General features: G+C 40.5%; 8 protein-coding genes across 11 annotated transcripts in view; 5 read left to right on the forward strand and 3 right to left on the reverse strand.

Annotated features, from left to right (window-relative positions):
• The window catches only part of LOC108248812 (integrin beta-3), a 36,625-nt gene extending 30,785 nt beyond the window's left edge, over positions 1-5,840 (reverse strand). Inside the window, exons 1-4 of the mRNA XM_017437814.3 lie at positions 5,067-5,840; positions 4,007-4,092; positions 3,111-3,315; positions 2,768-3,020 (exon numbers count right to left, since the gene is read on the reverse strand). Coding sequence (XP_017293303.1) covers positions 2,768-3,020; positions 3,111-3,315; positions 4,007-4,092; positions 5,067-5,145 — 623 coding nt within the window. The 5' untranslated portion in view covers positions 5,146-5,840. The remainder of the gene's footprint in view (positions 1-2,767; positions 3,021-3,110; positions 3,316-4,006; positions 4,093-5,066) is intronic.
• A 2,181-nt stretch (positions 5,841-8,021) lies between these two features.
• On the forward strand, positions 8,022-21,411 carry cpn1 (carboxypeptidase N, polypeptide 1). Its single transcript, XM_017437826.3, has 9 exons — positions 8,022-8,478; positions 11,284-11,480; positions 12,955-13,110; positions 17,512-17,688; positions 17,799-17,910; positions 19,435-19,574; positions 20,082-20,181; positions 20,795-20,913; positions 20,999-21,411. Exons 1-9 carry the CDS (start codon positions 8,241-8,243, stop codon positions 21,107-21,109), a joined length of 1,350 nt encoding a protein of 449 aa, XP_017293315.1. The 5' UTR covers positions 8,022-8,240; the 3' UTR covers positions 21,110-21,411.
• A 5,881-nt stretch (positions 21,412-27,292) lies between these two features.
• Positions 27,293-68,627, forward strand: LOC108248549 (dynamin binding protein). Of its 2 annotated transcripts, XM_017437393.3 has the most exons (17): positions 27,293-27,427; positions 41,167-41,321; positions 42,051-42,173; positions 43,853-46,072; positions 61,712-61,929; positions 62,161-62,257; positions 62,560-62,707; positions 63,363-63,380; positions 64,779-64,978; positions 65,163-65,293; positions 65,388-65,492; positions 65,575-65,703; positions 65,798-66,130; positions 66,284-66,469; positions 66,556-66,754; positions 66,845-67,488; positions 67,662-68,627. In XM_017437393.3, exons 2-17 carry the CDS (start codon positions 41,177-41,179, stop codon positions 67,848-67,850), a joined length of 5,085 nt encoding a protein of 1,694 aa, XP_017292882.1. In that variant the 5' UTR covers positions 27,293-27,427; positions 41,167-41,176; the 3' UTR covers positions 67,851-68,627. The 2 variants fall into 2 exon arrangements, with proteins under 2 accessions (XP_017292882.1, XP_017292891.1); XM_017437402.3 differs by lacking the exons at positions 27,293-27,427; positions 41,167-41,321; positions 42,051-42,173; positions 43,853-46,072 and adding an exon at positions 49,812-51,687 and having other exon boundaries at positions 67,662-68,624.
• A 924-nt stretch (positions 68,628-69,551) lies between these two features.
• On the reverse strand, positions 69,552-89,270 carry LOC108249221 (nebulin-related anchoring protein). The gene is made up of 43 exons (XM_017438479.3): positions 88,990-89,270; positions 88,153-88,247; positions 87,902-87,989; positions 85,191-85,295; positions 84,722-84,829; positions 84,504-84,611; positions 84,282-84,386; positions 84,058-84,165; positions 83,863-83,970; positions 83,230-83,337; positions 82,744-82,860; positions 81,226-81,330; positions 81,021-81,128; positions 80,757-80,861; positions 80,487-80,585; positions 80,269-80,373; positions 80,046-80,153; positions 79,806-79,913; positions 79,520-79,717; positions 79,319-79,423; positions 79,127-79,225; positions 78,916-79,020; positions 78,489-78,596; positions 78,168-78,325; positions 77,626-77,779; positions 77,422-77,526; positions 76,288-76,386; positions 75,985-76,089; positions 75,777-75,884; positions 75,519-75,632; positions 75,232-75,429; positions 74,446-74,550; positions 74,270-74,368; positions 74,070-74,174; positions 73,881-73,988; positions 73,489-73,800; positions 73,293-73,397; positions 72,825-72,923; positions 72,624-72,728; positions 72,405-72,512; positions 71,438-71,749; positions 70,714-70,869; positions 69,552-70,618 (listed from the first exon to the last, which is right to left on the reverse strand). The coding sequence occupies exons 1-43, from the start codon at positions 89,053-89,055 to the stop codon at positions 70,337-70,339; spliced, it is 5,406 nt and encodes a 1,801-aa protein (XP_017293968.1). The 5' UTR covers positions 89,056-89,270; the 3' UTR covers positions 69,552-70,336.
• Positions 89,271-90,384: 1,114 nt separating this feature from the next.
• On the forward strand, positions 90,385-99,165 carry casp7 (caspase 7, apoptosis-related cysteine peptidase). 2 transcript variants are annotated; one of them, XM_017433873.3, is made up of 7 exons: positions 90,385-90,589; positions 90,857-90,972; positions 95,105-95,256; positions 95,360-95,488; positions 96,189-96,364; positions 96,600-96,738; positions 96,843-99,165. In XM_017433873.3, the coding sequence occupies exons 2-7, from the start codon at positions 90,857-90,859 to the stop codon at positions 97,067-97,069; spliced, it is 939 nt and encodes a 312-aa protein (XP_017289362.1). In that variant the 5' UTR covers positions 90,385-90,589; the 3' UTR covers positions 97,070-99,165. The 2 variants fall into 2 exon arrangements, with proteins under 2 accessions (XP_017289362.1, XP_017289370.1); XM_017433881.3 differs by lacking the exons at positions 90,385-90,589; positions 90,857-90,972 and adding an exon at positions 94,139-94,229.
• Positions 99,166-105,524: 6,359 nt separating this feature from the next.
• On the forward strand, positions 105,525-118,529 carry LOC108246300 (pleckstrin homology domain-containing family S member 1). 2 transcript variants are annotated; one of them, XM_017433768.3, is made up of 18 exons: positions 105,525-105,684; positions 106,098-106,135; positions 106,445-106,539; positions 106,647-106,765; positions 106,981-107,115; positions 107,699-107,774; positions 107,926-107,955; positions 108,579-108,632; positions 109,525-109,587; positions 109,708-109,779; positions 109,877-109,960; positions 110,129-110,166; positions 110,274-110,318; positions 110,420-110,545; positions 113,277-113,390; positions 114,361-114,456; positions 116,212-116,347; positions 117,729-118,529. In XM_017433768.3, the coding sequence occupies exons 2-18, from the start codon at positions 106,111-106,113 to the stop codon at positions 117,798-117,800; spliced, it is 1,380 nt and encodes a 459-aa protein (XP_017289257.1). In that variant the 5' UTR covers positions 105,525-105,684; positions 106,098-106,110; the 3' UTR covers positions 117,801-118,529. The 2 variants fall into 2 exon arrangements, with proteins under 2 accessions (XP_017289257.1, XP_017289266.1); XM_017433777.3 differs by having other exon boundaries at positions 105,583-105,684; positions 106,650-106,765.
• A 2,011-nt stretch (positions 118,530-120,540) lies between these two features.
• On the reverse strand, positions 120,541-130,576 carry dclre1a (DNA cross-link repair 1A (PSO2 homolog, S. cerevisiae)). Its single transcript, XM_017433973.3, has 9 exons — positions 129,929-130,576; positions 126,717-128,042; positions 126,500-126,633; positions 125,389-125,507; positions 124,353-124,496; positions 124,102-124,247; positions 122,890-123,044; positions 122,219-122,360; positions 120,541-120,761 (listed from the first exon to the last, which is right to left on the reverse strand). Exons 1-9 carry the CDS (start codon positions 130,317-130,319, stop codon positions 120,595-120,597), a joined length of 2,724 nt encoding a protein of 907 aa, XP_017289462.1. The 5' UTR covers positions 130,320-130,576; the 3' UTR covers positions 120,541-120,594.
• Positions 130,577-130,896: 320 nt separating this feature from the next.
• The window catches only part of nhlrc2 (NHL repeat containing 2), a 17,802-nt gene continuing 13,024 nt past the window's right edge, over positions 130,897-135,674 (forward strand). The window contains exons 1-2 of the mRNA XM_017439531.3: positions 130,897-131,091; positions 133,230-133,382. Of these exons, the coding sequence (XP_017295020.1) occupies positions 130,929-131,091; positions 133,230-133,382 (316 nt within the window). The 5' untranslated portion in view covers positions 130,897-130,928. The remainder of the gene's footprint in view (positions 131,092-133,229; positions 133,383-135,674) is intronic.

Here is a 135,674-nt window from a genome sequence, read left to right on the forward strand (position 1 = left end):
CCATCCAACCATCCATCCATCCATCCATCCTTCCATCCATCCATCCATCCATCCATCCATCCATGCAACCAACTATTCATCCATCCATCCATCCATCCATCCATCCATCCATCCATCCATCCATCCATCCATCCAATCATCCATCCTCCAGCACATCTGGGACTCCTAGGTTATCCCAAAGCAACTGTCAGATATAATCTTGCCAGCAATTCCTGGTTCTGCCCGAAGGTCTCCTGTTGATAGGACATGTCCGAAACCCCCCCTCGTAAGGTTTCTAGAAGGCATCTTTACCAGACGCCCAAACCACATCAACCAGCTGCTTTTAAAGCCAAAGATCAGGACTCCTCTCTGAGGTCCTAACCCCAGCAACTCAGATCTTTTGGTCATTACCCAAAGCTCATGACAATAGATGAGAGCTGGAACGTAGATCAGTTTGGCTAAGCTCTCTTCACTCTGACCCAATCCACCTACTGTACACCAATCACCTGCTCCATTCTACCCTTCGTGTGAACAAGACCCTGACATACTTGAACTTCTCCGCTTGGGGGAAGTAGCTCAGTTCCAATCCAGAGGCGGCAATCCAAGCTTATCTGGTTGAGAACCATGGTCCAAAACTTGGAGGAACCGATGTCCATCCCGGCTGCTTCCCACTTGGCTGCAAAACTGCTTGAATTCCTGCTGAAGGTCTTTGTTCAGTTCCAGTTCCGTGGGTTTGTTTTTAACTCTGGTGCCTAAAGAATCTCGCCACTATAAAACCGCTGTAGCTCAGCAGCGCTTTGAGTTCAGCCCCCATATGCTCACAATCAAAATTTTAATGCTTAGCAAGCATAGTGTTTACCACCTAACTGCAAGTCACACAGTTTTATTACAAAAAAAAAAAAACACAAACAGAAGTGTTAGAGCTGCAAACATCAGCGTGGGATTAGGAGTGACCAAAATAATCGGAACCAGATTTTAACCCACTCCGCTGTTTAGACAGGTTGTTTTTTTTTAAACTCCTAGCTGTAACTTTTGTTGATCAGATTAAACGAGGAGTTTGAAACAATTGAAAAAAGGGGAACCACAGAGGAACAGCTGCATCAAGAGAAAAAAAAAGTAAAATAAACAAAAAAATAGAGACACAAGCTGCGGAGAAGGCCTAATTAGTGGACGCACGGTCCACGGTCAGTTACTGTGTTTCGAGAAAGCTAACACTACTATAGTGTTTAAACACAAATGCAGTTTATTGTTTACATCTTTAAAATGCTTCAAAAGTGTCATGAATTCAAGTATTTTTGAGTTTGTATTTGGCTTTGGTTCTTGGTTCTTTATTTTTCTGTTTTCAACGGTTTTGGATTCATGCTTCTGTTTGAGTTTCATTTTATTTTGTGATTTATTTTGTTCCTCGTGTCGTTGTTTCCTGTCGTCATTCGCCTCTCCTCTGTTTATCGCTTGTCTTTCTACCGCGCCCGTCTTCACCTGATCCTAGTTGTAATCACTCACCTGCGCTCACTTCCCCTGATTACCCCTGTCTTTAAAACCTTCTCCACTTCCTCGCCGGTTCATTCATTCTGTTTGCAGTTCCCTTGCCCAGCCAAGTTCTGCTCCTGTGTTTTTGCTGCCTCGTCAGCCTCTTGTTTTCTTAATTAAAGGATCAGTGTTTTTTTTTTACTATGAGTCTGCGTATTGGGCTCGCCGCAATCTTTCCACCTCGACCTGACAAGCGCGAAGACTCTGACACGTAGAAAAAGTCGCCACGCTTCCACACATAAACGTCTCCGATGAAATCCTCCGCCCGTCTTATCTTCCAGTTAAAAACGACCTGCAGCTGATTCGGAGCGGCTGACCGAGCACTTCCTGGAGCCCCGGTGAGCCTTTAACGACCGCTGTGACTCCGCCGGCCTCGCGTCTCGCGGAAAAAAGAAAGAAAGAAAATGATCCGCGTGCCAACGCCACTTTCCACACGCAGACGTAAACAACCACCAGAGTGGCAGTCTAATGGGTACAAATCAGCCTGGATTCTGTTTAGACACGTGAGAAGAGACGCACAGCAGAGTTACCAGAGTTTCACTGTTTAAAATCAAAAAAACTTGTAGGAACGGCAACGTTTTTAAAATGACACCTCAAGTGATCTGTTAGCGCTCTGAGTATGTCTTTAGGATGACTCTCGGCTACTACAAGACTGATTTTTTTGTTCAAAATCTGTAAAATTGAGTGAGTTATCGCCATTTATGTGTTTGATGAAATTGATTAGCGCGGACGGCCATCTTGAATCGGATTGACTCCAAAAGTTATTCAGATGTAGAGGCAGATCCAATCAATACTTTCTAAGAGTTTTATTCAAAACTGTCCAGCAATTCATGAGATATTTTGCTGACAGACTAACCTGAATGACTTCAACAGTTAACGGCAAAGTTTTGAGCAAATATTTCCCACTGCCTATTAGCTCTCGGAGTATGTTTTGGGGATAACTCTCGTCGACCGTCATACCAAATTTTATGTCAGTATTTGTAAAATTGACTAAGTTATAGCTATTTGTGTGTTTAATAATGTCGACTAGCTGTGGCAGCCATTTTGAATCATTTTGTCTCCAAAGGTTATTCGCTTGTAGATGTACATTCAGTGAATACTTTCTGAGAGCTCCATTAAAATCAGTCCAGTGGTTCATGAGATATTTTGCTAACAGACATACAAATTTTTCTAAGGCAATTACATGATCGCCTGCCTTTAATAATGGCGGTGGGCTACAGCAGTCGTATGAGGACAGCCTGCCCGTGCACAGCTTTACCTGTAGCAGGGGTTTTTCACCGCCTCCTTGGGTGAGATGTACATATAAGGCGAGAGCGGCTTGTCCACGAACGCCCCGAAGCCCATGCGCAGGTTGCTGGTCGTGCGGCTCATGGCTTCGGCCAGCCCTCTACTGAGGGTCCGCAGGCGGAACAGGTCATCGTTCATGGAGTAGGAGAGGTCCATGAGGTAGTAGAGGTCAACGGGGTAGTCCTCGACCTGACGCACCTTCACCGTGAAGCGCTTGGAGTCATCTGGAAAACCAGAGCTGCCTTACTCTACTGACGGACTTACAGCGAGCGCCTAAAGAACACCCCACCCGGGGGGGATGACCCGGGACCCACCTGGCCTGAGAGTGATGTGCAGTTTCTGCGGTTTTATCTGGGTGACATCCTGCGTGGCCCCCGCTGCCTTGTTGCTGAGAGGCCGGTCCTCGACCACCTGCAGCCTGCTGGCCGGCGACTCCAGGGCCGATGACGAGCACCCCGCCGCCAGGAGGTTCTTCTTCAGGTCACAGCGAGATAAGCCGGCGACTCCATGACCAAAGTCCTGACGACACGGGCAGGATATTGTAAAGAGAGAGAGAGAGAGAAAAATAAATAAATTTCAGGGTGATAGAAACTGCATTTTCTGCTGAGAGAAGGCTGAGAGCTGAGGGAGGTGAGATCTGCTGAAGAAGCTGAAACTCAGCTGTGAAAGCAGATCACCAGGTAAAACCTAAAAATAATGAAGGCAAAGTAAGAGCTAAAAGTAGCATAAGGTTAGCTAGAAGCTCAAAGAGGCAAACGACTGGCTAATAGCAGCATTCTTCCTTCTTTTTATCCTTCCGGGGTCACCACAGTGAGCAAACTTGCACAGAACAGATCTGTTTTATGATGGTCGTCCTTCCTGATGCAACCTGGGCTCAAACCTGCAACCCTAAGGATTATGAGACCATGTTACTGACCACTGAGCACCACTTACAGCTAAACGTTTTGTGTTTCTGTGGTGGAAAACATTTTTAAGTAAAGCTAAATATTCTGAAAAGCAAACAACTAAAAGTCACAGCACATGAATAAGACAGAACAAAGTAGGAGCAGAAGAAGAAGAAGAAGAAAAAAAGAAGCAGAAGTTGGTGGAAGGACTGGCTAAGTGTGAGATCTTCCAGACCAGACGACTGATAACGAGGTCTGCACCAGGCCGGCAAGCTGGCACAAAACTCCCATTACTCATGAGCAGCGGGGCAAGAAAAGGCGCCCACCTCCTGGAAGCACCACGCACAGCTGGGGTGCACGGCCAGACACTGCTTACACGTGCTGGCTCCCCTGGAGGTGCACAGGTTGGAGCCTGAAACGAGAGCGAAAGAAAGAAAAAAAAGAGGAATTATTCCTCCATCAGATGACTTTTCAAATTATAACACCTCGTCTGAATGAAACAACCATTTTGGTATGCATGGTCTTCATTGAAAATGAATGTTAAAAATGAAAAAAAAGAAAAGTCACACAAAGTTTGAACATCAAGATTATCTTCTCTAAACATATATTTTTAATTACCTGACATGTTAAAACAACAATGTATTGAATCTGAATGTATACCTTTAATTATAACTGGATTTAAAGGAATTAGATTTAGTTGGATTGGGATTATTTTCTTTGTAAAGTACACTGACAAGACTTGTGTTAGAATAACATATATAAAAAAAATAGTTTCACAAAATATGACATCTATCTATCTATCTATCTATCTATCTATCTATCTATCTATCTAATACAATGATTCCCAAAGTTGGGGTCGGGACCCCACTGTGGGTCACTCAACACCAAGTAGGGGTCCTTAGATAATCTCCAGATATCAACTTACAATAAAAAACTTAGTTTTTATGCTATGCTTGCACCATACTCGTAACAAAAACTTGAAATACAAGTCCATAAATTGATTAAAATGATATCATAATGAATGTCAAGACTGTTTGTGTTGTCATTATGTCCTTATTTAATAGTCATTAGCATTTTTGAAGGTTTAAACAGCCAACAGATCGGGTCACACGCCTTTGTCACTATTATTTTATGGGTCGGAAGCTGAAAAGTTTGGGAACCACTGATCTAATAGCTTTGAAAACTACTCCATTAAAACCATAGAAGAAGAAGAAGAAGAAGAAGCAGTAAGTAAAAAGCTGCCAAATCTGTAAAGTAAAGCTTTTCCAGAGTCTAATAAAGATGTCTAAACGACATGACATGTTTTCTTCTTATTATTATTGTTATTATTATTATTATTATTTATTTTTCCTTCTTCTTCTCCGGAGGACAAGAGGAAAAGCTCACCTCCCGCCGCTGTCATCCCAGCTAGCAGCAGTCCGCACAGCATCCGTAAGAGGCTCCGCTGCTTCGGGACAGCAGCCATCCTGGTGCGGGCTCTGTATCACTGAGCGACGAGAACAGCGCAGATAAAGAAATACATTACAGGGATAGAGGGGAGTGGGAGAGAGAGAGAGAGAGAGAGAGAGAGAGAGAACCGTAATTCAAACAAGTCCAAATAGAGGCAAATGTGTAAAAAGCCGGCCCTCCACTCCCCGCCTGCAGCTTACATATTCATAGCCGGAGCGTCAACATGTCAGATTAGCGAACACATCACCAATTTAGTCGTGTTTTTGTTCTTTAAGCTAAACATAAATTAGGTCTTCTAGCCATAAAATGTGCTAAAATGTAAAACAAATAGCATGAAAAAGTTTAAAAGTGCATTTAGGTGTTTAAAAAGAAACGAACAAGACATTAATAGGGAAACACCGCCCTCTAGCGGTCTCTGGCTGTAATAACACCGACAGGAGCTGCAGGGTTTAAAGAAAACCTATTATTATTCTGTTTTACTGTCAAAACCTACCTAATTCTGCATACTTTGCTCTCTTTTAGCCCTTCATATATCAGAACAATTTATCTCATTCATGGGTGCTATGAGTTTTGGATTTGGAAACTTTTACACATTTCAAAACACTTATTTATTTACAAAAACTTTCCCCACAAGAATACAGTGAGATTTCCTCAATTCCTTCAAGAACATTTTTTGTTGCGTGCTGCTTTATTTTCTTCTCTTCTCATGCTGCTTTTAGCTTTTAGCTATCTTTTTGATACTATTAGCTATTCTGCTTTCTTTTTTGTTTTAAGTTTCTCTCTCTTCGCTCTTCGCTTCAGATGAAAGGCACATCTTAGCACAGAACTCCTCTGTTAATGATGCTTAAGCAAATGCAGTCACTTTTTGTTGTAAAACATCAGCTAACATTACAAACACAGAGGTCTGACAGCTCTAACTTCCAGATATTTTGAGGTTTTAGAGAGATCATCGGTCACTCAGAAACACACCCTCTTTGTCCAAGGGTTGCAGTACCATTTCTGTCCACTAGATGTCACTTTCTTAACGCTGGAGCCACTAAAATCTAATAAATCCCATTAAAAAGCACAAAGCAGTTGATTGGTTTCCATTTCTTTTTCAGAATAACAACTCCAAATGTTCCACAGTAATCCAGCTGTGGAAAAAAAGCCAAACATTTAAACAGTTTAATGGTGTCGTGGAGCTTTCTGCATTATTAGTGTGTGATGATTCTGATTGAAATGTTGAGCTCCAAGAATAAAGCTCAGACAAGAGCCATTTAAATTGTTCCAAAGCTCAACAAGTGAGCGCTAAGACACCCTCCAGAGCTGCCTCAGCTTGCCAAACCCAGTCAGTAAAGAGTTGTCTGCGAGCCTCCAGCTCATCCTCTCCTCCGTCACCATCTCCTGAAGTTGCTCCTCAAAGTTTCTGAAAGACAGAAGTCATCAAACATCATTTTGACGTCTTTAAGATAAATTTGGGGAGTGACAACGAGCACGTCTGTCATGATACCTGCTCAACAAAAACACAGGTTTTGCCAGGTTTTATTTCTGTTTGTGGTCAGCTCCATGAGACCTCCTCAGGAGATGCTCAGGCCTGCTCATTAGACGCAGAGGTCAAAGGTTAAGTCAACTTGAGCCTGTCATCAATTTTACCACTGTTCTGCTCTTCATCCCCTCTGCCTGGTTGACATCAGTTTTACTTCTCCCTGCAGCAGCAGCAGCAGGAGCAGCTCCCTGAACTCCTTCTGTTCTTGTTTTGCCTCTTTCTCCAAAATGTCCCGTAAAAAAAAAAAACTTACCCCGCATGACTCCACGTTCCGCAACGGAAAACTCTCCTCTGTTCTCCAGCAAGTTTGACTGACAGCTCTCCATGCACACTCAAGTCTGTGTGTGTGTGTAGGGGCTGCATGTGTCTTGGCATCGACCTGTGTCTTGTACTTTAATTGCAGCATTTTTGGTATTTTGTCTGAGTGTGTGTGTGTGTGTGTGTGTGTGAGTTACAGGGACAGAACTCTAAAAGCAGTCCAAAGGTTGCGAAAGAGCTTTTTTTTTTCTTTCTTTTTGCACTGATTCATCTGAGGTACAAACACACATGCACACACACACACACACACACACACACACTGACACAGGAGCTGTGTTGACTCAAGAGTTAATGAATGGATGATTGAGGGGCTGCAGGGACTGAATGAGGGGGGGCCGGGGGGGCAGCAGCTCCGTGGAAACAACCCCTCTTTCCCAGGAAAGCAGCATATTGTGGTGATTTGGGTTTTTTCCTGTGTTTTGTTTTATTTCTGTTTTAGTTTATTGGTTTGTGTTTTAGTTTCTGTTTTCGTGTTTTTCACTTCCTCATTCCTCCTCAGTCTATTTCTCTCTCTACGCCCACTCACACCTGTCAAAGCCTGCTAATCATGTCACCTGTCTCCACTTACCTGATTATCCTCAGCACTTTAAAACCCGGTCATTTCTGTCTATACTCCGCTGGTCCATTGTCATTGTTTTGCCTGTTGTCTTGCCGTCTGTTCCTGGTTCTGTTGCTCTGTGTCCATGTTCCGTTTGTCTTTTTGTTTTGCTGCCATGTCAGCTGTCTGTTTTCATTTTGTTTTCTTTAGTTTAATAAATTAGTTTTTTTGTTCCTTTAATCATGAGTCTGCGTTCTGGGTTCGCCTCCGTCTTCACCACCTTTCCTGACACATATAACTTGAGTTAAACACAAAGAAAAGGGACAGAAAATGAGACTCACGGGCAGAAATAAAATTTAGATTGTGTGTGTGTGTGTGTGCAGAAAGCCCCACAGGGGGTTACTACTTGAAGTGGCAGCACTGTTAAAGCAAATAGCATGTACTTGTCGAGGACCCAGAGGGAAAGAAAGCAGGAGAGAAGCAGCTGTTGGAGGAGGAGAGTGAGACAAAGAAGGAGCAGGGGGGCCGTCCTTGCTTGCTCCTCTCTGCTCGAACTGTGCGTGTAGGAGGCAGTGGGAGAACAGGACCAAGAGGGGCAACAAGGAGGAGAAAAAAAAAAAGAGCGGGGTGAGAGCAGCATGTTTGGCGTGTGAAGAAATCCAAGCCCAGCTGCCGCTCTCCGCGCCTTCTCCTTGTTCGTTTCTGCGCCGGGGCGGTGGAGGGGGCCGCGATGCCGCCGCAGGGCTGGACTGCCCCCCGGCTCTGCGCGCTCCTGCTCGGCGTCACGGGGCTCCTGGCGTCGGGCTCGGACTTCCAGCACCACCGGTACGACGACATGGTGCGAGCGCTGTTCGCCGTGCAGAGCCAGTGCCCGTACGTCGCGCGCGTCTACAGCATCGGGCGCAGCGCCGAGGGGAGACACCTCTACGTGCTGGAGTTCAGCGACAACCCGGGCATCCACGAAGCATGTGAGTGCCAGCTGAGCCGCTGAGCCGCTGAGCCGCCGTCCGGCTGGGCAACGAGGATGAGAAGGGGCTTGACGTGGGGGGAGAAGTGTCGCAAATAAGTGTAGGGGGGTGGTGGGGATCCATAGAGATAAGAAGACATGATCAGGTTGGAGCATCAAAAAGGATTTCAAAGCACAGGCTGTTCGTTTCTGCCTGTGCCTGCGTGCGACTGTCTGTTAGCAAAATATCTCCCGAACCGCTGGGCGGATTTTAGTGAAACTTTCAGGAAATAATCATCGGATGCGCACCTACAGCTGTTTAACTTTGGGAGTCAACTCGATTCAAGATGGCTGCCATAGCCAGCTGATATTAAAAACACAAAAAATAGCCATAACTCGGCCAATTTTGCAGATATTGGACCGAAATTCGACGTGGTGGTAGCTGAGACTGATCCCCAACAAATAGTCTGAGCTCTATCAGATTGCACAGCAGCTTTGTCTAAAATGTTGCCGTTTACTGTTGAGAGTCACCTCTGTCTGTCTGTTAGCAAAATATCTCCCGAACCGCTGGGCGAATTTTAGTGAAACTTTCAGGAAATAATCACTGGGTGTGCATCTACAGCTGATTAACCTTTGGAGCCAATTCTGTTCAATATGACCACCACAGCCAACAACGTTACAAAGTACAAGAAATGGTTATAATTCAGTCACTTTTTTACAAATACTGTGGTAAAATTTGTTGTGGTTGTAGCTGAGAGTCATTCACAACACATACTCCGAGCACAACTCATTGAGCAAGATCCTTACTTAAAACTATTACCTGTTGGAGTCAAACGTCTTTGTCTGTTAGCAAAATATCTTATGAACCACTGAATGGATTTTAATGAACATCTCAGAAACTAATCGCTGGATGTACATCTACAGCTGGTTAAATTTGGGGAGGTCAATCAAATTCAAGATGGCTGCCACAGCTAACTGAGATTTGTCAAAATGGCTATAACTCAGTCAGTTTTACAGATATTGAGCTAAAATCTGACGTGGTAGTAGCTGAGAGTCATTCACAGCACACAAACTGAGTGAGGCACAACATTGTGCACTGTGTTATTTTTAAGGTTTGACCAAAACGGCTACTGTCATTTCTCATCATAAGCTGATCGTAAAAGTAAAAGTATGAAAGGCAGCGGGCGATATGCATTCATCCAAGGCATGCCAGGCCTTCGGTTTGTTGTGTTCGTTTTGGTGTTGGGATTGAGCGCAGAGAGCTGGCAGGATTCTGGTTTTGTCCCAGAGAGACGAAACGCAAGCTTTGAGATTGTGCCTTCGGTGAAACAGCGAGCAGAACAAAAGGAAGGGAGCGGGTCCAACATCAGTAAACTGCGGACGAAAAAGGGAAGGCAGAAGTGAAAGAATTGTGTCAACATCTGTGTTTCATCTCAGAGGTTTTTTTTTGCCGTCCGTCCGCTGACAAAACATGGGTTTGTAATTTAAAGCGGAGCACATGCCTAATAGGCCCACTTTGAGTCAACAGCACTTTCACCCTGCAGTTTTCCTCCCTCTTCTAACCACTGAAGCAGCTTCCAGTGTTTACTTAACCCACTGGGTGCAAATTGACAACCGTCGCCCCATTACGCCCGATGCATTTGTGTGACTAATTGGTCATATCACGTTTATGTTTCTTAATTTTTTTTCTCCATTCTTGGGTCTGTTGGAAGAACAGCCCGACACCGGCGAAGAATGCTGGTTTTGGCTCGCGGCTGAGCTCGCATATTTGTCCCGTGTTAACGCACGTAGGAGCTTCCTTAAGTAGAATACAAGGATGTGCGCCCGGTCCGGTGCAAGGTGACGCTGGTGGAAAACAGGAACTGCTCGCTCCGTGGTGGAGGGAAGGAACCCCCCTGGGCCCCTTGTCCAGGTCAAACCTTTATGTGGCCTTCAGGAAGTTCAGGTCTTGATAAATGTGTGTGTGTGTGTGTTTTGAAAAGTTTTGCTGTTTTAGCAAAGCCTGGTTTTTGAGCCGTGTTCAGTAGAGGCTCTGTTCTTTGGTTTCGTTAACTGGGGGTCTTGGTTCTCTCAGCACTCCAGCCATGATTAATGAAAGGACCCTTGGGAAGGGCCAACTCTGACCGGAGGGCAAAGCTTTTTTAGATCGGAGGCTCCCAGATAGCAAGAATGCCAGACGACCTTATCCAGATTAATGCAATCAGTCTCACTCCCCTTTTGTCATGACCTTGAAAGTGTCCTTATCAAGAAATGAAGCGCAACAGTTTTCTTTTGCAGCAACTAGTGGCCCTTCAGGTTGACCGCTGTGGCCTTGTGTGGCCCGTAAAGGAAGGATGTCAGATAAGGAAGCCACATGAAAATCTGTAAGCGTGTGCTAAAACATCTGACAAAAATGACCCAAGATGATGTCAGTTAAGGCTTTTTTTTTTTTTTTAGTGTTTTTGGTATTTGCATCTGTCTGTTTTCTGTGATTGCAGCCTTTTTCTTTCGCATTTGCTCTTCTGTGTTTGTGTGTTTTAGCCGTTTGCTGAGCGTTTGCACCTGGATATGTTACTAACTATTCTGTCAGACAGAACTGCACTTCAAAAATGACCAGGAACTTTAGATTTTGGCACTTCCACTGGTTTGTTTGTCTTTTCTTGAAGCTACACCAGCAGAACAATTAGAAGTCTTGGCTTTTTTGACTAAACTACATAAATATATATAGGCCTATATATATATGCATAAAAGGTGAAAGTTTCCATTATATGTTCAGTCTTTTCTGTCTGTTTAGTCTTGGCTTTCCTTTAACTTCCTGCTCCTTCCTCCTTTCCCCTTCTCCCCTCAGTGGAGCCGGAGTTCAAGTATGTGGGCAACATGCACGGCAACGAGGTCCTCGGCCGTGAGCTCCTCATTAAGCTCTCGCAGTTTCTGTGCGACGAGTACCAGGCCAGGAACCAGCGCGTCACGAGGCTGATCCACGACACGCGCATCCACATCCTGCCCTCCATGAACCCTGACGGCTACGAGGTGGCAGCCAGACAGGTACGGTCAGCTCCTCTCGGCTTGCGTTTCGTCAGGAGAACAGAAATATTCAGGTCCCCGAGTGAAACCAAACCCCCGCACATTAAATCATAGCCCGTCACTCAGCACACAGTTTATTTGACTCCAGGTAATAACAAGTGAAGCCGTCTGCTTTTATTTTAAATTAGCGTTTCTTTAAGGGGAAACACAGAGCCCTACAGGCTATTTTGGTTCCATTTTTTTCCCTTGTGTCTGTAATAATCCAAACGGAGAAAAGCCCTCTCTTGCGGAGGTAACTGAGCTCACATGTGAGTATCGCGCTCCAACGCAAACACAGACACGCGTGCCCGATATCTCTGAGACTAATTACATGCCCAGAAGGCAGCAGACAGCACCAGATGAACGAAAGTCCCTGCCTTTTGTCACTCGGGGCGCGTGCCGCACTGTAATTTTGGCGCTTAACAGATGTTTAGGTGCTGCAGCATCTAGACAACAATCGGAAGACTGTTTAGCTTCCAGGGGCGGAACTCCAGCGGGCGTTAGGTTCGACAGAAAGCATGTCTAAAAGTACGGTCGCATCAGTCAGAACTTCAGAGCTGCAAGTCGGGATAAATAAGCCGGAATGTTCCCTGAAGTCGGATTTCTCATTAACCTCAACTTTAAAATCCAACATGGCTGCCGCTCACATAAGCATGGAGACAGCTGCTCTAACAAACAGTTTATTTGAACTTCTGATGGCTTGTATCTTGATAAATCGGTCACACACACACAATACTGTCCAACCTCTATCAGTGAAAATAGTAATTATGGTAGCTCGGTCGATGACAGCAGCCAGCAGATCCCACAGTTTTTCTGCCTGAAAACGGAACGCAGCTAAACGGGGTGGGTCGTCTTTTTTCTGACTTTGGAAGAGAATGAAACGCACTAAAAGAACCAAACATCTGCTTTTAATTTTCACAGTCCACACTGGCTGACGTTCACTCTGTTCACCGTGTTGGTTTAGTTTGTTGGCATGCTAATATTCACAGCCGAAATTAACGAGCAGCCATTCATTTCTGCACAATTCAAAGAAAACTCCTTTGTCCCCATGATGGTGCCACATGAGATTTTCATGATGTCGATGAAAGAAACCAAAATAATTTGATATGTTTAGCTAGGTTTTACTCAAAAAGCACAAGAAACATAGAAATATGAGCACATTAATGGCTTTTTAGGGCATTAGTTTCAGTCAGTTGGATGTTTCTGTTTAAATCAACAAGAACATGATCAGAATAAAGTAATATTCTATGCAATAAAGTACAAAAAAAAAGTTAAAAAGTATCTTTCTGATTACAGATGGCCACTACAGGTTGGGAAATCATCAGTTACTGCTTCCAAGCAAAACCGAAACCTGCAAATCTTTACCTTAGGAGCCCAAACCCAATCATTCAGTCATTATATTGGGAAAGACTTAAGATTACTCAACAGTTTTCCCTTTGCCTTCATGAGTCAACAGGGGCCAGAGCTGAACGGATATCTGGTGGGACGAGGGAACGCCAGAGAAATCGATCTGAACCGAAACTTCCCAGACCTGAACGCCCTCATGTACTACTACGAGAAAACCAACGGCCGAAACCACCACCTCCCTCTGCCAGACAACTGGGAGCTTCAGGTCAGGAATCATAACCACAAACCCCGGCTGTCTGTATGTCTGCGCAAACGTGTGTGAGTTAAACAAACAGAGAAATGGAAGGGTTCGTGGGGTCTTGTGAGAATGTGTGTTGAATGTTGAGCAACTGTGACGTCGCTGAGATTTCTTGGCCTCGACTCTGTTGACATAAATAAGTTGGTGGGAGCAGTTTCCCATGACAGCAGAATAAAGAGAAACTGTCCACATATTTCAGCACCGAGCAGAAAAGGTCCTCTTTTGCCGATTCCACATTCAACCTATTGTTTTCCCGTTTATCGTGTCTTCTGTGTGTGTTTTTTTGGCAACTACTTTAACATACTTTCAGAAATTTGACCCATTCAGGGACCAAAAAAAAAGTTCGGCTCATTCAGTCGACGGGTGCTTCGACTTTCAGGATTCATAACTTTTATACTTTTCAATTTTTTTTTACTTTATTTAACTGTTTTGGTTTCACTGAAATGTATGTTGTTTTTAGTTTTAGCTCATTTCAGCTTTTAAGTTTCATCTACTGTTGTGGGCATTTTAGCTACTATTTTTGCAGATTTTAGCTTTTGGCTATTGTTTTGCTCATTTTTGCTTATAGCTACTGTTGTGCTAATCTTAGCTTTTAGCTTCCGATGTGCTAATTTTAGATGTTAACTTTAGCTTCTGTTTTGTTGGTTTTAGCTTTTAGCTACTGCTTTCCTATTTTTAGCTTTTACCTGCAGTTTAGCAAATGCTAGCTTTTAGCTGCAGTTTTGCTAATTTAGCTTTTAGCCACTGTTTTTAGCCTATGCTCTGCTTGTTTTAAATTTGACAAGTCGGTTTCAGCTTCTTCAACAGATATTAGCCGTCAGTATTCACTGCCTTCTCACAGAAAATGTTTTTTTTCTTTAGAGTTTTGTGTCATTTCTTGTATTTTTTTTTACACAACAAGCTAACAGTTAGGATACAAGAAGTGTCAAGCCTCTGGAAACATATGAAGACGTACAGAGAACTTAATGTTTCACTCCAGCCGCACATTTTTGTCTTTTTGTCACGACCACGCGAAGCTCAGCCCGACTCCCTGCAGTGTCCGAATTGAACTGCTAACCTGCAGCTGCGAGTCTTTTCGCAGACGCTCCACATAGCTGACAAAGCTGCGATTTCACTCAAAATCAGCCGCTCGGTGCCAAGTTTGTATTTCAGACCTTGAACCTGAGAGTTCACTCCCTGTTCCCATTTTTCAGTGGCAATAAAACACCGCCGAGGGCCTGGATTTTTTACGAAACTCTCTGAGGGTTTTTAAGCCGTGGCTCCACTTTTCACAATAAATAGTTCAGTTCAAGTTGGCTTCCTTCTGGGTGACTGAATGGTCTCTATAGCTGAACGTGCACTTATTTTAGGTCACTGAAGTGTAAAATGCACAGAAGAGGGAATTACAAAAGCACGTGCTGTCAAGGTTTTTTGCTAATAGGCTGCCAAAAAGCACATTTCAATTATTAGGGTCAGCTCCTTGGGGGTATCTCCACTCTATCTTCAGACACAAGAGCCGCTTTTCAGAGTTAACTCGTTCGAACTGGCCGTGCAGGAACCCATGACGTTTCCGCGTATTACTCTTCATTTAGCTTCCAAACAAAACCAGGGGTTCTGTTCGGGGGAACGTACATAAAACTACATTGTTAAAACTGCTGCTGAATTCTTTTTTTCCTTTGTTGTGACAAAAAATGTGGCTCCGTCTGGAACTTCATGGTTGATTTCCCATTAATAAAGGAGCAGAACACGTCGACCACACCAAGAACCGGAAGCCGGTCTGGAGGACAGGTAACAATCATGTCCGTCTGAACGGGAACGGATTCTCGCTGCATCTTGTGATTCAACGGATTCAACTCAATCATGCAACAAATGCACGTTTTCTCCATTTCAAGCTTCAAATCAAAGTCAGCAAGTTACAATAAAATCCTACAGGTTAAACATGCAAAAGAGGCTGTTTTCTTAATTGGATTTAATTAGCCCAGAAATAAATGCCATGTATGTAAAGAGTGGTGGGATGGAGTTACATGATTGCTGAGTTTGTTTCCTGTTAGACCCAGAAGTGTTCATATTCATCCTTTTTTTTAAAGACTTCATTTTTGCTTTTATATGCTTCTTTTTAAAAAATTGTGCTTTTACTTGCTGTTTGCCTAGGTCTGAGCATAAAAACCCGAATATTAGTGTTGGCATCTTGGTTCTCTTCAAAATAGACACTTTGAACACATAATAAATCCCTTTTTTTTCTGTTTTTTTTTGGCTTTCAACCCCCGTCTGCTGCGCAAGATAAACTCCATGTGTTGCAGACGCAAAAAAACAAACAGCTTGACATTAAAATAAATGATTTTTAAAACTGTGTTAGGGGATAAAATGCACAGCTCCTGTCCATCAGCAGAAACACACAGAACTAGGATTTTGTGATTAATTGATATTTTTTTGTGAGACCAAATTTGAGCAAACACATTTTTCACTCTTTTCCTTTTTGTTTACTAGTTTATCAGGTCTATTGTAGAGTGTTGTTCTCATCATATTTGATGTAACTCTGTCTCTTAGGGATGTCATTAACAAGCAGAATGAAGAATAAATAAATCAATAACAGATAAATGTCAGAAACTTTCAGATTTGTCTGCTTTTGCAGCTTAGATTAACTTTAACAGTTCCTTTGTTAAAGTTAAAACAATTAGAAGTTACATTAATAAAGCTTTAACATGGTTTTCTTCTCTGTGCAGACTGGTTTTTAATTTGTGAATGGATAATATTCTCAGACGCTGACAACGTGAAGCCACAAGCCTCCCGTTGGCCTCCAGCCAGGTTTCATTTAGTAACGCAGCCAAGTGATGACATTTCATTCAGAGGAATGAGAGAAATGAAAAATGCTTCACTCCGTCTTCACCACCAGGCTGAGTTCTGAGGGGGTCGGTCAGTGTGCTGAACTTCAGGACTCGGTCAGCTTAGTTTGTGGAGTTTTTGAGAAGTTATTGGTGCAACTAAAAAAAAAAATTGTAACAAAAGAGTTGTGTTTAAAGAAGAGAAAGGAAAAATTAGCCACTGTTTGTTTAGGTTTACGTCTTTTCCGCAGTTGGTTTTGTGTCGATTTTTTTCCCCCAAGAAAAGTTTTCCACCATTACCTGTCCTTAGGGTTTTAGTTTTTTTGTTTTTTTTTCTCTTTTGCATAGATTTAAGAAAGAGCCCATTATTAAACAAGTCTGTGCTTTCGGAAGCTTGTTCGCTGACTTGCCTTCGAGTTGGGAAACTACCTGTAGTCAGTGAACCTCTGAGTGATCGCTCATCTGATTTAAGATGTTTTTTAAGGGTAAAATTATAAGTTTGATCTTTTAAAGTGGGGGTTCTATGAAGCTGATATGAACAAATAATGTCTTACCTGTTGTAGATAAAACTTAGTTTAAGTCTGACAATTCCAATCCCTAAAAATCTCACTGCAGTCACATTATTATTATTATTTACATACCACGTTATGGTTTGGAGTTTGGAATCAGAGTTGTTTTAATATGGCAGAAATCCGATTTGGTCCTGGCCCAGTTTGGACCAGACTGAGATCTGAACTATCACTTTGGGCTTTTCCTTCCGTATGAATCCCTCCACCATGTCGACATGTTTGGCTTCACAGGATGCCTCGGTGCAACTAAAGCCTCACAGATACCTTAAGTCCCGCCGCTCGGTTCCAGCTGCTGCGTTCAAGGTCAGAGGACGCCGATCAGCAGACTGTGTTTACCGTCCTCCCAAGGAGACGAAGGGGCGACTCGTCTCCAGTCGTGACGCAAGGCCTGGGAACGTGTGAGGATCGTTAGCGCTGACATAGAGAATAAACAGCATCCCGATGTGGAATTTCAAGGCTTAAGACTTTTGGTAGCAGCGCAGTGGAGATGGCATCTGGGAAAAAGTGAAACTGTGCAGAATTACATGAATTCATTAACAAATAACGGAACAAGTTCTTTATCTACATACTAAACGTTTGGATTTAAAGGCTCGGCACTGCATATATGCAGCACGTTTGAAAGTTATTCTCCTATAAATCCACTGGTTTTGACCAAACTTTAACCAGATGCGTGGAAGCACAAGATGACCTAGACAAAATGCAACCTTGCTTGAAAAGATAAAAAAAGGGAAAACATAACGAGTGATGTTTTATGTTCCTGAACTGTCCTGTTTATGGTTTATGGTTGTTTTCTATAACTTTGTTGAGTTGTATCCAAGGTTGTTGTGACTTGGACTCTCAGACGACATTAAATACTTGATTCAACTAAATTATAAAAATAAAAAAAATACTGCTTGGTGCTGTACACTCACTGTATTTGCATACACACCTTTTTTTGCTCATCATCGACTTTTCTTTGCTCAGTTTTATCCCAACGTTTTTCCCTAAATTCCTCCCAGGTGGAACCAGAGACACTGGCGGTCATCAAATGGATGCAGAACTACAACTTTGTCCTATCTGCCAACCTCCACGGGGGCGCCGTCGTGGCCAACTACCCCTTTGACAAGTCAAGAGACCCCCGCTTCCGGGGGAGGACCACGTATGCCGCCACGCCGGACGACAAGATCTTCAGGAAGGTGTGCAGCAGATTTTAAAGCTCTTCCCAGATGGTAAAACGTCTGGCCGCGGGGCTACCTGCGCTTGTGTGAACATGTGGATGAAAGGGCCCGTTTGTGTGTGCTGACAGTTGGCGAGGACGTACTCGTACGCACACGGCTGGATGCACAAAGGCTGGAACTGTGGAGACTTCTTCAATGAGGGGATCACCAATGGGGCCAGCTGGTACTCCCTGTCCAAAGGTAAGCCAGACCTCAGCTCCTCTCCTCACTCATCTCTTCTTTGACTCCCATTTTTTGTTTTTTTTTAAGGTCCCTATACAAGGTAGCGTGTTCCACCTAGTTTGACTGTTAATTTTCAGGCGAAAGTCGCCACAGGTAGTTCAGTTTATGCTAACAGACTCATCGTAATCTTATTGTTTTATAATACCATGACAGAAATCATATGAATTACCATCCTGTCCTCTTTGGAGCTCTATAGGTCAGACATAGTTCACAGTAGAAACATCATTCAAAGTTTAAACGAGCCACAGAAAGTTGGACTTTACATGTCTGAACTGGCACGTTGATATATTTTACCGTTTTTACACAATCGCAGTTTAGGTTCTATAATTCTTACAACTCAAAGTTGAACTGGCAGCTGATGTCACACAAACTTTCGTGCAGTCTAAACGCTTTTGTAAACCATCTTCACTTATTCCCACAGCGTTTACACACTGAAACGTAGGCGTTTTTGTCCGTTTTCATCTAGTGTGTCTCTCATTGCTATATAGCTTAGGGTTTCCTCTCAAATCCCTCCCAGAGCTCAGAGAGCGCACAGCCGAGTGTCCGTGAATTCAGTTACATTTCAGCTCAAAATATTCTCCTCAAAAGTGGAAATCAAGGGTGTTTTTAACTTTTGATATCTCCTGAATAAAACATTGTAGATGCATGAAAATTCACATGCGCAACCGTCGGCGTCTTCTGCCGCTCTGTTCGAGAACTTTTCAAATCTGACTAATAGTTTTCATCCAGCGACTGTTTGTTTGAGGCTTACTTTGTAGTTTCTCTGTGTGAATTCTTTCTACACTTCTTCTACGGTTCGTACATCAAAACATAGCTGTTTTTTAATTCGTTTGGTTTGGAGTCCAAATGTCCCCATAGCAGAAAAGTTTAACTCAAACGGATTTTCTCATCTGGTTTGAATAAGAGTCAAACCTCACATGTGAAGATGTGGACGTTTTGACGAAAACTGAAAGTGAAGTTTTGCCAAGGAGTTCTCAAAAAACGTCCAAAGTTTGCGAAACATACTCATGTATACGTCGTGGTCTGAGCCAGTTTGGTTTTTTTTTTTGGAATGTGAAGCTGCAGCTTTTTAGTTAAGTCATGCAAGCTTTTGAATTGGCTGAAAACAGCCGCAGCCTCATTTAGCGGGAGCCCGTTGTGTTTATTTTACCAGAGTCATTTCGCTCCAAGCGTTGTGTCATGGTGTGTGACGGAACATTCGAGGTTTGCCTCCAAATATCGGCCTCGGTCGCTTCAGGTTTTAATGAAAAGTGGGACCTTCTTGTAAATAAAACCTCCAAAATGACATTACTAATTTAAACAGGGACAATAAGGTTCTTTCTGAAAGTTTACATAAAATAAATCATTTGAATTGCTTTAAGAGCTTCAGGCTCCTAAACACAAACCAATGTTGATTTGATCCTCTTTTAAAAAACTTTCTGCTGAAATCCAAAGTGGATCAAATGTTTCCAATTGTTCCAAATCCCTGCGTGTGCGTTTCAGGCATGCAGGACTTCAACTACCTGTACACAAACTGCTTTGAGATCACTCTGGAGCTGAGCTGTGACAAGTTTCCTGCAGAATCGGCGCTGCCCAGGGAATGGCTCGGCAACCGAGAAGCCCTGGTTTCATACCTGGAACAGGTCCGAACACACATTTCAACCAAATAGGTTTTGATCATTTTTCTTTCTTTTTTTTTCTCAGATGAGAAAGGAGCTTGGTGTAAATTTGTGGGAGGAAAAATGTATTTTGCTTGCATTTAGGTACAAAAAGGTGCCTTTGTTTAAAGATAAAACACGCTTTTATTATTCTGAATTTCAATAAAGGAAGCAAAAATTACCCTAACCTTACAAAAAATGGGTTTAGAAATACAAACATTTTTCCACAGTGCTAATTAAAAAACTAAACTAAGAGGGCCCCGCAGTCTGTGAAATGTTAACAAGATTTAATGCTTTAAAAAGTTGATTCTGAGAAGTCATTTATCAGTGGCCTAGTGGTAGAGTGTCTGCCCTGAAACTATACTTGATGTTTGTGATAAAAAGCAACCTGCAGTCCCACTCACACACACTGTTTCAACTAGCACAATGGCCTCTATTAGAAATGGTTAAACATTACCTCGATGCTTAAAGGCACACCTTCTCCCTCATCAGGTGCATCATGGGATAAAAGGCATGGTGTATGACGAGAACAACAACCCCATCAGCAAAGCTGAGATCTCCGTGGCTGGGATCAACCATGATGTGACAAGCGGTAAGACGGGTGAAGGTTTCCTGTAACACAAACATATTTCTGAGTCATTTGAGGAAAACCAAAAAAAAAAAACAGGTTTGTGCCAAATAATGAGCTGATGTCCTGAAGGATTGGAAACATCGCATGTGTTGAAATTGTGGTAAACACATTCAAAAAGCTTCTACTTAATGCAAAAATAAGTACCAAAATAGCAGCACTTTTTGATAAACAGCACTGTTTAATTAGTAATGTGCATGAAACTGGCATTTTACTGAACTGAAATTGAAAATTTAATAAAAGTTTCAACTGTTCAGTTCCCTACATGTGTCTGTCTCCATCTGCTGGTCAAGGGTGGAATTGCACCTGATTTGAAAGAAAAAAATAGGAATCTTTTTAATTGGATTTTCTTATCTGACTCAACTCTCATTCCTGTACACTCTGCTTACAACGGGTCAGACCTTCTTATAGTCCATCATAATGGTGTTAGGCGTTAGTTTTGCAGTCTTTCTGTAGATTTCTGCCTCCAACTTTGCCTGATTTCTAAATTCGTGAGCTTCCAGTACAAAGTTTCACCCCAAGAAGGGACTGAGTAACATGAGTTTTGAATCAGACTTGTTGCGCTTTGTGCCTTCAGGGGTGGATGGAGACTATTTCCGACTGCTGCTACCAGGCACGTACACGGTGAAGGCCTCCGCTCCGGGATACCTGCCCTCAGCCAGCACTGTGACGGTGGGACCAGCCGAGGCAACGCAGGTTTGGATCTAACTATTTGATTTTTAAAGCACTAAATGAGTGGACGTGTGTGTTTAATGCTCGCGCACATTCCTTTCTCTGGCAGCTTCATTTTTACCTGAAAAAAGCTCCGAAGCAAAACCAGAAAGGGAAGCACCACAACGGCAAGAAGAACCTCTCGTCCCACAAGAATCCACTAAAGCTCGGCCCAAGATGAGACATGGACAATAACACACACACACACACACTGAAGGTCTCAGATAAAACGTACTGTTAAATCCTGTAAATGTTTATGATATACCTTTATAGTCTCGTGTTATAAACCGTTGATGATTCTAAACTGTGCGTCCGAATTAAAGCCGTGTGTATTTATGTAACAGTGTTGAAGCGTACCAACGCAGGTGACCTGTGTGTGGGAAAGATTTTATGTATTTTTCTTTTCGTTTGTTTGTTTGTTTTAACTACAACAAACCGATGAGAACTGTAAGAGAAATTAAAAGAATGTTTTTACCATTTTCACCACGCCTGCTTTTGTATTTTCCACATGCTTCATGCAGTTTTTTTTCTTTTTTTTACTTAAAATTTCTCTGAAAACAAACAAAAAAACACAACGATGTAAAATATGTAGTCAAATGCATAAAGTAAAAACATGTATAAACATAACTTTATAATAAAACAATGAAACCGTATCTCAAAGTTGTTTTATATTACTAAAGCGTAACGGCATTTTAGGGGTTTCATATTTTATATATATTGTCGCTTGTCTGTTTATGCTCCAAAAAGACATTTGGCATTTTCACACAACATGCATTAGATGTCAAAATAAATAAAAAAAGACAAAACTCTGTCAGAGATGTAGCAGATAAACGGATGTTTGGGAGGAAAAACAGAAATCAAACACCTTCTAATCAATTCTGCTGCTGTTCAACGACGTGCCTGAATGCTTTTAGTTCCTGTTTAGTTTCACGCAGAAGGGAATTAACCAGCAGATTTCCCAATTCTTCAACGAGGAAATGTGCAGCTTAAACAAAATATCAAAACGTCCTCGTATTTCATTGAATATTTCGAGCTATAGTTAGAAGAATGTGTAGAGTCTGAACCGTAAATCTGACAAAATGAGGTGTCAAGGTTTGTCATTTGGTTTCACTGAAGCCGTAGAGCTGGGGGGATACATTATTACAATCTAGAGTTATCAGTGGTATCTTTATAATCTACTCTAACAACAACTTGCAGACAATCATCAGCCTAGAATAAAATGTAATTTAGGTGGTCATGTTGGACACTGCTGTTTGACTGTAGTCCTCTTTTTCTGTGATGGTGTTTCAGGACAGATTCAGGACAAACAGGCAGTTTAGGACTGAGCATCAGTGTCCAGCAGATGGCAGCAAAGGATGCACTACGTCACTAAGCTTTACCTTCTATAGCATCAATGTAAATAAAAAAAAACACTTCAGGGTCCATTTATAGTAACCATATCTGCTCAGGTGATACATTTAGTTCAATTTCTAAACAATAAAACCGATAAATATCACATGTTTGTGTCATTCATATCCACCTCAGAAATAAAAATAGCCCCTCTTTGACGCACAGGAAAGAGGAAAAGCGCACTTCACTGGACACTCTGTTAATTTACAACAGCTCCACAAAGTCAAACAAACCTTTAAACGCAAATAAGAGTCCTGTTTTACCATTTTAAAGTATAACTGCAAAATATAATTATGAATATAAGGCCTAGTATGGAAAGGAAACATATTGCCAACTTATCTCAGTATCTCTAAAATTAACAGAGTTTTAGTCATTATTGTGTTTGCTAAGGTCAATATGCTTTGGCGGCCATCATGAATTGGGTTGACTCTAAAATGTAAACTAGTTGTAGATGTACATTAAGTGATAACTTTCTGAAAGTTTCATTAAAGCCCATTTTGTGGTTCACAAGATATTTTGCTAACAGACAGACTTGACTCCAACTGGTAATGGAACAGTTTCAAAAACAGATATCGTGCTATCAGTGAGCACTTACAGTATGTGTTATGAATAACTCAGCTACTACCACACCAAATTTTAACTCAATGGCTGTAAAATTATAGCTAGTTATTGCCACTTTTGTGTTTTCTAAGGTTGAGTAGCTGTGGCGGCCATCTTGAACGTGACTGACTTCAAACATTAATCAGTTGTAGAGGTGCATTTAATGATCACTTCCTGAAAGTTTCATAAAAATCAGTCCAGTGGTGTATGAGATATTTTGCTAACAGACAAAGAAATACACACACATGAACACAAAAATGGCCAAAAACATAGTTATTCTTTTGCCTTTGATGGTAAACAAAACAAGGAAAGTCCTGCAAAGGACAAAGCAATGAATAAGTGTCAAATCTGATGACATGGTCAAACCAATTTTCATAAACGACACAAGTTGTGATTCAGTTTCATATTTTACCCACTCAGACATGCTTCATTACAGCCGATGTTTCTCGGAAAGCACAAGAGGAGCACTGTAGGACGGCCGACGTGTCCCCGTGTGTGGACGCTCAGCTGGCAGCGTTACTGAGGGACAACAATAGGCCCCACGTCATGCTGCGGGATGACAGCGGCCACTGTTGGGGCGACACAAAGCCGGCCTTCCACGCAGATCTGGAGGCTTCCCAGCTCTCCGGTGCACGTGAGGGAGTGGGTGCGTACGAAACGTCACGCTTGCAGTTGTGTAAACTCGGCTCCCAACGTGGCGTCAATGAAGCCCACCACGTTCACTGACTAATGTGGCAGAGACGGGAACAAGGCGTTGGTTTGGCCTTCAGGACAATGTACAGAGCAAGTCTAGACTTTGGGAGGAACCAAAGCTGCTGGGGTTTTGAATTTATAGCTTAAGAGCGTGCACATTTTTCAGAATGTCAGAAGAGCAAATGTGCGTAAATGACATTAAGTGTGGGAACACTTCTGCTCTTTTTTTTTTTTTACAACAGACACCAGTTGAGTCACATCGATGCACACCATTTTACTGAACAACTTTAAACAGACCGGGCCTGTTTTAAGCAACATTTTCATAGAAACTGTGAACTGAATATGAACAATGCTGGATTTGACATCTGATCTGTAAACTTTTCATTTTAAAGCTTTTATAGACAAGAGCTCACAGAGCTGTGGTTCTTATTCAGTGCGACCTGAATCAGCTTTATTTGACAAGATAACGAAAGCAGCAACTTTAAATTAACGTTAAAGTCAAATGCAAACTCTATCAGTCCACTACTTGGGTGTCTGGATGGAACTGAACTTTTTGAATTTTACTGAAAAGAAGACTGAAGTGATGGAGATGTTCATCACTTTTCCACAGAACTCGGTGATAAACGATCCCATCTGTCTCGTGCAACAGAACACTTTGTAACGCTGACCTGGGAGGTTCAGCAGTCTGAAACTTCCCAGTTGAATCACCACACTCAGACTCACTGTCCTGAACACTTTTGAGCTCCAAAAAGTAACACCTTCTGTAAAATGGAGTTAGGTCGAAGTGTGTGAAGTAGCTATATCTGTCTGTTTCCATGTGTCCCCTCTATCTCCTTTTCCATTTCCTTGCCTGCTCCTGAAGGCAAAAAGCATCCAACTCCCTTTATTTCCTGCCATTGTTCTGCTCACACACAATCACATGTGAGGAAGCTGTCATTACTGCACACTCAGCAGAAAGCAGATTTAGCTTTTCACACCACAACATGCAACGAGCAGTCGTCAGGAGAGGTTGACCAGGCATGTAATCCCCTCGTGCAGCGGTTATAATTATGCTTCAAAAGCTGAGTTTCTGTCTCTGCGTTTAAGGAGACTTAAAGGACATAATACTTCTAACGCAGGAAGGAAAAAAAACCTACTCATTAGCTACAGTCACTTTGAATTTTACGTTTACTCTCGTCTCGTTGGGACCTCTACTGACATGAAACGCTCAAATCTCAGCTAATACACAGCTGACACCTCACAAAGACTCGTGAGTCGTGATGTGACGTTTTCAAGCTCGAGTTTTTCTGCAGAAAGAATCACGTGTTTCACATTTCTTTGAAAGATGGCACTTCCTGAAACTGGCGTGGCTGGAGAGGGCCGTCTGAACATGTGCCGACCTGACCAGCAATGGAGTCATGAATGTGCTGACTTTGGTTAACTCCACCACAAAAGAAGTGGGTTTTTTTTTTGTCTAATATATTAAAGAAAGCTTGTTAAATTAATGTTAACTGTGTTATGTTTCATAAAAATGCTGGTCATGTTAGTTCTACACAACTACCGATCTTCAAAATGAGCGATATCTGAGATATTAAGTCATTTTAGGTTGGTACCGGGCTCACTGATTCGACCGAAGTGATACATAATGACACAGGTTGATCAGCACATGAGAAGAAATAATCCTAATCACAATCAGCACGAATCAGTCCAATGTTAAAATATCTGCAGGACATATTCAAAACCACAGGATGAATTATAGGAATAAAGTATAATGTACATGTTTGAGATCAACATGCTGTAAGTAACACTACAAAGTTGAATCATCAGCCCTCATTTCTTTACTTTTTTGCTGCCAGGGAGCCAGATTTTCTTATTATCTTTTAAAAGTGATCTTGATCGATAGTTTTCAGGCTTTCTGATCGTTTTCTTTAAATTTGGCTGCTTTTTCCATGTATTTTCTTTTCACTGGACCATGAGAAAAGTCTTTTTTTTTTTTGTTGAGTCGCTTTATTCTGACAATTCAGGGAAAGAAATAACTGGTCTGTCGACACGTATCAGATAACCCAGCAAACCCATTTTTACCTGGATCATTAGGCACTTTGTTACAGCAGCTAGTCACAAAGACACAATTTGCTTCATTCCATTCGTCTAATCTGTGAAGAGCATCAAAGGGAACACAGTTTGACAAACAAAAAGTAAAAGGTCAGCACCAATGAGGGGATTCCTTACATTAACTGAGGTATAATTCATCTCCCAGGTCCTGTATCTTTCACTTCTTCACTTTCCTAATTTTTTTAAGCAAACACTGCAGCATAGATGTAGTCAAATACAAAGATACATCAGAAAATGGGTGAAAAAGCAACTATTATTTAAATTTAAGGGTGTTTTGTTCCTCATTTAGGTCATTTCACATTCATCTATGTTGAACTCGTTTGTTTCCCTTTTATGGCAAGCCATTTGTGTATTTATTCAATATCCTTTAAGCGTCATTTTTGCCCACTAGTATTCATCTATGCTCTGCTAGTCGCACATTTGGTCCCACTGAACATTATGTGCACTAGTACAGCAAAAAGTCCCAACTAGTGGGCATTTTAATGCACTAGTAGACCACTTGACCAAATTAGTTGACATTAACTAGTGAGCATCTTACATGGTAACTAGTCAACACAAATTATGCCTACTAGTCGACTAGTGACTGACAAATGTGCACACTAGTTGACCAATGCAACCTAAAAGTTTGGGGTTGTCGACAAAGAAACTCTAAAATGCTCACTAGTTGACTAATTAACACTTTTTTGTCCCTACTAGTTAACTCGTGTGCCTAAAGGAATGTCAGCTAGAACACTAGTACACCTAAAATGTTGACTAAATAACAAGTAATACCAAATTTAGTCACCCTAATGCGACTAAATTGGATCTTAGTGGTAACGGCCAATATGCTCACTAGTTCAGCTAAAACTTCTTTGGCCAAATGAATGTGCGCCTAAAAATGTCAACTAGTGTGCATAAAATTGAGACTAGTTAATGGCAAGTTTGGCTGCTAATAAGCACACTAGATAACTAGTAAGAAAAAAAACTTGTCAACATTTTAGAATTTACTAATTGACAACTTAATTTTTTAGGTCACACTAGTTGACTAGAGCACATTTTCACTCGTCAACTAGTTAACATGTAAGAGTTTTTGATACTTACTCGTTAACTTGGTCCTCGTGTGTGTTAAAAAGCCAACTAGTTGGGACTTTTGGGGGACTAGTGCAGCAAAATTACTGACAAGTATGGTTATGCTCTAACTAGTTGGGATAATGGGGCAGTTTTGAAAATAAAAAAAGTGTTACTAATAGGAGTGTTTGTTGAACTAGTGCTGCGTAGTCGCAAACTAGTGGTCGTTGAGAGCAGGGATGGCGAATAAATACACAAACGGCTTGCCATACACTCTGAACTTTTGGACCCCTTTCAGGTGATTTTAGTCAGGCATGTGCAGGGGCAGCCCCGTGGAAGAGAAAAAAAGTGGGTGGCGTCATTGTATGAAGGCTCGAAGAGGCGCAGAACCGCTCGCCACGGCATCTCCCCGTGTCTAACGTGATGACAGCTGATTGTCCGGAGACACGCAGTCAGCCAGGACCCGTCGTGGCACTTTCTTATGTCAACATGCCGTCTTTACCTCAATGCTAAACGCTTCGCAGGTCTTTCGGGAACCTTGTTTTTTTTTTTTTTTTTTAGTAGTCCTGGGACGCCTGGCTGCGCTGAAGTTGTGTCGCTGAAGAAGTTGGATATCGAGTCAGACTGGATCTAACGGCCCGGTCCTGTCATATCAACAAGCTCGACAACTAGTTCAGAGGTAAGGAAAAGTTTCACTTTTTAAGCTCCAAAAATCGCCCACGTTTTGAATGAAGGATGTTACAGCTTCTCCTCTTGGGTGGACCTGAGTGTAGTCACGTCGAGTGTTTTTTTTTTTTCTTTTTTTTGCTGCTTTCCTAAACTCTGCCGTGTTTCATCCGGACACCACAGTCGTCTGCTTGTGCTTTTCGACATGATTTATGCTCCTCTCTCAGGCTCCAGCCCAGGCAGGGGCAGCGGTGAATGCACAACCGAGCAGTGACGTGAGGTGAATGGGTGATAATGGAGAACAGTAAAAGTGTGCTGCAGAGAGTGAGAGGGAGTGAGGAGGGAGTGATCCCCCTGCTGTGTGTCAGCTGTGGCCTCTGCTGTCAGTTGTTCCATCATGTGAGGCACAAACACAGACTCAGCTTTACTCTTAGCCAGGTGTGTTTTTTTATTGGGCTGTGGATGGACAGTTTCATCTTGTCCCCATTAAGGACACAACATTTAAATCTCACCCCCAGCTCAGCCCAGGTCAATATTTATGGACAACAATATCAAGTAACCTTTGTTTACAGATGTAATCCGTCAAATTACTCATATAGAAATACAAACTACCTTCTCCCAGTGACACTATATGTAGTTTTTTTTTTAATAATGTATGGCTTAATGAAGAAAGAAAAAACTACTTTGCATTCATTTATGCCTTAACAGCAGCTTTTTCATGTATTGTTTCCTAGTAATGCACTGTATTATGATCCATCGATTCAGGTTGAAATCCCTAACAATCCGAACAACAGAAAGAAAGACAAGAAGTCAAGTCGGATAGCTGACTTTTTTTGGCTGCAGGTTCATCGACAGAGTTTGCTCGGTCTCGTTTGGCACTCTCTGTCGCTCCTTCCACGTCAAAGTCAAAGATTACTGAAAAGATTTGGACTTATTTTTCCTGGCTTCAGAGATGGCAAACTGTCACGAGAAGTCCGCACTGAGCATGCTTAGTTTTGTTTTTTATATTTTTAAGCAAAATGCGAAGCGATAAAGAGTCAGTCTGCCACAGGTTGGTGGGCCAGATTGAATACGTTTAAAAAAAATAGTACCTTGAGGGGCCAGAGTTGGCTCGCGGGCCTTGAGTTTGACACATGTGGACAGATTTATGCCCTTACAAGATGAGGGATACAAACACACAGGAAAGGGAATACTCATGAGCAATACAAGCACCGGGGCTTTTTCATAATATAGTCAAGTCTATAAACAAATACAAAGAGGATATAACTGAGTTATAATGTTTGTATGACACGTTGGTGCATTAAATGAATCAGTCATATAGTGACTTAAACTGTTTTGGACATTACAAAATAAGAATGTGTATTTGCAAACAAACAAAAAGCCTTTTGTTGTCACTGTAGCTGTTCTCAACACAAAGTGGGATGAAATGATGCCCAGAGTGAATGCAGACAGACCAAAATAAGAAAAGAAACAAACAAACAATACAAAGACACTGATAACAGTCATATAGTGTGACTGTCTGGTGGTATCTTAAGTAAAAGGTAAAAAATCATATATCGACCAGCAGCCTATACATGTCTGTCATTTTAAAATGCTGGATGTGTTTGTTTCAGAATATTGAAACAAAACTGGGACTTAAGCAGCCTTATTGCCCGTGGAAAGATGTAGTTCCACGTTTTTTCCTTTTAATGTAAGCATATATTTGGGAATTTTAAACAGTCTTGTTCATAAAAGGCTGCAGAGTAAAAGAAGGTGGACTCTCGTGGAAGTCACTGTCATGACTTGAAGCGTTTTCAAGCAGTAGCTCGTTCAGATTCTTTTGAAGTGGGGTTCCATGAAAACTTACTTGTTATGAATAATTAATATATTACCTGTTGTGGATAGCGCTTTGAATGACCTCAGTTTGGAGAAACAGTTCATCTGTGTTTTTTATACAGCTAGAGAACGTTCCATTTGGCTCACAGCACCTCTGTAGTTGCACGAAAGTCCTGACAACGCTGGAAAGGTTTGAGTTAAATTGCATTCAATCATAATAGATGGAGCTCAGGGGTTAGGTTCATTCAGCAGGCGATGGGGAGGGGGACCAGACGGGCTCTTGTTTTGTGTTTTGAGGTGAATGCCTGTCTTCAGTCCGACCCACTGCAGTCTGCAGGGATATTTCCAGCTTTTCTCTGCTGCAGAGTTGGCAACACGGCGTGGTTGGAGATGCACAGAAAAGGGGTTCGCGGCTTCTCCTCGGCTGCGGCGATTCCCATCAGAGATATTTGACGTACGTGACACGATGTTTTTGCAAAACAGAGCTGCACAGGTACATGACTTTTTCTTTTTCTTTTTCTCTGCTGCTCCCCTGTTTTACTGGTTAGTAACTACTCAGGATTTTGAACACACACACACACACACATGAACATCCTTTACGCTGAATTATTGAACACTTGTAACCGCGTCATATTTCACGTGCGTGCAAAGAAATGTGAGAAGTTTGCGTCGCAGCCAAGGAGTCAGGCAGTTCTGTTGACTGCAACAGCAAAGATCAAATCATTCATTTGATCAAACGAACATAATTAAGCTTGGGAAAATTTCCTTTTGATGTAATCTGCTGTAATCTCACGGAGGAGTTGACTCTCAGAAATTGAAGGTGGCAGCAATCCTTGCAGACTCCGTTGGTCGTGCAGCGTTAGTACACTTATGAGAAAAGGCAGGAAAATGAAGAGGGTTTCAAATGGAGGGAAAAGGTTGCAGATTGTTCTGCTTGCGCGATCAGAGGCTGCAGATAACGAAACGAAGCGTCCACAAAGAGCGGCTTTTAAATTCAGGAAGTGAACCCTCTTCCACTGTATATTTTTGACTGGAGGAATGGTGGTTTAAAAATAAGGCATGACTTGTTGAAGTGACATTGAGATGCAGCAGGGGATTTTTTTTTTTTTTTTTAAATCTTAAACCTAAAAGTCGAATTGGAACAACCAGCCACGGGGACTGAGAGACGGACTGAAGACAGACTGAACAAAGCAACAAGACTTTCAGACATGTACTGTTGGTGTCCTGTCTTTTTGATTAGCTGTAACGTTTTATGAACCGATATGGTCCCACCTGCTAATAAAGTATTCTTTGCCACACGTTGATCTTTAGCGGTCGCATTAACAGACCTTTTTTTTATCCTAACAGGGGGTTAATTTGACTTCTAATCAGCTGTTTATTAGAATCACACAAGTCTCTTTCAATAATAACTAGAACCATCATTTTAACAAGCTGATCAAGCCATTATTAGTATATATTAAGTGTCTAAAAAGGGCTCATGTTTAGAAATGATTAATAATGTGTTGCTGATGCTGTAATGAATCCCATCCTTCAGCTTCATGTTATGAGTCTATTACGTTTACGAGATCCCAATGCCTGTTTTTGAGATTGTTGTTGTTGTTGTCAAGCTGCAGAACAGTGGAAATCCTCAGCCTGCTTTTCTGTGTTTCTAATTAGCAGTTCATATTAAACATGAATAAAAAATCTAGTTTTTAAGTCTCATTTCGCTTTAGTTGATAGAACAAGGAAATTGTTGTGTTTTTCAATTTTCCCCAAATCTTTTTAATCCACGGAGCCTAAGGTTGTTTCCATTTGTCCTAACAGCTGTGCAGCTGTTTCTGAATTTGAAGGGTTTTTTTTTTTTTCTCTTTGTAAAAATATCAACAAATATACTCACTCGTGAGAATTCAAGCTAAACTGTAGATTATAGTGTTTTTGTCTGTGTGTGTTTGTTTCTTGTGTTGGCAAAATATTTGATGAACCACTGGATGCATTTTAATGAAACTCTCAGAAAGTAAAAAACTGCACATCTAAATTCAAAATGGCGGCCGTAGCTAAGCAACCTTAGAAACACTAAAATGGGTCTAACTCTGTCAGTTTTACAGATGTTGAGCTAAAATTTGCTGTGGCAGTAGCTGAGAGTCGTCCTCTCTTACAAGATTCCTTCTCATCAGAAGATGATCTTAGTTTAAAAAAACTCCAGCATTAAAGGCGGCAGGCCATTTGCGTTCCTTTAATTTATTCCATCGTGTAATCATGTTGGTTGTCCTCACTTGAATGAAACCTTTTGGAGATTGGCTCGTCAGTGTTTTGGCAACACTTTGCCGAAACGCTAAACAGATTGTTCTGGGTGTCCAATGAGATGATTCACAGATGTGTCAGCAGCACTTTGAAGCCCTCGCTGAAAAAAAAAGCATCTGAACTTGTATGAGCTTGTGTCATCCTGGCGATCTCTCGCCGATGTCCTCTTTGGCCCTGAATTATCTAAAAGTTTGGAATTTGCTGTTGAGGTTGCCCCCCCCAATTAAAAGACTCCACATTTTGTTCTTAAACTGATGATGTTTCTGCAGTTCTGATGCGATCCCATCTGTTGTGTAACGGCTCGTGTGCAAGCTATTAAAGCTGAGATGTATTTTAAGGGTGCGGCATATCCTTGGGCACCTCTGGGGTCCTCTCAGGGAAAACCTTCCACCCAAACAGATCTTTGTATCCATGACAACGCAGCTTCGGCCCTCTTGCAAACATCTGAGCTGTTCTTTTCTCTGTGGAAATGTTTATGCAAAAAAGGCAGTTCCACCCAGTGTTCTGTATACTTTGTGTGTGCGTGTGTGTGTGTGTGTGTGTGTGTCTTATAGTCCAAGTCTTTGATATTTGCCATGTGCGTGTGCATGTTTTGGAAAAGCATGGAGAGACAAAAATGCGATTAAGAGAAAGCTATGGAACACGAAGAAAACGTCACGATGAAAAGGAATGTGGAAAAAAAAAATCAAAAATATTCCCTCCCGGGATGCTTGTGGGTTAGCCAGGGTTGCAGAGATGCTGGAACGTAAATGAAAATCTGCTGAGGACAGAGGTAGATTCAAGTAGATCTGCGTATAAGTTTTTAAAAAAAAAAGGGTTTCCAGTCCTTTAAACAAACCCACCCAAAGTTTTCCTACATTTAGCAGCAGCCTTCACACTTTTCCTTTAGTTCCTCTCAGCTCTTCCATGGCATCACAGATATTTTCACTCATGGAAAAGAAGTCATTTCCAGTGAAGCTTTAATCATTGGACGGATTTCGCTGCATCGACTTTGCTGTGTTTGTCATAAACCAAATTTGGAACAAAAATTCCTATTTTTATGCCCGCATAGAGAAACAAACATAACTGAAAAGAAGTAAGGGATGTATAAAGACATCCAGCAGTCACAGTCTGACAAATGAACGGTGCTGAGGTTTGACATCTGTTGCTTTCTGACGTATAAAAATAGCCAAGAGGGCGTAAGATGCATCGCTTAACTACGACTTTCTACAACTTGTGTGTAGGGATGAACTCCGTCTCTTATCGAAGTCTCTCTCTTGAACCACTGAACACATTTTAAGGACGCTTTCAGAAAGTAATCATTGGAGTACACATCTACAGCTACTTAACTTTTGGACTCAACCTAATACAAGATGGCCACCACAGCCAACTGAACTCAGAAAACACAAAAGTGACCATAACTCAGCCACTTTTTTACAGCTTCTAATCCAAAATTTGACGTGGTAGTAGCTGAGTTTTGTCCCCAACACATACTCTGAGCGCATCACATTGTGCCACATCTTTGCCCGAATACTTGTTATCAACAGCTGGAGCCGACCCTGTTTGTCTGTTAGCAAAATATCTTTTAAACCTCTGGACAGATTTCCGCGAGACTGCAATCAGCCATGTTCAAGATGGTTGCCACAGCTAATTGACCTTTAGAAAACACAAATAAATGTTTATCACTCAGTCAGTTTTAAGTGTATTAAGCTAAAGGCTGATCTGGCAGTAGATGAGAGTCCTCCTCACAACGTCCTGCAAGAACAGAGCATCAAATCTTGCAATGCCACATGAAATCCTACATAATGTTATTTTTAAGGTTTGCCCAAAATGGCTATAACTCTGTCATTTCTCAACATAAAGTGGTCTTAGTTTAAAATGCTGGCATGCAGGGCGGCAGGTGATATGCGCTCCTTGAAGGAATTCCAGGCCTTCAATTTTGTTAAAGCAGTTATGAAGAAATGTCATCTTTTGCCCGGTGACATCTGAGGTAGGCTCTAGCCGAGTGTGCCGATCTTTTTAACGCAGGGAGGGATTAAGACCCCCCACCCCCCCATGTTTGCATCGATTCTGCTCTGTTAGTCTGTGAAGCAGGGTGTCGGCACGCCTTCAACCAGGCTTCTGTTTGTGCTTACTTTGGTATTCACACGCCTCGGCACCAAATAGCTGAGCTGAGTTTGGTGTCTCAGAGCATTCATCTCAGCGTGCCAGATGTGTTCTTTTTCACCCATTTGGCTGAGGTCGAGCAGCGCTGCCTCATCTAAATAAAATGCACCATAAAAAGGGGAAGCTCGTTCCTCGTGGGCCCCCGTCTCTTTAATTGTTGTTTGAAAGAAAAGATGGATGATCGGGCCTATCTGCGCGAGAGGCACTAAAGTCTCTGGGCTTTCGACCAAAACGTTTTTATTATCACAAAAACTTGGATGTTTTTATTTCAGATCTTTGAAAGACAATCAGTTGAACTAACATTAAGCACTCAGTCTCAGTACAACAAGTTAGCACCAGCAGCTTTGGACACCGGCCTTTTTAAGATTTTAAACCTTCGGGGAAGAACGCGGGCTTTTTTGGGAACTTCTTGCTTGTTCAGAAACCTCTTCTCTGAGCAGGAATGTGTTGCAACGATGCCGTTATTAAGGCGGCTGTACTTTGGTGCACCTTTTGTTGTTTTGTGTGGCTTTTTATTTCACAATGTAAGACACAATCTCTTATGTCTGCTTCCTTATTTGGTCTGTGAGTGACAACAGAACGCTGTGAATACAATCAAGTATGTGTTTACCTGTATGTGTGTTCCGGTCTTGTTAGCAAAATATCTCATGAACCACTGAACTGATTTCAATAAAACTCCCAGGAAGTTATCTTTAGATGCAACTCTACAACTTATCAGCTTCTGATAGCTGCCACGGCAACCTTAGAAAAAAGATCACATTATGTAACTGAATCCTGTCCCTTTGAAATGTCTCCATTGGTGAATTAACCGTGTTTTTGTTTTACCATGTGAATGTGGTCGCTGACATGTGACTGCTGAAGAATCTGGGGATGTGGAGAATGAAACTCTCAGGATTTGGTTTTGTATGTTTCTTTTTGTATTTAGTGTTTTGTTCCTGGTCTCTGTTTGGGTTTGTTGTCTCTTTTGTTGTTTTCATGTGGTCTTGTTCTCTGTGTCTTTTCCTTTAAAACCTGGTCATTTCCTCCACTCACTGCTGGTTCATTGTCACTTTGTCGCTTCATGCTCTGTCCGGTTGTCCCTCTCGTCTTGTCTCAGGTTTGATCATGTCTCATTCATGGATTCTGTTATGTTTAGTTTGCGGCCACGCCAGCCCTTTGTTTTGTGTTTATTGTAAATAAATTAGTTTCTTTCTCGTTTTGAAAATGAGTCTGCGCTCCGGGTTCGCCTCCTTTTCCACCCACCATGACAGAAAGCAATCCTGTAAATGTAGCATTAGATGAATGCTTGAAAAAGAATAGGTTTTTATTTTATTCATCTATAAGTTAGCTGAAAGATGTCTGTCTTATGTGAAAGTGAAATGGATATTTATTTAGTGGTGGGGGGGGGTGTTAGTGTTGATTGGACAAAGCAAGTGACTTCATAACATCTCTTTGTCCTTTTTATAATGAAGACATAAATTAATATCTAAATGGGTAATGTTGTCCCGCCTCGGTGCATTTCTGTGGGACAAACTCCACAAACATTTGGGTCATAAAAAACCCCACATGTCATGAGTGTTGACAGCTGTCAGCGTGTCGCAGCTCCTCTCCCTCGCCACCTCCAGCCCTCATCATTCACACGTGCTGGGACTGTCAAAAGAGATGCAACAGACGTCCCACAGTTTCTAATATCCAGAACCGTCCTCTTGTTGTCTCCCCCCCCCTCCGCTGGGGTTTACGTTGTTTGGAGGTGAATGTGTTTTGGTGGACTCAGCGCTCGAGTTCACCAGTAAACAGTCGCTATCAAAAGACACCAGCTGGCATTCAGCTCACTCCAGAGGGTTCTCCCGGTGTTTGCCTCTGTGCGTGGATGCACACACACAGCCCGCGTGTCGTTCTGCCACTTCGCTGCGCACGAATGGATTGAATGGTGCAGAGGCTGCGGGTCGGCGTGAGCCTCGCCCTGGCACGCAGACAGAAAACCGAGCCGCTGCTCTGTTGGTGGTATCGGACTGTATTCAACGGGAGATACAGCCAGTCAGCAGATACCACCTCACACTACTGCAGTGTTTTATCACACATTCAACTGTACATGCATAGACAGGAAAAGCTGACATGACTCAGAACTCTGACACGAGGGCTGACCCACAACCACACAACTGTTTCATTTTATTTTGCGTAAAATTTGATTGGGACGGGCAATAAATCAAATTAGTTGGATAGTGGACAGGACTGAAGCCTCTGAACAGATACTAACAGGACTGTGTGCTTTAGGAAGAGTTTTCATAAAGGGGTCTAGTGACAGATTAAAGCTGGGGGCCACATTAAAAAAAAGTAGGGGCAGATAAATATCTTTTAAACATTGGGAATTCAGTATTTATTGTTGAGCTATGAAATGATGAGCTCTCTGCTGGGAATGTTTTTGATTCATTATGTCCAGTCTATTCAAAATCACATTTATATTTCATCTGTAAAAATCATTTTTCATTTAATTAATCCTTTAATCAGCATCTAAGTTGGGTTTTTAGGGTCTTATTTCTTACACTTATACTGTGTGAGTATCAGTTGCGGCGGACATTTATTTCCTAAATCAGTAATATCAGTACGTGTCTGAAAGAAGCTACAGACAATGTTTAAGGTTTAATAATTAGCGTTACATTTTCTGTGAAAAAAAACAGTCCGGTTTAATCATTAAATCAGAGAAACTGACTCCTCCGCACCCACAGCCACATCCACCCCCACCTCCTCCTGAAACTGGAGTATTTTTACTTTTAACTGGGTAAAATTAAACAGACAGGTACACAGCTGTCTGGATTGGTTTTCTAACTTTTATTTGAAGTGGTATTTCTGCAATATCGCTTGTGAAGTAATCCTAAAAACTAAAAGGAAAAAAGGTTGAGGCAGAGTCAACTTTTTCGCCACCACTTTGATCACAGCTCCAACCTGGGCTTTCACCCTTCAGCCCCGAGATTACGAGACCCGAGAACTGACTACTGAGCTACAGCAGACACACACTTTAGGAAGCCGCAGAATTAGACAAATCAGATCCATCTGTGGGCGATCGGAATAGTTACAGACACAGAAAATGGGCCTGCCATGTTGTTCATCTCCCCTCTGTCTTTAATTTTCTGTGTTCTGTTCATGTCCGGTCTGTCAGCTCCAAGCTGCTGACTGATTAATTTATCTTCTAATTTTAGCCTCATTAATGGATTTTAAACAGAAAATCTCCACTGTTGGCAGGCTTTGCTGCGACTATTCCTACAATAAATAAGATCAGGTGAGGTGTAACGTTTGTAGCATTCATGTCATTGAGCTTAAACCAGCAGAACGTGCCCACAGGGTGGAATATTTTACTCCCCAGTGAGACTCTGTTGTAGCTGCCGACAGGCTTCATGTTAACTCCACTGACACTGTCTGGGACCTGTACTGCCCTCTAACTGCTAATAAGTAAAAAAAAAACAAACAAACAGAGGAAATAAATAAAAAAAAAAACATTGCCAAAATGGTTGAAAAACACAGAACAAAACAATACACAGGAAGTTAAGTCATTAAGCTTTGTTTATTAGGAAGAACTACTTTGTGAGTAAAATGATTTTTATTTTTATTTTTTTCAAACTTAACTTGCCAAACCATCCAATTTGGGTTGCAAACATCTGCAGCATTATTTGTCAGAAGTAGTTCCACTTGTGTGTTCCCTCTTCAACACTGTAATATAATCACTTACCTTTTTATTAACAGCAGAATTCTCCGATTTCCTAAATTTGCATTAAGTAGGCGTGTACTGCAGTATTCTCACTGATAGTGTTGCTCTTTAAACCGTATATGCATCGCAAGTGTACTGCTATAAACAAAAGTTCCTTTTAGATTTAATATTTTTGCAGTACAAGTCCTTTAAAGTGCTCATTTGAACACACATAGATGGTTTATTAAAGTGTGTTGATGTCTCAGGGTCACGTCTCGGGTCAGGTGTGTGTATCCAGTGAACGTCTGGTGTGTGTTAGCTGTTGGCTTGGCTGTGTGTCGTAAACCTGTTGTCGGGCCAGGTTGTACACACTCTGTTTTCTTACCTGAAAGCTAATCACAGCTGTGGTGTGTGTTTTAAAGTGTTGCTTAAGGTAGAATATCTTTTAGAGTTTTGCCGTCTGTGGCCCTTCATTCAGGAGCTAATAAACATGAAGTCAATGATGTCCCACTGCTTATCAGAGACCTTTTGAATCATAACAGAAGCGCCACGCCTGCCAGCCTTTTCAACACAACCTTCTTCGTGCGTGAAATGCCCCTTGTACCTTACCACAAGCCGTTTTTCTGTGACGTTTTAGCAGCTGCCACTTCACGGGTGTAACGTTGAGCTCAGCTTTGCGATGATAAAAAAGCTCTTCAAAAAGTGGAAATCCCAATATCCCCGGGAAACCGCCGCGACACACTCCCCCCCCCCCCNGCGGCTCACGGGGTCACCTGCGAGAGTGTGAGGTAAAAGTCGACGAGCGCCGAGGCCGCAGACACGCCGATGAACCCAGGGATGACGTTAAGGAGCTTGTCTGGCTGGATGCAGACCTGAGGATTAACTGCAAGAACTTTTTTTTTTTATCAGAGCCCGGTGCAAACGTTAAGGAGGTTTTACCCTCAGCTGTGGTGGTGAATATTAAATATTACCATCAGAAACTGTGTGTTTCTGTAAAGATAAAGTGATCTGTACCCACTCTTTCAGCTGCAAATGCAGCAACCTTGTTGAAAACTAGAATGTGATGCTGACGATACTCAACTCATTCACACAAGCTGACTCTGCCGTTGCATCTTGAATCTCAGCTTGACTCTGACGTATCCAATTGAATGTAGAATGCAACCTTCAGCTAAACCGCTCTAAAACCGATCTGTTGGACGACCAGACAGAGCAAAAATATCCCTCTCTACCATTAAGAATCTCTTAAAGATTCATACAAAGTCTTCAGAAAACACTTTCCTTCACTTCTAACAGGTCTAACTTTACCTCTTTACTTCATATGTTGGTATTGGTTCTTTCTGAACTGCCATTTAAATTCTTAATCCATAAACCAGGGTCTCTTTTTGCTCTACAACCAAAAATGTTCATCCTTGTCTATAATATCTTTCAGGTTAAAGCAGCTGCTGAATAAATGAATGTAAATGCACCTGGGTGTTATTTCCATTAATGCTGATCAATGTTGGAGGTAGATTTACCTGCTACTGCTGCAAAGGCTTTTAAAACAAGACCGATTGAACACTCAAAATCCAGACGTTAGTGGGTGTTAGCAGGTTTTTTTGATCTGTAGAGAGGGCTTTAATTAAAAGCTTCGGTTCCTTCCTCTTTATATACCAGTAGTGCTGTTTTGGAAACAGGTTCTGAGGAAGGTTTTGTGAAATGTAATAAGTTCAGAAGTCACATGTTTGATTCTTTTTTTTTTAAATCCGTAGTTAGAATGAAACGCTGTCTGTAGGTTTGACTCTGAAGTTTTGAACACAAACCCCAGAAAATGTCTGATTGCTTGTAATTTTAAAAACTGCAGTTGGTTTTTATTCCACAACACAAACAGATAGAGACTCTGGACTTTTACAAACAGTTCAACATGGACTAGCTGGATTTAAACCTTTATTTTTTTCAAAATAAACTTTAAAATTGAGATATTTTTAGAATCTGTTTGATACTTTTTGATTGACTGTAAAAAGATTGACACAGTTCTGCTCTGTTTTTCAGAGCATTTAAGTAGTTTTACTCAGTATTCAGTCTTTTTTGTTGTTGTTGTTTTTCTTCCAACAAACCTTTTGAACACACACTCGATCATCTCTGTTTGAGCGTTTCAGTATTCTTCCGCTTACGGTGAACTGCTCCCAGTTATTGAGACACGCCGGGCTGTGAGATCATTATCGCTCGGCGCTTCATGGAAACCATTCCTCAAAGTTGCGTGTCTGGACATGTTTAATTCAGCCGTGGTGCTTGAGATGCAGCAACAATTCGATTTGAGTTGCAGATGAGCAGAAAAGTTGACCGCCGCTGCTTTCTGTTTTTGACTACAAACCTCGATAAGTGTTGCAGTCTCGTTGAACCATCACTCAGTGGTTTCAGTTATCTGATTTAAAAAAAATGTTTGAGTTTCAGGAAGCTTGCATAACGTTTTGCATTTGCTAATTATCCCATTTAGACTAACTGTACTGTTACTTTTAGATTATATTATGATATAATGATGACAAATCTGTTACATTATTTTTCTAATAATAATACAAATACAACACAGTGTCTTGTCCATTTTATAAATAAGCTCATTTGTTGCTGCATTTTTGGTCTTTGCTTGCACACCCCCTCAGCTTAGGTTTCATTGTGGTTTTACTCCTGTGCAGTGCTGAGTTCTCACCCAGCCACACGGTGAGCACCACCAGTTTTTGTTGAGCAAAACGATTCCAGTTCATCTCTACCAAGCAAACAGACTCCCAAACTCGTTTATATACCTTTATAGTCAGCTCTCCTTTTCCACTGCTGGTCATCTGTTCCTGTATCCGTACCCAGGACCACCCGAGCCCCGAGTCTCCCCAGAGATGGTGTCGCTGAACTGGTCTAGACTCTTGTTTCTCTCACATCCTTTGCTCCATTTAACAGAAGTCCCATTGAGTTTGGCAAACCTCAGGACCTCTTCTTCCCTGCCTGTGGTTATTTTGTCTTCAGATATTAATGCACAGGAGCAGGTGAAATACTCGTCTTGTGCATGTGCTCAGTCTGAGCATAAATAATTTAGTTAAGACCTCAGTGATGTGATAGAAGTTATATTCAGCATAACACTTGATTGAACTGTTGTCAGAATAGTCAAACGTGTTTTACAAAGGCTGATGGCCTTTAGAGAGAGCTGGAGTCACTAAATGTGATTATATTCTGCAGGTAATAAACTACAGGAAGGACCGGAGCCCTTCATCCTCGCAGTGGCTCCATGATGCTTATTTTTGCTGGCATGTTTTGGATCCATTTCAAAGGGAAACATTAGATAAACACAAATCAATACAACATTGTAGCTGATCAGACTTTTAGTATCTTTTATATATTTGCAAGATAATCTACTTGATTTACTTTCATTTGACTGGTTTAAAATATGAAAAGTAATGTGTTACTTTACTTAAAATACACAGTTTGAGTTTAGGATACTTTATTTTCTTCTAATGTTTGTGTCCTCTGGATAGAGGAATGTGGAGGAATGTATTCCATCTGTCTTAAAAGGAGCTCCCTTTTTTTTCTCCTCCGGTTCTTTTATGTCTCCTCCCTGTCCCAGATTTCTCACGCTCTTGCTACCCCTCTCAATTAGTCTTTTTTTCTTTTTAAACCAAAAGCTTTCTCTCTCTGTGTGAGGCATTTGTTGATTTGCATATAGTAAAGACTTTGAATCCTGCTGTGCATTCTTATAAAAAATAAATAAAAAAAAAAGTTTTGCACCTTTCTGTTATGCTTAACTTCGTGTACCTGTTGCTGTTCTGTGAGAATTTTGTTGATGTGTTCTCCTGTCGGACAAAATCGTGCCTCTCTGTCGCCCCCTGCAGGCTATGAGGAATGGAACCGGGATCAGTGGTGCGCGCTTTGTTTGAGTTCCTGCCCAGCGTCTCCGAGGAGCTCCCGCTTTTCGCTGGCGACGTCATCGAGGTGCTCAGTGTCGTGGACGAGTTCTGGTTGCTTGGGAACAAAGATGGCGTCACAGGTAACCGCCAACGGTCATTACTGATCCAACCCAACCGGTTGGTAGAAATGTTCGCCACTATTTAGTTTAATCAAGACCAAAAAATAATTTTATTTTAAGTACAGTAGACGGACGATCTGCTGTATTAGTGCTTATAAAACAGCATGTTTGAGTCCAGCGGTGCTGTCTAATAACTGGTTTCTTCACTTCCTCAAAGAGTTTGTGATAGCACTGTCACAACTTGTTTCTTAAAGGGTAAGAGTTGAAAAATTAAGAATTTTTTGTGTTGCAGAAACTCAAAATGAAGTCATCATACATCAGTTATCCACTCGATGTTCAATAATCTTTCCTAAAGATTCATTAAATAAGAAGGAAGCATCAAAACTAAAAGATAAAAAAATTACAAAGTTTTTCCAAGCGTGGAGTGAGAAATAGGGATTTTAAATGAGTTTACAATAATACAAGTACCATTTACTATAAAGACTCTTTGTTAAGATGAAACATTGCCTCTTCTTTAAAATCAGCTCTATTTGAAAGCTGTAACAAAGTGGTAGTTTATGTAGTTGAATGTAATCTTCAAATGTCTCACTTCTCCCCTAATCTGATGGATAATATATATAAGTTTTATCAGCATATATATTTATGAGGAAGACAGGTGGTTAAAATGTTATCTTCATTTTACTTTATCATGTAGAAATGTTTGTTTGAGTTCACTGATGGCCTTCAGTTGTGCCTTCTTTCTGTCTTCAGGTCAGTTCCCCAGCACCTTTGTGGAAGAGGTCACCATCCCCAGCACCAAGCCTGGAGACAGACTGTATGTGTGCATCAATGATTTCAGCTCAGCGGAGCCGGGGACTTTGTCCCTGAAGAGAGGTGCAGTCCTGTTCAATACTCTCACACGGAGTCCTCAATTTAACATGATGACCGAATCGATGATGCCTTCTTTTGTTAATTGTTCATGATCCAGCCGCACAAAACGCTTTGTTCCTAACCCTACTGCTGCTAACAGCTCGTGTTTTCTCACTTAGCTTAAAGCTCCTTGTTGATGTCGGAGCGCTCAGGTAAACTAGTTGCTTTGTGGTGTTTTGTGTTTGACCTGACAGTCAGATTTGACTGGTGCCTTTTCTCCACTGCCATAAAGTTGACAGATGCCAAAAAAGTAAAAATGACACAAAATTACTGTTATTTCTCTTTATTCAGTAGCACTAAATACTGTAGGAAAGAAGTAACTGTGAGATAAAATAAACACTGGCTATTTCAATTTAGAGTATTGAAAGTATTTGCATGTTGCAGTTAAAATAGAAGCATTTAAAAATATGAGTCAAACCCAAATTCTACCTTTTGGTCATAACAAATGGAGAAAAGGCACAGTTTTCTTTTATAACCATGGATATATAGCTTTGTAGAAATATTCATGCTGAATTTATAAGTTAAAAAAAATCAACTGAAACTTGAAAATTAATAAGAAAAGAAGGCAACGTTTAATTTATGCACTGTAAACATATTTTTTAAGACAATTATGAACAAATATTACAATTTGTAATTTATGGAGTGACAGGCATTTATCTGCAATTCTATTAAATGTCCTAATAATTTTCTAGTTCCATTTGAAGTATATTTCACAAGGTTTATTGGAGAATAAAAATATAGGTTTGTCTGAGTTCCTCGGGGGACATTCAGCGTTAAACTGAAACACAGTAATAAGTTGATTACAAAAGTCCCCACAAGATGTCATCATAGGTCAAGCTTAAACCTTCATCTTCACCTTTGTCTGATTTATTTTTTTATTTTTGTTGTTGCCTTTTTATCTACCTAAATTTTCTTACAACAGGACATTTTATATAGATTTATTTTTCCATCTCATGCAGCACTGATGTTTACAGAGAGGCATTATATCAGTAAAAATCTTTGTTTTACTAGATTAGCTGGTAGTCTTCATGTAGCAGTAGCTGAAGTACTCAGTGTTTGTTTTCATTATGAAATCTGATTTTTTTGCCATACTGCGAACTAAACCCTGTCAAGTTAGAACACAAATCATTTGCAGCTGTAAATTATGCAAATGATTACCAATTTATCCCATATCTACCATGTTTTTTTTATTACTTTTTATTTTGCCCACATGCACCCAAGAACACAGAGTCCAACATATTCTGTGTCATTAACAAACAACCCTTCCCACATCAGAGGATATATGGAAACAGTCCTTATTGTCCATCCAGTTTGTTTCCTATGGCTCCACTGGCTTTATTCCAGTTTCGGTCCCAGACACAATGGGAGGTGGAGCTGCAGGTCTTTGGAATGTGACCCTCGTGACTTCTGGCTGACCAGACAACATTCCTTTTATCCTTCACTCTCTAGTTAGTAGAATCTATGCAAAGTTATCTTAAATACAGTAGCAAAGCTAAATACTTTGATGCCCTTGTAATCTTAGCAGAGCTTTGAATAAGGGTCAGCTTAGTTCAGGTACTTCAGATTAACACACTAGAACTCTTTTCACTAGTATATCACTTGTACATTAAATGGAATTCCCTTTGGGTTTGTTTTATCTCCAGGTGATGTTGTAGTGGGAGAGGCAGGAGGGTCCATGGACCTCGGGGAAGTCTGGCAACGTGGATGTAATGCCTGGGGCGTCCGCGGTCTCTTCCCCACATCATGTGTGAAGGAGCTGAACCTCTCAGGCCGCTCGAGGCAGCTGTCAGAGCGCTCGGCTCAGGCTCAGGCTTCAGAGCTCCCACCTTACGCTTTAGGCCAAGCCCAGGCACTTATGAGCCTCCATGCACAGATGAATGAAGAGCTGGATTTTCGGGAAGGGGACTTGATCATCATCACAGGGCTGCCTGAGCCTGGCTGGTTTCAGGGAGAGTTGGAGGGCCGAAGGGGCATCTTCCCAGAAGGGTTTGTGGAACTCTTAGCTCCTCTCCGGTCTCCTCAGGAGCCGGTTGACTATCAGTATTTAAATAATGACCCTCAGCAGTTGAGCTACGACAATGCTTATGATGCAGGAGAAGGGACTGAGGAAGAAGGTATGGAAGAAGTTGAAGTTTTTCTTGGTGAAGAACAACAAAAGGAAGTTATAGTAGAAGAAGAGCCCGAGGACGAGGATGGCGTCTATGGAGTGGCACTTTATGAATTTCGGGCCATGGAGCAAGGTGAGTTGGACTTCGATGTGGGAGATCGCATTCGTATAGTAAACACTTTGGAAGATGGCTGGCTGGAGGGGGAGCTGCGAGGGCAACGGGGTATCTTTCCTTATCGTTTTGTGAAAATAGAAGATAACGGGCAGAAAACTGCAGAGGAAATAAATGCAGTTGAACCTGAAGATGTGACAGAGAACGGATGTATTGAGCAAAGCTCTAATCGTGAATGTCCCAATGAGTCCGAGAATGATCCTGAATGGAGGACTCACGAAGATCATACTGTGTGGGACCTGGACTACTTTGAGAGGACTGAAGAGCAAAGGTGGCAGTGTGAACATAACAGCAGTAGGGAGCAGACTGTTAAGAGGGAGCAGAGAAATGAGGGTAACAGGCCTGAGTCTCAGCCTCCAAGACCTACCCCTCCATCTTACAGACCACCTGTGAGACGCAAATCCGCTCCACCAGCCAGGCCTAGACTCCCACCTCGGCCTAGCCTGCCTGAACACTACCGCAGACAACAAGTAGGCCAAAAGTCCAGTGGAAATCAGTCCAACTACACTAATGGTAACATTCGACCAGTACAACCTAGACGAACTCAAAGCCTTTTGCTTCACAACTCTCAATCTGGTTGGTCTAAAGACATGACATATCCCCAGAGACCACCAACAGACAGTGCCTCCACCAATAACAGATCACCCAGTCTTAGCCAGGCTTTAAACACCATTGTAGAAGGTCATAAACAACAAAGGCTAACTCGTCATGGTAGTATGAGTGACGTTGATTTGAAGCAGAGTGGTGAAGCACGGCCACGTCCTCAGCAGAGGACTCGAAGAGCTAATGGAAGACTGCCTGCGTCCATCACCTTAGAAGCCCTAGCAGCTTCAGCCAGTGACCTGGAAACCAAGCTGTCCCAGCAGCTTTTTGAATTTGAGGAAAGCCTGACGTCTTCTTACAGTGACGCCAACATGAGCTCCGGTGCTTCCCGAGAGATTTCGCCTTCAGCCGACCTGAACCAGGCACCTCACATCTCGCGCCACTTTTCTATACTCAAATACAGCAACGAAAACGACATCATCAGTGGCTCTTCACGTTCTCCGGTGCCAAACTCCAAGTCCTCCTCTTTGGAGAGACGCAGAACCCTTCGCCCTCCTCCTCCTCGTCCTCGAGTCGTGCAAACCCCGGCCCCTGCTGCATACAAACCAGCTCGTCCTGCTCCACTCCCCCCTGCTCGATGTCCGAGACAAAATGCCACTCGTCCGTCCGCCGACAGTCCCATCTTCTCCGCTCCTGACGAACCAGCCTCAACTGTTCCTAATGAGGTTCAGGCGGAGTTTGTTGACCACCTACCCACCCAAGAACATGAAATCCAGGGCCAGCTGGACGCAGAGCAAGAGCTGGACAGAGAGATGGAGTTGGAAATGGAGCGACAGAAGGAGGAGGAGGAAAACTACCAACTGTTGCTACGGTTACAAGAAGTGGAGCACGAGATGGAGGAATACGCACGCACGGCGGAGGAACTCGGGGCAATGTTAGAGGAGGAGGAGGACGAGACGGCACGCTTACAGGCTTTGGAGAATCTGGAGTTCTGTAACTACATGCTGGAGACGCTGGCCCTGGAGCAGCAGCAGCTACAAGGTAAGACTGAACCATGGATTAGAAGTTAAAGCTATTTTTGCACATAAGTTTATAAAGAGTCTTTTAAAACGTCTTTAATCTGACCCACAGTACTACATTATAGTCAGACCGCAGAAGTGTGAGTATAGCTTGTTCAGGGACACATTATGAAACTGTGACAAGCAACAAAAATTTCACATTTTGTTCTCAAACTTTTCAGTTGATATCGTTCTGAAAACACTAGTTAAATATGTAGAAAGACTGAAAACTACAAAGCATAACTTGCTTTAGTTCATGTCATAGTGTCTCTCTTCTGGCTGCAGGTGACTGTGAGAAAATCCACATTCATTTAGGAGAGAATTTAATAAAGAAAGGATCTAAAAACGAGACATCGATGCTCTCAGGGGTCTCCTCTTTGAGATGTTTTCTAAATCACTCTGATGTGTGCCTGTGAGCATGTCTCATCACCTCACTGGAACCATATTCAGCCTATTTGTTTGAGTTCCTGCCCATATTCCTGCACTATTTATGAATTTTAAAAACCTGAAACTCACTATAAATGTTGTTTTCTGCCAGACTTACTAAAGCAAAACTTGAACAACCTCAGTTTGGAGAAATGGTTTAATTTTGAGCACAATGATGAGCCAAAATGATTGAAAAGGAAGCTTAACTTTAATTAGATTTATTGGATTGGATTTTGTTGTTTGAATTTGTCTGTTTGAAGTGAAGTCAGATGCAGTTTTTAAAACTTGATCTTACTTTTAAGCTCATTGACTGCAGATTTATTTTCTCTGCTCAGCATTTAATGTATTATAAACCTGACTGTAGAGTGCACACCTACGTTTGCTCATAGAGAAAAATCTGATGCGGTTGGTGCCAAATAAACAGGCTTTTTGTCAAGTTAATGCTTCCAGTTTCACACTTGGACATTCATTCATTCTGACCAAATGCTTTTGCTTAACACATTTAGTCAACAATTGGCAAAGAAAACCTACTTATCAAGGCTTTGAAGTAGTGATTTCTCTTTTGCTTACTCTAAGATATTTTCAGCCATCAGATTACTGCTAAAAACAATACAGTACATCAGATTACAGCTGAGCTCATTTTATTGATGTAATTTAATCAGTAAATACTTGTTGTGGTCATTGTTTGTCTTTTTCTTCTTGCTAGTCAGTGCTTAGATAATCTTGATTGTAATGAATGTTAATGAGAATGTTCATTTTGACAGCATTATTATCTTGAATTGGTAAAAGTTGCACTTTACCACTCGTTCAAACCTCATATTTATTGTAGATTCTGTTCGCTCATCACATTACAAAAACTCACACACCCATTTTACAGCAATAAACGAAAACTTCTCTGTCTTTGTTATTCCACAACGTTTCGTAAAGTGGAAATGCACGAGGATTTGTGTGGTGTAAAGGGTTTCAAATGGAAATCATCAGCTCATTATTCTGCAACGGTGTTCGGGGGTGTACACATCAACACTTTGTTGGAAGACACTTTGTTTTACTCTGCTGCTGTGATGCACTGGCTCCCATTCACTTGAATGGGAGTGTTCTTCCTTGTTTTTGCAGGGCGTGTTTTCTTCGCGTGACGTTTGAGACACAATGGCAGCTTATTTTTACAAAGCTGAGAGCAGCTTCAACAACAGGGCCCTGCCTTTCACGTCTCACTTCAAATGTTTTAGAAGCACTTTTAAAAGAGGTGTCGTACTTTGATCAAAACAGAAAGAGCTATTAAGACTCTAAAGTTTAAGTCTGTGTTTTTCTTGAAAAAAAAAATATATATATTTTTGTATTTTTGAAGTTTAGGATCTTTTATTTTGAAATTTTCAAGCTCAGTTGATGTTCTAAGTAAAACATTTTAAAATGTATCAACCCCAGTCTTGTTTTGTGTCAATCTGTATATTTTGAGATTATAATTTTTTGTGACAAAAATATATATTTTAGCAACTTTATGTAAAAGTTCAATTTAAAAATGGATTTTTATTGAAGTTCCAGAGAATGTGATGTATTTGCTTAACAGCAAATGAGTTTGAAATGGGTGCCCTTTTTTCTTGCAGTTAGAAATTCAGTTTTTTTTCTACACTTTCTCCTTTTTGTCTTTCTCATCAGAGCTCAATGATCAACAGCCTTCTGTAATTTCTTTTTTATACCTGCTATTAAAAGGCCTCCCTCAGCCTCCCTCACACTGAGGGAGGTTTAGCACCATTTTTAGGATCTGTGTCAGCTTCAAATTTCTCTCAGCCTCTCAAACTGCATGATTTATGGTCTCCTGAAAGTTTGCTACGTGACCTTATCCTTTATCAATTTGCATCACTTTTTCTTGATGAATTGAGCCTCGACCGGGTCTCGGAAAGCCTTACGTGCATAAGCAAACACGGCTGCAGAGAGGAGTGTTTCCGAATGTTTTATTTGACATTCCTGCAGCTGAAAACATACACATAAACACACAGTTTCGGTCTCGCTGTGCTATTGAAAGCTGAGATGGTTAACACTGATAATTAGGCAGTTTTATGTGAGAAGAGAACAATGTCTACCCATTTTTTTTTTAATGCTCAGTCTTAGCATGAGTTATTTACTGAACCAGTGCCAATTTTAAATGTTAAGTGCTTTAAAGTTTCATATGTGCTTAGCTTTTGGTAAATGTGTAGCATCTAATGCAAATTAGACCTCTAGTTTAAGAGAACGGCAGGTTTCTCACATATAATTACATTATATTTTACTCAGCTTTCTTTTTTAAATCATATATATTTTACTTTGGTATCAGAAACCAAATAAATCCTTCATTAAAACAGATCTTGTTCCAGCTCCTAATTAATTGTTAAATAGTTCAATTTCACGGTTAATTAACACTCTCTGAGTGCGTGTTTGTGTGTGTTTGAGTGTGTGCAAGTCTATTAAACCTGTTTTTTTTTTTCTGTTCCTCCCCCTTTCATGCACTCTAGGGAGGAGGGGACAGGTTATATTATACTCTGGCTTTATGAATAGGCTTGAGTTTTTTCTCACACTGAAAGATCGTGTCTCTTCTGAAAGTAGGGACAGTCTCCAACAATAGCTCATTGTACACACAAGCAGCTACTTTTTCACTGGCTCCTCGGTCCTAATCAGGCTGTGCGCTCGCAAAAATCTCCCCTCCGCACTAATTGCCTGTCTCTAAATATAATACCCACACTTTAATAAGATGGTGTGCTTGTTTGTTTTGCTAAACCGCCTCCTCTAAATGTATTTTCCAGTCCAAATAAACATTAAAAGCATATTCAAACAAAATCACGTGGACATACTGTATGTCTGTCAATTATTGTTGCTCCTTGACATGTAGGACAAAGTCTAACTGCTAAGCTTAAGTCAGGAACAACAATATGAAAGTAAGAACTGGTTACTCATTACAGATAGTAATAAGTTGCTGAACATGACAAAAAATGACAGGAAAAAGCAGAAACATTTCAATCAAAATTCAGGAGAATGTTCTAAATCATTAAGAAGTGTTTGATGCCTCTTGAAGATAGAAGTCTGTTCCCATGTTCCATTAAAGAAACTTTCTCTGACAAACTCTTTTCCAGTAAACAGAAGTACGAGTCAGTCGAAACAATGGGAGGGGTTGCTGGGCTAATCCTCCACCCTTGTGACTCCACTGAATCATTAACACGGAGAGGCTCCTCCTATTATAACCCTACACTCTCCTTCTCCTTCCGTGATTCGCTGAGGTGGCTTTAGGGAGGGTATGATTTAGTTGCACTGAGGGCTGGGAGGTGCTTGGACCAGGCAGTCCTGCAGAGGCAACAGAAGAGGAGGCAGAGAAAAACAAGTGGGAGAGTTACAGCCAATATGCCTGGCAGGTGGCGTCTCCCACGACGCTTCGTTATGGAATGCAGGACTCTGGACGGGGAGAATAAGCCGCATTAAAGAGGAAACCATCAGCCCCAGGTAGGCTGATTTAAACAGTGAGAGCCATGAAGAGCCCAGTAGTTTATGGGAACCCAGTCATGTTCAATCCAGGAAATTGGAATCCTGCGGCTGGCGTTCCATTGAGGAGAGGGAAGAGCGTGGAGGAGCTGGGGGATGCTGGGTGGGCAAGAGAAAGGGAGAGGATGGTCCATCTGCAACAGTTACAGCAGCTACATCAACTGCAGCTTCAGCAGCAACAAGTTGCATATCCAGGATATGGAGCCATTCCCCCGGGACAGCCGCAGAGACCTGTTTTAGTAGCAAGTCCAGCTCCAGGCTGCCCTATGCCAGTTCCTGGTGCCATGATGATGCCCGTAGGTGGTCCTGTTCCACCTCCAGGACACGTGTCAGCTCAATGGCCAGTACAATGGGACAACCAGGTCCAAATTAGACAAGACAATGTCATCCAACAACCAAGCTGGGAGCTTGATGACCAACAAAAGGCAGCTTTCGGAGACAGAGGAAATGTTTACTTCCACCCTCGTTCAGAGGATGGTCACCTGGACTTGAGGATTTCTGAATGGAAGGGCAAACATTGTTTTTACCAAGGACCCGATGATTACAACAGTGTGCCACAAGAAAGAGACAATAACGACTTCAGGACTCAGGAGAGTTATGGTACACTGGACAAGGAAAGGAGAGGAAGAGATGACTGGGATAGAGAAAATGAACATCATTCTGATCGTAGATGTCGCAGAGACTTGGAAGAGTATGATTATAGTGACAAATACAGGGATAGGGATCATTACGATAGGAAGTACAACGAGGAGTATGATGAAAGGGGGAAGAAGTATCGTGACACCAGGAAACATTATAAACATGATCGCAGAGAACATGACAGGTATAATAGTGAATATGAAGACACCTATGATAAAGACACTTATCACAGAGACCATTACCGGGACAAGGATTATTACGAAGATCGAGATTATTATGACTCTAAGGAACGCCGTGAGCTCAGAGGAAAAGACCATTATCGACGTAGAGAGGAGGACCGCTACTACGATGAGCGAAGACCCAAGGACCATCGCTATGATCGCCGTGCAGAGGATCGTTATGAAAGCAGAGAAAACGACTACAAACACAGGGATGACTACGATCGAAGGGGTGAGGAAACCCAAAGGAGTCATAGAAGGGGCCAGTACGACTCTGAAGTTGATGAACATTGGGAAAATAGGGAGAATGACCGGAGGTACAGGTACAAAGATTCAAGAGATGACAGGAAAGGGGATTATTTCAGTCACAAACGGAGGGACTACTATAAAAGAGACGACTATGAGCGAAGAGCAGCAGACCACTACGACCGTGAGTATGAAGACCGCTATGAATCCAGAGAAGGTGAACATTCTCACCGCCGACCCAGAGACCGATACAGAGATTTGCGTTCAATATCCTTGGAGTCTGATTACGAGGAAAATCCTCCAAAAGATCACAAAACGCACTGCGAGAAATGGGTTGAGCAGCAGAATAAGAACTTTGCACCTGGGAAAATGCACTCTTTTGAGGATCCTATCGTGTATCAGCATGATGATGACCAGGAAAGGGGATACGAGTCAAGCGCAAGTTCAAACCAGGGTCGAAAACCTGTATATGTGGGCTCCCTGGACAGAAACAGCTTCTACAGGAAGACGGCTCCAAGCTCTTTGCGAAAGTCGCATTTCGCCACCACCAGGAAAGAAAAGAAAGGTAAACACAAGACTATTGTTATGTGGAAAAAAAAAAGTTGCTCCACATCCTGCATTTGTGCAGTATGTCAGTACGTGAGATAATTTGCACGTTTAATTTAAAGGTGGTTCATGCCACATTCCAGTAAATCACTTTTATCTAAAAGTTTTGACAATAAAAGATCACATGGTTTATCATTCCTAAATCCTGTTAATAAAACAGGGTGGGAGAGGTTTATGGTCCTTTAGACACACTCCAGTCATTGGTGACCTCCAGAGGTGCTGTCTAATCAATGCTGGGGGCTTCAGATTGCTGACACTCACTGTCTACGCCCTTAGAAAATGAGAGGTTGTGTATGTGTGTAACGTGTGTGTGTGTGTGTGTGTGGGTTTGAGTATCACCTGTCTCGGTAGAAAGTGAGCTGTGAAGTATTTGTAGCTGTAAAAACTTACAAAACCGGTTTTGTGGGTTCTTGGTTTTTGTTTTCTGTCATTCTCCTTATCTGTGGGTTTCCTACTTAGTGCCATACTCTGAATAGCCGAGGCTATGTGCACACATAACTAGTTTGTTCAGTTCTTGTGTGACTGAAAGGTCAAACTTTATCACCTTTTCCTCTGACAGATACTCTTAAAAGTCACTTTATAAAGCAGTGGAATGTACTGCATTAGGTGGCTCTCATTCAAAGATGGTTTCAGTGTTGTGCTGCATACAAACTCTGTCTTTATTTACAATACCTTTGCGCCTAAATGATGTCTGAAGATAAGGTTTTCTGACATTAAAAGTTTCCCTGTGACTGACAATGATACAGGGGGGAATTTTTGAATTAAATCTTCTTTGGTTGCCCTCTGATCATTGCAGTAATGTTTTCCCTTTCTTTTACACCCTTTCATGCTCCAAAAACTATACAATTGGATGAGAAAACTGAAGCTTTAAAGAGGTAGTCTGAAGAGTTTAGTGACATCTGCCATCTTCAATCACATTACTGGTCTCAATGTGTAGCTGACACTACAGTATGGTGGTTGTGTAAAACTGCAAAAAGGACCTTTCAACCTTCATTCTTTAGTTTGTCTAATCTTTTCTGCATAGAAGGAGCTTTGTTTGTCTTTGATACAGTCCATGGTTGTGAAATATCTGCAAAAACAGAGTGAAGGAAAGTCAAATACTTCCAGACAGAGTTGGGATCTTTAAAAATGCCAGACTGTGCAGGACGCGAGTGTCAGATAAAGAACATTGTCTAAATAAAATAAGAGTTTGTAGTTAGAAAATGTCTGAAAACATTTACTATAGATCCTAATAATACTAAATCTTCAGATGCAATCTTTGCCCAACTAAAATTATTTAATAATCTGAGTGAAAGAGGTCAAAATGTGTGCAAAGCTGGGTTGTTGTGTGTGTGTGTGTGTGTGTGTGTGTGTGTGTGGTTATGGTTGAGGAATCTTTCAACTCAGAGATGTTGTGATTTGGGAGTGAGTTTCATGAGGAGTCGAAGAAAGATAGAACAGCACTTCCTTGGCTCACTTTATTGTGTCTGAGAAGAAGCAGGTGGCGCCCCACAAACCCTTCCCCCAGTTACCTAGAAACCTATACATGCACAGCCGCACACACACACACACACACACACACACCACATTGGCCTCCGCCACACATCCTTTCAGGAGTCTGAGTATTAATCCCTAGCGTCAGCATGGTGAGTGGATGGTGGGGGTCTGTCTGGTGCCAGGCGGTGTCCAGCACTGACCTGACTCCTTCACTGCAGCACGTGACTGATACCGTGTGTGTGTGTGTGTGTGTGTGTGTGTGTGTGTGTGTGTGTGTGTGTGTGCGCGCACTAATAGGCCTATGTAGGCTTATTAGAGGACTGACGGCATCTTTCAAAACACACAGACATGCATGCACACTTGCCTGTGCAGTGTTTTGCCATCCGTTAATCTTGTTAAACTGTTTCAGCTCGGTCAGGGGTTTGCTCTGAGTGAATCATTAGACTGCACGGCGAAAAACATTAGACTGTCCTGTTGCAGTACATATTAGGCTTACACTGGGATTCGGTGACATTGAGGTGTCGTTTAGGTTTTCTAAACATGCAGTCAAGGCTTTTTCTTCTTCTATAAACCCTTACATTTCACCGTTACAAGTTTAGATCTTGTTAAAAGTTGCATTTTGACTTTCTTTGTATTTATGTGCTGCTATCACAGGGTGTTTTTGGTGGCAAATAGCAACATAACTAGACGGCAAATTGGAGCAAGGATTCTGTTTTGCTGTTACGAAACAAAAGTTTGATCCACAGCAAAGTGTAAATGTTTTCTGTATAGGTTTTATGAAATTTGGCCCATTAGTTTATGCATTTATGTGTAAATTCTTCTGAAATTGTCTTTGGTTGTTGCACTTTGGAACTTCTAGCAAATCCTGCCTGCTGGATGGACCTAATTTAGCACCTGTGTATGAGTAATGTGTCGTCATCCATCTGTGATCTGGCAGCGTATGCTGTGTTGCCCACTTTAATCCTGTTGCTGTCCTTAATGGACATCAGGATAGAGGTGTCGAGGGTGAGTTGGGGCTTAAGACAGGAAATCTTAAAACTGTCTGACAACACAACTGCTCTAAATAGGTCTTATCCTAATGCTGGCTAACTAAAAATTTCAGTCGTCATAAAATCATCCTGACTAAGTCTGCATGGATCACACTTAAAATTTTTTAGTTTATTTTCAGTCCTTTAAAAAACGTCTGTGCAAATAGTTTAACTGCCTCTAACTATCTTGAATCATTAAGAATAATCATGCAAATGATACCTAGACTAGCATATTGTTTAGATCAGCGCTTCCCAAATTTAGAGCCAGAACCTGTGGGTCCCAACACACTAAGAAGGGGTTCTTGAGAAGATCTACAGAGAATAAATTACCTTTAGAAATAATTGCCAAGCATATTTAGCCTTAATTGTTACAAAGAGATGAAAACAGTGGTCATAAATTGTTAAAAAACAAAAAAAATGTAGAGCAATGGTTGAAGAGGGTCTCTGTCAAATGGCTTATTAGCAGTGTTTGTATACTTAAACCAGCAATACTGTGGATCATGAAGTTCTCCATCTTCTTTTGTGAGGCATACAAAGAATATTTGCAAATCACTTGTTGCCTTAATGTTCCAAATTTAATTTATAAAATATGAGATTTTCCCAGTTTTATTTCCAAAACCTGATGTCCAAAACAGGATAGTTGGTTTTACATGTATTTACGAAGTCGCACACAAGTAAATGTGTGTACGGGCAAGTAAAAACGGTGGTGTTATCTGTGAGTTTTCTGTTCCTGTGAACACAGATTATGTGGACTAGTTTCATGTTGATAAGACCAAGTTCAGTCGGGTGATAAAGGTGCCACTCATACTGTGAACAGCCATGTTTAAACGCAGTTTATTGCTGTGAATAAAAATTGCGTTTCCCAAACAACTGTAGAACAATGCCCACTTTATATGAAAGTCAAAATTTAGTAATCAAATTCGATTTAAAAAACATTACTATTAAGGATTCCCATAATACAGAAACTGTCATAAAGATCACAAATGTTGATACTGACTGTAAGAACATCAGCTGACATTAGCTTTAATTTATTACCTTCTGTTAAACGATCCAGAGCTATTGCTGGTAAACCAAACCATTTATAGCAGTTTATAGCAACATGTTTGTTGTATTTACTGTAGCTCACAGGTTTGTACAAGTCAAACATGCATGGTTATAAACAAATATTGTTCCAGCACACTTCATTCTAACACTTTATTCTTTGTTTACTGATCATACAATCAGTGCAAGAGACTTGTTATGATCGATTTTATTTGTCACGTGTGATTGCAACAGGTTCATACTTTTATTCCCAGAACATTATGTTTGTATGTAGTTTGAAATGGTTTGGATTTGGCTTTAAGTTTTTTTTAAACAATATTCACACAAATTGAGTTACTTTTTGTTTTGGCAGAAAAACATGAAAATGCGGCGTTGCAGTTCAAGCCCTATCCACAAAAAAAGAATTTCTCACACATCCTAATCGGTAATGTTCAGATGTTTGATTTACTTGTGGGAAAACTCAAAAACAGCCTCAAGCAAGGTTTCTGTCTCTACTTGTTTAAAATTAATAAAAGATATAATCCCGCAAGTTTCGTCATCTCTAGCAGTTCTCAAACAGGTTGAGCTGCAAGTATTTTCCCATGCAGAGTCTAAAGGCAATAGCCCCAAAAATATATAAATGTAAAATACCCATATACAGAAACTAAATACTCTGTTTTATCTTGATGTTTTACTCGTGTGCATTACAGGCCCAGTATAGTCCTCTATTTTATCAGTTAAGGTAGTGGAGCTTTTTTGGTTGAAGAGGCTCAGGACTAAACCTCCTCCTGCATATATGTAAAATTGATGGTCTCTTGAAGTAATTGCACATTGTCCATCACCAACATGGTTTGAATTGAGAAGCTCTAAAGAAGCCCGGGATCCACGTCTTAAACTCTTTCAGGCATAAAGGGTTGCTGCGTCTCAGTTACTCAACATGTTGATTAAAGCTGCACGTTTCAATAAACGCCCACCTTTTGTGCAGCTCGGCTCGAGAGGAGTGCTGTAGTTATCATGCATGCGAGTTGGAAACCAGTTGCTGTGAGAGTTTGTCGGGAGCAAGAATGTGACCTTTGGGAGATTTTGACCCCAGGAAAGATAAACAGGATGGTATGTCACTAAATAAACTGCCCCTGTTTTTCTTTTTTCCCCAAAGTGACCTTTCACCTGAAGCAGTCGGCGGTTCAATCGGAACAAAGGCTTGGGGATTTAATCAAGTAAATCCCTTTTGTGTACCTGGAGTATTTAAAAAACAATCTAAAATCAGTTTAGTTTTAGTTATCCATGCAGTAAAGGTCAGACAAATCTCTGAAACACAAAGTTAACATGTGAAATAGCTGCTGTCACGTGTCCTACTAATATTTACACCACCTCTCCCGACTTTGTTTTCTCGTTACCAACCTGATTGCAAGTCATAACCTGCAAGTTCTTATGAAAACTCTGTTTCTGTCGCATTGACATTTTCCGGAGTTTGGCAGCTTGTCATTTTCAAGCTGCATCATGTCCCTACGTTTGAGTAAAGCTGCTCCCGACTTTCCCAAAACTTGATATGAGGAGTGAGAAGGGCCCCCGCCATTCCCGCTGCCATGGAAACCGTGGACTCCGCGGCGAACTTTGGAGCAGAACACACAGCGCTGATTGTGCCTGACCTTAGAGGGAGGACAAACTTTTGACTTTGCATCGCTAACAGTGTAGCAGGCTGACTGAAAAGTGTTAACTCAGAAGAAGAAAACGTTCATGAGTAACTGTCTTTGTTTTAGTTAGGCAAGAAGGATAAAGGAGCAACAAGGTGTTCTTGAGTCTACCTGGGAGGATTTAGAAGGAAATATGAGATTTATTTAAGGCAAGTGAACCAGAGTAGCTGATTAAAACAAGGTTTTTCAACTCATAATCTTGATGTTGATGGAATTCAGCCTGTTAGAGGAGGAGTTCAGACAGGTGCCTCCACGTTGGGAAACATGAAACGGAGTAATCCTAAAAGTGGACCCGATTTCACCAGAGTCCACCCACTTTGCTCAACATGAAGTCCAGCAAATGCTGTTGCAGCCTCATGCAAGTTGATGTGTTGTAACTGAACTAGGATATTTGTAAAGTCAACCAGCATTAGGAATGAGTGGAAGGATAACAAGCTGGGGCGTTCATTCGATTTCTTTATAAAAACATAAAATACTTTGGCTTAGAGAGTCCAGTGACTAAAAGGCAACACATGGCTTTGCACAACATAGAAACAATCATCAGTCAGGCTATCTAACCATGACCGTGTAGGAAAGCTTTTCAGTCGTTTTAGTTCTTGCTACTGTAACACAACCGACCATAAAGGTCACTGTAGCTCTGAGTTCAGTACATAAGTAAGTTTTCCAACATAACCTGGTCTGTGTCAGCAGCAACCAGTCTGAGTCCAGCTCCGAGTTTTAGTGTCTCCCCACCCTGGTCGTCTTCCCTAGTGTGTGTGTTTGTGTGTCCTGATGGTGGCTTGCCCTCCATTCTCATGGTAATTGGATCTCCAGAATGGAGTTTTTTTTGCCAGCGGGACGTGCAGCCCTCCTCAGGGCGGCGGAGCTGAACTTCACAACAATGAAGGGGCCTTCGTAGATTGGGTGGTGGTGTTTGCTGAAGTGGTCTAAAGAAATTTGCCAGCAACAGGTGGGTGAAGCGTCACCATCTCCTCTTTCCTCCACTTTGCTGTCTTTTTCAGAAATCCAAAATCCCTTGCATACTTTTGTAGATATCTAAGTTTGAATTTCCAATTGCGAGAATAATTTTTTTAAAAAAGCACTAACAAATGTTTAAAAAAATCATTGCACAAAGCAGTTAATGTAAATTAACAAGGCATGCATTTTATTCTCTGAGAAACACTGAAGTCCATGCATATGAGACAGTTCATATAAAGTATAAAGCCCTGTGTGCACTCCAGTTAACGTCACATTCAGGTCTGTGCAGCTTCAGACTCTTCAGTCTGGCGTAGCTGAGCTGCCATTGCTACAGCATGTTCCGGTCGATAACCACTATTTTGTTTTCAGTAAACCCTTGATGACTTGTGCCAATCCATCAGTTGTGACTACTGCTTGAGTCATGCTAATATTGTCTCAGGATTGGAGGTTGCAGGAACTGGTTTCTTTGACGTCACTTTACAGTGCTATTAAGCACCTGACACTCCCTGCTGTGACAGCTCCAGAAACCATTCTGTGCTTCAAATCTCAGAGAGGAAGATGTTGCAATGAAGACATGTCTGAAACCATATTTGGTATTAGTTTGAAACCATTAAGAGCTAAAATATTAAGACTATTGTTCTAAGAAATAGATTGACTTAGTTTACTTGCGTCGTTTTGCTGCGCAAACATTTTTGGTTGCAAATTCTTCCATTTTGCATCGATTTTTATTAAAAATACATGCCGTTTCAAATGTTTCTTTAATCTACAGCAAGCCTACTTGGAAATTTGTTAAATGTATGTTATGAAAAAGTTATCTTTCTTTTATTTGAACTAGTTTTGAATTATTTGTCACTGGCAAGACCAGAATTTACCCCAAAGACATCAGTAAAACCAATATATTCTCACAAAAGTTGTTTTCTATTAGTTTTAGTTTCATTTTTTGAAGGAAAGAAGTACCAATTTTCCAATATTCACTTACTGATACAATTTAATCATGATTTCTTTATAACTTATAAACTATTCTTGTGTTTTACTGTCAATTTGTTTAATCTTTGGGATTTTTTTACTGAACGGGTGTTTAGTGATTACCTGGAAGTCATATACTGTTCAGAGTCATGGCCTTCTTCTTTTTCAGATGTTTTTCTTCCTGAAAAAAACTTACGTCTGGGTCTATCTGGGTCTGGGTCTTTGTTCTGGTAAAACAAGAATTTTCTTCTTTGTAGAGGGAATCGGATAACCTATAAAAACTCATTTTTGCTCAAATACTCCCAAGAGATTATTGAAAACCCAATATAATGCTAACATTTCTGTCCCACACTTAAAATGGACAGGTAATTATGTGTGCAGAATCGTGTTAATGAACATACAATGCCTGCGTCCTGTGTGTGAAATTTCACCAAACAAAGAAAAGTGGAATTTTGTCGAAAGTGGGTCAAAACGTGGCTTCGCAGGTCGGCTCCGATGGAAATGGTTGCGTATTTAAGCTCATGAAGTGGAGCGTGTGATGCGGTTTTGTGTTATATGTAGCAGATCAAACATGGGAATAAAGCGATTGTTTCCAATTAAATTCAAAAGCCTTTGTTTTCACTTTGTCTGTATTCTGTCGCTGCATGACTTCTAAAAACCCATCAGTGAACTACTTTCTCATCGGCAAGGTCATGTATGAGTGTCGGCAGTTGGCAGCACCGCAGTGACCGGCGTTACAGGCTGATGTGGTTCAAGGGATGAGAAAATCTCCTCTGAGTTGAGCTTCAGCCAAGTCACGTGAAGAGGGAGAGAGGGATGAGGTCAGACAGAACGCAGGTGACCCATGAATCGCACACAACGACACTTCTACACATTTCTTTTAAAAGGGTGTGGCTGTTCCTGCTAGAATTTGATTGAAAGAGGTGGCAAACAGTTTGGCGCTGTTTACACCAAACAGTGAGGTTGTAGGCCGTTGAGCGAAGGGGGTCAGATTTCTGCTCTGGTTTAAACGAGGATAAGCAGCGTTAACTTCGTTATTCTCGGACAGCATCTGTTGGAGGAGCGGTGATGTCATTTACATCCACCTGAACGCAACACACAAAGCTGATCACGCCGAATCTTCTAATCGGACGTCTTAGATTGTTTCTCTAAAACATGCGTTGCTGCTGCTGACCTTTAACAGTTTTATTTAGGACAATACCTCAACATATCAGACATACATTTACCTATGATAGTTTCATTCTATATGTAATTGGTCTCTGCTACAACTTGACAAAATTTAATCACATTTGTAAGGTTTTACAAACAAAAATCCTGAAGTAATGTGCAAAAGCTTATGTATTAATTTAGATATTGGGTCGGTTTCGCAAATTTTCAATGATTTTTTTATTCAGTCTTTCATCTGTTGTATGCCAAGTTCTCTGCTGATTCACCACATTGGTGCTAAAGTGCTAGTTTTTGTGTCAGACTGGTGTTTTTCAGTCGTTCAGCTAAAGAAATTGTCTTTGTGACAAGCTGCTGGTAACAGAGGGCTGAAAGATTTCATTTGAAGTTGGTCCTTTGGTAACTTGTCTGTCATGAGTCAACACAACACTGGTTCATCTCTTGAGTTGAGTCTGACTGATTCACGGGCCAGACTTAAATGGCTTAACGAAGAAACAAATAATCCTCTGAAAACAGCCGGGTGCAAAAGCAGAAAATGAGTGAAAAAAGCAAGAAAAGTCCAAAGGAAAAACTCTGAAAAGTCACCAGTCTGTCTGGAGAACAATTGATCAAGACTAGTTAAGAAATTGCAAGAACCTCTGGTTGATTGGAAGCAAAATCGAGGAATGACTGAAGACGTTTGCACAGTACTTTAATTATAAGGCAGCGTGGCTCAAACACATTAGCAATGTAAAGTAAGATTTGACCACTTCTACATAGGTGAAGCATAAAAAGTAGCTCAAAAGACAAGTGAGATTGGCATTTTTAAGGATATTGACAGATTAAAAAGGTCTTTTGATGGAGCAGGTGGATTGGCATGTAGACCAATTATAGGCCTGAGGTCCTGCTTTAACTTGTGCGTTGTCAAGGTGAACGGGTGTTCCTTTGTCAGAAGTGGTGAGCCAACTGGAGCTTTTTAGGTGGAAGATGCACAAATTTCTGGGAGATTTTATTTAAAGCAAGCACTGATACAGGGCAATGTCAAGCATTCAAGAAACAAAAGTTGTTGTTGAAAAATGATCCATCATGTGCATCGTATAAACTTGAACTCAGATCAGATATTCTCTACAGTCTTGGTAGGCAGAAACGGGTTTGCCTTTCATCACTTTCCCGTGCTCTGTTCGTCTCTAACCGGCTCTGCCCCTGAGAGCCCACATGTCTGTGGTTGCTGTCACAAGCCTTTGTGTCGCTCACAAAGAGTCAGAGTCCCCCTCCAGTTTCGCGTCCATTCATGAAAAGCAGTGGTGCGTGAACTAGGCTTTCCTCTTCGGTCCCAGGCCTCCCCGGAGATCAGCCCTCCGTGAGTGATAGCAGCGACGCCGATGAGAAGCTGCTTGGACGAGCGTTTGGGGCGGACCGAGTGGGTGGCATGAGTGCATTTGGTTCTAAAGGAGTCGAGACATGGGCTGGGAAGCATCTTCTCGCAAACCTTCCTTCTATTGTTTCTAAAACGACCCTTTTTTTTGCCTTTTTCTGCTTCGTCAATATTTTTGTTTTTGCCAACTTTATGCAAATTAATGGGCCGACACTGATTTAGAAAAATTGTTTTGACAAAAGAAAAAAAAAAAATTGTTTTGATAGTTCTTACTAAAGGAGACACGGGACGACGTTTCAGTGACGTAACCTTCGTTTGTTCCAGAGATGAAGTTGCTGTCGTCTCAGCCCAAACCCCTGGAATCAGCCCCAGTCTCCGTGGATCCACCCCCACCTGCCGGCACGGGCACCGAGGATCCTGAGCTGAGGATGCTGGAGAAGAGGTCAAAGGTCATCGACGAGCTGCTGCAGACTGAATACGACTTCATCAGAGACCTGGAAATGTGTGTCGACGAGATCATCACACCTCTGCAGGAGAAGAAGGTAACGAACGCTGAGATTTCTCTGTCTTGATTGTGGCTTTAAGTGGAGTCACAGTAAGGTCTAAAAGTCAGCAAACTTGTAGCAATTGGTTCCATTTAGTCTAAATATTTACATGTGTTGAAATTTCTTGACGCAGATGTTTAAATTCAGCTTAATCATAAACTTGTTTTTGATGTAGATCCAAAAACTCTGTATCTGAGGGTTAATTTTAGTGTATTTTTTTGTCTCAAGGTGAATGTGGACTATGAAGGACTCTTTGGAAACATCAGCTCTGTGATCGAGTTGTCTCAGCGGTTGTATGAGGAACTTCGGGGGACAGACTCGATAGGTAAACAGCCGTTTAAAAATAGTATCTCGTGAAGAAGTATCTTTGTACTTGCGTTGCATCTATAAACAATCTCTTCTTTAGAATTTTACTGGAGCAGTTAAGTCTTTAAATGCACTTTAACGTCATTCAGCTTCACAAGAAGCATTTTAAGCTAGAATTATATAAAGTACTCTTTCATTTTTATTTATTTATTTTGCTTATGTAATGCAGAGTTTACCCCAGAAAACATTTCTGTATTATAAACTGACATTTGTGTGAACATGAAACAAATTGAGATGTGTTTTTGCGTCCCGTCCTCTCAGGAAATGTGTTTGTTAGCTACAAAGACGAGCTGGAGGAGGTGTACAAACTTTACTGCCAAAACCACGACGAGTCCATCTCCCTGCTGGAGACGTACGAGAAAGATGAAAACGTTCAGCGCCACGTACAGGACTGTCTCGAGAGTCTGAGGTGAGTCAGAGAAATGTTCTGGAAATCTGTCGTATGACCAAGTTGCAAAAGGAAAACGGTTACATAAAATAATCAGCTTGTTCGGAGCGTGCTTCATCTCAGTTTGTCTGAGGCCCTCAGACATGTCGAGTAGTTCAAGAATGTGCCCTGCCTTGTTTCTCCGGACCAGTTTCACCATCTGTGACTCAGATACTTGGACGGACGCTGCTGCGTTTCAGTGAAATATAGTCTACATCTGAAGATAAACACATCTTTTGCTAGACAGGAAGCTGCAGAACAAAGAAGCTGTGGCGCTGTACGCAAAAACAAAACAAAACAGAAGTGAGCACAGATTATGCGGCTCATCGTCCTAACTCCTTATTGACAACATTTAGTTAAGTTTATTCTTTTCATTTTGACATTTTGCAAGTTAGTTGCCAACCGCTTCAGTGCAAATCTCATGTTTGGTTTGTGTCAGGCAGAAAAATGAGATTAGAAAAGTTCACGTGAGCCACCACGTTTCAGAAACTGGTTTGTCAAATGTTGTGGTTCTCATCTGCACAGACGCGATCTCTCGTTAAGCTGAGCTAAATTGAAAACTTGTTCAAGAAAACTCCTTACACTGCCAGTATATAAATCTTGTCTTTTATCCATTTCTTTCCGCTCCTTTCAACAGAGCCATATACCGCGAATGGTAAGTCTCCATAAAGAGTGTTGGCATGATTTCCAGCCTGATAATCATCCTGCCTGCATGCCCGTCGCTCACTAACCCCCCTGTGAAAATGACCTCTGTGTGTGTTTACCTGCTCCAAATCAGAGTGGGCTGCAAAAATATCTCTGCTGACTGGAGATGGGCTCGTACATGTGGCGTTGCTTGTGTGTTGTTTACTGTTGTTGTGCAGAAAAGTACTCCGTTTAATGTCCATGAATCGTTTTCTTCCCCATCTGTTTGGACCAGCAAAACGATGGGTGATTTTTGAGACACAGGGCCACCTACAGGACTAAAACGGCAACAAGTTCTATTATCAGTTCTATATTCTTCATCACAGAATGGGCACGACAGAACAGGGCCACTAAGGGAAGAAAAATGAGGAGGATTTTTTAAATTTTATTTTAAGATTAAAGTAGATATTATTGGCATAAAGTCAATACAAGGTCACAATGTTGAGAGGGGGAAAAAGTTATCTTCCAAGGCATAATCCTGAGGAAGTGAACCCCTCTGTGCTCCTAAACCTGACTGCATTTGTTTCATTTATTATTATTGTATCTGACGGTTATGGGCGCACTTTTACTGGCCTAATTTCAAAATAACAAGGAGTACTTTAGCTGAATCGGTCCGAGGTGTGGTTTACTCACAGAACCTGTTTCAGTCTTTCACAATAAGAGTCTCAAACACATACATTGAGCATTAAACCCAAAAGCTCTCCAACTATCTAACTCGGTAAAACAGACACTTCAGCCTGGACCACCAGGCATGTTTGAGAGTATTTAGAAGTCAGCATTCAGTGTATTTCAAGTTGGAAAAATCTACAGGAACACGGTAACCACACATCGTACTGGTTCAACTAAAATATTGCACGTTGTTTTGTAGTTAACTCGGTTAATGTTCAACCATAACCGGCAGAATAATAATAACAAATACAGTCCAGTTTGGGAACACTTTGGAGTTTACTTCCTTTGGTTTAAATGTTTGCATATTTACACCCCAGTCTTGACATTTACTCTTTAATCTTCTGCCATTCTTTTCCCTGACTGGCCCTCCTACACTGTCATAGTTAAGTAATTTGATTTCACCATGGGTATAGTTTAGTTGTAAAGCCTATTTGTCCTGTAGGTTGCACTAAAACTGAGCAAATCAATTTGTATCTGCCTTTCCAGACTCTTTAATATCTTCCAAACAAAGCACTGATCATATTCTGAAAATCTCAATGTGATGAAGTGTAAATCATTGGATCATGGAATCCATATGATTCACGTTTGGCATGTCTCCATCCCTTCTTCTCTGCCGCCATGATGACTTTGTGTGATTCCTTTATACTCTTCGCGTTTTGATCAACTAACACGCCCTGATGTGTCTGCGTTTGGCTTCCAGGGGTAAAGCAAATTACATCAACCTGGGCTCCTTCCTGATTAAGCCGGTGCAGCGGGTGATGCGTTACCCGCTGCTGCTGACGGAGCTGCTGGGGGCCACGCCAGAGAGCCACCACGACCGGCTCCAGCTGACCCGGGCTGTGCAGGCCATCAAGGAGATCAACGTAAACATCAACGAGTACAAGCGCAGGAAGGATCTTGGTAAGAAAGTTTAGGATTTTTAGCCGTTGCTTCTCTTTAGAAATGAGGCTCAGGAATATTTTTGGCGCACGTGTGTTTGAGCCAAACATCAGCTGATTTGGCTTGTCTGTGTTATGGAAAGCTGTTTGTTCAGTACATAGTCTGTGCTTGGTTGCCTCTTAAGTTTTCCCTCCTGTGTGCGCAGTTGTGAAGTACAGGAAGGGGGACGAAGACTCGTTCATCGACAAGATCTCCAAGCTGAGCATGCACTCCATCATCAAAAAATCCAACCGAGTCAGCAGCCACATCAAGCACCTGACAGGGATTTCACTTCAGGTTCATTTCTGCTCCGAGCAAAGATTTTTATCCAAACAAGGGATAGGCTGAAACATTCATGTCTAAAGCATGTTTTTTTTTTTTTTTTTAACAGATTAAAAGTGAGGAATTTGATGAGGCTGAGAAGAAGTTCAGGCTACAGGAGAGACTCATCAAGTCGTTTATCAGAGACATTTCCTTGTACCAGCAGCATATCAGGGTAGGAGCTTATTGTCCTAAAAAAATCTCAAGAAATCTGTGCCTTTACCAGTACCTTAATCCTTGAATTAATCTCTTTTTAGGAGTCGGCGTCTGTGAATGTCTTGGCTGCCATCAGTTTGAGTGATGTCTACACAGAACGTAGCGTGTTGGATCCTGAGCGCTTCCAGAGAGCTCACCGCAGCATCAGCGACAAACAGTTCACTCAGTTTGTAAGTCCTCCTCCTCTTCTTTTGCACCACACAGGTGATTCCAGGGGCAAAGCAGTGCGAGTTGTGATGACGCATTGTGTCTTCTCCTGAGCAGAAGGAGTGCACCGAGGAGCTGGTCATCAAGCCGCTCTCCCAGCTGCTCGTCTTGTTCGCCGGGCCCCACAAACTCATCCAGAAACGCTTCGACAAGCTGCTGGACTACGACAACTGCAAGGAGCGCGCCGATCGCCTGAAGGACCGCCGGGTCAAGGACGAGCTGCAGGTGACTCGCAACAACTACGAGGCGCTGAACGCCCAGCTTCTGGACGAGCTGAAGAAGTTCAACAGCGTGGCGGAGGAGCTGTTCAAAGACTGCGTGAAAGCTTTCGCTCAGGTCCAGAAGGACTTCATGAAGAAGACGCTGGGAGAGCTCAGTCCCCTCCTTCAGGTCGGGATCAAGTCTTCTAATTTTTTTTTTTGCAGTTTTCTGTGGTGTTTTGTGCTTCAGGTTTGCTGTAGTCACTTGAAGACTGTCATTATAATTCTACTCTCCACACACTGATGTTAACCAGGATCTTTTTTTGTTTTCGGTTCTCTCCAGTTCTCCAAAGTCTGCGCGGACGGAAACCTGATCACCCAGTTTCAGGAGGAGTATGGCCATGTTCTCAGACTTCTTCAGAGCTTCAGCTTCTGCCCAGAGAACCTGCCTCCGGCCACAACCACAAAAAAACAGTTTGAGAAGAAAACGCTGGAGAAACAGACCACCAAAAAGCCGCCACAGGGACCTGTGAGTTTAATCGTTTCTTTTAGTAAATAACACAAAAAGCAGTTTCATTACTTACCTAATAGCATTTATTTTTTCATCTTTTTCAGCCCAACGTTAGCGTGCAGACAGATGAGCATCGAGCTGAGCTGATGGTTCACTATGGACCTGAGAAACTTTACCAGGCTAACAGGAACTTTAACGCTGCTCAGGATCTGGATATTTCTATACAAGAGGGAGATCTTGTTGGTGTAATAAAGCAGCAGGACCCTTTGGGTAGCCAGAACCGCTGGCTGATTGACAATGGAGGTAGTTTACTATTTGATCTAAAAGAAGACTTAGCTAATCATTCAAAAACTTCAACATCTTAATCTGCTTTTGTTGCTTGTCGTTTTGCAGTTGCCAGGGGTTTTGTGTACAGCTCCTTCCTCAAACTGTACAACCCACGCCGGAGCCATTCAGACGCCTCCATCGAGAGCCAGTCGTCCAATGAATCCGGTTACGGCGGCTCCTCCCCCGTTTTCTCCCGCCAGAACAGCAACAGCACTTTGACCTTTAACCAGGAGACGGCCACCGTCAGCTTTTCTACATCGCAAGCGCAAAGCCAGCCGTCGCCGCACCCGTGGCTGGACTCCGCCTCATCTCGCAGGAGTCACCACAGGGACGCCCCCAACCCCGAGTCTACCCATCAGAGCTCGAACTCGTCCCCCCGAAATCAGTCTAACCGCAGAGACTACTCAGACCAAACGCACAGAAATCCACCCGGTCCCAAGGAGGCAGAGCCATCTCACCGGCACTCGGGTGGACACAGGGACTCGTACGATTCCAGGTTTGACGGCGGACTCAGAGAGACGTCGGACTTCTCAGAGACGGACTCTTCTTCGACGCAGAAGAGCAGCCGCTCGAAACGATATGGACACGCAGAGAGAGGCTCCAGTTCCCCTCAGTGGAGGAACGGAGAGAGCAGCAGCCAAAGGAAGTCCGCGTACACCCGAGAGGAGCGCAGCGAGCCGGAAGCAGACAGCGAGCTGAACGGCCATCAGGTGAGACTGTTCAAAACACAAACAAAGGACCCGCATCAGTTTAGTTCATAAAATCTAATAGATTTGTTCCTTTTGCTTTATATTGATTGCCCGCCCCCAAAAGCCGAAGGAGGACGACAATGTTTTGTGTTTGTTGTGTGTTAATATCTGAATTAATTCTTTCTTTCTTTCAGATTTATTACGCCCTGTACTCTTTCGAGGCCCGCTGCGCCAACGAAATGAGCATCACTGCCAACGAGCGGCTGCGAATCCTCGAGTTTCAGGACATGAACGGCAACACCGAGTGGTGGCTAGGGGAGGCAGACGGAGGCAGGCGGGGATACGTGCCTTCCAGCTACATCCGCAAGTCCGAGTACACATGAACAAGCGCCGCGTCGAGGACAAAACTAGAAGAACTCTGCGAGCACCAAGAGAACAAACAAAAAACCCCACACAGATCTTGATATGCTGTAACTTATTTATGAACTGTTTTGATAGTGACAGACTAGTGCTGCAGACTCTGCTCCTGCCTATATTTATATACATTTTTAATCTTTTTTTTTTTACTGGCCTTCCTGTTTCCAGTTTTAAAACCTGTGAATTGCCACATTCTCTGAGGCTGAGGGGAAGCAAACAGTCTTAGGTTGGGCACATCGGGAGATTGCAATGGAAATGTGAATGCCTCTTAAGAATCAGCATTAGTTTGACCTGCACACTTTAATGACCTTTGACCACCACTATTATGAAGCATGAGATGAATTTCTGTTCAACAGTCAGTGTTTGAGGCACTTGTGGTGGCTGCGGGTTTGAGGTGTCTGTAGAGCCATCAGCATCAGTTTGGTTTGTTGTGTGGAGGAAAAATAAAAACAGGAGCATCTGGATTAAAATCAAAGACACGGCTAAATGGAACATATGGTTTACAAGCACTCCCTTCGGACTCAGCAGCCTGACTACTTTTTGAGCAGGTTGTAAAAAAAGAAAAAAAACCTCTTTCTACAAGAAAGAGGGAACGGTGTGAGGAGCGGTGGGGGCCGATTAAAACTCCACTCCACATATTTCCCATGAATATTTAGGGCAATGTAATGCTATATATTGAGAACATGATCTTGTGCCCGGTGTAAAGTGATCACTGTTTGAATAATAAATTTTTAAAAAAAGTCTCAGCGTGAAAGATTTTTTACCTAAACTGAACGTACATCTACAACTGATTCAACTTTTAGTCAGCCCAATTCAAGATGGCTGCCACAGCCAACCGACCTTAAAAAAAAAAAACTGTCATTTTCACAGATATTGATAAAACAGCACATACTTCAAATGCTATTCATCTCATGAGATCTTTGCTTAAATCTTTAGCGCTACCTGCTGAGAGTCAATTAAATTCAAGATGGCCACAACAGCTAATCCGCATTAGCTAATACAAAAAATACCATTACTCAGTTTTACAGCTATTGAGCTAAAATGTGATGTTCTAGCAACCAAAATGGCTACAACTCTGTCATTCCTCAACATAAGATGATTTTAGTATAAAACTATGACGTTAAAGGCAGCAGTTGATGTGTATTCCTTCAAGGAATGCTAGGCCTTTAATTATAAGTTTTCTGAATTGTTTATATATATATATATATATATATAGAGAGAGAGAGAGAGAGAGAGAGAGAGAGAGAAAGTCTAAGCTAGTCTAAGAACCGTTATCTAGTATCACAGTAATGTGTGTGGAGTACAGATTTCATTCATTTCAGTATAAATACATCTGTTCTTTGAAGGCCTCAGAGGTTTGTAACAGAACATCAGAGATCAAACATGAAGACCAGGGGACACACCAGACAGGTCAGGGATATAGTTAAGAAGTTTAGATCGGGATTAGGCAATGAAACAATATCCCAAGCTTTCAACACCTAACAGGGCTCTGTTCAGTCCATCATCTGAAAATAGAAAAAGTCTGGCAGAGCCACAACCCTGCCAAAAACATGGCTGTTCTCCTAAACTGACAGGTCGGCCAAGGAGCCCATGGTAAGGTAGGAGAATTTGACACAGCATGTGCTATGTGTTTCTCACTAATTTTAGAAAGTGGGAAGGAAAACAGATTTTAGTTTGCCTTAACAAAAACTTTATTGAAACAGCAATAGTACATAATAAGCATTTACTCCGAGCCCTGCTTTGAGTTAAAAGTGTCACCATTACAAGCTCACAAAGCTGAACCTGCCAGACTAAAGTAGGTTATTCATGATTTCAGTAGGTCTGTTTCATGTCGAGCCTAGCTCAAAGTGTGCTACATTATCAGACGTGGGATGCATGGCTGCGGGGACATGTTTGTGCCTTGTTCACCTGCAGTAAATGTGATTTTTATTAACAATAAAACAGCTTAAAACACTCTGCACTGTGCACTGCTGGCCACACAGCAAACCCTGGTCCAGCTCTTAGTCTTCCCCTGACAGTAGACCAAAAAGTAAAATGCAAATTTTCATATCAGCATTTCCTTCTGTTTAACGTTCCTTCCTCCAATGACCTGAATTCAGTTTCTGTAGCCTTGATCTTTTTTATCTGCGACAGCAATGGTCCTCTAAAGATCATTTCATACATTCGTCAGTTTTGGGAAAGTTTTCCTCAAAGATCCACCAAGAAACTCTTTTTGTTCTGCACGTACATCATCCACTCTTTCACCTAACAAGACAAGTCCCACCCATGTTCAACATGCTCGATGTTCTTCATTGCAGCGACAGCAGCTCAGTTTTGCAGAATTCCACGTATCACAGGTCATTTTATCAAAATAAATAAAAATAAACCATGCTTTTTTTCCCCCAATGCAGCCTTTTTTTTTGACTGTTTTGAAACACTAATATTCTTATAAAATCAATATAAATTCTCTGCTCTATGCGTTCTTTATTGCAGCTTTACTGGACAGATTTGTTTTCACTGTGTTCTGGATGGCGGCCGTCGAGGAGGACGAGGCGGAGCTGGACTTCTTCTCCATGGATCTGAACGAAGTCGTGACGATGGAGGAGGATTTTTTCTGGACCGTCTGGATGGTCTTCTTCCTCTTGACTTGCAGAACCTCCATGGCGTCCATGTTGACGTCTCGTTGAACATCCTCACTGGTCTCCACCTGTTCTGAAGTTTGCTGCTGCTGCTCCATCTGCTGCTGGTGATGCAGCTAAAAGAATGAGACAAGGGGGAGGGGTTTTAAAGAACAAGAACTATTTATTGTTCCGTGTTCTCATCTAGAATCCATCCTTCACGCCTCCTCACCATCATCATGTGCTGATACTTTGCAATAGCCTCCTCAGTGGTGACTCCCTCGGCGAAGCCCAGCTCTGCAGCTCGGCGGGCCAGCTCAGCCTTGTGGGAGCCAGGAGGGGTCCATCCCACCCCTTTGATCCAGTTCAGGTCTGATTTGTAGTTCACCTGCAACCAAAGGGATCACCAATTAAAACCCTGACTCAGTATTCGCACTATTGTTTTCCTGTTTTTTTTTTCTTCGCTTACATTTTTTTGCAATCTAACTGCTGCTGCAAATTTTGTGCTGTTTTAGCCATTTATATATCAAAACGTTCAGCTCATTAAGGAGATGGGTGCTGTGACTTTTTATTTTTGTAGCTTTTATACAATTTAACTTAATTTACAAATTTTCCCCCATAGAAATACATTGAGATCTTCTCAGTTCTTTCAAATATTTTGTTCTCTTTTAAATCTGTTTCAGCATATTTGCTCTAATTTTCTCTTCTGATGCTAGATATAGCTATCTTTTTTTTGCTACTCTTAGCTTTTGCTCGTGTTTGGCTTCCCTTTACTTCATTTAACTTTCAGCTAGAGTGCAGCTTTTTATTTTAGCTTTAACAACTCCCTCTGAGCTCCTTCGGTAACTTTCAGCAGTCAGTCATTCAGCGCTCAGAATGAATTTCTCAAGTTGACCTCTAAATGTTGCAGTTTCAGGTGTGAATGACAATCTTGTTGTCCGTGCAGCACGACCTACATCACTCTGCAGCTTGTAGGCCTGCTTTGCATGCTTGACGGTGAGCTGCTCGGGGTCGCAGGTGTAGTCGTGGAGCTTGTGCCTGTACGCGAGGTCGCTGGCCTGAGCCTGGCTCTTCTTGGCGTGCAGGAACTCGGGCTGGTCCGCGCTGCTCTTGTAGTGGGCGCGCTCCTCCTTGGACTGACGGGTGTACTCCAGGTTGCTCTGGAGTTTGCTGGCTGCCAGGGAGTGCACCATCTTGGGGTCGTCCTCCACACAGCGCAGGCCCACCTGTTGGCCCTTGTCCTTCAGATGAGACTCCTTGTAGCGATACTGTTGGAGAAGACAACACCGACGTCTTAACTGACATTGGGTTCTGACACAATGGACATCTATGAGAGTTTGGGTGTAAAAACTGTCAGTCATATTGTGTTGAGAAACACATTGGGTGAAAGAAGACAACAATGCCTACAGTTTGATGTTTAAACTGTGTTACAAGTGTAAATGTTGCAGAAATAAGAGGAGTTTGCAAATATTTTGGAATCTTCAGACAGCTCAGAAGACTGAGACTCCATCCCGTTTAAAGTTGAACATCTTGAGGTAATCAAACTTGAACTGTGATTACGTAAAACCCATACAGGATATTGTGATATCAGTTCAGCCATGGAGAAGTCTAACTTTACGTGACTCCTTTGAATGATGTTTCTGCTGTGAAGCACGATGGAGGCATAGATTTCCACTCATTTAGCCCAAATCACATTTTCTATGGGGAAATATTGTTAAAATAAATTGAATTGATGCCTTATGATGCACTGCCACGAATAAGTAGAAATAAGTAGAATCAAATCATAACACTTTTTTACCCCATTATCACCCTTAATCACAACAGAATGACCAGATTTTGGTTCTTTACTCCACGCTATAACCAAAATTCATGAAGATGACACATAATTCATGATCCATTTTAAGGCATTTGAATAAAACCTACATCACTGGCGATTTCTCTGGAGGCCTTGGCAGTTTGGAAGGGAATGGCATCCAGCCTCAAGTCGTAGCCTGAAGTTTTCACCTGCTCCCCGGACGCCTTGTAAACTTTCTTTACGGGAAAAGACAAAAACATCACAGAGAGATGTTAGCATCTTTTGGCAAGAAACCTAAATAGTTTTCTTATAATTGTCTTTGTAATATAGAACGAACATGGCCTTACATCGCTAATCTGCTGGGCGTTGAGCTTGGCTCGGACAAAGTCCGGGTCATCTGGGTGTAAAGTGTATTTATGCATGTCGTCATTCTTTCCAGATTTGTACAGCCGCTGTAGTTTGCCGTGTGGAAGACATGAACAGTACATCAGTCACACAACTTTTGCAACAAAGAGTCATTTAGGCTTTGAATAGATTCATCAGCGTACCTCACTGCACTGCTGATAGCTCGTCTTGGCGTGGACAATATCAGGAGAGTCGGTCACGGAGGTAAACTTCAGTCTGTCCGGCAGCTGACGATACTTCTTCTGCGGGAAGAAACATCACATATACTTTAAAACTGAAGACTGAGGTTTGAAAACACGGTTTTGCAAACTCACCAGAGGTGTTAAAGAGGCTTTAGTCAATTTTGCAAAGCAACTGCAATATACAATTTCTGATATCTGATAGGTATTTTATGACTGCAGTTTTAATAGATTTGACACAAAATAAACCACAAAATACTCTTTTACAGAAGAGTACCTTTAATGGCTAAATTTGGACCTTAATATAAAAATATCAAATCTAAGTGATAACCAGAAAATGCAAAGGAAATAAAATAAAACAAAAATCAGTGTGAATAAGAAATATTTGGGCCTTTGAGTCATTATTATAGGCTATTTCTCCTATGTACTCACATCACTAATTAGTTCTCCCGCCTTCTTAGCGGACTCTAGCTGAGGTGCACCGACTCCATCCCAGGCTACTCCTTTCATAAAACTGAGGTCTGACTTGTAGAGTTTCTATGGGTAAAAAAATAAACAAACATGTAAGACAAGTTGAATCCTGTGTTTTGTTTTGTTTTTTATCCCATTTATCATCTCTGCATCCCACCTCACTCTGCAGGTTGTAAGCCTTTTTGGCCCACTTGACCTTCATGTCATCAGGCAGCACCGTGTACTCGTGCAGCCTCTTCCTGTAGTCCTGATCGCTGGCCAGGGCCTGGGCGTTCTTGGCCGCCACCAGGTGGACCATGTCTGGCGTGAGATGGTACTGGCCGCTGGCTGACAGAGCGTCTCTGCGGTACTCCTGGTCGCTGGCCAGCCGGCCTGCCTGCAGGCAGTGCAGGAGGTACGGGTCGTCTGTGACGCTTTTAGCTCCGATGTGTTTCCCCTTATCCAGCAGGTGGTTGTGTTTGTATTTGTACTGGAGAGACAAAGTTTAGGTTTGCTTATTATTTCTCAGTATTGCACAGTAATATTTAAACATAGTCTGGCAATACTTACATCACTGGCAATGCCCGTGGAGCTCTTGGCAGCCTGGAAGGGGATGTCCTGCATGGTGAGTTTGTAGCCCTGAGCTCTCAGGGTGTGCCAGGACTCTTTGTACTTTATCTGCAGAGCAAACAAATATTTCAAATCTTACAATAATTATATCATCTATTAAAGCGCACAGCTAAAAGATGCTGTCAGTACCTCACTGAAGTTGGCAGCATTGATCTTTGCCTGCGTGATCTCTGGTCTCTCACTTGTAATAGTGTAGCTGTGTTGGTCGTTTATCCCTTTTTCTTTGTACAAACGCTGTGAAAGAAAAAGACAGCATTGCAATTTTAATCTTTATGCTTTCTGACTGCAGAGGGGAATATGGAAACTTGTCAGTAAGCCCGTCGACTCACTTCGTTTGTGAGCTGACCGCTGAGTTTAGCATGGACGATGTCTGGGGAGTCAGCAACGACCGTGTGCCTGAATTTGTACGGCTGCTGTCGATACTTTTTCTGTCACGAGGAGAAACAAAACGTGTCCTGTCTTATTCTGAAAAAGAAAAGTGACAAACCTGAGGCAGACAGCTCACCTCACTGATGAGGTCTGTGGCCCTCTTGGATCCTTCGATCTGCAGAGCTCCAGTGGCGATCCAGGCGGCGCCTCGCAAGTAGTTCAGGTCAGAGCGATACACTTTCTGCAGAACAAACAGTAAAAATGTATAAATGCATCTTAAAGACATTAGTTAGACAACTTTAGAGCTTTAGCTTCTCCTTATATAATACTCCAGATGCATTTTTTAGGTGTTTTTTGCAATTTTTGTATATAACAGTGTGAATGCTAATTCAGCATTCTTGTAATTGTTCTCCTGTTTGTTTTCTGTATGTTTTTATCAATTAAATATTTCTGCATACCTTGTGCTATTTTAGCCAATCACATATCAAAACATTCAGCTCATTTAGAAGATGGGCCCTACGACTTTTGATTTTTCTAACGTTCATTCTATTGAAAATATTTACCTTTATTTACATTTTTCTCCACTGATATACACATTTAACATCTAATAGACTTCGTACAAATATCCTCAATTCCTTGAAAATCCTTCTTTTCTTTCAAATCTGCTTCATCCTTCCTGCTCTTTTTGTCTTCTTACGCTACTTTTAGTTTTTAGCTACTGCCCTGCTGCTTTTAGCTTTTATTGTAGCTCAAAGTCATTCAGCACTCAGCATTCACACTGCACTTTTGTAGAAAATGCTTTTTCTCTAGCTGACTCTTGAGTCACGCCAGGCATAATGCAGCTAACAAAGAACTCTTGGTAAACACATACGGTACATTTAAGGATCTGTAGGTTACTGCAGCCTCGTACAGTCCCTCTCACCTCACTCTGCAGGGCGTATGCCTTCTTGGCAGCCTGCAGCTTCATGTCATCAGGCAGCGAGGTGTAGTGGTGCAGGGAAAGCCTGTAGTCATGATCACTGACTAGTGACTGAGCCTTCTTAGCGTGAGCAACGTCCATCATGTCCATGGACAGGTGGAACTTGGAGAGCTCCTTTGCAGACTTCTGCTTGTACTTTATCTAAAAGGGTAACAGAGCACAATAGAGTGTTTTGCAAAAACAACATCTGATTGATTTTTATAGCTAAATTACAGTTCAGGAACACTCACATCACTCTGTAATTTGCTGGCATTGACTGAGTGAGCAATGTTCAAGTCATCCTGCAGGGCCTTGAGGCCAATCATCTTCCCTTTGGTCCTCTCAAACTCCTCTTTGTACTTTTGCTGAAACAAAAACAGCAACAGAGGGGATGTTAGTGCCCTGAACTGTTGTGGTCATTGACATAATGACAGAGAGCTTTGTTTGAGAGTTTAAATTTAAAAAAAAATGTTCAAGTAAATTTTTTAGGTTTGATTGAATGAACTCACATCACTGAGGATTTCTGCAGACGCTTTGGCCGACTGGAAAGGAATCGCATCCAGGCGCAGCTTGTAACCTCCGTCACGTAACTTCATCCACGATTCCTTGTAGCGGCTCTAAAAACACATCATTAGGAAAACCACAGATAGCATCAACAGACCGAGCAGACTGATCAGCTGTTTGATGGATCTGCGTAGCTGAAAAACACAACTTTACCTCACTGATGTTCTGGGCGTTGATCTTGGCTTGCACCAGCTCAGGCAACTCTTCGCTTATTGTGTAGTTGTGCTTTATGTTTTCCCCTTTCTCTCTGTACAACCTCTGCAGAACAGAAATTACACTTTTACTGACAATCTGCATTACCCTAGAATGACCTCCTAAAGGAACTAATCTCAAATGATGCATGAGAGCCGCAAAGTCCAAACAAAAAGTGAAAATCACAGATAGAATTCAGCATGTTGTGGAAAATTGACATATATTTCAAAGTCATACACAGAGTTTTGTGTCAAATTAACTCACATCAACAGCCAGCTTGTTGCTGAGTTTGGCCTGAATCATCTCTGGAGTGTCATCGATGCTGGTAAACCTCAGAGAGCTCACATCCTGACGGTACTTTTTCTGCAGAAACAGATTGTTTGACCTTAAACCGACTCACTGTGAGGTGCACATATGTTATATGGACAGAAGAGGGCACTATAATATCACAAATATCAGTTTTTAAAAGACAATTTGCCAAAAAATACTATCAAAATGCCATTCAGACACACACACACTGCTTAGTCGTGTTAAATCCATATACATATTAAAAAGCCTGCGCCAAAAGTGCTCTGGGTTCTGTTATATTTCTGTTCAGTGTGTCAAGTCAGGGTGTAATGGTGGTGACCCCGACTGGAATGACCTTTAAATAGGTGTTCGCCCGCAACAAGGTTATGAATAGAGTTTGGTGCATCTAGTCTGCACTATAAATGTCTCACAAAAAGTTCTCCGTACACCGAGGCAGGTTTTATATGAAAGGATTCTGTGACCAAATAGGATGTTCAAAATATTTATAGAAAAGAACCAAAGGGCACATACCACAAGGGTTAAAGCAGCAGATCCCAAAGCAATCATTACTATTTATATGACAATATACAGTCAAACTGGTGCAAATGCAGTGCTGAGTTTTAAGTCATATTTATTGTGTGAATGCTGAGTCAACATTCACACTATTGTTGTCCTGTTCTGCATACTTTGTGCTTTTTTAACCATTCATGTATCAAAACATTCCACTTAATTAGGAATAGAGTTCTAGGACTTGCTTTTTGTAACTTTTACACTTTTCAAAATATTTAACTTTATTTGAAAAAAAAATCTGCTCTGTAAATTTGAGAGCTCTCCATTTCATTCAAAATATTGCTTTCTTTGAAATTTGCTTCAGTCTTTTTTGCTGCTTTTAGCCATCATCGAACCACTTTTAACTATCATTTGCTATTTTTAGTTTGTAGCTAAAATCTTAGCTATTGTCTTGCTAATTTTAATGGTATCTGTTCTGTTACTTTTACTACAATTTTGATAATTTTTAGCATCTTTAGCTACTGTTTTGTGTCTGTTTTGCTTATTATTTTGAATTTACCACTGCAGCAATGCATTCTGGGACACAGAGTTGCACATTACCTCGCTGGCCAGATCCCCAGCTTTCTTTGCCTGCTGGACATCCAGAGACTGTGAGGCCTCCCAGCCGACCCCCTTCATCCAGTTCAGATCAGAACGGTACTGTTTCTGAAGATGGATGCAAACAAATACATATTTTAAAGAAATCGCAATTTTAATAAAATCGCTTTCCTATAACACAAGTTGCTTCCAATTAGACAGACGTACATCGCTCTGTAACTCGTAGGCCTTCTTAGCCCAGGCCACGTTGAGGTCAGTCGGCAGAGTGGTGTATTCATGGAGGAAAGTCCTGTACTTGATATCGGTGGCGAGGTCTTGAGCCTTCTTGGCATGGCTGATGTTCAGCATGTCCAGAGAAACACTGGAGACAAGTTGTATTTCAGACAGAAAATGAGGAGTTTTATTCCATAACATTAAAAGCCAGTTCCTGTGGTTTTGGCCTGTGTATTGGAGTCATTCTCACTTAAGAAAAAAGATGCTTTATCTTTATCTGGCTTTAGATTGAATCAGGCTTTTGATCCATAGCTTTAAAACACCTTAGAGACAGACAATTAAGAGTAAACAATCTCAGATGGGTTTGATGACATCTATAATGAAAGAAATCAAAAAGGGTGAGAAAATATTGTATATAAAAGAGTTTAAACCCTTAACCTTTAGTCATCTGATACTGCTGTGGTGCCATTAATCAAACTAAATGATAAACTAAAACTACTAGTAAATAGTTCCACTTAAAAGTGGGTCCGCTTTACTTGTATTTAGTCTTGGCGTCCTCGTAGTTCTTCTTGTAGTGATGATCGCTCTGAAGTTTGGTGGCCAGAGCAGAATGGGCCATCTGAGAGTCGTCACTCACTGACTTGATGCCGATCACTTTGCCTTTGCTCTTCTCATACTCTTCTTTGTATTTGATCTGAAAGAAAACCATGTGGGAGTTCAAACTTGAGCTCAGAAATGTTAAAAAAACATCCTTCTTCATGAGTGCATCTCAAGTTTTACAGCAAAGCTTAAACTTCAGAAAAACGTATCAAGCTTTTCATTTTAGATCAGCCTCTAGGATTAATGAAAACCCTCACATCACTGGCCAGGTCTCTCTTGGCTTTCGCTGTCAGGATGGACAGAGAGTCCAAACGAAGCTCAAAGCCCTTTTCCCTCTGTGTCTCCCACTGGCTCTTGTATGTTTTCTGTGAGAACAAATAAAGAAAAAACACAGAGTACTGTCACTTTTTTATGTAGTTACAACTTTTGTCCAAATGCAAGACAAACTGACCATGGAGGACCTCTCTGTGTTACACATAAGTCTTGAATTCTGCTCAGAAATGGGCAGAATTTCAGCCTAAAAGGACCAAATCTTAAAAATGAACCAGCTTTTTTTTTCTTTCAAAAGGGAACACCAGTTTACTTGAGCTGAAGATTTAAAGTTCATATAAACAATTTAGATTTTTCTGAAAACTGTGACCGAGTCAAAAACCAGAGATAAGGCAGAAAGTGATGGTAGCTTACCGCACTGAGCAGGTCAGCATTCGCTTTAGCTTGTCTGAAAAGAGGCTCGTCTTTTGTCATAGTGTACTGGTGGATTATCTGCTCTGTGTTTGCTTTGTATGCCAACTGACAAAAAAAAAAAAAAAGAAGATATATTCAGAATATATACATTACAGCAGTGGAAGCAAATAATGAAACATACACCATACAGCCCACAACAAGGAGACCTTACATCACTCTGCAGCTCCTGACTCTTCTTGGCGTGTTTGATGGACAGATCGTCAGCCACCTGCGTGAACTTGATTTTATCAGCCTTCTGTCGGTATTTGTTCTGAGAAAAACAAGGAACAGGAGCACATAATGTTGAAAAATAGATAAGACATTGTGAGGATCAGAAGCAGCACGAGTTCATATATAGACTCACATCACTGAGCAGATCTCCAGCTTTCTTGGCCTGAGTGATGTTGAGGCATCCCTCGGTCTCCCAGCCCACCCCTTTCATCCAGTTCAGGTCCGAGCGGTACTGATTCTGTTGGCCAGATGACACAAAATCTCAACAACCCTATTTATTTATTTTTTTAAACATTTAACCTTCAGCTACATGCACTGACTTATCCTTTCTTACCTCACTCTGGAGAGAGTAGGCCTTCTTGGCCTGCTGCACCTTGATGTCATCTGGCATGACGGTGTAGTCGTGCAGCTTCGTGCGATATTCCAGGTCGCTGGCGAGGGCTTGGGCCTTCTTGGCGTGGCTCAGGTTGATCATGTCCAGAGGAAGGCTGTACTGGGCCTGGCTCTCCTTGGAGCCCTTTTTGTACTCAATCTGAAGTGATAACACCGAAAGTGTTACTTCTGACTGCACTAGGCATCTTTGAATGTGTATAAACTTGAAGACTTTTTTTCCTGCTTACATTACTGCTCATCTTGGCCACTTGAAGAGAGTGCAGAGTCTTGGAGTCACTCATGTTGACCCCGACTGCCTTCTCCTTGTTTTTCATGTAGGACTCTTTGTATTTAATCTAAAACACATCACCATCCAATTTAATTCCAGCTGCCAGCTGTAACACTGGATTAAAGTCTCTTTGTTTTTCTCTCGCCTAGATGTCAGCAGTCTCATTGCGTCTGTTTCCAGAGAAGAGGCGTGCACTTACATCACTGGCGAGTTCCCTGGAAGCTTTGGCAGCTCTCACGCTCAGGTCGTCCACACCGATATCACAAGCTTTAGACTTTGTCTTCTCCCACTCTTCTTTATATTTGATCTAAAGCAAAAATGAAGGGTTTTTTAAGTCTTGACAAAGAAAAACGATAAAGTGCATTTGGATCAAAAATGAGTGTGAATGCAGAATGATTTCAGATATGCAAATATGAGCTTACATCACTGCACAAAGCAGCGTTCTCTTTGGCCTTTTGAATCTCTGGCAGATCCTGGGATAAAGTGTACTGGTGCTTTGTCTTTTCATAGCCCGCTTTATAATTCAGCTGGGGGGACGTAAAGATTGTGAGTTTACATTAATGTGCTCGTAAGTGCATCTTAAGCTAAACATAAATAAAGTAAATGAAAGTGCTCATGCTCAGTTATAATGTTTGCTTACATTGCTGACAAGCTGAGCGTTTTTCTTGGCTAAAATGATCTCAGGCGTGTCAGTCACAGATTTGTATTTGACCCGCTCAATATGCTGCTTGTAGTTCTTCTGCAAGAAGAAAAAACACAATTTTACAATAAAGGTACCCTCAAGAATGACGGGTAGTAGTTTCATCGGTTTTCTTCAGGCTGTAAAAACTTAGTGGTTGTTTAAAATTCCTGTCCAGTAGGTGTTAATAATATTTTAAATTTAAACTTGAGTTATTTGGGGAGAACATACATCCTTCAGCGGGTCGAGCTTCCTCTGGCTTTGGTAGCCTGGTGTGAGAGTGGCTGGGTAGTTGTAATCACCCTGCTCCTGCTCCTGACCCTGTTTATAAGCAATCTGAAAGAGAAATGACAACTAAACATTAAAAAGATATCTGTGCATATAATAGTTACAGCATTTAACTGATCTCAGTGATTTTCTTTTAATGCTGAATGTTCTATAAAATAACATATAAATGATGAGACCAGATCCATGTTGAATAAAAACATGACCTACATTACTCGCCAGCTTCCTCGCTTTCATGGCGTGCAGAGTTTTCTTGTCAAAACCAGAGTCCTCATAGTGCCCCTTCATGTCACTTGTGTATTTTTCTTTATACTTGTTCTGTCACAGTAAAAAGAAAGAAAGATAAAGAAAAGATTATAGGACCAGTTATACTGTCTGCTAACATTTCCGTGGCTTGTTTCGTTTCTTGACTTACATCACTGGTGAACTTTGCCACCTTGGCAGCAGTTTGAAACTGTGGCGTCTCACAGAAGTTAATGCTGTGACCTTTGGAGTTCTCCAAGTCTTTCTTGTACTCCACCTGCAGGAATAAGGCAACTAAGTCACAACAATTTATTTTTAACACTTGTTTTTCTCTTTCTCATACTCAGAAGCACCCAAGTGTTAAAAATTATTATTTTTTATTGTGCAGCTAAACAGAGAGAAACAAGCCTTCTGCTGATCAGTCACCACCGACATCCCATCATTACACAAGAGCTTTTGAAACACGGCTTCAAGATTAAACACGCAACTCTGAGCTCAGTGAGGTGTTTCCTGCTACAGTTCTACACTTAAAACATTGAATTTATATTAGAAAAATAATTTAAACAATTAAAAAAACATCTATTTTGGGGTTTAAAGTATTTTTCAGGAAAGCAAACTTCATATTTTATTACATTATGGTGTGACATTCCTGGACTAGAATGAGACTCTGGACTTTAAAAACAAAAAAAGTTGACTCATTTTAACTCAGTCTAGTTACCTTGTTGCTTTGAACTGGTTAAGTTATGTCAACCCAAGCTGTCAGGTTCTAAACACTTTTAAAAAATTAATATATACAAGTTGAAGTAAGTTGACTCAACAGAATTAAAAAGGCTAATTTAAGAGAACTCAAAGAAAACTTAGTTTAACTTATTTTATATCATTACAGTAAAGCTACTCACTGCAGTAAAAATATTTTCATAAAGACACAAAATCCGACATTTTTCCCCTTCATATTAATGGTTAACATGTCCTTCAATTAAAAACTTGCGAGCAAAATTTGTGAACGACTGCTAACTACCACATGTGTTTGTTCACCTACAGAAACAGCCGAGGTGACTGAAAACTGTCAACAATGGCGACGTCAACAGAAGAGCCGTTTGGGATCAATTTTGATGTATTGATACAGATTCGCCCTCAGATTTGTTGAATAATGTTCACAGATAAAAACACTTTGTTTACATTGAGTGTTTATCTGCATTTCAGAATTCTGTATTATATCAGGAAAACCAATGCACCATTTGGTATAGTTCAGGATAACCTTTCTATTAAGTTTAATGTCATAGTTTATAATGACTACCTTTAAGTTAAAATATTTAGTTTGGTTTTTGAATGATCCAGTTATATAAAACATTATATCCCATGTGCTCCTGTGTGAGGTGAAGTATGATGAGTTTGATGGGAAGTCCTTTGGCCTCGAATGTAAGCTGCAACCTCACCACACAGGCATGTTAAGGATGCTGGAAATGCAGGTTGGGTGGCTTCGTGTTTGTTGGAAACTGACACACTAAAACCCGTATTTCCAACTCCTAAACACACACAGAGTTACCAACATCTACCAAATAGACTTATTTAGATTGGCTACACCTCAAAAAGTTGATTTCACCCAGAAATAACCCAACTTATTTGTCTCCTGCTTCATGAGTAATAAAGTTTAACAAACCAAACACGTGAGTTTTACTGTCATTCTCACCTCACTGACAATTTTGTTGATTTTCTGTGCGTTCTTCAGGCTCAGATTGTCTTCTGTGCTCAGGCTATGGTAGTGTGTGGTGCCCTTCATCTTGTTCAGGTCCTTCCTGTATTTCAGCTGCAAAACAATGATGGATGATCCATGACACGTTAGGATCAGGAGATTAGAGACACGCATGTGCGGTCTAATTCCGTCAGGGTGGACAGTTTGAGGAGTTACGACAGAGGGAAGTCTCCTCATTGTTGTCTCCCATCGGTTCTGCCCAGTAATGACAAGCACAGATGATATATGCGGCTGAGGATCTGGCACACGGCGTTTAAAAGCAGCTCACATAACGACAGAGGTGACACAGACTTCTTTTTTTAACAGCACATGATGCAAACGTTCAGACAGCATCTACACAAAGCTTCTGGCATATTTTGTTCTAAGATGTTTCCAGCTTCTCGAGCTCTTCAGAGGTACTCGTTATGAAAAGTGAATACTCACGTCACTGGCATTTTCCTGAGCTTTTTTTGCGAGATGATAGCTCGGTGTGATCATTGCAGGGAAGCTTCCTTTGCCTCTCTGCTGCTCATATTCTTCAGTGTACGCGATCTGTAAAACAAAACACTTTCTGTCATCATGTTTGAACATATTAGGCTACTTTCTAAACACTTGTAGCCGACTGAATTCACCGCCTACAGAAAATAAATGAAAAATAAATCAGAAATGACTAATTTGTAGCTGTTTTGGTTAAATCTTAAACGATCTGCACAATCTCATGCAATATTGTGACATGTTACACTCAAGAGTATGTGTTTTGGATGACTCTCTGATACCATCTCATCAAATTTTAGCTCAATATCTGTTCAGCTGTTCAACTGACTGAGTTAAAGACATTTTTATGTTGGCTAATGTTAATTAGCTGTGGTGGCCATCTTGAATTGGATTGACTCCAAAAGTTGGTCAGTACTAGATGTACATCCAATGATTATTTCCTAAAAAAAAATCCATAAAAAGGTTCTCATAAAATTTCCATTTCGTAGTTTGTGAGATTTGTTTTTTTGCAAACAGACACACGCAGACATAGGCAGTCAAAAACATCATCGCCTGCCTTTCGTCTCGTAATTATGTTCACACCTGGCTGAAATTCTCTGCATTTTCTCTGGCGTGAACCAGTTCAGCTGCTGCTGCCTCAGAGCTGGCTTTCCCCTTCATCTCCTGCTCGTACATCTGACGATACTTAATCTGGATCAACACGACAAAAACAGCATTGAGCACAAGTACTTTAAATGCACACAGAATTACACAAGTTAGTTTTATTTTGTGACTCACATCACTGGCCTGCTCTGAGGCCTTTTTTGACATCTTGTATCCAGGGGTGAGATGTGCTGGGAAACTACCTTTGCCCCTCTGCTGCTCGTATTCCTCTGTGTAGGCGTACTGAAGGAGAGCAAAGAGATGAACAGTTTTTATTTGTTTGATTGAGTGATTTGAAAGATTATGTTCTAAAAACCAGATGGTCAAAGTCATTCAGAAAGGCTGAATTGAAAGCTTACATCGCTGACAATTTGTCCCTGTTTCTTGGCCAAAAGTACCTCTGGCGGATCAGCAAATGTTGTGTATTTTGAAACTCTTTCGTCGTGTCCTTTTTTATATTCCAACTGATGAAAAAAGATAAACATTTAGTCTAACTAATCTGTGATCAAGTTGAAATATCCAATCACAGAGATACATGATGTTAATATAAAAGTTTCGGTTTTGGCTGTCAGGTTACTTACACTGCTGGCCAAAGTGTTGGCTTTCTTTGCAGCTTGGTAACCCGGTGTTATCATGGCAGGAAAGCTGCCTTTTCCTTTTGACGCCTCATATTCTTCTGAGTATTTCATCTGCAACAAGCAGCACAAAATTAAACCACAGAAATCAAGATGTTTTGCCATTACTGTTCATATCTACAATCAGAACGCCTGTTTGTAAAATATAACTTCTGTGCACTCACATCACTGATGGACTTCTGTGCCTGAGACATCGTCACCACCTCCTGGTTGGTCACCGTCCCTGAGTACCAGGCCTGCTGCTGCGAGAACTCTGACTGAGACTGAAAGGCCTGTTTAAAATATCAAAATAAACCTGAGCAGGTCCAGCCATTTCTGAGAGACATGAATCTGAACCTTAAAATGTTGCTAACACCATCCGAAAGCAGAATCTGGCTCATGTCTGGTTTACTTGGCAAATCTGTGTTCGCTCATGCTTTAGTAAAATTTCTACCTTCTACCAAACAGTAAAAGAGATAAGACAAGGTTGTGATGCTTTTCTTTTATGATCAACTTTAAAAAGCCATTTTTTAATTTTAGAAGTTTAATGTATTCATTAAAGTTTTAGTGTGTCGAAAAAAAAAAAGAATAATCAGGATTCTAGTTAGAACTTTCTTTATGACTTGTTAAAGCCAGCGTCTCTCTGGGGCTCACCTGGCTGACCACCTGACCGGCCAGGTGGGCCTTCTCCATCTCCATGGATCCCATGTCATAGTGAAAGGTGGACTGAAAGTGTTCCCCGTCTTCGAGATGCTTCAGCTACAAGCAGACATGAACAATCAGCATTAAGCCAAAGCTGGCACACATTTGCTCATGAACACAAGCATCCCTCCTAGTAGCTGGAAGCTTTTAATCAGCAGAAGCATGACAAATAAAGTGATTTCCAAATCACCAGGTTTGGTTCTACAACTCCAATTCCAAAAAAGTTGGGACATTGAGTAAAATGTAAATTAAAACAGAAAATCTCATAAACCAATATTTTATTCCCAACTGAACATCCATAATAAACATCAAATGTTTAAAGTAGGAAACTGTACAAGTTATTGGAGAAAATAAGGTAATTTTGAATTTTTATGGCAGCAACACATCTCTAATAAGTGGACTATGAAAGGCTGTAAAAGTGAGTGGTATGACTAAGAAACAGCTGGAGAAGCATTTTAGAGAGGCTGAATCTCTCAGAAGTAAAAATGGGCAGAGGTTCACCTGTCTGCAAAAAAAAAACAAACAAAAAAAAACTGCAGCTAAAAATAGTAGAATAAATTCAGAATAATGTTCCTCAACAGAAAATCAGGAAGACTTTTAATACCTCATTATCAACATTTCATAATATCATCAAAAGGTTTTAGGAATCTGGAGAAATCTCTGTGCAAAGAACAACGCTGAAAGTCAATATTAAATCCCCTCAGATGGCACTGCATTAAAAACAGGTCTGATTCTGTTCTGGACATCACTGCATGAGCTCAGGAACACTTCCACAAATCATTGTCTGTAAACACAGAATGCTGTGCCATCCACACATGCTGCTTAAAGCTCCATCACGCAAAGAAAGAAGCCACATGTGAACACCATCCAGAAATGCTGTCATCTTTTCTGGGTCAAAGCTCATTTAAAGTGGACTGAAGGCAAAGTGAAGTGCTCTGTGGTCAGACGAATCAACATCTGAAATTCTTTTCAGATGCCACATCCTCCATACTAAAGAAAAGAGGGACCACCCTGTCTGTTTTCAGTACACAGTTCAAAAAAACCTGCCTCTCTGATTGTATGGGGTTGCATTAGTGCCTATATGGGTTACACATCTGGAAAGGCACCATCAATTCAGAAAATTATATACAGATTTTAAAACAACATATGCTCCCATCCAGCAAAAAAAAAAAACAGCAAAGAAGACCCAGGACTATTGAACAGCTAGAATCCTACATCAGATGAGAATTGGACAACATCCCTCTCCTCAGTTCCCAGACCAGTGGTGTCCAATCCTACCACCACTGGTCAGGATTGTTTCCCTGCTCTTCAGCAAGTCTTCGAGTTGTGCAAAAGCCTGTTGATCACTATTTATTTATTATTTATTTATTTATTTATTTGATTTACTATGGTAAACATGTCCTTGTCCCAACTTTTTTAAGATGTGCTCCTGCCATGAAATTCAAAATTCCCTTCTTCTTTTTTTTTTTTCAAAAATTGATACAATTTCTTAGTTTCAACATTTAATATTTTCACCGTTCCATTGGATTCATGAGATTTGCAAATCATTGCATTTTGTTTTTATTTATATTTTACACAATGACCCGACTTTGTCTGAATTGGGGTTGTACTGATGTGCATGTGAAGAGCCTGAGCTCATATGTGATAAAAGAAAACATCAGTGCGCTGTTATTAATAACTGTCATGTTCCAATAAAGATGAAACCAGACCTGACGAGAAAGATCCAGAATGAAGGACATGAAGGCTGTTTGATGATCATCCTTTCACAGTAAACATGTCCTAAACTAATATTAGAAGTGCTGTACAGCACAGGATAAGAGTTACAAGGGCTAACAATAACAATCTATTTCAAAACTCCTGAGTCCAAGCTAAATTTCTCTAGAAAATGTGAGATTTTTTCCTCTCAGGCAGGTTTTTGGGTCTGAAGTTAGCCATGAGATCACCATGTTAAGCCCCATATTTCTCCTGTGGCTTAGACTTCACTTGTCGCTAAACAGCGTGCTTGCCTACTGCAATAAGCACACGAGGGTTGCATGAACTGGTGGACACAGACAAACTCAGACAGACAGAAGCAGGTGGCATGGCAGAGGAAAGGAAGGGATGTGAGGCCGTTTCTTTTTTTTCATCCTGATGTATAATTTTAGCCACCTTGAAGCACAAAGTGGGCAACGCAGAGGGGAGGGTAGTCTCGCCTCTGTCAGAGGTACGGAAATAACCTGAGCCGCACGATCCATTCCAAAGCACTGCTGTCATAAACGGACCGAGTGCACCTTTATCATGTAAAGAAGGGAAGAGATGTTTTTGATCTTACAGTGACGGTTACATATGTTTGTTGTCAGTTTCTATAGCTCCTTTTATGGAGTTGATAGAGCTTTAAATCATTTGAAAGGAAAGATATTCTTTAAGTGACAGAAATATCAAAATTCTCAAGTTTTAAACTCTTCTGACATAGAAATATTGTGTAAAATATGCAAGCAAACACTGTATGATTATAGGCCTGTTAAGATATATTTAGTCCCTTTGACAAACCATGATAAGTACTTCACTCGTCACATACACAGTAGCTTATGTCAGCCTGGTAACAATACATACTGAGTCAGAAAAATGCCACAGCTGCTTGCATGTGTGTTGGCTCTGTAGTTTTATCGATGATCTGATCTTACCTCACCGCTCACTTTGCTCTGCTTCTTCGCCTTCATGTTGATGGGGGCCTCGTAAACACTTGTGAATGTGTTGTTCCTTGGGTTGTGCCTAAAAGCAAAAAAAAAAACCATTTTAAATCAATTTAAATCAAATAGGAACCTGTCAAATTGTCTGGCATAAGACATCACATGAAGAAAAAAGCGTCTAGTTTTTGATTTCTTGATAGCTGTTGGAGTTTTTGCTAAATTTCACAGAAGACTATAGCTCTTACACAGAGCAGTATGGCCTCTTCTTGTGGCTGACAAAGTTATTAGGAGTGAGGACCATCTTGCAGACATCACAGTGAAAACAAGCTTTGTGCCAGTTCTGACAAAAGGAGAGGAGACAAATTACATCAAAAAATGTGAAAACATGATATCAACAGGCAATTTCTGACACGTTTAACTGAAACCTAAAAGAACAACAGCCATCAGAGCTCCATTAAAGTTCCTGCTTGTGAATTTAATGACTTATTTTCCATTTAACATGTTAGTTTTTTAAAGACATGTCATATAAATCACTAAGATTCACACAGTTAATAAACAGAAGTAGTTTTAGTGTATAACAGAATGGGTTAGGATAGTGATAGGTGATAGAGTGCTCAATAAATTATGTTCAAAAGATTAATTTTAATCTATGAGTGAAATCTAAAGGTTTTTTTAAATCTTCCTAATGTTTAGTCCTGGACCACAATGAAAATAAGTCTTTTCATCTTCTTGTGCTATCATAGTATTTTTAATGTATGTACCATTTATATATGTATGCACCTTGTTTATACTGAATAAATTCAAATCAAATTAATCAGTCTACTGATAAAAGCCACATTCCAGAACAATAACCTGTTTGTATGCTGATCCATCTGTTGCAGCTGATGCTTTTTGGGACTTAAAATAAACTAAACGTTGCCAAATTTATAGTCTGCTGTTTTTTCTTCTAAGTTAAATCTTGTATAATTAAAGCTGATAACTCCCAAAATATACAAATTCCACCACGATATAACCATCTAACAAAACTGTCATGGTGAACGTTTGTTTGAAAGTGTTAAATCCTGTGTTAAAATGTCCATTACCTGGTCAATGCAGTTGATCTTTTCTGCTGGGTAGACCACAAACCCACACCTGGCACACGACTGCATCTTGAATGTTTATTCTTCTCCCAGAAAAAAAAAGGAAATCAAATATAATAAAACAAACAAAAAGTGTTGGTCAGAAGCAGGAGTCTGGTCAGGGTGGCAGAACAGTTTAGCTCAGGAACAGAAGAGGACTTCCCGGCGGTCAGGTTGGTGTGTCCTTCCTCGTGGTAAACTTAGCTCCGAGTCTGTGAAACTCTAAAACTGTCTCTTACTTGAAACCGTATCTCGTGTTGGATCAGGCCCCTCTTCCATGACCCAGGCTTTGGGACTGGCTGAGTCCAGCTGTCTGTCTGTGAAGAGACACACACACACAGAGTTCACATGTCCCTGTGTCTGAGTAATGGTCTTAAATGGGACACTTAGTTTAATTCTGGTCTTCCTGTCATGATCTCATCATGACATAAAGGTTTAATTCACTGTATAATAGTTTTACTTAGTCTTCATCAGGTAATTATATCTATCAACACACACACAAATGGCCACTAACTTCAATATAACCTATTATACTGACATAATGACACATAACTGAAAGATAAATATGTTTTAGTTCACATATTTTAAATTTGTCAGAACAACAGCAGAAATAATCATCTGTTCAGTGGGTATCATGTTAAGACTAAACACAACAGAGTCGATAGATAGATAGATAGATAGATAGATAGATAGATAGATAGATAGATAGATAGATAGATAGATAGATAGATAGATAGATTTCTAGGCTTTAAATACATCATTGTATCAAGAAAAAGTACTGAAAAAATAATAAACCTTTTTAAAATAGAAGTCATGTTGTTTTACAGAAGAATAAGTCAAAAGTAAAAACAGAATAGTACCAAAGGGAAAGATACTGTTTTTTGTTATTATTATGAGATGAAGCTGTAAAAAAGAAATAAAATGTAAAATTAAAATAAATTAAATAACACTTAACTAAAGAAATAAAAAATGACGTAAAAAAATGTAATAAAAAGATGAGCTAACTCACAAGTTAGTTTGATGCGGTTTGAAAATACTACATAAGTAAAGTAATGCGTTTTTCCTTTGAGAAATATAAATATATTTTGATGCCACGGCTATTTCTTTAAGCTAATAAAATAAAACAAGGTTTAACACGGTTCTATAGCAGAGCAATACATTTAAAAGCAACTTTGCCCAGTTTTACTTCTTTTACTGGCAGGAGTTCCAGATAAACCTCCGTAGTTTAATTTTTAAACGTTCAGTACGTTTTTTGCGTATTCCGGATTCATAGACAGGCATTACGTATTTTACGTACGATATTGTAATAATAAATTCGTACGAATTTTATCGCCATGGTTTCAGCGCTGCGTGGCCTTAAGTGTCAGGACGGAGTGACGCAGGGTGGCGCTGACGTATCGACGTAGAACAAGTTTTCCTTATCTTTCACTTTCAAGTTTAAGGAACAGAAAAGTCGTAGAAACTAAGAAGTACCGAAACTTCTTGGACGAAGGAGAAAAGGAAGACAGACGACTTTTTTGTGGTACAAATAAGCTGACGCAGCTCACCGCACGAATAACAGAGTGTAAGTTGACGCTAACGTTAGCTAAGTTAAACAATTTAAATTTAGCTAACACAAATCTCTTCAGCTACCCCGGGAAGAACACTGAATGTTAACCGGCAGCAAAGTCAAAATTCATATTTTTTGGGTTATCTTGCTTCATATGTATTTATATAAATACATAGGTTAATGTAGACAGTAACTGTAAAAAGTAGGAAATGAGCTTGTTGTTAGGACTACGTCAGTGTAGGAAACCGGCCGGTAAAAAGCATTGTGTTGTGATAAACGCAGATGGCTGGAGAACCTGCTGAACCCATAGATCTTGGAGGTGAAGTTGAGGAAGGAAACCCAGTAGGAGACCACGTTGATGCCAAACCTGACCGCAAAGGGAGATTTCTGCTGTTTGGGTAGGTAGAACCACGAAACGGCGAGACAAACTTACACAATCTGGACTAAAACGAGCTTTAACATCTTTAACTATTTTCCTGTTGCTTTCATTTTCATCGGGAACGTGTTGCTGAAGCAAAACTGGGACAAAATAGTCTCCTTTAGGGATCATTTTAGCATACAGCACTAGAACAAATTAAGAAACAGCTGCCTTTTTTTCCTGAAGTCGGTATGTCTACATGTATGACAGCCATTCCATTCCAGTGTCAAGCACACCTGGTTGTACTTAATGAGGCACTGAGTAGCTGATCACCTGAAACTAATCTTATTTAACGAGGAAAAGCCACTGCTGTGGTCTACATTAACCTCTTGAAATAGGACCAGCTGCATGGCTAAAACAGGCAAAAACAGTGCTAGTTGTAACTCAAAAGTTGAGATGGAGAAACTGAAGTTTTTTGAATTAATATGAAGGAATTATGCAGAAATGTTTCAAAGCATTCGATAACGTTGAGTATGGCGCCATCTGCTGGCCAACATTTAACATTGCAGTAAGGCACTGTTATGTATAAATCAAGGACATTATTAATAATTGCTTGTGTTACAATGTGATTGCGTAATAAAATAAAAAGAGCTGATCTTATTGATATCAACCTGGAGCTCATTGTAGATAATTATTTTTGGGTTGAACTAAATATGTCTATATTGTATTTAAGTAAGTCATAGCATTTTGCTATAGTTTGTTTATAAAAAAAAAATCAAAGATGAAACAATATTGGGGATTTGAACAGAATGTAATAATATCCTAGTAGTTCTTCCTCTGTCTGCCTTTATGTAGAATCAACTACATTTCTTATTTTGATCCTTCATTTTCTTTTTTTTTTAAATAATAACAATAATAAACAGAGATATGCTTTTGTGAGATTGATAGAAAAATATCTTTATAAATAACAAGGAAACTTTAAGAAAAAAAAAGGGAAATGCTTGTGGAGCTGGGGACTGAAGCTGGGAAGGGAGTGTGTTACAGAAGAAAACAAAATTGTTAATTTTACTCAAACACATACTTATAAAAAGTAAAATTAAACAGAAATAGAAACAAAACTGCTCGTTGTTCGTCTTTCTTCAAACTTCAGTTTGCTGTTTTTTGTTGTTTGCTTCAGCCTTTTTTTAGCAGGGTAATGGTAATTTCATCTTTTATTTAGCAGTTCATCAATGTTATGAACTCTTCACTGTTTTAAAAAGCAAACATGCATTTAGAGTTCTGTGGAAAAGGTTGTGTCAAATGTGGGAAAATGCTGTAAAAAAAAATGCTTTGACAAATTTGGGTGTGATCACGCTCTGCTTTTGGAACAACATCTATAAAGGCCCAGCATTCCCATCTAATTTTAGGTCAATATCTGTAAAACTGACAGAGTTAAAGCCAGATCCAACAAATCACTGCATAGTTTTACTGCATCAGCAAGGTTTCTCCAAGGAAAGATTTCAACAGACTTGGTTGGGATTAATGGTGTCCTCAGTGCTGTGAAACACACGCAGTGAATCATCCATCACACAGCACTATCAGGGGGGCGTCTGATTGGGTGAAAATTAATTTGGCAGCAGAACAACCCTAAACATGGAGTCCATGTTATTAGGAAAGGACAAAAAAAGATCTTTAAACTGAAAGAGGAACAATACATTTTGTTAGTGATAGTCTGACCCACACAGAGTTCTAATCTCAATATCAGCATAAATCTCTGGGATGACTTGAAGTGAAAGACAAAAAGACAAGAAAACGATTCTAATTTTGGTTCTGGGACTGAGGTGAACTCCTGAGCGGCTGCTTAAAATGAATGTGCATGATAATTTATTATCTTACGAAATATAGGCTCTTTCACAACACAGCTTAACTTTATTTAGATAGCATTTTTAAACTCAGAGGTAATGCAAAGTTCTTAGCAAAGCAAATAGATGAAAGTTAAGAAAGATCCTAAAAAAACAGTAATAATAATAATAATAACCAAATAAAACAGAGTAAAGGCAAATATATGAAAACCAATGCATAGGAGTACATGTTAAAATGTATTAACACAAGCTAATATGTTAACATAATACTTTTTGTCTGAGTTTCTTTTGAAGAAGTGGGAGATTATTTCCAATTAAGGTTCCAGTTTCACTCACAAGATGGCGCTGTGAACCTTTCCTATGAAGGAATGTTTCAAAGTGATCTCTTCTGTAAATTGACAATAAAACAAACAAAAAAACAACAAGTGCTCATTCTGTCTTTTGGGATTTTGGTCTCAAAATGCCAAAACTGCCATTGGTAATTTTACCTTTTGATCTACAAAAGATACAAACTCTAAGATCTAATTTCTTTCCGGTGACTTTTAAATTATTTTCAGATGGGTCTGATTTGACTGTACGCTGTTTCGGAGGTGGACTCACGAGTCTCCTTGTCGATGGAGGGAAACTGTTGTCTCATGATTAGTTGTGCAAATGGCTGCAAAGACTCAAAGCCTGTCTCTTTAGTTCAGCTGTAAAGGTCCAGCTCATTAATCTCTGTAAACTGCACATGCTTGTTTTTTTTTGTTGTTGTTTCTTTTTTAATGGCTCGGGCTGCCCATGCTGATTGATATTTCAGCTGCTTTGACACAATTATTAGGCGTTGCTCTCTGTGTCATTCAGTTTCTGTTTTATAAATGCTCCTTCTCCAAGATGGGAAATACCTTGTTCTTATTTCGTAACAAGCAATCATACTTTTGTTACGTTTGTAGGAAGGTAAAACATTTGGATTCCATTGGTATTTATTTCTTCAGTGATAACGTTATATGTCAAATTAAGATTGTTTGGAGTTTGTTTAGATGATCAGCAAAATGGAAGAGTTTTTTTTAGGCAAGAAACCCTTGTTGCATGTCTTGGTTTTCAGGTTTAATGATCAGGCCCTTACACTGTGTGCCCTATATTGGTACAGCTGGATTCTTTGGCTGTCAGCAGCTGAGAAACCTGTTGCCCTGTCTGACCTCATACAGTGGCTGTGTGTGAATAGGCCTTTAGAAAGCCCTGGTTTGGTGGTGAGGCTGCTGACTCAGGGGGCTCGCAGCGCGCCGCCCCTGTCCTCAGCAGCCGCGGGCCCAGTCAGGACTCGATCCCGTACAGAGAGCATGTCACCGTCCTAGCACACGTTTCCAAAAGAAAAAAAAAAAAAAAAACGAGCTGTACTTGATTTGGGGCAAAAAAGAGACAAAAACGAGACCAAGACTTTTCAGATGCAGAGTGGTGTAGCGTTTAATGACGAACCCAGGTAAGACGGACACAGCCACCTTCCCAATTCCTCAGCCGCCTATCGAGTCCACAGTGTTGCTGCTCTTTGCCCACCCTCATCCAGTTGTTTAGTGCCGTACGTTGGTACATTTTGGAGGTGGGGGGGAGGGGGGCAGCTTCAAATGTTCTGGATCACATGTTTATTTGAAAATGGCTGGGCTGCCTGTTAGTGGACGTGCAGCGGAGTGGTGCTGCGTATTGTTCCAGTGCTTGAGTAACCTGATGACTTGGCTCTTCTGGAACAAGCTTGGATCTTTTGAGCCGCCCAGCGGACCACTGTTGCTTTGGCAATCTGGATGGATCTTTTAGAGAATGAAAATATGGCAGGTCTGTGCGAATTGCCACTGGTGGATGATTTCTTCCTGCGCAGTCTGCATTGATATTGTGAGGATTTCTTTTTTTTTTTTTTTTTTTAATAGCTTGCAAAAATGCTTTAGCTTCCTCCTTTACCCAACAGTGGATTACTGCGACCAAGTTTGGCCTTGCCATTAATGCCTTATTTGAAAACGTACGTATGTTTTGGTTTCTGAGTACGTGGTTTAGTTTGGTTTGAAGTTTCATGTTAATTACCTGCTTTGGAAGTCTTTGCAGTTTATTTCTCAGCCTGAGAAATGTACAATGAATCAAGGATATTTTCAAGATTATTCACTTGCACGTTACTATATCATATGGTGAGAGTCGACAATTTGTACATTTTAAACTTATGGGCCTCATTTAAGTTTGTTTTAAACTGTCTTAAAATGTGGATGGAAAATCAAAGGTTTTTGTAATTGTTATAATTAATAACACTAATATTATGAGCATTAGTTTTGTCCCAACCTTACGTTCTATTCTTTTTCTCTCTGACTCTGTTAGTAAAAAGAGTAAGGATGGCCAGACGCGGGAGCAGGACAACTCTTCTGAAAGCCATTACCGAATTGTTTCACCAACATTCCAGTATAAGATGAGCCACCGGCGAGTGGGGAAGTGCATCATCATCAACAACAAAAACTTTGATGAAGAAACAGGTAGGGTGGCACGTGTTGTTTTTAACGGATTTACACCCAAGTTTAGTTTTGCTCAACGTTGGCACACAAAGGCTGCAGATTCTAAATATCACTGTATGGGCAGGGATGAACGTACGCAACGGCACGGACCGGGACGCAGGCGAGCTGTTAAAATGCTTCATGAACCTGGGCTTTGATGTTTCCATCTACAATGATCAAACCTGTGAGAGGATGGAGCGTCTTCTCAAAGAGGGTGAGGAGAAATGCCTTTGACAGCTTCTGATTGGTTTCTAAGTCAGATTTTAACACTTTCCTTGTTCTACCTTTTTAGCAAGGCTTTTTTTAAGTCTCTTTTTCTTTACATTAGATAAGGTATTGCTTGTTCAAATGAGGATTTAAATACAGAAAAATATCATAGCAGCACTACGGTGGCTGTTTATTTCTATGGTTTTCTGCCACTGCAGTGAGTGTGCTGTGTGACTGACAGGAATCACACTTCACTTTTATTTTAGGGGAAAAAAAAAAAAAAAAAGTAAATCAAGCTGTTAAAATGAATAATTCAACAACAATAGTGTAGTAATGACAGCAGAGACTTCACAACACATTAACAGGAAGTAATTTGCACCCTGAGCAATTTTTCATTGATGATTATTATTTATGATCCCAGCACCTGCAAGCGGAGTGTGCATTATTTAGAAAAAAATCAAATTAAAGGGTCCTGATAAGTGGAACAATGACATGTATATCCTGAGAGAATACAGATAAAAATATACTGATGGTTCCTTTATTTAGAGACTGATGAGTTTTATTTTACTGAAATTCAATAGATGAGGCTAAACCAAGTCCAGCCTGTAGCATTGAGTTAGTGACAGGATTCATTCATTCATTGAGAGGGGTTTAGGCTTGGGATGAACTAAGAGTTCACTGTTTGTGTTTGTGTATGTGTTGCTCAGCCTCGGAGGAGGACCACAGTGACAGCTCGTGTTTTGCCTGCATACTGCTAAGCCACGGCGAGGAGGGCATGATCTACGGCACCGACGGCGCCATGCCCATCAAGACGATGACCTCACTGTTCAGAGGAGACATGTGCAAAAGCTTAGTCGGGAAGCCAAAACTCTTCTTCATCCAGGTACGCAGCAAAGAAGGCTCCTCTTCAAATAGTCATGCGGTCAAATGGTTATTTATGTTTAAATAACTTTTGACTTCAACAAGGTTGAAAGCTCCTCCTTTTTTATTTCCTCCCCACTGGCAGCTAAGAAAAGCTACAAAAGTTTGCTCATCCCAGCTTTCGATTGCTTCACCAGGTCAGCGTTGAGAAAGCTTCTCAGGATCTCAATGAATTGTCATTTCGTTTACTTCACCAGGCTTGTCGGGGTTCTGAATTTGACAATGGAATACAGACAGATTCGGGACCTCCAAACGACACCCTGGAGACAGATGCTAATCCAAGACATAAGATCCCTGTAGAGGCAGATTTCCTGTATGCATACTCCACTGTGCCGGGTAAACCATGTTTTTATTGCTAAATATATATATAATGTGCTGAATAAAGCTAAAAGCCAGGTTTCACTTTTACAACTCATGGTGTTTTTGTTTTTTCATTTCAGGATATTACTCATGGAGGAACCCTGGGCGCGGTTCCTGGTTTGTCCAGGCGCTCTGCAACGTGCTCAATGAGTTCGGCAAGCAGCTGGAAATAATGCAGATCCTAACGCGGGTCAACTACATGGTGGCCACCACCTTTGAGTCCTGGTCCGAAGACCCACGCTTCAGTGAGAAGAAGCAGATTCCCTGTGTGGTCTCCATGCTGACCAAAGAGCTGTATTTCAACTGATTTCCCCACCTGTACTGTACGACACAGACTGACCAGACTGACTCGACTGACAGACACTGAACAAGCGGTCAAAGCATTCAGGGATGATTCAGGCTCGGCGGGACTCTGTATACTTAAAGCACATGACCTTCTGTACGCGTGGAGCCGGGCCTGAAACCGAGCACTCTGTGAGCTCCAAAAGCAACTTGTGGCACTCTGTGTTCGAAACGTTGATGGGGAAACCTCATCTCGAGGTTTCCTTCTTCAGAAAAATGGTGTCGCATTTAATCTGATCTTTGTTGACAGGCGTTGTGAAATATCTACGTTATTCTACCAACCCATAAAATTTACTGCCAGGTTTGTAGATTCCTATCTGAATATCTGTTTCTCCAGTTTTTTAGCGCTTTGCGTAAATCTCAAAAGAGACTTTATCTAGTAGACATAAGCTAAGATTACTAACAGATAGAATTAGCATCCGTTACCTCCAACTGACTGCTTAGAAAAAGAAAAAAAAATCATTTGTTACTCCATAGTTCATATTTATTGGTATTAACGTTCAACCTACATGATCAGCTCATGTCAGTATCTCTCTGTATTCTGCTTCACATTTAGTGTTTGAATATCTTTCAGCATGCAGTTTAACTGAGCATGTGAGGTCCAATCTAACTCTAATGCTCCAACTTCAAATATGCTACATCTGACAAAAGGAACAGTAGTGACACTTGAACAGTATGTTCATTAGGACCTGTTTCAGATTTCAACATCCTGCACCTTTTATCCAACCCATCAGCTTAATGAAATGTATTTTTTTATTACTTCTATTATTGTTGACATTGCTGAATGGTAAAATTAGAGCTGCATGAGATTAGACAACTTGCGACGTGCAATATTATTTAATATCGCGATGACGATATCAATTGCGATAAACCCACATTTTGTCATCACTATCATCTAAACCAGGCGTGGGAATTAAGGCCAAATATATTATTCAGATTGACTCAATTATATTATTTGGTTGCAGAACATGAATGCATGGTACTTAAAATAAAAAGGCCTAGGATTTTTGCAGTAAGTAGTCCTTTGCAATATTGCTATTGCGATAACAATCCTTTTTTGATAAGTTATTACTTTTCTTAACCTGACAATATAAGAATGTGTAAACTGTGTCATAAATTATAGAAATATCAGATTGTAAAGCTGTACCACCGCACAAAAAAAGCAACAAATGCAACATCGTTTCACTGTATATTAGTGTTGTGCATCATCTTCACTTAGACTTTACTAATTAGAACCGAAGAATGTCTTGATGCTTGTATTTTAAACAATGAGCTTTGTTTAAGAATGATTTAGAAAACAAAATTGCGAGGGAAAAAACCCCCCGAAAGACATGATTTTTTGAGCACTTTGGCAAGTTTTTCAACTAAATGCGGCACAGTTTGATCGACTGTTTAGTCTGATTGAGTTAAATTAGATTTGTTTTCTAACATATTCAGAACGTTTGCTGACATTTATCACACTCCAGAGGTTTGTTTTTAGAAGGTAAACTTTGTTATTGTTCCAAAGTCTGTCAAACACAGAGGCAGCTATAACCGGCAGTAACAAGTCTGAACCTACACAATCCATCTGTCCACAATATGCACTCCCAACATTTCTGCAATGTTTTTTTTTTTTCCCAATTCCCTTCCTCCTCTTTTTTTAATCAGCCATGTTTTATTTCACTTGATAAGTGCCACGTGTGTGATCAGTACCGGCAGTCCCAGTTCTTGTCCGGAGCCTCCACATGTGTTGGGTTTTCTCGACTCGTGGACTTCTGATCAGTGACTTGGTGCCAGAGCCAAGCTGTTTGCTCCACTTGTTTTGGAATGAAATTTAAGGAGAAAGATATCTTTTTTTAGGCGGGGGGGACTTTTTAACGCTTTCCTGTGTTTACTGCTTTTTGTACTCAGGAATATATTTTGAAAAAAATTTGAAAAAAAAAAAAAAATTGCATAGATGGGTTTAATAGGAAGTATAATCTGGCCCGATTTTTTCATTTTGGGGCAATTTATTGTTTGTATAACTTCGAAATGGAGGAATGCTTTTGTAAACGTTTTACTGTAATAAACCAAAGAAATGTATTACGTCATGAAGTGCCTTCTTTTCTTGCACACTTGTAAATGAACTGCATAAAATATACATTTTTAATCAATGATAGTTCACATATAGCCACTCTAACATGAAAATAAAAAAGGTTTGCATTTGATAATTATAACAGCAGAAATGCTATAATATTCCTGAAACAAGTGAACAGGAAATCCTACAGCTAGCTGCTGCTGTTTGAGTACAATATAATGTGCAAACTTTTAGATGCAAGTTGTTTTAGAATAGAAGCAAACCCCTTAGGTCTCATCAATCTGAAAGACTTCCTCCAAACTGAAGCTTCAACAGGTGAGTTTCTGAGCTAATTGGCGATCTTTCTGCCCTTTTCTCTAAACTGTGATCTGTGGTTGATATCGTTGATAAAGTACTAACTACTGATAACGGTTGGACAAAACATCACTTCAGAAATGACCAAACTGTCCTTTTAACGTACTGTATTGTTACAGTTTTGACCACAAACTTAAATTCCAGCGCCTGTAATGTCAGTCGATAATGAGTTTGGGAAACGTCAGAAAGTACCCAGCTGCTTTGTACGTCTGCTGTTTGTCAGTTATCCTGTGCGACAGGCTGAGCCTTTCTGCTGGCTGTTCTCAAAAAGGCGGCAGTTTAAACAAAGCATTTCAGACAGGCAATAAGATTATCAGAGAAATCAAACCATGTTTAAACATTAAAGCATTTCAACCCATTCAAGTATATACCCCAAATAAAATAACAACTGTGTACAGAAACATGATCTGTGCTCTTTAACATTTTGTGGCTGGAGCACGAGTGTTTATCTCATTCAAGACATGAGCGATTGTTTTAATCAAAGTCAATTATTTTAGTGAGGTTTTAGGTTTTAAATCCCACACTCAATGAGCAAGAGGCAGGTCACCAGTTCATCACAGAGCTGTTAAAAAAGACACTCTTTAAAATTATTTTTGGCACTGTTCCAACACTTCCTGTAAAGGAAAGCCTCTGTGACTGCAAAGAAACCGCACGATCTTTAGATCTCGATCAGAAACTCTGTAAATGTTTTGTAATGTAGACCAGCCAGACGTGCACAGCATCCAGAGCTCAGGGTGTGTCACAGGATGAGAATGTCAGATCAGGCAGCTGCTGCACGTTGGACGCTCAGTTACGATACTTCTTCCTCTCACCGAAGCCTTCCTGACTGACTGGTGTCGTGGAGTTTCTGGGACATTCTGTGAAGTCTCTGGGTATGTGGATGAGTCATGTTCGGGAGATAGGATCAGCTTTAGTGTCAGCATCGAGAATTTGAAGAGAAAACAAAAAAAACAAAAAAGCACAGAGAATCTGTCATGGTCTTCCCGAAGATCCAGTCTGATGACAAACACTTTGTTTTTTCTGTGTCCTTGGTTTCACAGAAGTCTTTTATTTCTCTACCTTCGAGAATCCCTTAAAGACTTATCGCTTCAGAACAGCCCGTCTTTTAGCACCTCTAACAAGCCCAGCGTGCTTCACAACACTTTGTTGGCACTTCTGTATCGGCTCCACCTTTACAGATTTGGTACTCTGTCTCATACAGTGAGTTACCGCGCTGAGGCCTCGCCATGAGTCTTCACTCGCAAGTCGCTTTTAGACAAAAGCATTTTTGTTTTTTAAAAAAAAGCAGTGAACTCAGAGCTCCTCACAGTGTGACAGAAAGAGCAGCAGACTGGTAGTAAATATTCTGAAATCATCCATTTGAATCGGATCAAATTCAGTCAGTTTAGCTACACACTGAATACAAATAAACTGAAATCGAAACAATTTAAACTAAAGATTGGAACATGGCTCCTACTGTAAAGTCAAATCACCTGATAATAATCCATAAGCACTAAAAGCGGTACTTCAAATCCTGTAAACTGAGTTTCTCTGAAAACCTTGTGGACAATAAATATCTTACCTGTTGTAGATAGATCTTTGAATGACCCCCGTTTGGAGAAATAAAGTTTAAGTTGGACCAGATCGATGAGCTAATGGCTAGTCGGAGTGGGGCCAAATTCAAAGTGAACTCCTGACATATTAAAACAACTCCAGTCTCCAAATTCTTATAGTGGTACATGTTTACGCTGCCAACATTTTTTGCATTACACAGTTATTCTGGCTGAAGTATCGGGGTATTCTGCTGGAGAGGCCCCAGGCTGCATTGGAATTGCTACAGCTAGCCTCCGTTCAGCTTGCAAATGTGCATGAATTGCTTTAAAACTTTATATTTTGAAGGTGATTTAAGATGGCAACAGTCTATTTTGTTTTTTTCCCCCTGGGACTAGCCTTTAGCTAGTGAGTCGGGTCAGAATTAAACTCTGTTTCTACAACAGGTAAGATATCTGTTTCAAGTTTGTAGATAAAATCCTGGTCATGATCTGGAACTACTCCTGTCTGGTAAGGAAGTGCCACATTTTCTGACTATGAGCCGTAAAAATAAAATAAAATGTAAGATATTCTTGGTACTCTCCTCTTGGTATTTCCCTTCACATTGAATGAAAAAAAAATCTTTGGTATGTTCGTTACTTATGAGTTTCAACTGTTACATCTTCATATATACGTACCTCAAAGGTTTTTCAGAGAGTTATCTATTGAATTATATATTTTTTCTTTCTGTAGTTTGTCAAAAATCTAATAAAGTTTTACACCAAAGAGAGATTTAACATTGAAATCGGAAATTTTGGGCTTTATCTGACTGTCATTTCCCTGTGTTTTCATCTCAGCATTACTGGTTCACTTCCTGAGTAAAGTAGTGGCATTCTTTAATTTTCCCATCATCAGCTTCTCTGTGAGTCTTGCTGAATCAGAATGATGCATTAAATTTCACCCAGCACGTTTCACTTCCCTGTGCTTCTTCCTGCTCTGCGATGTTTCTGTTAATAGTTAACCTTTTTTTATTCTGTAAAACCATATAAATGCTACTAAATGAAAAATTAGTTTATAATGGTAATTAAGAATGTGCTTTAAAAATGTACTTTGAAGTTATTTTGTTTCTGTTGTAAGTAAAAATGATTAATTTACTCGTTCTTTATTTCAAGAACCACCCATCTGACCTTAAAGTAAAGCTATACGCTCTATTTATGGAACAGCTATCAGAACAGATTGCAATAAACAAAAACAAGCCACTTTCATATGCTTTTTGGATTAAAGTGCACAGAAGATAACAAGCTAGAATGATTACAAAAGCACGTCAGAGATAAACAAAAGTACATTTAAGAACTCATGACTTATTTAACCTTCGGCTAAATGTGCCGCAGCAGCACAAGGACGTATGGTTCAATTAGGCCGTAATAAAATAAAAAAATAAGCTGAGAGACGCTGAAGAGGAAAACAAAAAGGCACTGGGTTTGTTTCAGAACACAATGTTCAAACGACAGTGGAACAGTGAAGACTGCCGTTCTAATAGACCAGCAAACTAACGTTCCCTTTAACATACAGAGAACAAAAGTTAAGCTCTGCACACTGCGCTCCAGGCTGCAGGCCTCTTTTACTTTACAGGTGTCATCCTGCAGGCAAGCAGCCACAGAGATCAGCAACCATGAACCAGTCAGACGTCAACCAGCTCTTTGTACTGTGTTGTACTGATTTTTTTTATTTTTTTTTTCTGACAACCAATTTCACTGCAGCTGACCTGTACTGTAGACTCACAGTTATCTTCACCTGCCAATCTCTTCGTCCTGGAAGTGACGGTATCTCTTCATCTCTGTAGACATATTAGCAGTGTTTCCTTTTAAACACACACACACATATGCACCAAGAAATACGAAAGTGTAGCGAGAAACAAGCAGTATAAACCCCAAACTGAAAGACCACAATGCTTTAAGTAGAAAGAGGATTCATTTACAATGTAAGTTTGGTGTACACAAATGGAGTTATGAATGAATAATTCCTGTAAACCTGTGGCAATGGTGATAAAATTGATGGATCGTTGAAATTTTCTCATTAACCACATCCTTGAAGTCACTGCTAATTGCTGAAAAAGTTGGTCAATCCCTGTCCCAAGTTGGCCGAATATCAACAACCCCTGTCTGCGTGGCAACCAGGTCTCAAGTGATCATGGTTGACTCGTCTGAATGCCAGTGAGTGTCCTCTCTCAAAGACTTCCAAAGTCTCCACTTCGAAGGCCAAGGAGAGATTCCTTTGTCCAGCTTAGAGAAGATGGTTAGACGAATACAGACCCAGACATGATGGTTGCATTTTGTTCCAAGAGAAAGAGCTCAAGGCACGCAGACAAGAAGGGTGAAGCTCACAAAATTCTCTTAAGCGCAACTGAAGTGGAGGTGCTTACATCTTTTGCGGCCTTCCTGTCTACTTCACTATTCACTGTCAGAGCAGAAGTGCAAATTAAACTCCATTCATAAGTGGCAACACATGCAGCAGGGTTTTTAAAAGTCTGCCAAAGAGGTGAGGACTTTTTAGTCATCGGTGACGGGAAACAGGGTGAAGATCTCCAACACTGCCTCCACTGACCTGGTGTTCTTGCCAACATGTGCTTCTAAAGACAGACCGTGAATCTAAACTTTGAAGACAAGAGGGCACAAGCAAGATTTCCTTCAATGAGACACAAAACCTTCAGAAAAACAGGCTCCATGTCCTACAAAACATGAAGCCTATTAGAGCTCTATTAATACCAACGTCAGTGTGTGTGTGGGTGTGTGTGATCGTGACCTACATGCACCTCCAGTATGAAAGGGTGTGTGAAGTTTTTTAGCCACAGATGGTGCTTTGTGGGTCATGGGCACGTTCTTCCTCTAAATATGTCAAGTGCACGTGCGAGTGTTAAATATTCTCCCAGAGAGATAGAAGTCAGTCCAGCTGATTCTTTTTAAAAGTTGCTTTCTGTGACCCACAAATGGTCCGTGCGCACATGCAGAGAGATGCGCCACAAAAAAAAAATGGACTCTGTCAACGACGTCAGTTTATTTTCATACTGAAGTTGTGCCACAAGCGCAGAATACAACTCAACTTTAGAGAACTTTAAATAGAGTTCAGAAGGGCCACAAATGACCATCTGAGTCCTGCGCTATGAATCATTCTGACTTACTGCTGATGATATGATATGATATGATATGATATGATATGATATGATATGATATGATATGATATGATATGATATGACATAAAAGAATGCAACAGAAATTCAAAATGATACAAAAAATATAATAGTAAGTTCTCTTGACTGTTTCCTTCTTCAGGGGTCACCACAGCAAGCAAACTCACACAAACAATTTGGCAATTGTTTTACACTGGATGCCCTTCCTGCTGCAACCTGGACTTGAACCTGCAGCCTCAGAATTATAAGACTGCAGCACTGACCACCAGGCCACCATACAATACGATAATTACAATACAATTCAGTACAAGATGATACAATACAATACAATACAAAAATTGTATATGTATATACTTTATGATACTATATGATTCATTATAATACAATACGATACAATATAATACTATAAGATCCAGTATAACCCAACATGATACTATATGATACAAGATAATACAATTCTTTACAATACATTACAAAATGATGTTATAAGATCCAACGTGATCCAATATGATACAAAACAACAGCTAATGAAACAGTATGATTCAATACAATACAACCCAAAATGACATGGTACAATAAAATTTGGAAAATGCAATGCAATATTTTACATTACAATACAAAATGTGCCAACATAAAACAATATGATACAGTACAGTACAAATCAATACCATACAAGAAGACATGGTCCATGGTCTTGTCCCATTAACTGCCTTCACAATAAAATCCACCAATAAACCATTACAGTTACAGAATACTAACATGATCCAGCAGAAAAACAACTGTAAACTCTGTAGTCTTGTGTGTGTGTGTGTGTGTGTGTGTGTGTGTGTGTGTGTGTGTGTGTGTGTGTGTGTGTGTGTGTGTGTGNAGTGTAAGTGTGTGTGTGTGTGTGTGGGGGGGGGGTTATGGTGTCTTCATCTCAAAACTATTGTTCGAAATAAACACTTAACAATTAAGGATGATCTTCCTCACAAAATATGACTATGCAAATCAGGTGTTGTTACCGTGGTGTCATCAACCACTTGTTGTGTCTTCAGAGTGTGTGTCATTGTGATAAATTCAAATTTTGTCCTTGCAACACATGTGTGGCTTAAATATGAGGCAGCCCTGGCTTGTGTGAGAAAATATGTCATCTTAAAGGTTTTTTTAATTTATTTTTTATTAAGAACAAGCACCTGTCATAATGCTGCTGTTAGAAGAACAAAAAACATCTTCGAAAGGAACAATATATTTTACCCTATTAACAATTAAATGGGTATTTTTCCACCGAGGACACGGATCTCAATGAGTGCTTCAGGGCATAATGCACTTTAACAACAAAACAGGTGGACCTTAAAACAAGCCTGAAGCAAGAAACCAGAAACTCCAGTTCTCATTATGATCTTGTAATCGTTTGGCAGGAAAACTGTCCGGCGTTCTCATGCAGTTGGGCTTTTCACAACGACAGCAGAGGGAACAGGACCTCTGGGCAAAGGTAAATAGATTTTGTTTTGTTTCACACAAGCGTCGGGGGGGTGACTTTCTTTGTGTTTCTTGCTCTGCGTTTATCTGACATAAAACCTGAAAGAGCTTCCAATGCACAGCGAGTCTTTACTGGAATAATAATTCACTTTTTAGGGAATGCTCACTTTAACCGTTGTGCAATTAATCATTTATATATTACTTTTATTTTATTTTGTTTGATCAGCATCAGTTAAAATGTAAAATACAAAACATTCTCAGGAAAAGAAATCTTCACCTCAGTGGGGCTTCTGTTCTGAGCTCGTCTTTTGTTTCCACAGAAGGAAGAGCTTATTTTTAACTTCTGTGTCGTTCTGTTTTGAGATATAAACACTTTCACAGAGTTTTGAACCAACAGTGATCGGCTTCTGTGTTACTTTTGTCCAGGTGCAGCGTCACAATGTCCAAAATCCAGAAGAACGGAGGTACTGTGTGACATCTGAATGTCTTCTGTACTGATTTAGGTGTAGGCAGGTGTAACAGTGAGTCAGCGAGCTTGTTTTTACAGCCTATCAAGACTCATTTGTAAATTGCATGCCGGTGTACAGTTTGACGCTTTCTTTTAGTTCATTTTTTTAACTTGTCCTGCAACAAATCCTTTTTGTGTTTGTTTTATTATTACCTCTAACCTCCAGTATCCTGTGTAACGATATGTTAAGTATCTTAGGAGTAAAATAAGGACAAAAAGCAACCAAATGACTGTTTAACATTGGGTGTTTTCTTCTGTTCTTCAGGACGGGCAGTGTTTTATAAACCATTTACAGTTGCAACAGAAATCAGATCTGGATACTTGTACAAGTCTCCTCCCCAAAAGCGTCTGAAGCCAGAGGTGACAGATGTTGTTTAATTTTTTTTTTTTTAAAGTATTTTTCACTTTTTTGCATTTTGTTGTTTTTGCATGCAGCCATTTAAAAAAAAAAACTGTTTCTTTGGCAGAAGTCGTGGAAAAAGCGCTTCTTTGTGCTTTTTAAAATCTCTGAGCATGAATATCAGTTCCGCTACTTCAAGAACCGAGAGGAAATGGGCAGCCCGATAGGAGGCATAGACCTGACGCAGTATGTTCTCACGCAGCACACTTAAACATGATGACTCACCTTTTAACAAAACATTACCTGTGCTGATTTTTTTCTATTGTCTCCTGTTGTATTTTCAAGAGTTTATCAGTTCCCTCCACCCATTTCAGGCTAAACTAATGCATTTAAAAGAGGCCAGATGACACCAGCTGAAATCCTTCCTCTCCTTTTTTTTTGTTTTGCTTCTCATCCATCAGAATCTCCCTGCTGTACGGGAGCCCCCAGCATCACCAGAAGTGGTCATGGGTGCAGAAGACCTTTAAATGCTCCCCCTCCTGCGTGCTCTACATCAGGTCTGGGGACCGGGACTACTTCTTGGTTGGGGAGACCAGGTCAGTCTGTTTTTTTATGCCTAGATTACTTTGAGTTTCATGCATTTTTGCACCACTGTGCTGCAGAAGCCCCTCACTTGAGTCCTGATAACTGTGCCCAAGGGGGGGATTGGTTCGATCATTACAGAGCATTAAAGGAAATTTAAAAAAAAATCATCGAAAGTTGAGTTTTTTTAGAGCGTTTTCATAACAAACATATTTCTTTCAAATATGTAGTGTATAAATATAACTATTCTTATTCTTTTTCTAACACAGATTGATCTTTTTCATTGTTTGTGTTAAATTTGCTGATTCTGCCTCATGGCCCTCAGTGACTCAGTCCAATCACGTCCACAAAACACTTCCGCCTGCCCTCATCACCCTATTACTATTTTTAGAGTCTGAACAATCAAAAAATAAATCATGACACTGCTGTCACCAGTTGAACGGGCCGATAATGGATTTGCGCACACCAAATCATTGCAGAATTGTTACTGTGTCCTCTTTGTGGTTGGTTTTTGGTATTGGATTTGAAATTAAAGTGTCGAAAGCATAATTTGTCACGTCCGAAAATGGCCTTTCTAAGTGGCTCTTTTCCCTGTAGCACCGAGATAGACGACTGGTTCTCTGACCTGTACGAAGCCCTTTCAAACCGGCCACATAAACTTCTCAGTTCAGAGGTACATTTAGATTTGACATTTTGCTTAATGTTTCCAAGCATCTCTTTGGGACATCACAATTTATTTTACACTATATATTTTTTTCAATTACTTTTTATTTGCCATATCAACAATAGAGTACATTATTTATTTGATTGTCCTGTTTCTGCAGGAAATTAGCAAAGGGCAGCCAACAGCTGAGGTAAGTAAAGAGTGTGAAGTCTTTTTTTTTTCTTTTCCATCCAATTTCTGCAAACAAAATTGTTGTGTGAGGTGATATTTTCTACACTAAATAACAAGAATCTTAATGTGAAGATCAGTAAGTCTCACTGAAATACTATCAGTATGTCTAGATGAAGCTACTTGTTAGATCTGCTCACATTAGCCGTTATTTCACTCAAAATGAAACTAATTCTTCAAACTGAGGTTATTCAAGGAGCTGCTAAAATAAGTAAGATAATAATGTGTCATTAACCTTTACACGGTTGAGAAACTTGCAGAGCTTAGGACTTGCAAGGGTACCAGTCTCAAAGGCCAAAGCAGTAGTTTGTCCTTTTTATTTACTTTTTAATGCATTTATACTGTTCATTGCACTAAGCAGAAGACTAGCTTATGTTATGTTCTGCAAGAAATCTTTCCTGTTCTTACAATAGCTTATCTGCATCCACAAACTTTCATTTCCTTCTTTTTTTACGTACAATATATTTCCTGGTCTGATCTCACAGTCACCAGTCCCGTTTCTGTCCTCAGGGCATTTTGTCAGTAATTAAATTTTTGATTTTCATTTCACCCTAACAAAAAAGATTCCTGTTTTGGTTTCTTCAGGTAATTTCCAACCCTCTTAAACGGAGCAAGACGTCTGTCACTGACAGTGACAAGGTTAGTCAATGTAAATTAGGCTCCACAAAGGATTTGATGCTGTCATATCTTTTGGTGAATAGTTGCTGTACTTGTTTTGTTAAGAGGAGTCTTATAGAAATGCTCCTAAAGGAGCTTGAGTGCATCTTTGAAACAATTCATTGGTGTTAAAATGGTGGTGGTTGGGTTGGTTACCTCTGTCTAACATGATGTAGATCCAAAACGTTTTGGTTTAGGATCTGGTAATGGCAAACGCTATAAAACACAATTATATACAGCATAATTTTCATGCCTATTTTAAACTTATTTGTTAAAAAGATGTTAAAGAACTATTTAATATTGCAATATTCCTAAGAAATATTCTAATGCCCAAATGAATTGCAGCACCACAGTTTTTCTTGTTTCCTTTCTTTAATCTTGAGGATCACGACTCTTATCTCAATCAGGTTTGGTCAATCGTGGCAGTGAGGGTCAATGATTACCAAATAAAATACTGGGACAACGAGAATCAGTGTATTGTGATCAGGAAAACCACGAGCCATCATTAATTGCACTCTAAGCAGTATTTTGTAATATTGATACAACAAAGACTGATATCATGACCATTAATTTTTAATACATTGTTCAATCCTACATCAGTCAATTTGAGGGACATTTTTCAGGTAGGGAAAATGGTTGTCTTGCAACGAAAAGATCCACTGTTTGATTATTAGCTCCTCAATGCGTCAAGACAAGCCCATATTGGTCCTTATACACTTAGCATATGTGACTGTAAAGAAAATAGTGATTAAGTTAGCAAGGGCTATATATAATTGTGAACCTTTTTTAGTATTTTTGTAGTTGTCCTGGGGGAGATCACTTTCATCAGGGGTGAAAAAAAATTCACCTGGAACAACTTTGCACTGATTTGCAGGCACCCTTCCTTGTAAAGCGAGACAGCACCGTCGACTCTGCTGAAAAAAAGGAGGGGACACCTGTGCGTACACCCGTACTTTTACACTTATCCATCAAAACCCAAGTTTTTAAACATGTCAGTGCTTTTGAAGCAGTGTTGTATCATTACACCAACAGAACTATTTTAATGTGTGTGTTTCAGCAAACACCGAAGATAAGGTCGATGTCTGATCCATCCTCCTTTGTTTTGGAGTCTGACACTGAAACACCAAAGGTGCCAAATCTCTGCTGTTTGTGCACAATGCTCACTCAGACCACGAGAAGCTTTTCACAGAAACAGCATGTTGTTTTATGTTCTGATCGGCTTGCAGGAGGAAGATCATTCCAAACTCAGACGCGCATCTGAGCCTGTGAATCCAATCTATGACTATCCCAGAGCTTATTTAAAGCCAAAGGTTGGTTATTATGTTGGTTAGTTATGTCATTATGTGTTCTTTTGCTCAATGAAATATCATAAAATCCACCATTAATATGTAACTATCATTTGTAGTTTTATGGTGAGCTTATTTTTGTACTTTTGTTCATTTGTTTCCCTTTTTTGTTTTCTCAAATGGCATCAAAAGTACAAGGTTGCAGGACGAGCCTGCAGCATGGAGTCACTGTGAGTTCCTGTTTCTGTTTGTTAAACAAGAAATGTGCAGCTCTAAACTTGGATTTCACAGTAATTATTACTGTTTATTGTCTGATCTGAATGTCCATCTCTTGCAGATATGAATCAATGTCAGAATTTAAGTTTAACGAACCAACAGCAGCGTAAGTGTTCAGTTTATCTATGACGAAGTCCAGGAAAAAACCTTGTTTTCTTATATTTTTAATAAGTAATAACTTAACAACGTTTAAACTGATGCTTCCAGTGACATTGAAGTTGCAGAAATGACCAGCGGCACCCTGATGAGGTCTATCACTCAGGTCTATGACAAACTGAAGACACAAATTTCCCCTCCGCCTACGTCTCCACAAGGGACAGCTACTGAAGACAGGTGCGTCGGTTTTGGACTTTTCACCTTGTGTTTTTGTCTGATTTTTCGTGACCTGCTTAAACATGCCACAGCTAACAAATGTCTGCAGCTCAATCATTAGAGGTAAACAAGGCTTTACAGTCCTCAAATACTTAAACTAACAACAGTAAGCTTTTCTTTTTTTTTACAGCACAGAACTGTCGACAGCCCAAAGAGAAATATATCACTTCAGAACTTGTTTAGCAACTTTTGCGCCATCACTTCATCTCACGTCCAAAGTTGCACTGTAACACTCCACACAATGACAGCGCAAAAACAGACTTTGGAGTGTGTCATAAATTTACTGATAGTACAAAAGCAAAAGACACAAGAGCTTCACTTTTCTAAGTTTTATTAAGAGATAGCCTAGAACTAACCCTTTTTTAAACTTTTGAAGCACTTTTAGTAGATAACACAATTTTCCTTTAAAAATTGTTCTTGGCATAAATATTCAAGATCAGCCTGGTTGGATGAGGTGCATAAAAACTCTAGACTCTAGAGAAACTTGTGGTTCAGAACCATTCTGTAGCTGGTTTGTAGTTGGTCACTACAGGACTTTTACAAATTTTTGAAGCCAATTCTGTCTTCTCTTGGCCGTACATTTCATGTTGCCGTGTTATAAAAACAGCCTGATTTCCCGAGGACTATTAAAAAGCGTTTCACTATAAAACACCCAGCTGCCCTACGTTTTGCACACGGGCGCTTCCACTTTACTTCAAGCTCGGGTCCTTTCCCAGAGGCCTGGGAGTTTGAGGGTTCTGCTCAGTAGCTTAGGTGTTCCCAGGACTGCGCTCTCCTGGACAGAGATCTCTGAGGTTGTTCCTGGGATCTGTTGGAGCCACTCCTCCAGTTTTACAGCACCTTGTTCTCCGATGACCACTGGCACCGCTGAGGTCTTGACTTTCCAAAACAACTTCTTGTGCTTCTCTTTCTCCTTCTTCCTGATGTTACAGTCACTCGGGATAGCTACATCTATCACCACTGTCTTTGTCTGTAGCTTGTCTGTCACCACAATGTCCGGTTGGTTAGCCATCACCTGTGTGTCAGACTAGATATGGAAGTCCCACAGTATCTTAGCAATGAAATTCTCCACCACCCTTGATGGAGTCCAGAACCTTCACTCTTTAAATTCGGCACACGTGTTCCTGTGCGCTATTCCAGCCACTTGTTATGGCGTTCCATGTGTGCTTCGCCCGCCTGCAACTTGGGTCCTGTCTGGTGTAGTAGACCCTGGCCTCCTGTGCTGCCATGATTAATGCCTCTGTGCTGTCCTTCAGTTCAGCCTTCTCCAGCCCTGTTGTAGGATTTGTTGATATCCGCCACTTCTTCAGTCTGCTGGCAGTACATTCCATGCAGAGGCTTATCTTTTGCATCATAGTTCCTCTTGATTCTCCTCTTCCACACTGGGTTTCTGCCGCCTGAGACATTCACTTAGCAATTCATACTTTTAATTTCTTTTTCTTCCAGAATCTTAGTTGCTTTATCCTGCATAGTGGCTTTGATGCTCACTGGTCCTCCCCCCTGGTCAGTGGCTTCTATCTTCTCCTTTGGCCAGGTTATTATACCAGCAGGGTATCTGATGACTGGCACTGCATACGCGTTGATGACATCTGCAGAAGAATATTTCCACAGTTTCCCACCATATCCAAGAATTGTATTAATTAACTGACAATTATTCCCATTTTCTCCACAGGACTCACTGAGAGTAGTGGTCAGACCAATTTTCCACACGATGAAATGTTCTTTTGTGCCTGTGATTAAAATCGCACAAAGCTTTCCCGGCCCCATCAGCGAAGAATGATTTGTGTTTGACGATGAAGATGTCTCTCTGATGCTTGTTCCTTCGTGTGGTTCTCCCTTAAACAAAACAAAACAAAAAAAAACTTGTCTAAAATGGCCATTTGGTTGTTGGTTACCTGTGTGAGAAAGACTTCATCTACAGCTTCCATTTGAGAACGATGGCTCTGCAAATGCTTTCAGAACTTTTTCCCTCTTTGAAGCTCAGACAACATTTGATTTTCAGTCAGATCCTGTTTCTACTAAAAGGCAGGTTTTATCCAAACTGTCTGACCTTAAGCAAGACCTCAGTGTTAATCACCATACCACAGAGAGCGAGTGTTACTCGCATGTTCCAATTATTTAATGCCGTCATCTGCTGCCTGCCTGCTGCTTGTTTGCTTCACTGAGCTTGCTACGATGTCAAACTGTGTAATAATTCTTCATTTCACTCTGATGTCTGATTTGCAGCCAACTGTGGCAAACTGCTGTGTTGCCACACTAAAGAACGTTCCTTCTTCTGCGTTTGTATGTCAAAGGACTCCTCTCAGGCACGTTTCTTAATTAAAGATCCGCCAGCGTCTTTTGTAAATGTTTTCTAGGTAACATGCTGCTGGTATGAACTATTTTAAACAATCTTAAGGCATCTGATCCTTTCCTATTGGTGAAATCCAACCAGTTTTGCTTCCTGGCATCCATTCATGACTTCTTTCTGCATTTCTTGTCTCTGATCTCTGCAACAGCTGTAAACATTTGTTTTTTTTTTCATTCAAAGTGCAGATTGTAGCTAAAAATAATCACAAAGGTTTTGCCCTATTACTCACGATTCTTTACAGTCCCTTTGTGAATTCTTTTTTTACTGTCTTTGTCTGACGAGCTAATGACGTGCGCCGAGATCAGATGTCACAATCTGTCGTGCTATCTCTGGGTTGTACAGGGAAGACAAGCGACAATCTTCAGATTTCAGCAGCAGCTCCAGTGGCGCCATTTCCCCGGTGGACATACTGGAGAGACAGGTGTACTCCCCGGAAAAACAAAGCTCCACGGAGAGGTGAGAATCAAAAAAGCTACCACTTCTGGAAGCTTGTTTGACAAGTAAATAAGCTGATTGCTCCAAACCATGTGTGTCCTGAATCTAACTTGAATCTGCAGAAGCAACATGTCAGATTTAACCACCGTTCAACGGGAGCAGGACAGGCAGACTGTGAATGATAAAACCAGATGCAGCTCTCAAACAGTCACAAACAAATAACAAAAGACATCACTACAGTTGCTGTGAAGCAACATAGCACAGAAGGAATGCTGGGGCTGACCTGCCGGACCGGTTGGAGCCGTTTCTAGAAGTTCCTTCCTGTTGACAGCAGTACTATAATAGATCAGAGAGCAGAACTTCACAACTGAATGTGAGGGAGTCATAAAACCTCAATAAATGACTAAAAAACTTGTCTAAATAAAAGTAGAAGAAATAAGGACAAATGCAGATGGTGGAGACAAACATAAGTGTACATTTCTGAGCTGAGAAAAAGAATTCAAACTTTTAATTGACCTTGGCTGATGTTTTAGCACATATCTTTGATACAAACAGTATGTTTTCTGTGAATCTTAGGTGATTAAGAGTTAATGATCTTCATTTAGATCATGTGCAAAAAAGCATAAAATAAAGCACATTGGCAGCAAGAACTAATGACATATTTCCATCTTAAATTTTTGCTCATGTCTATCTGTTATCAAAATATCTCATCAACAACTAGATGAATTTTAATGAAACTTTGAGAAAGCAATCAGTGGATGTACTCATATTAGTCGATTTTACTAATAATGAGCTAAAATTTGATGTTTTCATAGCTGAGAGTCATTCATGACACAATCTGAGCGTAAGATCTCACAATATCGCACGAGAGTTTGACTAAAACGGTAACCGCTTCAGAATTTCTCAACATTAAATAATCCTGGTCTGAAACTCCTTCAAGAAATGCAAAGTCTTTAATACTTTTTTTTGTTGTTTCCTTGTTTGTTTGAAGCCTGGACCTTGTCGTGCCAGGGGAGAGGCAGTTTAAGGTGAAGCAGGCAGATCTGAAAAAAGACCTCACGCTGACAGAAGTTGATGGCAAACTAAGGTGAGTTTGGAGCCGTGCGATGGTACACCACAGCAGGAAAAGTCATTTATGTTGCTTTGATTCAGATTCCTGAGAAAGGAAATATGCAGACAATCACTGCATGCTTAATATTCATGAAAACACTCCCCTTGAGCCATTAAATCAGAGACTGTTATTTAGGAACACAAATCATTTCAGGGAAAGCTGGCCACAGCGCTGTGTGTCCATATTTGGTCTTTTTATTTATTTATTTTTGGCAGCAAAGAATAAACCAGCAGCTTAATCAGGCTTAATACTCTTCTGAGAGAGCTGTCAATTCATTAGTGGGGGATAACAGAGTCCATTCAGAAGAATTGTGTGAAAGTTTGAGCATTTATGATAGGATTAGTAATTACTGCATGGATTAATTAGTATAAATTCACACATTTGACTTCATTTCTGATGTAAAAAAAAGAAAAAACTGAAACAGGCCCAAAACAGGTCTGTTTTGTCACAGAGCACAGATTATGGAGAGAAGGGCAGAGGTCTTCGTCCAGGCTAATGGCTACCCAAACAAAGGCCCATTTTATATCGTTTTTCAGGCTCATAAAAAACACCTTTAAGAGTTTCCAAATGCAGCAAAACTAAAAAAGGCTGGGGCGTTGACTTGGAAGTGTCATTTCCTAAAAGTAGTTACTCATGCTTAACTAGAATATTATTTTATGCTTCATTAGACTCTTATTTCAGTATGTTTCTTCCTCCTCCATATTTGGTTGGCAGTTAGTTTTAAGATAAAGGTTTTTCACAATAATACTATAATAACCTAAAATATAACAGTGTTTAGTTTAAACCAGTAACTTTAGACATTTTTTATTAATATGAATGTGCAAATGAAGACATTTCTTTTAGACTTTTTTTACAGGTTTCTTTTTCTTTTTGCTCCCATTAATCATTCAGAAACTCACTGCAGCTTCTGGAGTTTCAGTGTTACTAAAATAAAGATGTCCTATATACAGCATATATCATTAGTTTATTATTTACTCATCAGTCAGATGGCCACAATTGTATCTTTCAGCAATAGTTCAGCTCTTTCGAAGTGGGGGTCCTGTGGACAGATTATGAGATATTAATATCTTACCTGTTGTAGACAGCTCTTCAGTTGATTTCATTTTGGAGAAATAATGTTTACTTCGGAACCAAATGATGAGCTAACTGCTAGTCTGAGAGGGACCAAGACCGAAGTGACTGGCTGTTATCTTAAAACAACTCCACGACAAGCTGTTATTTCGTCAATCCAGTCAGAAGCATGTCAGTTGTTCCAAACTGAAGTCGTTCAAAGAGCTACCTACAACAGGTAAGGTGTTATTTGTTCACAAAAACTTTCCACTGAACCCCACTAGTATTAATAATAGTATTAGTATTTTTGTATATCTCTAAGTGAACTATTAGAAGATTTCTTGCACTTTCTTGAGGTTATTTTAGCAAATAAGGCTGGAGCTGAACACTGTGTTTTTACAGGCTGAAAAGTAAAGATAAAAAGGTTAGAAAAAAGAAAATGATCTTTATAAAAGCTGCAACATTTCAATAGAAGTTTGTCTGGTTTATTGGAAGAATGGAAAACTGAAAAGCTGCAGAAGGAAAAAAAAAGAGTAGAGACAGTAAAGTGTTATCCACTGGCAGTCACTAAGACAATGCTAATTAGGTACTACTACTGTGCAAATTATGAGGAAAAGAGTCAAGCAGGAAGTAACGTGCATTAACATGTCTGAGTCAGAGTGTGTGTTTGTGTGTGAACAGTGTTTCTGGTTGGACGGGACAGCCGCAGTCCGTCTGCCTCTTCCACAAAGGAGACCAAATCCTGGCTCTGAACGACTTGCTCATCAGCAACATCAATGAGTTCAACATGTTTCTCAGCAAGTCGCTCAAGAAGGAGGTACATGCTTTACTCGCAGAAAGTTTGACTTGAACACATCAGGTTACAGCGCCTTGGAAAAGTCTTTCCCACGTTACAACCACAAACTTCCAAATTTTACTGGGGTTGCATGTGATAGACCAACACTAATCTTTTTACAAACAAAAATTTGAAACGTGACGTTTTTGTCCAGCCCCCTTTACTCTGATACCCCGAACTAATAGTGCAACCAACGACCTTCAGAAGTCACCTAATTAGAGTCCACCTGTGTGTAATTTAATCCATGCTGTTCTGTGAAGGCCTCAGAACATTTGTGATCAAACACCATCATGAAGACCAAGGAACACAACAGACAGGTCAGAGATGAGGTCACTGAGAAGTTTAAAGCTGAGTTAGGTTATAAAACAAGATCCCAAGCTTTGAAAATCTGATTGTTCAGCTCATAATGAGAAAATGAAAGAGCGTGGCACAGCCGCAGACCGCGACCAAAACATAACAGGCCCGACGAGGACAGCATTGATCTGAAAGCTAGCCAAAAAGCCTGTGATAACTCTGGAGGAGCTGCAGAGATCTACAGCTCAGGTGGGACAATCTGTCCACAGGATAGGTATAAGTCAGGCACTCCACAAATCTGCCCTTTATAGAAGAGTGGCAAGAAGAAAACTGCCATTGAAAGAAAAGCCATAAGAAGTCCTGTCTGCAGTTTGACACAAACCATGTAGAGACACAGCAAACATGTGGAAGGACGTCATCTGGACAGATCAGACCAGAATTTAACTTTTAGGCCTAAATACAAAAAAGCTACTTGTGGCAGAGAACAAACATTGCATATCAATTGGACACACTATGTGAAACATGGTGGTGGCAGCATCATGCTGTGGGACTCCAGCAGGGAAGCTGGTTGGAGCCAAATAGAGGCCAATTCTAGAAGTGAATCTGTTCGAGGCTGTTAAAGACCTGAGACCGGATAAAAGATTCATCTTCCAGCAGGACAGTGACCTGAAACATCCAGCCAGGTCTACAGTGGAATGGGTCAAATCAAAACATGTTCATGTGTTAGAATGCCTCAAAGTCGAGACCTAAATCCAACTGAAAACTGCTGTTCACAGACGCTCTCCATTCAATCTGACGGAGCTCGAGTAATGTTACAAAGAAGAATGGGCCAAAATTATAGATATGCACACTGGTAGAAACCCATGTATCTCCTTCCACTTTACAATTATATGGTACTACTTGCTGTTGGCCTAGCAAATAAAATCCCAGTAAAAAAACTTTAAAGCTTGTGGTTGAAAACAGGACAAAATGTGAAAAAGGTCAAGAGGCTAGGCGACTTTTTCAAGGCGCTGTATTTTCTGTTTGTACGTGTCACTGCAGCCCATCTGATAGGCTGGTCTGATTTTAGGTGATGGTGACTATCGTGCGTCAGAGTGGATGCCAGCCTCTGCATTTGCCAAACTGCCCCTGCAGCGACTGAGGGATTTCCCTGCATGCGTTAACCTCTAAAAGGGGTTTGTACCATAATGTAAACTACTGACAGTATTTTCCCGAATTGTGGTCACTTTTTATTTTATTGATCTGTCCCTCTGCCTGTACTTTGAAAATCTTTCAGTGGTTAAAATGAAGGTTTCTGTCAACAGATCGATAATTGCCAATTGTTTGGTTGTTTCGATTTCTTGCACGCTCAGCGTGATGTTGCTGTAAGATGCTCACTACCAAGCTGACTTCAGATGAAAACAAAAGGTGAACGCCTTTTTAAAATAAATGTCCTCATAGCTTTGGTGTTGTGTAATGCCAGTTTCATGATGCAAGGTCCTGACCTTGAGACAAATGTAAGAGAGGTATGGTTGCATTATATTAGCTGAGTTGTTTAAAAAAAAAAAAAAAAAAAATGGTGTAAAGATGCAGAAAAGTACCCAAGATTTCTGGTGGTTGAAGAGTCGGGTGCTATTTTTAGCAATCTGCTCGTTTCCAGACAAAGAGGAAACACCAGCAATCAAAACTGTGGTTTGAGGCACACCTGGGTTACTAACGCCTACGTCATCCCTGCCCCAGGGATGATGAATCATTCTCCTTCTCGCCTGTAATGAGCCATCGCCCAGCGTGCACAAAAAGAACCTGTTTGTTAGCATTTATTCTACCAAAAGCAAAAAAAAAAACCTGACAAATGTAGGTTTTTAACTGTAACTTGTATTATTTTTTATATCAGAAATGGCTTGTAAATAATGAGTGTTGAAGAAAGAGATTGGTATTTTATGCCATCCACCCCTCGGGGACTCGAAAGTGATGACAGAATGGTGTCACGCCAAAGGATATGTCTCGCAGGTTTGTGTTTTTAGCTCATTTGCTGAAATTCTTGTTCCGATGTTTTGCATTGTATAGCTGCTAGAATCGAATGGAGACCTAGCTCCAAAGGTCGTTCGACTCGAATCACTATAAACCAGCCAGAGTTGAAAACGCTTCTTAAATAAGTCCCCTTGCCTCCGTCTGCAGAGGTCAAGAACAAAGCTCTCGATTCCCTAACATGAAACAACAATATAATCTGACATGGGAGGAAAGGCAGTGATAGCGTTTCAAGTTTTAATGGAGTCCTAAAAACAGATTAGTCGCGTCTTCAAGGTTGGAATTCAACTGTGATGTTCAAGCTGTGCCGTATTATAAATATGTTCCATATTTATGTATCCTTTGCAAAGGGTGAAGAAAATTGTGGTTGATGTGGAAAAGTGAATCTGTATTTGACTTGTAAAATGATTATGAATAAATTTGATCATTAATGACAATTTGTCTGGTTTTAATATGTAAAGATTTTTTTTCCCCACAGGCCAGAATATGTAAATTACAGAGCATCTAAAATGGAAATGCAAGTTAAAGACATAGTGTAACATAATTTATTAAGGGCTAAAAAACAAAAAGCTTAAGGTTCTTATCAGAGCCTTAACTCTGTTTATTATTTGGCGACGGGTGATAATGTTTTTGACTGTTTGTCCAAAATATTTCATGATCTGCTGCCCAGATTTTAATAGAACTCACAGAAAATAATCATTGGATGTAGTATAAATGTGCTACAAGTAATCGAGTTCCGGAGCCAACAAAATTCGAGACGGCAGCCACGGTCAACTAATCTTCAACAACACAAAAACGGCTAGAACTCTGTCAGCTCTGACAGATATTGAGCTAAAATCTGGTGTGGCATTAGACGAGACTGATGCCCAACACAGATCCCGAGAGCTTGTTGTTAGAGCTCTCTGCAAAGTTTTGCGATCAACTATTCTGAATCAGTTCTGCCTGTTAGTGAAATATGTCGTTAACCAGGGGATGGATTTGTATGAAACTTTCAGGTAATCATCGCTGACCTTAGATTGTAATAATCTTATGTTGAGAAATGGCAGAGTTGGAGCAGTTTAGGTCAGAACTTAAAAACGGTGCTGATATCACAAGATGTAGAGTTTGTCAGGTGTTTCATGGAATATATTGCCCTTTCACCTTTTAGTTGCAGGTGCTAAAAGCACTCTACAACACCAAACCTTTTTCCTTGATGAGTAATCTAGCATTTATTGCCGTTTCACCCCAGGCTGCTGTTTTGAAACCGAAACACACAGAACCAGCAGGAGACGAAGGACTCGTTTGACTGAAAAAGCCCGCTTCGCAGCGACTCGGGGATCTTTACTGCACGCCTCTGTCGCCTCAGAGATGAAACGCCTGAAAAGAGCCGACGGCTTCAAAAAAAAAACGGAGTTTGCAGATTCAGCTCCGCCACACAACAGAGCAAAGACTCGCTCAAAGATACGTGTTCCCTAACGGAGCTGCTGCACACACCGCTGCAGATTACTTCATTAGATAACATGTCTTCAGATGTTCAATGGCAGAAACATTTGATGTCAAAACCAAAAGCAGCAAATGTGCCATCACTGTATCTTTGTGTAGGAGAAAGACTAATAAAACAAGTTAGTGGTGTTAAAATTTTATTTAATTTCACATTTAAAAAAAAAAAAACCCAAACGCTTACAAAAAGTTTAAAAGCAGCACGCTGATGAAGGAAGAGATGAAGCGGGAGGTGGCCACAGCAGGCGACATCCAGTTAGTTCAGCGGCGGCGTGCAGAATGTCTCCGTGTCAGGTTTGAACTGTAAACATGTCTGTGTAAACAGCTTCATTAAAAGTCAAAACCAGAACCTGCTCCAAGAGGATATCAGCATCAGTCCAACCTTTTGCTTTTTAAAAAAAAAAAAGGAATGCGGAGTTATTGCCGTTTTAACCTGATGAATTCGGTCTTCACAGTTTGGCTTTACTTTCCGTTGTCCACTCTCTGAAGCAGCTCTCCATGGCCTTCCTACTCGACCAGCTGCCAACGTTGACCGTAGGAATGATCTTGAGGGGCCGGAGCCACTGAACGAATCGCTTCAGCTCCAAGAAGCTGCTGTGCTCACTGTACGGGATTCCTGCAAGGGAGAGGAGGAAACCTTTTACCTGTAAATTCATTCATCTGAAACTCCCCTCCCTCCCTTTAAAAAGACGCTCGAAATCATCAAGACCGGTCCAAAAAAAAGAAACGACATCCACAAGATATTTGTGTGATGCTGATGAGTAATGTGTCCTTAAATAAAATACCTGTAAGATGCCAACTTCCACATGTTTGTTTACCTACAGAAAGCGGCAAAGTGACCAAAAATAGGTCAACGATGGCGATGTCCATGGAGGAGCCGTTTGGGATCGAGATCCGACAGTTTTGATGTGTTGGTGCTTGTTTGCACTCAGACTTGTTAAGCATGTAGATAAAATAAATCTGGAAATCTACTGGTGGAAACTCTTTTTAAACTGCACCGTTTGATGTAGTTCAGGAGACCCTTGGTGTTTAATTTCTTACCTTTGCGACGAGTAGCGCTTAAGATTATTGCAAAACGGCTCCAATCATCTAAATCTTTCAATTTATCAAAGAAAGGAGTGCTGTGGGGAGCTGAACAGATGCTAGGACCCGACCCTGAGAGGCTTCCCCCCCCCACACACTTTTAATTTGTCAGCTCATTTCCATTCTTAATTTCTCGATTAAAGCATCACAGCTCGTAAATGGGCAATTTGGTTTGAGGTGAAAAATCTGACGGAGAGCCAAAACGAATGATGGCCAAAAGGATGATGGGATATTAGACAATCAGCGAGAGGAGCTGCACGCTAAAGACCCACGTCAGATACAGACTATGAAAGGATTTTTTTGTTTCAGAAAAAAAAGGCTGCAGTAAAGCTTCTTCCTCGTGTTTGTCCTTACTTCACCCCTCCACACGTTGATCTGAGGTCTACATTTAACAGATTTAGATAAAATGGAGCCCAATCAAGCCATCAGCCCGCTCCTCCTGCAGGCGAGGTTCAATATTAGTGACGGCAGTAGAATGTAGAGGAAGACAGTGGAAGAAAAATAAATAAATACAGTAAATCCACTTGTACTTGAGTGACAAACTGTTGAAGAGGCAGGATTGATGCGTTACTGTGTGTCACAAAAGCCTTTTTGGCTGCAGGCTACAAGCCAGATGGATGATGCAGGTGATGAATCCATTCAGAACATCAACCGCATGATTGTCAGGCAAAAACTGGCTTGATTTACATTTACAAATCAAGCCGCAGCTTGTTTCAGGCTCTGGGCTTTCATGCCTGATTTCTGTCCAACTGCGCTGCCCGTTGGTGAGACTACAATACAAACATCTCCATCTTTAAACGCACTGAATAAGAAGTAACTTTTAACTTTTCTACTCCCGTTTCCCCACAGAGGGAGCTAAAGGATTAATGAAATAAAGCAAGCAACATTCTTGGTTTTGTTATTAAGCCCTGCCGGAATGAGCCAATATCAAAAAGAAAGATATCCCAGTGTTTTTAACCTTAAACTAAAATAAAAACCCCTTCGTCTCACCGTAGACAGAGATGTTGCCGCTGATCTGCGGCTGGACGGCTCCCACCGCCTCCACCTGCTCGCTGAAGGTCCAGCCTGTGGGTTTGAAGGCCACCAGCTGGTCGTATAGTGATGCAAAGCGTGCCAGGTGATCCTGCAGCTTCTGCAGAGCAGATGGAGAAACAAGAGAAAACTCGACCCATTCAAAAAGAATCAATGTTTCCCTCCGAGTATGAACTTCTGAAAACTGACAAGTATTTTTCCTCCCGCTCTTTTCCCGTCAGCATTCCTGTAAATACATTTTATTTTTTATCCCCCCCATTTCAGCAGCTCTTTCTGTTGACAGTGCTCAGGGATGTTAATAAGATCACAAATTAAAAAGCTAAACCGCAGCATTTATTTCCTGGAAGTTGGCTTTTCTGTGCCTGGTGATGTGTGAATTACAGCAGTTCCAGTGCTTATCTGGGGTTAAACAGATGGCAAATTTAATTATCTTGCAACTTCTAGGAACACATTTTACATTTATAAACTATGAGTTACCATTTCTAAAAACATTTAAAACACTCCACTTCAGACTGCTTCGAGTATTATGTGCTAAATATGCTGAAAAGAATAAAAAGTACATTGTGGAAATCTTAAGAGGACATTTTCTTTTAACCATTAATTAATAAAAAGCAAACTGCTGCACCCACTTTGAAGGAGAGCTGCATCATGGGCAGCACATGGACCTGGGCTGCCTTCCAGTCAGTGGTTATCCGGTTCCTGATTTGCTCGGACTCCAGGCAGCACATGGTGTTGTATTTGTCTCTGGAGAGGCAAACCTTGGACCCCAAGGCCTCAGCCAGAGCTAAAAATAAAAATACAGCAGAACATCGGCTGAGTAAGCAGCAGTCACAGATAAACTGCATTTCACTTAAAAAGAATTTCACCGGAACATAAAAGTTACTCGTTGTGTGAATGCTGAGTCAGCGTTCGCTCTGTTGTTTTCCCTCTTTTTATTTTTAGAATGAGTTGCTTTTTTTTGCAATTCGACTCCAGCATACTTTGTGCTATTTTAGCCATTCATATATCAAAATGTTCAGCTCATTCAGAAGATGGTGCTGAGTTTGTTTTTGTAATTTTTATACTTAAAGAAGAAAAGAAACTTTAGTAACAATTTTCTTTCCACATAGAAATACATTATGATCTCTTCAGTTCATTCATAAACATTGTTCTCTTCAAAATATGCTTCAATATACGTGCTTTATGTTTATATTTTTATGCCATTTTTAACAGCTCAGTTTCAGCACTTGTACTAAATTTCAGCACCAACACTGCATTTTGTCTCGCATTTTATACAACTAACCATACAATACAAAATAAATGAGTTAATAGCAGCTAAACTGAAAGGTATAGTTAAGAAAAACCCATCGTCCGTCTCCGTTTCGAGAGCTCTCTGAGGCAGAAGTGATTTTAAAAATGAACACTGTTCCTTTTCAAAACAAAAATTTTCTTTTTTTTTTTTTTAAGTGCTTCTCTATGCAGACGTACAACAAACCAGTGTTCACGCACGTCACCAGAGGACATGCTGCCCCCACATGAGGACAACACACCAAGGAGACAAATTCAAAAGCTTCAAGCCGCTCCCATTTCAATAACAATGTGACCTTTAACAGGATAAAAGTGGTAAAAGGCTATTTTATATATATATATATATATATATATATATATATATATATATATATATATATATATATATATATATATATATATATATATATATATATATATAAAAAAGAAGCATGAAGTGGTTCATGCTGATGGCTTTTCTTCAATGTACATACAGCAGGTATTAGAGATGATGTTAAAAAAAAGAAAATTGTAGTGTTTATTGCTTGACATTTCAAACCTGGGTTGTCACATACCTAGAAAGACCTTTTCCTTCCCCACAGAGTACGATCCACACACCACGAGTGTCCGAGGGTTAAGAGTCACCAACTCGAAGGCTGTACTGGCTGCAAAACTGATGACTTCCTGCTGCGTGGGAAAGGTGTATTCAGGGCTGCAGTATCTGCACACACACACCACAGTTTACACAGGAAAACCAGCTTTAGTTCTGCGCAATTTACACAGATTAACTGCAGCAACAAAATCAAAACAGAACGAAAATGCTGACGTGGTGTCCAAGTAGAGCGTCTGCACCCGGCAGCTGACGAGCTCAGGGTAAGCCTCCATGGAGGGGTCGGCTCTGAAGTCACCGGTGTGGAGGACCGTCTGGCCATCGGGGAGGAAGAACAGCAGCATGGCAGCTCCTGGACAGCTGGGAGAGAGCGGACACAGGAAGGACGTGAGGCTGGAGACGGAGCAGGAGGAAAAGCTGCCGAATGTTAACTGAACACGGAACAAGTCCGGGATCGTAAATATTAAACTACTGTCTTTGTCGAGCGAAAAACTGGAACGCTGCAGGAATTTCTTGGAATTTATTTCATCAGATGTCAATATGACTGGAAGCAGGGATTCATACGTTCAAAAAAAATGTCCTGAACTTTTAAAAGCTATATCTTATATTTATTATCCAAGTAACACATTGGGTATCAGTTCTTTTTAAATCCATGATTATGGATTTTATTAAAATTCCCAGAAAGTAATGACTGGATGCAACTGTAACAACTAGTCAACCCCATTCAAAATGGCCGCCACAGCTAAGCAAACTTAGCAAACGTAAAAATGGCTAGAAAAACTTTGCAGATAATGGACTAAAATGTGGTGTGGTAGTAGCTGAGAGTCATTCCCGTTACATTTGCAAAGCGTTAATTGATCGCGCAACATCTGTTTTTACAACTCTGCCCTTAACTACTAGAGTCAACCTTGTCTGTTAGCAAAATATCTCATGAACCACTAAACAAATTTTAATGAAACTCTCAGAAAACAATCACTGGCTGTACATCAACACTTCATTAACTTTTGGAGTCAACCTGATTCAAATAATTAATATTATAATAGTCATTGATAACAATAAAACTTATGAGCTTGATTATGATCTTTGGATTTTAGTGTTTTCTCAAGTAACTTTAAACACATTCTGATCAACATTACATCTACAGCGTGTCCAGTTTTGCCTTCATCTTTTATAACTTTGAAGAACTCCTGTAGTGCAGACTGTGCATAAAACGCAGCGAAGCTGATCCCCACTGATTTCACGGATGACTCACTGGTTGGCGTCCAGCAGGATGACCCGGACTCCCTCCACACTGACTTCAGTGTTCATGGGGAGGACGTGGACGTACTGCTCTGCCACCCTCAGTTTGCTCCTCACCAGGTTTCCTGTGATCTGGCCAAAAGAAATAAATAAAAGATCAACGCAAGTTTCTCATACAAGAAATCAGAAATCTCATGTTAACTTTCATTATTAAAAACTATGTTTTAAACCAAAAGATGGGAGTAAAACCTATTATAGCTCTAAAATAGTTGGCAATAATCCACCCTTGTTGAATTTCTCTGACCTAACAGACAGTCCGCTGTGATAAATCTGATTAGAGATTCAGTCTCTTTTGCAAATATGCTCTTTTTTTATCTTTAAACATAGCTACAAGTCTTTAGTAGTTCCTAAATACAATAATGAAAGCTCCAGAAGCAGATGCTTTATATACTCTGCTCATTTAAGGTTCAAATAGTAAATAACATCTAAATTAAATAAGTAGCTCAGTAATTTACAGCTTCACTTAAACATTTAATAAATCACATGCACAAGACTAACTAAGCCACCAATACTTTTAATTTCTTGCACATCATACGTTTCTTTCCACAACTGAAAAAAAAACAAACATACAAAATAACAGCTTTTCAAAATTTAATTGGCTTCAATCAACCAGTCACAGTTATTGACAAATTGGTATTCACCGCTGGCAACTGCGAGCCCGTTTTTCATTACTGAGCCGACGCTGCGCTGTGAGATAACAAGTGGATCAGGTACGCCTCGTATGAGTTCTGTGGACGGCAGCAGCCAGGAGGCTTTAATGAGCTGCACATGTTTAAAAAGCGGGCCGTTTCGTGAAACTCCCCAATAAACACTCGGGAACCATCAAGCCTCGGAAGGGAAATGGGATCCTGTGCGTTAAAACCGCAGACAACTGTGAACTGGGTCACCTCTCCCGTCTTTCTGTACAAACTAAAGTTCTTCACGACTGTTTTCTACCTTCAGAAAAACAAACATGAAAGCCATCAGCTTTGGCAGTAATGCACAACCCCAAATAGATTGAGGTTTGGTCCCAACATGGCATGAAACAGAACGACAACAACAATAGCGGTCGATGCTTTACTTACTTTGTTACAGTAGATTGGAAATGTAGAGCTCTTGGTCAACCCTCCGTAATGGTCCGAGTGGAAATGTGTCAGGAAGTAGGCAGCGATGCCCTCAATCTCTCCATAACGAAATGCATCCACGACAAACTTTGTGCCTGAAATTTAGATAAATCTCAAGTCACAAAACTGCATCATTTCATATTAAAATTATATGACGTCCAATTCATTTATCACTGACCTGGAATTTTTTTATAAAACGGACAACGAGGCAGCTGCCCTTCTCCGCCGGGACCCCCTCTGGTCCACCGTGTTCTCCATCCTCTCCTCCCTCCCCGTCCTGAATCTTCTCGAGCGCTCCTTGAACTCAAGTCGTTTCCAGTTTCCGTGGACTGGGACAAATCGGCAGCGGTGCTTTTGAGCTGCCTGTCCCTCCTTTGTCGTTTCTGTTTCGAGTTCCCACCAGTTGTTGGAACGGAGGAAGCGCCGGGCTCGTCTGCGCCACTTTCCGTCTCGTTCTTCTCCTCCTTGAGCGGTCTGAGGCCAAAAAACACCCCGATGTCCGTCTGCTTCAAGCCAGAGGCCTGGCCCACCCTGCTGTGGCCTTTATGAGGCGGCATGTTTTGAGATCTTTTCCCAGAGAAGTCTTGAAATGAAGGCACTTGATCAGCTGTACAAAGTGTTTCTGATTGGATCGTGTCGCTTGAGTTTTGACTACGCTGACCTTCTGAACTAAAAAGAGCTTCTCTGAGATGCTCTAAAACAAGACTCTGTGGCGACTGAAAGGTAGATCCGGGCTCAGCTCTGCTTGTAGCATCTGTGGAGGCTTGATTAGCAGGTGCTAATGAAGAAACTGAACCCACCTGAGTGCTGGAAGAGGACGGCTCCTCTAATGCCATTTCACCATCTTCCAAATTATCTATGAAATCAGCAAGGATCTCATCTTCACTTGAGAAGCTGTCATTAAACAGCATCATGGACTCTTCATCAGACTTGTCATTATTAAAAAGAGCTTTCCTACACTCATTACTGGCTTCAGTCTCTGCAGGGAGCTCAGACAGTGGAGAGTAGGATATTCTGTCATCAATTTCAAGAGAAGTTTCATCTTTAGGTAAAATCTCACAAGCTTGACTTGTCGTTATTTCCTTGACAGGAGTGGATGAAATCTCTGTTTTACCTTGTGAGGCTACAGTTGACTTCTGGCCCCTGTTAGACGACAACCAGCCTTTCTTTTTCTTCAAATCGTCAGGGGCAGGAGAGCGCAGCAACAGGAGGCTGTTGGCAGGTTTTGACGGAGTGTTATTGTTTTCAGGAGAGGCGCTCTGACTGGACAAAGGAGAAAGGCTGAGCGCTTTGCCCTGAGAAGCATCTAAACTACAGCTGTTCACATCACTGTCTGTCAGTCCTGGCAATGAACCGAAGCTTGCGTCACTGCGTGTTTCGGCTTGCTGAGACAGACTGAGGACAGCTGTGCTGCTATTTGCCCGACCGTGGGCGAGGAGCGTGTGGTTGAACTTCTTGTAGTGGTTTGGGATTGTGGAGGAACACTGAAGACCATCTGGACATTCTGTATGAACAAATTAAACATAAACGGGCTGTCAGAGCGGAGTTAGGAATGAGTATAATTCAAAAGCACTTTAGCAGAAGAAATGCTGAATGACTTTGAGCTGTTTTTATGCAAATCACCTACCATCTGTAACACTAAAAGTTCATTCTGCTCTTACTCTGGCAGCCAAAAGTTAATCACTTGGAAAATCTCATTAGAAAGCTGAATTTATAATTATTTTTATACAACATTTTAAAGCAAAACTACTTTCTACTGTAACAGCTTTAGATTATTCTCTCCAAGCTACAATCCTAAAATAAGCCACAAGAAGGGCAGCTTGCAACATGTCCAGTGACATGATCTCACTTGATAATGGATAATAAAAAAAGCTAAGAGGGGTAAACTAATATATAATAAATCACACGAACCAAAGCCAGCTGTTTAGAATAAACCAGAATAGAATCATCTTTATTGTCACTGTATGACTTGTATACAATGTTCACACACTGCTACATCTGCAACATCTCTCGAAAATAGTATGAATAAAAACAAAAAAGATCACTGAACAACGTGTTAAAGGTAATAAAATTAACTAAAAACAAGTCCATTCAATTAACTGGATTTCTAGTATTACAGGAGTTCAGAGTTCTATTTAAAAACTGTTTTAAAGTCTACTCATCCTACTTTTTAGGCAATTACAATGAAAACAAATCAGCACTTTAAGTGTGAGCATTTTCACCAGGTCTAAGCAGGTTAGATAATTTGAGTCCATGTTGTTTTTAACCCTTACACTGTACGCTGTTCTTGAGTTGGAAGATTGATGGTTGGACGTTGTAGAGCTGCTCCAAAACAACTGCACGACCCAATTTTGAGCATTAGGTACCAGACAGATGGTCCATTGTATCTCCAGAGTACTTGAATATACAGATGAGTTTGTGGCTGACCATATAAGTGTGAGCCACTTGGCTCCTGTGGCTCCAATATGAGCCCAACGTATTTATTGTAGTTAACAGCTGATTTGTTTTGTTTTTGCCAAATGAACCATTGTGCGTTAAAAATTCCAATTTTGGTCTTGTCTTTCTAACTTATATCGTTGCATAAGTCTTGTAAGTTTCTTTTTTTTTTTAGATGGAACTTCGCAAACTTCTTAATAAATTATTGACAAATGAGCTTTTTTTTCTGTTAAAAACTTTAACTTTTGATGATTTTTTTTCCTCACACTGGTTTGTATACTGTGCTGCTTAAACATTTTCTTTTGATATTTTGGACATTTTTAAACATGTGCTACAATGGGTAACCATGCCAATGGGAAAGCCGTTTAATACGCAGGAACAGATTAGACTGAACAGACTTATACTCAAAATAAGAGCTCATATTCCTCACAAGTTGAAGACATTACAGATGTAGCCCAGGAGCAAATCCAAAAGCAGGAGGAATGAAATTTCAAAGATTCTGACAAGAACAGGAATAAAGGGAATAACAGGAAATGTAGTATTGTGTGTTGTACAAAGACATGACTACAAGAACCTATTTAAGACTCTGCCTCTATATAGGCAGACAAGAACTTCAGACAGAGTGGCAAAAGTAAAAAAAGCGATCACAGTGCTTCTTTACTATAGAATTTGACACAATAATGGGAAAATATTTCATTAGGCTGCTTGCTGAGTTTTGCTTGATATTATCAACAAATGATCAATTATTTCCAGGTTAACCAAAACCCTCAGGACTTTCTAAAATGTAATAACAATTTTGGTTTTATCTACTTTTCCTCAATCACTTATATTTTCATATGAGGATTTATAAAGTCTTATTCAATTATTTTTACCATAACTGTACATGCCATCAAGGAAAGATAGTGTGTGACTTATTATTTGGCATCAGTGTCAGCTTCTTGTGGATGTCCATACCTTGACATTTGTCCCTGGGGGTGTCCAGGCATTCAGCAACGTGCCATCTCTGGGACTGGACAACCAAAATGAAGAATGGCATCTGACAGATGGGACAATAGTCTTCAGATGATGATCTCTCAGCCGCATTGTTGCCACTTGGGATTGCCTCTGTAGCAGGAGACAACTTAAAAGACGAACTGGCAGTCTCTAATTTGCTATTTGCCCAATCTCCACTTTCAGCTTTTTCACTCTTTTCTTTTGACTTGACTGAGAGAGACGTGTCTTTCTTGGAAGTTTTCTTAAAAGTGCATCTTCTTTTGGTCACAGACTGCGATTCTTTTGTTTTCCTTTTCTTCTCGAGAGGCTTATATTCCCAAATGTCACTTTCAGAGTCGTCCTTCTGTGACATTTGGACCAGAGATAAATATAAAACGCCAGAGTTTCCTCAGAACCAGCGTTACTAAACTATTACACAAGAACCGTTTCATAACATTCCGCGGTTAGGACATAAGTAATATTCCTTATTTTTGTGTGTGAAATTCTCTCTAAAACTGTTTCTAAAGTATGTTAATTACAAAACACATTTCTTTTATACATATATAAAAATACCCTTTGCTCCTGTACATCCGTACTGTCTCTAAATTAGCAACACTTACCGCCACAGTACAACACTAAATTAAGTAAAGACAGCACTGTAAAAAGAACTGCACTTTCGACATGTTTCCTAAAATTAAAGTCTAACGATATTTTATTTTAAGACTTCAAAAAAATATCACCTTCCTGCCGTTAATTTCTTGAGTTTACAGTAACCATAATATTACAAAACAAGAACTTTACAAGAATAATATTTTTTATAATATTTTCACCTTCGTATCGAAATCAGTGGCGTGAATCTACATTGTTGTCTCCAAACCCTGCTGTGATTGGTTGTTTGTATTAAACGGCTGTGATTGGTCGACTTTCTGTCAGACAACTGATGACGCTCCTCCTGGAAAGGATTGTAGATGTCGGCGTAAACATGGCGGCCCAGTGCAGCCTCTCTGCACTGTTTCCCATCCAGAGTCAGCTCGATAACGCATTGGATGATGCTGCCACACAAGAAGAAAAGGAAAAACTAGTCTACGAGTATCTGGAAAAGGCAGATGCGAGAGAGGACCTGAAGATCCCCGATTTCCACACCGGTTCGCCTATGTTCTATCTTTAGCTTCCTTAGCAAATCAGCTCCACGCAAGAGTTTGACAGGAGTTTGACAACTCTGCATTTTATTAAAATAAGTGAATAGTTTACAGTTTTCCTGTTTGTCGGTATTAAGCAAACTCCGAACAGTTTAATATGATTCTTAGAGCACATGCACTTTCACCTTTAAAAAAAGCTAGTTAGCTTATCTACTCCAACTCATTTAAAGCAGCAACAAAGTCTAAACTTTGAACAAACTGAGAGCACTGAGCAGCTGCTTAATTTAGGTTCTATCGACATTTCAGTGATTATAAAACTTCCTGTTGTGTGGCACCTCAGCCCAGAAACTTCTTAAAACAGAACTCAGTTTCTTGTGGTCAAGCTATTTTCTATTAGGAAGTTGTATGTAAATATACAGCAAATTACTGCAAATTTGTATGTTTGTCTTTTATATTTGTGGAGCCATTCCCTTTTAAAAGTAAGCGGTCAAATGTGTTACTTGATGATTGTTACATTTATCATGAAAAAGAGAAAAACAGTATTGTAAGCATTTTTATCCCCATTTTGTTCTTCGTTTTATGTTTTATTTAGGTCCTACTACTTTCTTGCATCTTACTATCTAATGAACATGGGGGTGGCTAAATTAACAAAGGTCTAAAATTACCTGACAAAATAAATGGCACCTTTCCCCAACCCTATTTGTATTATATACTGGCTAAAATGGGATAAATGTTTATTTCCTGTATGAACACACCAATATCAGGTGCATTAAGTATAATTTATGCCTGTTATTTGAGATCGTATTTTGTCACGGTTTTCTAAAATCAACACAGCTGAAAGCATTAAATTAGATTCAGCATTTTGTTTATAGTCACCACAGTTGCATCTTGCCTACTATAATATTGATACTCTAAAAATCTACAGATCAATCTTCCGTTGAGTGATCATCTAGCTTGTTAGCAATATTTTATCACACCAGTAGATGGTGACCTGTAGCTCGTATAAGTTCCCCCATCCCCCAAAAGACACAGGTTTCCAAACGTCTGAGTTTCCCACTGTGTTTTATGTCTCAGTGAGGTTACTCCGTACGACAGTGCACCATGCAGTTCAAACCTTCGGTATTGGCTAGTGTGGACGTATGAGGCTACAGCTGATCTGTAGGACGGTTACGAGTCCACAGACTGATTCCGGATCAGAACCCATGGGATAGGGGGAAAAAAAAAACTCTTCCAAACCTATTTATAGCGTCTTTGCTGTGATTAGTATTAAAATTTTACTGCAAGAATTCAAAGACGTTTCTTTTGTCCGGATGTACGACTAAATTACTCTACTCATTTCGCAGAGTTTGAGGGGTATTTTACCCCTTATTTATGCATTTATGCATAACTTGTTTTTTGAACTGCATAAATTAGCTACATATTTAATTTCAGTAAAGAATCTTGAAGGCTGACAATTATTTAAATCTTGATAACTGATTGTGAGCAGATAAAACGTCCTAACAAACGTAATAATGCAGTTTCGTATACGTTCTGCAGAATTCCTAGTGGTCTTATCAAACTGAATGAATAGATTAAAACCAGATTCTTACTTGTCATCATTGCCAAAAGACAAGATGCATAAAAGTTCCAGGATAGCAGGAAAAAAAACACTGTAATCCAGAATCATTTGTATCACCTGACTATTAAAACTGAACCCAAACCTGGTTGGTTATCACTTATTATATTAAGCTAGAAGAAAGATGGTTTGGATAGTTGATCAAATCAGGTGTTCCTATGATTAGGAATCTTTTTTCCCAGACAAGTACAATAAAAAAAAATAAAAACAATATTTATGTAATTGTAGTGATAATACTGGTTTTACTTGCAAGTCTGCTATAAAATGTGTCTGATTAATGTTATTTGATGCAAACTACAGTTCATGTGAAGGAAGGAAGTGTTAAAATACATCATTTTAAAACAATAGTTCAGCTCTTTTCAAATGGGGTTCTGTTGAAAGAACGAATTAATGTTTTTCCTGTTGTAGAGAGGTCTTTGAGTGACCTCAGTTTGGAGAAAGAGATTTATTTTGGCTACACTGATTAGTCCAAACCAGAATAAGTTTGTCTAAATACGAGAGCATTGTTGTTCCCTCTGGTTCACTCTAGGTTTAGAGTGGCTGAACACCGAGGGGCCTCTGTCTTTGGACAAGGAGCTGGATGGTAAAGTGGTGCTGCTGGACTTCTTCACTTACTGCTGCATCAACTGCATGCACATCCTGCCTGACCTGCACCAGCTGGAGGAGAGACACTCTGTAAAAGGTTTGTGCACTCTGAGGAGGAATATGGCGGTCTACATCCACAGTGGCTGGGACAGTAAAAAGGTAGCATATGGTTGTTTTAGGCATGTGTGGAAATAATTTTAATTAAGACAAGAAGAAGAAAACAAATCTGCTGATAAAACCTTTTCTTGTGGGAGAATTAGGAAAACCAACTACTACAAATTTTATTCCAGTGTGCCCCCTTGGTTGAAGCTTTTAAAACACAGCTTAAGACACTTTTATTTTCTTTGGCTTTGAATTGCAAATAATGACCGAGCTTTGAATTAATTTTGTCTGTAAATTTGTTTTTGTGCTCTGGATTTTATCATTTCTTTTCTGACTGTGTGATTTTTATCCTGTTGGCTGTTTGTCTCTTCGTTTAAAGTGTTTTATGGTTTTGGACAACACTTTATCGCTCGCTAATGTGCTCCATAAATACCAAAGTGGGCATTTTACCGCACAGAACAGTAAAGTAAAATCTAATTGTTTTGTGTATCAAGAACATCCCACCTGTCCGTGGAAAAGCTTGTAAATGCGCCAGACAAAGGAAGATTAAAATGAAAAGATAAGCTCAATTAGGAGAACAAACACTATGTGATTCGGTTTGATAAAGTGCAGCACTAAGTAACAAGCCTCTGCATTTATACTGAATTTTTTTTTTCAAACCTCGGCACACATACAGAGACATTTAATGTTTATGTCGAAGTGCTTTTTAATCAGAAGCTCATGATGTGTTTAATAAAAGTAAGAAAAGTGGTTTAGTTTTGGGGTTTGGACTTTTGGCAACAATTCTTCCCAATATTACTTTTTTTTTTTTTTCCTGTATCATAGTGAGCTAATTTTGACTTTTTGGTTTAATCTCTTTTAATAGTTTTGTTTTCAAGTTTGAAAAAAAAGAAGAATAGTCCTGACCCTTTTCTTAAAGGCACAAAGATTTTCATAACTCATAATAAAACACGGGTTTTAATTAACTCTGGCTAATGTGTGTAAAACAGATGGGTATTTGTTCCACCACAATTTCAGTTTGCTCCAGGACAATTTGAAAGATTAAACAAAAAGGGACTTAAAGTAGATGAATGAAAAGCAAAGTGGTATAAGTGTCAATGAAAATTATATTAATCTCCTGGTAAATTCACATGGTGTCTTACGTTATTTAGCGCGTTCATTTTATATTTTTTTAAGTTTGACAGCTTCATACTGAGAGAAAGCAGATGTGTCGTGTCATTCAGCATCAGGAAAACGTGTAAGTTCACTCGAGAAGGGAGGAGACTGTAGTACAACTTTCTGCTTTTTTTTCCAAGAGCAGGAAGGCTCTTATCTCAGGCGCGAAGAGACGGTGGCTAAAAATAATTTCAAGCTGCCCCCCCGAACGGCGCTCATAACTTCACACCGCTGCGGTTCGTAGTATTGTTTTAAAATAGCTGCTGCTGATGAAGCACAGCCTTCAACCATCCTGCTGAGGGGTGCAGGTCCACAAAGAGACGGTGTGGTTCTGTGGAAAGGGTGTGAAAAATTAACATCTTACCTGTTGTAGATAGTTCTTTGGATGACCTTGATTTGAAGGAACAGAGATTAATTCTGACTGGATTAACAAGCCAGCGGCACGTTCACGCAGGTCCAAGGCCTGGGCGGATTAAAGAACCACTCTTCAAAAGATCCAAGCTGTCCCTTTAGGTTTTAAAAAGCACTAAATAAAGTCAAACCTTTAAAGCAGAGCTTCTCGCAGACCTTTGGAACATCCTAGGTGACCTCAGATTCAAGCACTTTCTAAAACAATTTAGAAACCTTTAGAAGAAATAATTGTGGCTGATGTAAAGTTCAGGCTTTTAGGTCTCAAAATTAAAATAAAAACACACCTTTAAATGTAAAACGGTTTGTAAAGAAACACTAAAATGAAACAACAAAATTTAATGTGTATTTTTATATATATATATATATATATCACAAAATCAGTTTATTGATTTCCTGTTTATAGTTTGCAAAAAAATGAATGAAACAATCCAATATTTTATACTTTGCTGTTTTAACCATTTATATATCAAAATATTCAGGCCATTCAGGAGATGGATGCTGTGACTAAAAAAATATATATTACATTTACCTTTCTAAATCTAAACATAAATCCGTGTTTTAAAGGGTTATTTGTGTGGATCTCCTAATTGAGTTGTGAGCTGGCAGCAGACTGAACACGGTGTCATGCTTGCCTTATCGTTGGCACAGCCATGGGGACATTTTGTTTGCTGCTCTGGTCCGTGAGGTGTGGGCGCCGCCCTGTCCATTCACTCTCACAGTC

Source organism: Kryptolebias marmoratus, linkage group LG17 (assembly GCF_001649575.2).
Source record: "Kryptolebias marmoratus isolate JLee-2015 linkage group LG17, ASM164957v2, whole genome shotgun sequence".
Lineage (NCBI taxonomy): Eukaryota > Metazoa > Chordata > Actinopteri > Cyprinodontiformes > Rivulidae > Kryptolebias > Kryptolebias marmoratus.

What these genes read in the sequence shown, in the direction of transcription:
- casp7 (XM_017433873.3), top strand. Translation starts at nt 90,857, where the DNA reads ATGGCTGGAGAACCTGCTGAACCCATAGATCTTGGAGGTGAAGTTGAG. An exon ending in GGAGCGTCTTCTCAAAGAGG is followed by an intron (nt 95,489 to 96,188) that starts GTGAGGAGAAAT and finishes TGTGTTGCTCAG; the next exon opens with CCTCGGAGGAGGACCACAGT. An exon ending in TGCATACTCCACTGTGCCGG is followed by an intron (nt 96,739 to 96,842) that starts GTAAACCATGTT and finishes TTTTCATTTCAG; the next exon opens with GATATTACTCATGGAGGAAC.
- cpn1 (XM_017437826.3), top strand. Translation starts at nt 8,241, where the DNA reads ATGCCGCCGCAGGGCTGGACTGCCCCCCGGCTCTGCGCGCTCCTGCTC. An exon ending in CAACCATGATGTGACAAGCG is followed by an intron (nt 20,182 to 20,794) that starts GTAAGACGGGTG and finishes TTGTGCCTTCAG; the next exon opens with GGGTGGATGGAGACTATTTC. An exon ending in GACCAGCCGAGGCAACGCAG is followed by an intron (nt 20,914 to 20,998) that starts GTTTGGATCTAA and finishes TTTCTCTGGCAG; the next exon opens with CTTCATTTTTACCTGAAAAA.
- LOC108249221 (XM_017438479.3), bottom strand. Translation starts at nt 89,055, where the DNA reads ATGCAGTCGTGTGCCAGGTGTGGGTTTGTGGTCTACCCAGCAGAAAAG. An exon ending in CCAACACTTTGGCCAGCAGT is followed by an intron (nt 84,387 to 84,503) that starts GTAAGTAACCTG and finishes TTTTTTCATCAG; the next exon opens with TTGGAATATAAAAAAGGACA. An exon ending in TGGCCAAGATGAGCAGTAAT is followed by an intron (nt 79,718 to 79,805) that starts GTAAGCAGGAAA and finishes TTATCACTTCAG; the next exon opens with ATTGAGTACAAAAAGGGCTC.
- LOC108246300 (XM_017433768.3), top strand. Translation starts at nt 106,111, where the DNA reads ATGTCCAAAATCCAGAAGAACGGAG. An exon ending in GCCTGCAGCATGGAGTCACT is followed by an intron (nt 110,167 to 110,273) that starts GTGAGTTCCTGT and finishes CATCTCTTGCAG; the next exon opens with ATATGAATCAATGTCAGAAT. An exon ending in AAACAAAGCTCCACGGAGAG is followed by an intron (nt 113,391 to 114,360) that starts GTGAGAATCAAA and finishes GTTTGTTTGAAG; the next exon opens with CCTGGACCTTGTCGTGCCAG.
- dclre1a (XM_017433973.3), bottom strand. Translation starts at nt 130,319, where the DNA reads ATGTCACAGAAGGACGACTCTGAAAGTGACATTTGGGAATATAAGCCT. An exon ending in GAAGGAAAAGGTCTTTCTAG is followed by an intron (nt 123,045 to 124,101) that starts GTATGTGACAAC and finishes TTTTATTTTTAG; the next exon opens with CTCTGGCTGAGGCCTTGGGG. An exon ending in CGGCAACATCTCTGTCTACG is followed by an intron (nt 120,762 to 122,218) that starts GTGAGACGAAGG and finishes TCTCCCTTGCAG; the next exon opens with GAATCCCGTACAGTGAGCAC.
- LOC108248549 (XM_017437393.3), top strand. Translation starts at nt 41,177, where the DNA reads ATGGAACCGGGATCAGTGGTGCGCGCTTTGTTTGAGTTCCTGCCCAGC. An exon ending in GAACAAAGATGGCGTCACAG is followed by an intron (nt 41,322 to 42,050) that starts GTAACCGCCAAC and finishes TTCTGTCTTCAG; the next exon opens with GTCAGTTCCCCAGCACCTTT. An exon ending in TCGGGGGACAGACTCGATAG is followed by an intron (nt 62,258 to 62,559) that starts GTAAACAGCCGT and finishes CCGTCCTCTCAG; the next exon opens with GAAATGTGTTTGTTAGCTAC.